Genomic DNA, 144,179 nt, shown 5'->3' with positions numbered 1-144,179 from the left:
CATTGTGCATAATCTCTGATGAAATGATATCGAATATCTATGTGATTCAACCTGTCATGAAACATTGGATTCTCAGAGAGCTTTATGAAACTCTAATTATCACAGTAGACATTGGTCACCTCTATCCTTTGCATGAACAATCTTGCGAGCAACTTTCGAAGCAATATAGCTTCGCATGTAGTTGTGTTGGCTGCCATATACTTTGTTTCTATAGAGCTCAGTGCTGCTGACTTCTACCTTTTGCTACACTAAGAAACCATCCCTGATCCAACACAGAAGTAGTACCCAAAGGCACTTTTCTTGTTCATTGAACTATATTCCCAATCTACATCTGTGAACCCACAAAGTCTAACGTCATCCCCTTGAGTATATCGCAACCCATACTCGAATGTGTCACGAACATGCCTCAGAATATGCCTCCTTGCTGCCCAATGTACCCTCTTTGACTCTACCATGAACTGACTTAGGGTATTGACTACAAAGAAGATATCTAGCCTAGTGTTGACCAAATACATGAGAGACCCAATAAGTTTTCTATACAAGGTGGGTTCAACATCCTTGTCATCTGATGCATCTATATTCTTCCAGTTTGTGATCATAGTGTAGACATGGGTTAGCAATCCAGCATTTTGAACCTCTTTAGAATATTTGTATTGTATCTTCCTTGCCCAAGGAAGATCTCGCCATCCTTCTGTCACACCTCCAATATGAGGAAATAGTGCATAAACCCCAAATCCTTCATACCAAAGTCTATTTCTAGGCTCCTCTTGCAATCCTCTATGAGCCCTAATGATCATGTCAGAAAGAGATCATCCACATACAAAACTAGGATGTGTGGCTCACCCTCTACCATCATATAGTAAAGGTTGGGATCTGCGTCACTCTTTACTAATCCCACCTAATGCAAGTAGTTGTAAATCCTACCATACCATGCCTTGGGAGCCTGTTTGAGTCTGTATAGAGATTTCTTTATTATGCACACATGAGTGCACCTCTCATGAGTCTCAAATCCCTCTGGTTATTCTATGTACACTTCTTCCTCTATCACCCCATTCAAGAGGTTGCCTTGACGTCCATCTGGTGAATCTATCATCCCATGTGAGCTGCTAGGGATATAACTGACCAAATAGAAGTGTCTCTAGAATCTGGGATGAAGGTCTCCTCATAATCTATCCCTTCTTTCTGTGCATGCCCCTTTGCCAAGGACCTAGCCTTGTAATTTTCCACATTGTCATTTGCAGCATATTTGATCTTATAGATCCATATAGAACCTAAAATTGATTTGTCTTTTGGCCTTGGAACTACCTCCCAAATATCATTCATTGTGATAGAGCTATACTCTTCTAAAAGCTGGAAGGTTCTGCAACCTGAGCCACCAATGCTTGGTACCTGTTAGGTTGTCTACATTGTCTTTTGTTCATCTTAGGAGTTCCAATAAACTCCTTTGCATATCTCAATGTCTCATGAAACTCTTTGTTGGCTCGACCACTAGTCGTGGGAGATTTAGCCAGCTCCTCCTCATCCTTCCTTTGCTTCTTCGTTTGCTAAGAACTCCCAATATTTCCTGCACCTGAGGAAATATTGGTACTGGTCACAATACTCAATCCTTTTGACTGTCCTCCTGCCTGTCCCACTGGTTTCCCCTGCTGTTGGACCAAAGGAGCTTCTACTGACTCATTCTAATCACCTGTAGGCATCTCACTATATCTCCTGAAAGCTCGGTCCTCCATGAACTTCACGTATCACCTCACTACAATCTTCCTACTTCTAGGAATGTAGATCCTGTATGCCTTTGAGGTTTCATTGTACCCGACGAAGAACCCCTTCTCTACAATCTGATCTAGTTTGGTACATTTCTCATCTGGCACCTGGAAATAAGCAATGCTACCAAAAATTCTGAAGTGACTAAGTTATGCCTTCTTCCCTGTGAAGACTCCTTTTGGTATTTTATTCCCCAATGCTCTATGAGGAGTCCTGTTTTGAATATATACTACCATGTTACATGCCTCTGCCCATAGAAATTTAGGTAGATCCTGGTCACATAACATAGCCTTTGCAACTCCAACAATGGTTTTGTTTTTTCTCTCAGCTACCCCATTATGATGTGGATTATATGGAGTTGTCCATTCTCTCTTGATGCCTTCCATCGCACAGAAATCTATGAAGTCTTTATCAATATATTCTCCACCATTATCTAAGTGAAGAAACCTTGATCTTCTTCCTTATCAAATTCTGCATGAGAGCTTTAAGATCTTTGAAATTATCGAAGACATCATCTCTGGTCTTCAAGAAGCAGATCCAGGTTTTCCTAGAATGGTCATCAATAAAAGTGACAAAATATTTGGCATTGTTGAGAGCTTTAGTGGACATCGGGCCACAATATCTGAATTTATGAGTCCTAACACGCCATCGGATTTGTTATCACTTCTTGGAAATATTGCCTTAGCATACTTCCCAAGTATGCATCCTCTGCACACATCATCGTGTTTCGTGCCAAGTTCTGGAACCCCTGTTAATATTTCTCTGAGCATCCTAAGTGCTCCATGGTGTATATGTCCCATTCTCCTATGCCATAAATCATTTTGCTCCTTCCCACTACTACTGGCACTGCCTATTAGTTCCATTGGAGAGTCAAGTTGTAACCAGTACAATCTATTACTTCTAACTCCAATTCGTCTTACCTTCTTCCAACTTGGGTGTTCGACATACAATTTCTTCCCTATGAAGTGAATATCATACCCCTTATCTTGTAACTGGGATACTAAAATCAAGTTCATACCCAATCCTGGCACAAGCAATACATTTGTATCATTGGTGCTTGCTCTCTACTCCCTCTGAAAATCTATGGTACCTCTCCCCAATGGATTACATTTCGTTTTGTTTCCCATAGTAATTTGGAAGTTCATCTGCTCCTCCTTGTAGCTAGAGAAATGTTCTCTAACCCTTGTCATGTGAGCTTATGCTCCACAATATATATACCATACACCTCGTGAAGTTGATCCTGATAAGAAAGAAAATTTTTCCTCCAACGTGGAAGACAAATTTGAAATTTCCTGAATGTCACTTATGTCCATGGTTATGCTGAAGAATTTATAGTGTGTTATTCCTCTTTCACCTGACACTGGTTCTGAACTAGAAATTAACTGCAAAACCCTTTGTGTCTAGCTAGATATATGCCCAATTAAATAACTGAGTTTATCCCTCTGCTTCTCGAATCACTTGAACTAGAAGAATCGAATTTTTCTGCCCCTCTCTCAGAAAAATTGAACTTCTTCAAGCAACTCAGCCTCATGGAAAAAGGACTGTGCTACCCTTGGGAATTTTGACTTGTTGCCCTTATTGAGTAGCGAAATTCCTTTCCTTCATTTCTGGTCTCTCCAACTGATCATCTGTGCTTTGATACCATGTGATTTTTTTTATCTATTGCAGTAACTGGAAATTATGCTTCTAACTAAAAATTTAATTATGCAGTTAAACTACGAATAAAATAACAACTACAATTTTCACCATAAAAATAGTGTGGACAGTAAAATACTAAAAAATGAGAAATTCTGGCGCACATAAAATAATTTTGACACAGTTATTTTTGGACGATTGTACCTGGAAAAACCCAATGCAGGAAAATTGGTGCAACAGCTGAGGGTTTTATTATTCTTTAGCAACAATTTTGAGTACAATAATTAAGATGCTCAACTAGAAATCTAATTAGAGTAAAATACTAGAAAAATCATTGTGAGAATTTTCTCTCACCCCACAGTTGATTTTTTCCTCCGAAATTATCTCCCTAGCCTCTGCACTGAGCCTCCTGGGTCACCCTCTGCGTAATGCCTACATAGAACCTATGGGGATTTCGGCCTACCCTCCTTTGCCTCTTCCCAAAACTAAAAAATCCCCCCCCCCAAAAAAAAACAAATGATTCTACCCTTCTCTTCCACCTTCTACTCACCCTATGGCTCTATCTTCTTTGCTCAATTACTACCACTAATAAAATCGAATTGACTGGGCAACTGAGTATCTGCACTGGTGTATTCTCCATCTACCCATCAACTTCTTCTTATAATATTTTGTTGGTGCACCAATGGCCAAGATTAAAACATAATCGGTGACCCATATCAATTCCTTGTTGATTCGAGTGAGTTTATAGATGATTCTCACCTTATCTCAAATAATATTGCTTAATTAATTCCCTAAGTTTAGACTTAGGAAATATTTAAAAATTGGTTAATAATTTAATTGAGACATTTCTAGGTGGAATTTCCAGAAACAATTTCTGGGTTTTGGAGATGTAATGTATTCTAGCCTCTCCACAAAGTTTCATGGCTAGAACACATCTGATGCTACAAAAACTAACAAACACATGCAAAACTCATGATTAAATAGGTTGAATAGCAACTAACAAGAAAAAGACTTCAAGAGAACAAGACAAGAGCTAAACTTAGCTAAAGTTTTGAATTGAAAAATTAGAAGTTTGACTCAATTTTCCATATCAAGTTAGTAGATCATAGATAGAAGATGATAAAACCACATCAAGAAGACTTAACAAAAATTGAAAAACAAAGGGTTAATGAGATCAAAACCTCTTTTAAGTGTAAATTATAAGTTGAACATAACTAAACATAGAAACTAAAATTATCAATTCAAATTATTTATAATCATAAATAAATAATCAAGATGGTTATTGTTGGACTAATAGGATGTATACTATAGTATGCAACAAAGGGTAAATGAGAGATGCATTAGAGTGTGAATGCATCAGATTTGGTGTTAAAAAGGGGTGTAAGAATGAAAAGAATGCATTGGTGATATTGGTGATGATGGTCTTTTTGGTGTGTGTTTAGCAAAGATAAAAAAATTAGTGATTAGTATTTGTTCAAGGTGGTTTTATGGTGGAAAAGGTGTTGAGATAGGTGATTGAGGTTTGTTAGATAGACAGGGGAAATTATGTTTGAATCAAGATAACCTGGATCAACAGGGCCAGCGAGTTGAAGCTGGAATTTCAGGGGTTGTAGCTCCTTCCAGTAGTGGTTGGTAAAGAATCAGGGGCAGGAGCTACTTTTAGTAATAGTTGATAAATTAGGGGTAGTAGCTCCTTTCATTGGTAGCTTCCTTCAGGTGGCAGCATGAGAAACCTACAAGTAGAAGCTTGAAGGTCATGATGTAATAGCAAGTTGTAGCTTAATTTTTGCAAAAGGAATAAAGAGGAATATTGGTGTCTTTATATGTTACATATGCAGATGATTTACATGTTGATTTATGATGTTTATTACATGAATTATTACTAAGTAGATTGAAAATTTTAATTTGGAAATAGTTGTATAATTTGGTCACACCACTGATTCACCTCCCCTCTTAGTAGTGTCTTGGTTTCTAACAACTGACATCAAAGCAATGTTCCTTTAGTATCAATTTAACAACTGGAACGAAGATCAGGGAACATGGAGAACCAGGATTGGATTACCTCAGATGGAGCTCCATATTTAAATGGGTCAAATTATAAAACTTGTAAGGTAAGAATGGAAATCTACTTACAAGCTCTTGACTTAAATATATGATTATCTATAGAGAATGGAATTCTAGACAATGAGTTTAATGCACAAGATAAAGACGAAATCTTGAAAGGAATGACTAAGTCAGATCTTGAAAAAGTGATATATTATGAGAATGCCAAGGAGATATGGGATAATTTTTAGTCCATATATGTTGAATACATTCAACATGCATGTGATTTCAAGAGGCTCTCTTTGAAGAATGTAGCACACAATTGTTCAAAGAAGTTCAAGGATATTGAAGATCATGAATCAGAACAAGAAGAGGATTCCCTAGTATCAAATGGCCATGCTACTAATAATCACTCAACGTATTCAAAGAAGATGCAATCTACAATTAAGTTGATGTTCTATTGTTATTGTAGAAAAATATGCCTTCTATCTTCTAGTTGTTCAATAGCATTTTTTTATGAAAGAGATAGTTTCACATACGATGGTAGTGAAGAAGGAACTACTTTAATAGAAACAACAAATTTAGAAACAACTCTAGAAGATAATAGGTGTACTACTAGTTGTTACACCCGACAACCCCTCTTCCAGACAAGAGCGATCTCCCTAGATCCTAAATGGAAACTAAAAACAATCATGACAAATGAACTAACTCTTTCCCTAAGTTGACCTTTTTCAAATTATAAGCTGTATAGCTAATGGATTGATCCAAGTTGACTCAAATCTTGAATTTAACCAAGATCTCTTGCTTTTGTGATGTGATTAGAATTGCATTTAAAAGAGCATAAAGGAACATATATGCATGTTGTAAAGAAGAAGGAGCATGATAAGAATCAGCAACATAAAACACAAGACGTTTATAATGGAGTTCGTCTAGGAGGGACTACATCTCTGGGCCCTAGTGTCAAGATGGTGTAGGCCACTGCATTAAGTGCTGGAAAGAGTGATGATGTACATGCATGTGTTTTCTCTATCATACAAGGAATATGACCTCATGCAGTAGTGGCTCTGAGAGATGTTCCGCTGCAGGAAATCTCATTCAAAAAGGACTCCTATTAGCATGACATAATTTCACGTATGTTAATAATGAGCATCCCACCAACATGGCATCAAAGGGATCTCAATTCACATGCATGGCGACACATAAGTATCCCGTCAACATGGTGACAAAGGGATTTCAATCAAAACATGACAATAAGTACATCTCACATCAAGAACAAAACAAGATCCCACATCAAACATCAAATAGGGATCTATACATCACAATGCATCTCAAGCGAAGAGACAAAGAAGTACATGATCACACTATATATACCTCACATCAAGGAGTTATTTGAAGAAGAGGATGATAAACTGTTGGATCTGGCTGCACCATTAATCTCGTGGCATCGAATCTCATGGAAATGACTGCTTGCACATTGAATGTTGACACCTGCACTCCACTTTGAAAAGTGGCCAAAAAATGGAATGATCAAATGGAAAATTTGATTACATCATCAGCTTCGTGGCGTCGAATAGTGTAAAATCGACTGTCAAATTTATAAATTCTGACAAAGTGGAAATTTGGGGCTACATGAATCTTTTAGATTCCCCCTAGATTCCTCAAAGATTCCCTCCTTTGGGTCATCTGAAGATATGTTGTTCAGATCCAAATTATGTATGTGCCATCAAGTTCATGTCATTGAGAGGTGTAGGATCGACATAAAGTTTGTCCAATTTGGACACTGGCAAAATTTCACCCTCCTAAAAGTTGGGCTCAATCATTGTTCTCCGTGCTTCTGCTCCACACTCATGGTTCCACTTGCAATTAATTAAAAATTCAAATCAAACTCCATGCTCTGCCTTGGCCTCTGCACACTAAGGAAATGAGGGTTTATAATAAAATTTGAGGGCATATTTTTCAAAGAAGCCCCATTGGCGCGTTGGTGGCAAAGGAGTTTAGGATAGCGGAGGTTACGGTTTCGAATCTCCGCCTCTCCAAAATAGCGTGTTAATTTTTGCTACAGCGGTTACATAATCTTTGGCACGTTTGTTATGCATTAATTTTGGAATAGCACAGTTTCACATTAATGTAACCGTTACATTTTTTTTGGGCGAGTTTAAGATTTGAATGTTAGTCGTTATGGTTTGTTGCATAATGGAGTTGGTAGGTGTGATGTTATTATGGGGCCGCCCGCTTGGGGGCTGGCCACATGGGCCGGGCCGGTTTGACCCTCGCCGGCACCCTTATCCCTACGCTCCGGTGCATTCCGTCATGTCGTGGGCGGCGGTTACATAATCTTTGGCACGTTTGTTATGCATTAATTTTGGAATAGCACAGTTTCACATTAATGTAACCGTTACATTTTTTTTGGGCGAGTTTAAGATTTGAATGGTAGTCGTTATGGTTTGTTGCGTAATGGAGTTGGTAGGTGTGATGTTATTATGGGGCCGCCCGCTTGGGGGCTGGCCACATGGGCCGGGCCGGTTCGACCCCCGCCGGCACCCTTATCCCTGCGCTCCGGTGCATTCTGTCATGTCGTGGGCCATGGGGCGGGGTCTCCCCCCTTAACACATATATATATGGTGTAAAAAAGGTTACGGTGGTTGGGTGGTTGGAGGGTTCGGTGGGGTCATGGCCACCAAAAATTTAAAATTTTGAATATATATATATATATATATATATATTCCAACAGCCCGGTGGGTGGCGGGGGTGGTGGCCTGCCACCCATATTTTTATATATATTTTTTCTTTTATTATAAAAGTCATTTTCAAATCTTTCAAAAATAAGGGATATTGGGTAATTTAAAGAGGCCACAATTTCACCCGATTTCGGGAGCTAGGTTCCCATGCCGATTGACAATGAATTTGTAGGACACTTAAACTTGACCCACTGCACAACTTTGACCAAAACTTTGACTGGCTCTTTCTCCCTCATACGAGCTTGGATCGACAAACCATTCACATCGTTGTGATCAGGATGACGAGATCTACACTCTGGTCCTAGTTCGACAACATTCTGATCAGTTTGATTTTTGACCCTTTCTAAGTCCTCTGGGACTTCTGCATGTGTCTACAACCACTTGGATCAATCCTCCCCACTGAGGAGCTTTTGGTCCTCCAAAAGCATGAAAAATAATCTATAACTTCTTTGTACCTTGCCTGCACTTACAAGTATCTGATATGTCACCCTTCCTTCTCCTTCACCTTTACCTTTGTCCTTCAGAGCCATAAGCGATGAGACAACACTTGCAACCTATGCAAACCTATAGTACATTGTTTTTCCAATTACATGCTTAATTCACATGACCAACTAATGACCCAAGCATCCAATACTTTCCATGAGTTTATAACACATACTCGATGGTCAAGTTTACATCAAAATGGAAACAATACCCCATCTATCAAAACAAGGCCAAAATATCATTGTTGCTTCAATATGTGATGGAAAACATATCATCACTGCAACACATGATTTATAAAAATAAGGCCAAACACTATTGTTTCTTTAACAAGTGATGGAAACACAACATCACTTTCACAGTTTAAAATGTAGCACAAAATAAGATTAGACATCATTGTTGTAACAAGTGATGGAAAACACATCATCACTTTTACATTTTAAAATGCAACACATGACTGGGGAAAAAAATAAATAAGACCATGACATTCTATCATGCCTAGAAGAACCATTTCTCACTTATCAAGGTGAATGGGTCACCTCCTTGTGGTGCATTCGCTAGTCGAACAAACGTTTCATCTGGTTCACGCACCGACACTTTGTCTTTAAGGCACTGCTCTGGATGGAGCCTCCAACAAGTGGCTCTTTGATGGCCACTTCTATTGCAATGACTGCAATACGTCTTCTTCCTCTAGATATTCTTAACATGTTTCTTTACCTGTTGTTGAGAGGATCTTTCACGCCGCCTCCTTTTGTGTGTTGCTATTCTTTTCCAGCAGTCAACAAATCTATGGTTATGTAATCCACAAAAGGTACATGTTTTTCGAAGCCTTGATTTATGTCCATCATTAACATGATTATAACTGAAATGAACATTTGAATATCGAGATTCGTTATACCTTTCCTTTATGCCTCTGGTGTCATTATGGCGGTGAGAGCTTGCCTCAGCTCTTTCCCTACAATGGGTACTGCCATGGGATGATGGTGATGTGTTCCCATCATTCTCTTTCCTCGACAATTTCGACGATGTCTCAAAAGAATCTGACACCTTCGAGCATTCTCCTTCGGTGTATCCCAAGCCTGCAAATTGAGGTCTCTGCACAACCTCCAATGGTTGAGTTATGCCTTGGTTATTAACACCAAGTTCTTCTTCCTCCTTGTACCTCATCCTGGTAAGGAGCCTCATGTTTGTCCCTGTAATTGGTATCTCCACATCTCCAACAGAAATCATACTATGTGAAGACAAAATTGAAGGGAAATCAACATATTTTACCTTCACTATTGAATTGGAAAGAACTGATGAGGGCTTCTCATCATCTGTTGTTGGTGCTTCATTGGCTGTCTTGGTACATTCCCTAACTTCCTTCCTGACATACCCAAGTCCTGCCTAATGGGGTAATTCCACTCCTTTGATGGGATTGACAATTCCTTGGCCATTAATGCCCAAGACGTTTCCTTCATACCCCATTCTCTTCAACAGTTTGGAGCCAATTCCTATGGTATGATTTTCAAAAACAGGGAAATCATCACAAGGGCACATACATGAAGTCGGAGAACTACTTTTTACCTCACATGGGTCACACTGCAGATTTTCCAAGGCCTCGTCCTTAGCTTGTAGCTATCGTAGCAAACTCCGTTTCTCCTCTTTCTCTCCCTGTAGAAGCATATTAAATTCAACATTATCTTCTTGAAGACTCTAGTTGTTGTGCTTTAGTTCTTCCAGGGCCTCTTCCGTGGCTCACAACTAAAGATACACTTGTTGCTTTTCCTCTGTCTCTTTTTGTAGAGCTTCATACATTATTTCCACCATTTTGGAAATTCTTAGCATGGTCTCATACATCACTTTGTCATCCTCCATCATTGCATGTTCCATTGTTCATGCTCGTAATTCACATCCACTACTCTGATACCAAACTTGATTCGAGTTGACTCAACTTCCGGATTTAACCAAGGTCCTTTGCTTTCATGATGTGATTAGAATTGCATTTAAAAGAGCATAAAGGAACATATAGGCATGTTGTAAAGAATAAGGAACATGGAAAGAATCAACAACATAAAACACAAGACGTTGATAATGGAGTTCGTCCAGGAGGGACTACGCCTCCGGGGCCCAGTGTCAAGATGGTGTAGGTCGCTGCATTAAGTGATGGAAAGAGTGATGATGTACATGCATGTGTTTTCTCTATCATACAAGGAATATGCCCTCACGTCGGAGTGGCTCCGAGATGTTCCTTTGCAAGAACTCTCATTCAAAAAGGACTCCTATCAGCATGACATAATTTCATGTATTTTAATAATGAGCATCCCGCTAACATGCCATCAAAGGGATCTCAATTCAAACATACATGGCAACACATGAGTATCCTGTCAACGTGGTGACAAAGAGATCTCAATCAAAACATGACAATAAGTACATCTCACATCAAGAACAAAACAAGATCCCACATCAAACATCAAACATGGATCTATAAAACACAATGCATCTCAAGCGAAGAGATAAAGAAGTACATGATCACACTGCATATACCTCACATCAAGGAGTAATCCGAAGAAGAGAATGATAAACTACTGGATCTGGCTGCACCATCAATATCGTAGTGTCGAATCTCGTGGAAATGACTGCTCTCACATTGAATGTTGACACCTGAACTCCACTTTGAAAAGTGGCCGAAAAATGGAATGATCAAATGGAAAATCTTGTTGGAAATACTGGAGGGGGTGAATCAATATTTCCTTTTCCGACTATTGTTTTAACAGTTAAACAATTTATATTCAGAACACAAGATGAACAACAATAATAAATTCTTTTATTAATATAATCTTTTTAGTAAAATAGATACAATATATAAGTGATTGAAATCAGTTGTCAAGCTCCAACTCAGACTTTGGTGAGGCTCCAACCTCCAGAGCACCAACTCTATTTTGCCAAGACACTAATCTTGGACTTAGGAGCACCAACTCCCAAGGACTTCAATCCTTCCATTTCCTGAGACACCAGTCCTGTAGACTATCTTACTTCTAAGGCATCAACCCCAAGGACTCCTATCCTTCTCACTTCTGAGGCACCAGCCACAAGGACTCCAATCCTTCTCACTTTTGAGGCACCAGCCCCAAGGATTCCAACCCAATCTTGTCAAGGCATGTTTGATAGTAATATTCTACTCTCAGAACTCTTCTCTGCTAAGTTCTGTCTGTTTACAGCTTCACTGTGGTCTCCAAGCTACAGTATCAATGACAACCAGTCTTCTTATGAATGAGTCTACAACTATGCACACTGCCCACACATAGTCTCCAATAACCTTCATGCTCTTTGATAATGTCTTCACACAGATCTAGTCAGTCTAATGTTAGCTGCACTAAGCTCTACATAAAGAACAACTTCCTATTCAAGCTTATGTTCTCTGCTGGCTACTTCTCCCCTTCGACTATCTGCTGTCCTGTTGGCCCTTCAGACCTCTTTTTGTTTTGTTGGATCCTCTTTCTGTTCTGTTGGACCCTCACATGGCCTCTATCTCCTCCAGCTTATTTCCATAGCATTCAACAACAACAACAACCTCCATTCTCTGTTTTTCCTGTCTTATATGTTCCCCATTCTTCTATCTCTCGGTTTCCCCTCTTTGCTGGCCCTTTGGCTTCCTCAACGCTCGCTTGCTTCTTCAGCTTCCCAGCTTTCGGTTTCCTTTGTCTATTCATGCTCACAGGACACGTTAAGTCATGAGAGAGTGCCAAATAATCCACAGAGAACACATCTTCCTAGTTAAAACTTTAACAGTGCTCCTTTCGACAATGATAGTAGGCATACTTACGGTGTAACGGACATGCCACGTCCTATTGCAATCGCAACTGGTGTAGTTCAGCCTCCTGAACTATCGGGACCGTTCCTTAATGTATTTTTTCCTCACAAGCCCAATGCAATACATTTTTGTGTTACATAGGAACTATATGAAAAACAGGTGAAAAACGCTAAAGGCGGACTTCAAATTTATTTTACGCACATCTATTCCTGTATTGGGTCCGCTGCTTAAACTGCAATTGGCGATTCGTGACTTCCAGAGGTCCTTTCTATGTCAGGCCCATGACACCGCCAATGGCTGATGGCCGATCCACTTGCGGATGCGATATTGCATTGAACCATGTTGCAATCGGACCATCAGGTCTGTGACTTACATCACAATCGGCACTTGGGAGAGTGAAATTCCTTTGTGTATTGTTGCGATGGGCGGATGCGATATAGCATTCAACCATAACACAATGCCGCAGCGGGTCCGCACGTATCATAGTTATATGATATCCATATAAATATCACAGTCGAGAGTTTGGGGTTGACAGCCCTTTATACATTGCGATTACTGCAGATGCAATATAACAATAGGGTGCAATATAATAGGACCATCGGGTCCGCATACATTATCGCAATCGGAGGTTTCAGGGGTGACACTTAGATAAAACCTGCTGATATAATATATTGCTCCGCCTCTGATAGTGTATTTGGAATATATATATATATATATATATATATATATATATATATATATATATATATATATATATATCTATATATATATATATCTATATATATATATAGATATATGCTTTGGCCTCCGTTTGCGCCTCCAATAGTGTTAAACACATATAAGCATGGTTTTTGCTGCCGATGGTGTATTTGCATATATAACCAAGTCATCTGCCTTCATTTGCGTTAAATGCATATTTATATGGGTTTTTTGCCATCGATAGCTCCCGATAGCTATTAAATGCATCCATTGCTCCTCCGATGGCTCCTGATAGTGCAGTCTGTTTCCTCTGTAGCTCTGATAGCTCTGTTTTTTGCCTCTTGGATCCTCCGATGGCTCTATTTGCTCCTCTTGGCTCCTCCGATGGCTCTATGTGCTCCTCTTCTTTGGCTCATATATATATGACATATACATATATGGCTCCTCTTGCAGATCCTCTTAGTCCAATGTGGCTCCTCTAGCTTGACAGTGTCTTTCAAAGACCTCCTTGCATATATGAATGCCTCTCTTGCTCTGATATCCTGCAATATTCTTTGATATGCCTCCTTTGGTAACTCCTCTTGCTTATGGCTTGGCTATCCTGATGGCCTTGCTCCTGTCTCTTCATGGATCGCTCGGCTTCCCCTTAGCTTCATGTCATCCTCTAGTATCTAGAATATTACCATATTGACATCAATGACAACCTAGGTTAACAATCTTCCCCTTTGTTATTGATGGAAACATTCTTCTTCTCTCCCCCTTTAACATCAATGGCAAAGGAGTGCTTTGGGACTCCCCCCATCAAACTGCTTCTGTTCTTCATGAATGGTAGATATTCATGGGTCTGTGACTCCCCTTGTCATAGTGCTCTTCTTCTTTTTACTCAAGATAGAAGGATTGATGCTTTATCAGAAATTTGCACATTATTCCTTCTTCATGTCTCAAATCTACTTTATCATGGCTTTAACAATACTTAAAGGTGCTCTACTTCAATGCTTACAATCAAATTTCAAATAGCTATGCACCAAGTGTCCAATTCCATGCTTTTATGCTTCAATCCATATTGTTATCTCCACAGGCAGAATTGAGAGACCTTCATAGTCCGAATCTAGAGAGACTTTCGCTGAGATTGTCTTTCTTGTTGTCTTTATTCATATCTGAGTTTCTTTGTGTCACTGTGCTCCTCCTTGAGTGACTGCCATCTAGTATTCAATCATCATTGCATTTGGACGAAATTGTGAGGAGTTGTGCCTTACTGTTGCTATATTTCTTAAGTGATTTGTATCAGCTTAAGTTATGCTTGACTGCACAACATTCTCCTTCCTATGAGCCATCTTTTCCTTGTGTTCTTGTACATATCTCAGCTAGTTATTTCCTCCTAGCAGATTTAGATATCTAATCTATGATTGTCTTTTAAGTACAGTTGCTCATCTGCATCTTCATGTAATGCTTCAATTTTGATATAGGCTGCCAGCTGCTTTTACTTCAAAATCTATTCCAGAATTTATCTGTTCTCACATTAAATCCCTGTGTCAGGACATAAACTTCTGTGATAACAACACCATAGTTGTTTGCCCTATTTCTTTAGTGTCAGATGACTTTCTCTATTGTTCCAAATACTGCTTAGAGATTAAGTGGAAAGAATATTTTAATAGCAGTCCACAAACTGGTTATAGGATCTTATTCTTCAATGGAGTACTCCTGAGAAATGATATTCATCAAAGAATGATTGTTAATATATCTCAAAAAGGATTTCATAAGGACCCTTTCACTAATAGCTTCAGCAATAATGATCAACAATCACAGGCTACCCTAACTGTATGCATCATCTCCTTTTGGCAGAATCTTCTCATAAAATGCTTAGATTGTCAAAATTCAGGCCAATGACATATGCTGTTGGTTGGAGAGCTCAAGGGAATTTCAGATTGTATTTCCTTCCTTCTCCATAATTATTTAAATTTCTTCTTTTGCATGGTTATAGCTTATGTAAGATCCCAAGTTAAGTTATAGTCTCGTGCCATATGACCAATGTTACGACACTTGAAGCATTCTACATTGTTCATGAATAAGAATTCATGTTTTCTTCCTACAAAATTGTTTCTTGGAGATTGTTGGGGACTATAATATATATTTCTATGAAATGATTGGGGACCATAACTTCTATCTTTATGATATGCTTTACAGTCTTTTGCCATGTGACCAAAGTTTGTACAAGAATAACAATAACCAAAAAAATGAACTTTGGTACCTCGGAGATGGAGGTTTCTTTGATGTACTTCTGAAGCCTTTCTGCCTTGAGATCCTTTGATGATAACCATTACCTCTCGCATCTTTGACATCATCTACATTTCTTCTTGGAGCTGGATTTCTTCTTGGAGTGGGATTTCTTCTTGGAGCAGGATTTCTTCTATTGTAGCCTTGATTTTTCTCCTTGCCTTTGCTGGAATTGGGAGCATCACCATTTCTTTCTGGCTTCTTCACATCTCTTTTGTTTAAAGCATTTCCATTCTTGTTTGAGGATTCACCTACATACCCGAGACCTGATTTATCAGATGGACATCTGTGATAGCTGAGCATGTCATCCAAGGCTTGATAGCTCTTCCAGATTTTGTTCATCCCTTCAACTTTTGTTCTGAGGAAGATAATCTCTTCTTCCAATATTTCACACTCATTATTCTTCTTAGCAAGTTGTTTCTCAGTTTCTTCCTTGCTATGGGTAGCTTCATCTGCTACTATTTTAAGGGAGATGATATCTAACTGCATTTTGAAGATTTTTTCATTCTTTGCTTGACTACTCTCCATTTCTTCCTTGATCCTTGTAGCTTTACATGTTTCAGCCTTGAGAAGCTTGATGTTGGATTTTAATTTGAAGATTTCTTCATCCTTTGCTTTTAATTGAGAAATCATGGTGTTTCTTTCCTTTCCTACTTCATCAACCTGTCCTTCTATGACTCCCAGTGCTTCCATGGTCTTTTCAGCTCCTTGTGCTTGTTTCCTTGCTTCTTGTAATTGAGATTTGAGAGAGGAGACATCTACCTTGTACTAACCAATCTCTTCTTCAAGTTTGTTCAAGATCTTGTGCCTTTGTTCAAGTTGACTTGACAAGGTATCTTCCTGCTTCTTTTCTTTATTCAATTGATTGGCCATGGATATGACTTCTTCATGATGCTTTCTTTTGCTTTGATGGAATTCCTTCTTAATCTTGGCAAGCTCTTCATCCCTTTCTTGCACTTGAAGCTTGATGAGGTAAACTTTGTTCCTTGTTTGATCTTAGTCACCATATAGAGCTATCTTCTTAAGTTTCTCATTTTCCTTTTTCAAATTGTTAATCTCTTCCATGTAAGTCATGAGTTGAGTGAGGAGTTCTTCCAAAAAATATTTTTCGTTCTCTTCATCTTCGAGGTCTATTTTAGCCTTGATGTCATCATTCTCATGTTCAGCTTCTATGATGGGTTCTGGATTTCCTTCTAGATTTCCATCATCTTCTTGACTGATGGTCATGGTCAATGCTCCTTTTGAGTGAAGATCATGAATTTTGTCCCATATGCCCTTTGCTGATGAATCTTTTCCTAGATTGTTCTTTACAGAATCAGGTAGCCCATTCAAGATTGCCTTTACTACTTTTGAATTGTATTCCTTGGATTCTCTATCCATCCTGCTATCAGCAATCACTAATTTCTAGATTTCAATGCCTTAAGTCTGTAGGAAATTCCTCATTCTTGTTTCCCATATATTAAAGTTCCCATTGAGCCTTGGAGCCTCCTCAAATTGATTGTCTTCTATTTTAGTAGTAGAGGGAGACACTTCCTTAGGAGGATTGGAGACTTTCTTTCTTGAATTCGCCATTTGTGCTATAAAGGTCGACCTTCAAGCTGTTTAGCTTTGAATGAAGCTACCTACTCTGATACAATTGTTGGAAATACTGAGAGGGGGGGTTGAATCAGTATTTCATTTTCCGACTATTGTTTTACCAGTTAAACAATTTATATTCAGAACACAAGATGAACAACAATAATAAATTCTTTTATTAATATAATCTTTGTAGTAAAATGGATACAATATGTAAGTGGTTGCAATCAGTTTTCAAGCTCCAACTCGGACTTTGGTGAGGCTCTAACCTCCAGAGCACCAACTCTATTTCGCCAAGACACCAATCTTGGACTTAGGAGCACTAACTCCCAAGGACTTCAATCCTTCCATTTCCTAAGACACCAGTCCCACAAACTCCAATCCCTCTTACTTCTGAGGCATCAACCCCAAGGACTCCTATCCTTCTCACTTCTGAGGCACCAGCCCCAAGGACTCCAATCCTTCTCACTTCTGAGGCACCAACCCTAAGCATTCCAACCCAATCTTGTCAAGGCATGTTTGATAGTAATCTTCTGCTCTCAGAACTCTTCTCTACTGAGTTCTGTTTGTTTATAGCTTCAGTGTAGTCTCCAAGCTACAGTATCAATGACAACCAAACTTCTTATGAATGAGTCTTTACAACTCTGCACATTTCCCACACATAGTCTCCAATAGACTTCATGCTCTCTGATAAAGTCTTCACACAGCTCTAGTCAGTCTACTATTAGCTGCACTAAGCTCTACATAAAGAACAAATTCCTGTTCAAGCTTATGTTCTTTGCTGTCTACTTCTCCCCTTCGACTGTCTACTGTCCTATTGGCCCTTTAGCCCTCTTTCTGTTCTGATGGTTCCTCTTTTTGTTCTGTTGGACCCTCACAAGGCCTTTGTCTCCTCCAGCTTATTTCCACAGCGTTCAACAGCAACAAAAACCATTGTTCTCTATTTTTCCTGTCTTATATATTCCCCATTCTTCTGTCTCTCGGTTCCCCTCTTCACTGGCCCTTTGACTTCCTCAATGCTCGCTTTCTTCTTCAGCTTCCTAGATTTCAGTTTCCTCTGTCTATTCATGCTCACAGGACACGTTAAGTCATGAGAGAGTGCCAAATAATCCACAGAGAACACATCTTCCCGGTTAAAACTGTAACAATGCTCTTTTCGACAATGGTAGCAGGCATACATAGAGCTTTACAGTGTAACGGACATGCCACGTCCTATTGCAATCGCAACCAGCATAGTTCAGCCTCCTAAACTATCGGGACCATTCCTTAATGTATTTTTTCCTCACAAGCCCAGCACAATACATTTTTGAGTTACACAGGAACTATATGAAAAATAGGCGAAAAATGCTAAAGTCGGACTTCAAATTTATTTTGCTCGCATCTATTTTTGTATTGGGTTCGCTGCTTAAATGCAATCAGCTATTCGTGACTTTCAGAGGTCCTTTATATGTCAGGCCCATGACACCGTCGATGCCCGATGACCAATCCACTTGCGGATGCGATATTGCATTGAACCATGTTGCAATTGGACCATCGGTTCCATGACTTACATCGCAATCGACGCTCGGGAGAGTGAAATTCCTTTGTGTATTGTTGTGATGGGCGGATGCGATATAGCATTCAACCATAACACAATGCTGCAGAAGGTCTGCACATATCATAGTTATATGATATCCATATAAATATCGCAGTCGGGAGTTTGGGGTTGATAGCCCTTTATACATCGCGATTACCGCAGATGCGATATAACAATAGGGTGTGATATAATAGGACCATCGAGTCTGCATACATTATCGCAATCGGAGGTTTCATGGGTGACACTTAGATAGAACCTACCGATATAATATACTGCTCCACCTCCAATAGTGTATTTGGAATATATATATATATATATATATATATATATGCTTTGGCTTTGCGCCTTCGATAGAGTTAAACGCATATAAGCATGGTTTTTTATGCCGATGGTGTATTTGCATATATAACCAAGTCTTCCACCTCCATTTGTGTTAAATGCATATTTATATGGTTTTTGGCTACCGATAATTGTTAAAGGACACATATATGGGTTTTTGGCCGGCGATAGCTCCCAATAGTGCATTTTTTTTATATTCTTGCTCCGACAGCTCCCGATAGATGTTAAATGCATCCATTGCTCCTCTGATGGCTCTGTTTGCTCCTCTTGGCTCCTCCGATGGCTCTGTGTGCTCCTCTTATTTGGTGCATATATATATGACATATAGATATATGGCTCCTGTTGCTCTGATATGCCTCCTTGCTCTGATATGTCTGTTTCCGCATATATATATGATATATATATATATCTATATATATATATATAGATATATATATATATATATATATATATATATATATATGGCTCCTCCTGCAGCTCCTCTTAGTCCAATGTGACTCCTCTGGCTTGGTAGTGTCTTTCAAAGACCTCCTTGCATATATGAATGCGTCTCTTGCTCTGATATCTTGTAATATGCTTTGATATGCCTCCTTTGGTAACTCCTCTTGCTTATGGCTTGTCTATCCTAATGACCTTGCTCCTGTCTCTTCATGGATCGCTTGGCTTCCCCTTGGCTTCATGTCATCCTCTAGTATCTGTTATCACTCAGGTTGTCCTTAAGCTCCGGAAAAGGATACGGCCGAGGTAACCACAGACCAACTTTGGACTGCAGGTTTAGCCAACCTACAATCAGAGAGGGCTCTCTCTTCTAGATTTAGCTTTGTTGAAAAGGATTTTAGGCTAGGTCTTGAGTCCAGAGGGTTTTTGTTTTGTTTTTGGTGGGAAAATTGGTGTTTTCAGACAGAGAGGCAAGGCATAGTCTGGAAGTTTCAAACCATTGGGCGTGGAGTCGACGAGGGGGACTGCTGCTGCATTTTTTCTTGGTCACAACAGAGGGAAAATGGAGCAAGATAGTTGCGCATGAAACAATGTTTCAGTTTTAGGTGATGGAATGAAATGCTAAGTATTGAGAGGTAGTTAAGAATCTCTCAATCAGCTTAACGGATGGAGGTAACAGAGCTCTACCTAGGGGCAGTGAAGAATCCCTAGATAATTGGCAAATACAAGTGAATCGGGGTAAACATGAGCCAGGAGGAATTCATATTCATAACCAATTCATTCAAAGGAAAACATAAAGAAATAGTAGAAATTGAGCATAGAGAGTATTTAAACTAATTCTAGACTATTCTTTCTTTCTGCTATTTAGATAGTGGTAACCAATAAACAGAGGTAAGATGCACTTATTGCTTCAGGCTACAGCACAAGAATTCCACCTTCATGTCTCCAAAATATTCATTTACAACAGTCAGTTTGATCTCCAAGCTTTCAGCAGTCTTTGATTATAGAAAAACTCAGGTATACAATGCGAGTCTCTAGTCAAAATTCTCAATTAACCAACCCTTGAAACAATGTAGAGGGCGGTATATATAGGGAAAAACTCTCTACAACTGCTTTTATTACAACTTGACCTAAACAGGTCTGAAAGAAAGATGATTACTTAACCTAATCCTATCCAGAAATAAATGCAAAAAAATATCTCGGGCCGCGCTCAGGGCTGCCATATCAAAACTGAGTAAATGATGTAGTCCTTGGTGGCTTGGTGCAGTGTTTTCTGCAATAAATGTGTATGGGTTTCTGCTTTTTTGCTGTCTGTCTGCATTTAAAGATTTAACTGTGATTTGAGGGCAAGGATGGGTTACGCCTCTTGATTTGACTTTCTAGGGGGCTCATCAATGATCAGGTGCTTCGAGCCCCTAAAAAATCTTCGGCTGATACTCTTTGGCTCTTCTTCTTCCTCTGATACTCTTTGGCAATAAACCGATGCTGTTCTGACGTGCTGTGGGTCTAATCACAAATTAATGGCCGCTGTTCGGTCTCTGTTTCCTTCAAAACTGTTTTCTGCTCCTTTCTGAGTGCTTCGCAAAGAAAAATGGTTCATTCGGCGCCTTTCGGGCTTCCTGGGGGCTGCAAAATGAAAATATTCCCTAAAGATTCCCCATTTTGGCCTAAAGGCGCAAATCGCTCATCAAAAATTGCCTCAGAAACTGATTCCGGGGCTCCGAAGTGCGATTTTTGCTCCTTCGCGCCAAAAAAATGTTGATGACGTCAGCATGATAGGACGTTGTACGGTGGGTGATGTCAGCATGATGATGTGGCGGGATGACGTCAGCGGGTGACGTCGTCATGTACGGACGGTGACGTGGCATGTATGGTGGCAGGGTATGGTGGCAAGAGGCCACGCAAGCGGATGACGCGTCATGGTGACTGGGCAGGGGGAGTGACACGGTAGGTGACGTGGGGCTTACGTCACAGGGGAGGGCGGTAAGCGATTTTGGGCGCACCGCCTTAGCGCCTGGGCAGTTTTGGGAGGGGCGGGGGCTCCGCCACACCCCAGAGTTTGACGCGTGGCGGGAGTACGGCGGCAAAACCGCCGAACTCCCGGACACTAAAGCTCGGGCAGTTGGTGCGCGAAAAGGCTCGCCCACCGTAGATCTGGGACGGGCCAGATCTAACGGCTGGCGGGGCGGACAAAGAAACGGAGGGTTAGGGTGGGGGAATATACAGGGAATATCCCATTTTTAATAATGCGCGCGGGGGTTTAGACTTAGGGAAAGGGGTTTTATGGGTTTAAAATGAGTGCGATTAATGTACTTACAGTTGGGGCTTAGGGATAAGGGGTAAAGCATGGTTTTTTGCGCGCGGGTTTTAAAGATATATGCACAAAACTTTGGTTTAGGGGCGGAAAGAGGGTTTTGAGCGTTTTTAGGGCTAGGGGAGAGGTTGTTAGCATGACCAGGTGTCATCTAACCCCTGTTATGACTTGGATGGGCTAAAAACAGCCCCAGATGGACCATTTTTTCCCAGACTTGTAAAGAATATGGCTATATTGCCAGGGAGGGGATATTTACATAAGGGAATTTTATATACAAAGTTGTAGTAGGGGAAGGGGGAAAACTGATAGGGAGTTATATACTAGAGTTAGTAGTTAATATGGAGATGATGAGCAGGCGCCAAGGTCAGGGACCTTAGGCTAATTTTGGGGAAAAGAGTTTGAAAAGAAATAAAATCCTTGAGTGAAGCAGATCTTCACCAAGGCAACTGATATGGAGGATGATGAAACTAAGAGGAATCAAGCAGATCTTGACCTCTTTGGGAAATTAGTAAGTGACTTGGGGAATTAGAAGAGGGGGAGTTAGTAATGTCCACCTTTGAGCTCCTTTGCATGAAAACTGCCTGCACTGTGATCTGTAAAGATATAACACTTCAAAACACAAAATTTATCATAAATCACCATTCTGCAACCACACAGCTACCTACCCAGCCTACTCTCCTAACATTTTTTCTTCTTTTTGGTTTGGGTGCACTTAGACTTGCAGACCCAGATTTACAATTTTTATTTTGAATGTTTCCTATCTAAATCTACACTTATTTCTGCCAGGGCCCAGATTAAGCAGTTGGGTCCCTTTGATTCTCTACCTATCTATAGATCTGCCAAGATTAAACTGTTTGGTCAGATGCATTCTCTATATTCTAAAACAGGAAATTGAAACCTAGGGAGACCAAGATTAGACTGTTTGGACCTCCCTTAAATGAAAGCTCTTCAAAACTGGAACAACTCATCAAAAATGGAATACAACAGTGCATTTGGACTAAGCATACTTCATGGCACCTCGTGGAAATATGGAACACTGCAGCCTGCAGAGTATGACATATTTGGCATGTAAAAATGTCAATCATGAAAGATGATACCCTGTTGCAACAGGAGGCTAACAGTGGCTCCACTTGGGGATGGCTTTTCCTTGTGAAAAGTCAAGAACAGCAGGTCAGACTGCCTTGATTTTCTATTTTTTGCTGTAGACTGGAAACACTTCTTTGTTCTGGCTGCTGAAAATATGAAACTTTGGAATCTGAACAACCTCCTCCTCAACTGAATTACTGTGCACTGTACAGCATCGCCTGCTTTCTTCTGTGCACTGGATAATTATGTACAATGCTGCTGGAACATGCCTTTGATTGCGGACCGTTCTTTTCTACCTTGAATTGCTTGTAATGTGACAATTTTCCTTTTGCTGTTTTGTGCATTGGTGCAAAGACAAAGTTTTTAGAACTGGGGCACTTGCATCAGCTACGTCTTCACAGAATTTATTGTTGTTCTTTAAACAATCGGCTTGCTTATAAAAATGAAAACAAAGTGCTGATATATACAAATAAGACTGTACAAAGATATATACAAAACTGCATTGTGTCCCTTTAAAAGGGGTCATGGTAATGCTTCAGCATACGGCCATTGACAGGGCCTTCTTCAACAGAACAATCCTCTACAGATCTGAGAAAATAAGTGTTATTTCCCTGAACAGCAGAAATAACCAATGGACCTCTCCATAGAAAATCAAACTTGGCATGTTTGCCCTCGTCTTCCCTTCTTGAGTCCCATCTTAGAACTTTGTCACCAACATTGAAATCCTCAGCCTTAGCTCTCTTATCAAACATCTTTTTGAGCTTTTCTTGCACAATTTGAGCTCTGTCATAAACTTGTTCTCTGGTTTGCTGCAGATGGATGGTCTGATTGATTCTTCTTTGAATGTCATTCGGTTTAGCCTGAATCTCTTGTAACAGCTTGATAGTAGGAATGCCCAGTGATGAAGGAAATCTAGTCTCCATGCCATATACTAGCTCATAAGGGCTCATCCCAATTGATCTTTTGCTTGAAAGTCTATCTGCCCATAGGGCATTTACCAGTTTTTTGTGCCAGTTCTTCTTGTTTTCTTCCAGCACTTTCTTTATGATGTTGATGAGGCTTTTGTTAGATGATTCGGCCAAGCCATTACCTTGAGGGTAATAGGCTGTGGAGTGGCCCAAGGTAATATGAAATCTGTGGCAAAAATTAATCATCTTTTTGGACTTAAAGGCAGCGGCATTGTCAGTGATGATTTTCTCAGGGCAGCCAAATCTAGAAAGGATATTGCACTCAAGGAATTGGATAATGATGGTGTCATTGGCTTGTCTACAGGGAATGGCTTCAACCCACTTAGTGAAATAGTCGATCGCTGTTAGGATCCATTTGTGCTGGCCTGAGGAAGAGGGATGGATTTCTCCAATGAAGTCAAGACCCCATTGTTGAAAAGGTTTCTCGGTTGAGATGGGTTTAAGGGGCAGGGGTAACAGCTTTCTCTTGCCCTAAAAAATTTGGCATTTATGACATGACATGGCAAACTTCTTTACATCTGCAAAAAGAGAGGGCCAATAGAAACCAGCCCTTAAAATTTTATCAGCAGTAGACTTCCAATATAGATGTCCTCCACAATCACCTGCATGGAATTCTTTCATGACATTGTTAGTTTCATTCATGGTTAAACAATTAAGCAATATACCTTCATGATTTCTCCAAAATAATGCACCATCTATAACACAAAACTTTAAAGCCTTCATTTTCAAAAATCTTTTCTTGGTTCTAGACAATCCTGGGGGAGCACACAGGTTTAACAATACAAAGCATATATCAGCGTACCATGGGGATTGTAAAAAGATTTCACTGATCTGTGGAGTCGCCAGCTCCGGTTCATTGTCCAGCTGGTTAATCTCTAAGGCTTGAAAATTTGTTTCGGACATCAGTTTAGCTAAACCTTGTCCCTTTATCAGCTTGGTTGGTTTTATTTCTATGTCATATTCAAGGATGTTTGCAATCCACTTGCCTCTTTTGCCTTCTAATCCCTCTTGGGTCAATATGTCTTTTACAGCAGCATGTGGGACATAGGCAATCACGTGTGAATATAAAATGTACACTCTGAAATCCTTGATGGCCTTAACAAGTGCGTAGGCCTGTTTTTCTATTATTGGGTACTTCAAAGGGGCGTCTCTTAAGGCTCGGCTGAAAAAAGTGATTGGTTTTTCAGCTCCCTGTTCATCCTTTTGTAGCAGGATAGCTGCTATAGTGTGATCAGATGCAAATGAAAATATGATAAAATCTTTGTCAAACTGTGGGCTAGTTAGGACAGGGGTTTGTGTTAAGGCTGATTTGATACTCTCAAATGCTTGCTTGGTTTCAAGAGACCATTTTACCTTAGCATCCTTCTTTAACATGTTTCTTAACAATCTTATCAGCTCAGCTAGATTTGGAATAAATCTTCTCAAGAAGTTGATTTTCCCAAGGAATGCTTGTAGCTCTTTAATGTTTCTTGGAAATGGGATTTGGAGGATGGCTTGTATTCTTTCGGGATCGATTCTGATCCCATCCTTTGATATGATGTGGCCAAGTAATTTGCCTTCTTCAAGGCCAAACAGAGACTTCTTGGGGTTCAAGGAAATGCCATATTTCCTACATGTCATGAAAATTTGCCTGAGATGCTTGAGGTGTTCTTCATTAGATTTGGAAAATGGGGTTAAGTCATCAAGGTAAACAACTAGGAAGTCATGTATTTCTTTGGCGAAAGCAATATCCATTGCACGTTAAAAGGTAGCACCAGCATTTTTAAGACCGAATGGCATCTTTACATATTTGAACGTTCCCCAAGGTGTAGTAAAAGCTGTTTTGTCTTGGTCGTCCGAGTGAACAAGTATTTGGTTGAAACCTGAAAAACCATCTAGCAAAGAGATTCTAGATGATCCCACTACTCTTTGCAAGATGTGGTCCATTTTAGGCAAAGGGTAATGGTCTTTTAGGGAGACTTGATTTAAATTTCTGAGATCTACACAAAGTCTGATTTCTCCTGTCTTTTTCCTCGTAGGAACAAGATTGGACACCCATTCAGAGAATCTGATAGGTGCTATGATGCCTGCTTCAAACATCCTCTTTACTTCCTTCTCAATCGGGGGAAGAAGCATAGGGTTAATTCTTCTAAGTTTCTGTTTGAAGGGTTTCTGGTTTGGTTTTAAAGGAATGGTGTGTTGGATCACCGAGGTGTCATAGGATTTCAAATCCTCATAGCTCCAAGCAAATACATCTTGGAACTCTTTGAATAAGTCAATATACTTGGGCTTTTGATCAGGTGGTAAATTTTTGGACAGTTTGATCATTTTTGGCTTTTCTGCTGTCCCAATGTTGTGTTCCTCTATATCAGTGTTTATAGGCTGCAATTTTGGCTTTCTTGGCACGTCATTAGCATCAAACATGTCTTCTAGTGGGGTTAGGCCAGCAGGTAGAAAATTATCCTTTAAGTCAATGATCTCTGCCTCTGTTTTGGCTATATCTTCCAAGTGTATTTGTTTCAGCTGTTCTATGTTTTCTTTGTCAAAAATAGTTGGTTTCAGAATTTGCTTGACTATTGCAGTTGTTATATCTCGCTGATTTTCATTTGTTTGGTGTTGGGAGCCATTCATAGCATCCATGTCGATGTTAATATTCGAAAACTCATGCTCAAGGGTGAGGAAATTATTAATCTGGGCATCATTTTCGAATACTTGCCAATCTTTAACGTTATTTGGGACAGCGGGCCTATGTTTTATTTCAGCTGTGAAGTGATGGTTTGGGTCAAAAGGAAGCTTGCATGTACTAGCAAAGGTGGCTAGGCTGTGTGCATGAATGTTGTGATTTCTAGAAATCTTGTCAAGCTTGAATTCAGTGAATGCCTGGAGTATATTAGTAGCTGCAGTTCTATAGGCTCTCATTCTGTTGTCATTGGTTACAAAATTGCCTTTCATCTGTTGTATGATTAAATCAGAGTCTCCTAAAATAGACACTTTTGTAGCTCCTAGAGCTTTGAGGAGTTTAAGGCCTAAAAGCAGAGCTTCATACTCTGCCGTGTTATTTGTGCATTTGAAGTTCAGTCTGTAGGCATGGCCTTCTACATGGTTGTTATATGTGTTGTGAATCCATACACCTGCCCCTGCTCCTAACTTGTTGACGGAGCCATCAAACTCTAAATACCATGTGATTTCTTGCTTATGGTCAGTATCAAGAGATTGAGCTATTTTAGGATTGGGCAGATTTAAAATTTCTGTTTGGGGAACTTCTTCTGGTAGGCTGGTTGCATCAACTACTATGACAGTTTCGTGGGTACGTGCAACCGACTCTTCGTTGATGTGTGCTTGTTGCTCTAGAGTAAAGGGCTCATTATCCATTGAAACATTTGTATCATCATTAAACAAAATAAAGGAATCCATATCAGAGTGGATCGAGTAAATGGGAAAATTTTCAGGCTTGCTCTCACTACTTACCACATATTTCATGAGTGTTTCTCTATACAGTCTCTTTGGTTGCCCAAAGACTGAAATGGTGGCATAGGAAAGGTCTAATTGAAGGGATCCTTGAAGCTTTGCTCCCCATGATCTTGACAGGAGCATACCGTACTTTGGTGGAATGTCAGCAACCACTACATCCATGAGGATGGTCTTGTTGGGATATTGGACTAAGGAGACACACAAGTCTTTGATGAGGCCTAAACATTTCACTTGACTTGAGTCAAATGAGTATAAATCTTTGTAAGGTCTAGTAACATCAAGATTCAGGTTTTCCATAACTGCTTTGGGCATAAGATTGTGCGATGCCCCTGAGTCAAACATAGCGTTGTGCAAAACTTTGTCATGTATATGCAAACTGACATAAAAGGGTGGGACCGGTCCATGTGTTGATTTTCCATTAACTTTTGGGCCAAATAGCAGCTCTGGGGTGTCATCTAAAACATTTACATCGTCCTTAACCTCTGGCATTTGAAGTGATCTTTGAATTTGTTGCCTATATACATCATGTTTGGCAAGTTCTGAGAGGGGAATAGATATTTTTAACTTAGCTATTTCTGTCTCTAAGTTATATGGCTTTTCCAGTGGAGTCTTGGTGTTGATAATGGCAGTTTTTTCTGTTTCATTTGAATTGTCTGCGTTTTGCTCTTGTTTATCAGCGTTATGGGAAGTTTTTGCTTGCGGTTTTTCAACTTCAGGAAAGTTTTTGGGAACTCTGTTCGAGCTTTCTTTCGAGGAAGAAGGTGACAAAGGCTGATCTTTGGAAGGCTGTATTTCTGTTATGTCTTCTACAGTCACTTGATGCGGGTTTGGAATAGGTATATCAGCTGGTTCTGTTATGACAGCCTTGCCTTTGATCTTGTTGGGCTGTTTGCTATCCTTTGTGTTGCTAGGTTCGGAAATGTCAATGGTCCTAGTTCTCAGCTTATATTCTTTGTGTACTTCATACACAGCGGTATCATAACCTTGTTTAAAATCAAAAGACTCGCCAGACCTAGTATGAAACTGATTGTAATCGGGTTCATTTTGGTCTTCTTGGGACAGGACAGTTTGGTGCTCGCCCTTTAGATCCATTAAGTTCATGTGAGTGTCCTCTATGGGTTTACTAGAAGTAGATCCTTCAACATAATTATCTTGGAAAGGGGGTCTTATATCATGGTCTTGATTAGGCCTACCAGCATTTGTGTTCTGCGTTTTCCTAAAATTTGGGTTCCTTATGGTATTAGACTGTTGTCCTTCCCACGATGCTTTTCTCTCAACATTTTCTACTCTTTCTCCCAGCCTTTGCAGGCCACTGATGATAGCATCAATATTTTGATCAAAAGCTGAGGGTTCTTCCTTAAAGGTGGTTCTTCTTTCCATTCTAGCTCTGTTTCTTTTGGAAATTAAATTGGCTTCTACGCTGACAACAACATTTTGCATGTCCGCAAGGGTCTGAGGAGCTCTTTCTTTTAACTGGTATGCCATATCCGGGTCGAATCCATCGGGAAATTTGTACAAGGCAAGGTCAGGGGGAGGCCTTAAGTTCTGTGGTATTGTGTTATATACATTATTGAATCTTGCACAGTACTCCAAAACAGTCTCTTGAGGACCTCGTTTGATCGTATCATATTCAGCTAGTATGTGCAAGGGGTCTTTCTTTTTCTCCCATCTGTTGGTAAAAGATTGGTAAAGCTCATCTGGGGTGGTTATGGAATTTGCAGCAAGTGATCTGAACCAAGTTCTTACATCACCTGTTAAATTCTGAACAAAAATTCTCATTCTTACACTATCATCATCTATTTCGTAGTTTTCAAAATAATCTTGCATCTTTTTGGTATGCTGAATGGCTGTGAAAGGACCGGTGCTGTCAAAATAGGTAATTTTAGATTGGTACTCTTGAGGTAAAGCCCCAACATTAGCAGGTAATTGCAGGGGTGCATATCTATTAGCCATATTGGCAGGTATAAGTGGAACAACGGGGATAAATGGAACAACTGGAGTAACGGGGATCACAGGAGTAACTGGAACGCTGGAAACAACAGTAGTGTTAGTATGTACAGTGAATGAAGGTGTGGAAGGAGTACTACGAGATGTAGATGATGAACTAAGGGAAATAGGGGTTGAATGGAACAAAACCTTGACAGGAGTCGGAATACAGCTAGGGTAAGCTGTTTCAGGGCTCAAATCAGCAAAATTTTCCTGTCTTTCTTGCTTCCTAAGGATTTTCGAGATTATGTTAGGGTTTTCAAACACAGATGGAGGGTTGGGATCTGGATTTGATCTGGTATATCATGGATTTTTCTTGGGAGCCAGCTTCCGAATTGTTTTTTGGGTATTTTTCCTGGGAATGTTTTTGTAATCGACAAGGGACTATTTAAAATTTGGGACAACTTATTTGTAACTTAAAACTAGCATGAAGATTGACTGAAGCAGCATTTATTTACTGCTGTTAATGTAAAGCAGAAAACAGTTTCAAAGGCTTCCTGGCTGACATTCAGGCTTCATCTGTAGTTTTTAAGAGATAAACAACAATTGGAAAGTTTGATTTATGGTCTCAGTGGAGCTTTCTTACCTTCTTTGTGAAACTATCTGAGGAAGTTCCCCAGCGGAGTCGCCATTATGTTATCACTCAGGTTGTCCTTAATCTCCGGAAAAGGATACGGCCGAGGTAACCACAGACCAACTTTGGACTGCAGGTTCTAGCCAACCTGCAATCAGAGAGGGCTCTCTCTTTTAGATTTAGCTTTGTTGAAAAGGATTTTAGGCTAGGTCTTGAGTCCAGAGGGTTTTTGTTTTGTTTTTGGTGGGAAAATTGGTGTTTTCAGACATAGAGGCAAGGCATAGTCTGGAAGTTTCAAAGCATTGGGCGTGGGGTCGAGGAGGGGGACTGCTGTTGTGTTTTTTCTTGGTCACAACAGAGGGAAAATGGAGCAAGATAGTTGCGCATGAAACAATGTTTCAGTTTTAGGTGATGGAATGAAATGCTAAGTATTGAGAGGCAGTTAAGAATCTCTCAATCAACTTAACGGATGGAGGTAACAGAGCTTTACCTAGGGGCAGTGAAGAATCCCTAGATAATTGGCCAATACAAGTGAATCAGGGTAAACATGAGCCAGGAGGAATTCATATTCATAACCAATTCATTCAGAGGAAAACATAAAGAAATAGCAGAAATTGAGCATAGAGAGTATTTAAACTAATTCTAGGCTATTCTTTCTTTCTGCTATTTAGATAGTGGTAACCAATAAACAGAGGTAAGATGCACTTATTGCTTCAGGCTGCAGCACAAGAATTCCATCTTCATGTCTCCAAAACATTCATTTACAACAGTCAGTTTGCTCTCCAAGCTTTCAGCAGTCTTTGATTATAGAAAAACTCAGGTATACAATGCGAGTCTCTAGTCAAAATTCTCAATTAACCAACCCTTCAAACAATGTAGAGGGCGGTATATATAGGGAAAAACTCTCTACAACTGCTTTTATTACAACTTGACCTAAACAGGTCTGAAAGAAAGATGATTACTTAACCTAATCCTATCCAGAAATAAATGCAAAAAAATATCTCGGGCTGCGCTCAGGGCTGCCGTATCAAAACTGAGTAAATGATGTAGTCCTTGGTGGCTTGGTGTAGTGTTTTCTGCAATAAATGTGTATGGTTTTCTGCTTTTTTGCTGTCTGTCTGCATTTAAAGCTTTAACTGTGATTTGAGGGCAAGGATGGGCTTACGCCTCTTGATTTGACTTTCTGGGGGGCTCATCAATGATCAGGTGCTTCGAGCCCCTAAAAAATCTTCGGCTGATACTCTTTGGCTCTTCTTCTTCCTCTGATACTCTTTGGCAATAAACCGATGTTGTTCTGATGTGTTGTGGGTCTAATCACAAATTAATGGCCGCTGTTCGGCCTCTGTTTCCTTCAAAACTATTTTCTGCTCCTTTCTAAGTGCTTCGCGAAGAAAAATGGTTCATTTGGCGCCTTTCAGGCTTCCTGGGGGCTACAAAATGAAAAGATTCCCTAAAGATTCCCCATTCTGGCCTAAAGGCGCAAATCGCTCATCAAAAACTGCCTCAGAAACTGATTCTGGGGCTCCGAGGTGCGATTTTTGCTCCTTCGCGCCAAAAAAGTGCTGATGACATCAGCATGACGGGACATTGTACGGCAGGTGACGTCAACATGATGACATCAGCGGGTGATGTAATCATGTACGGACGGTGACGTGGCATGTACAGTGGCAGGGTATGGTGGCAGGAGGCCACGCAGGCGGATGACGCGTCATGGTGACTGGGCAGGGGGAGTGACGCGGCAGGTGACGTGGGGCTTACGTCACAGGGGAGGGCGATAAGCGGTTTTTGGTGCACCGCCTTAGCGCTTGGGTGGTTTTTTTGGGGGGGCTTCGCCACACCCCAGAGTTTGACGCGTGGCGGGAGTACGGCGGCAAAACCGCCGAACTCCCGGACGCTAAAGCTCGGGCAGTTGGCGCGCGAAAAGGCCCGCCCACCATAGATCTGGGACGAGCCAGATCTAACGGCTGGTGAGGCAGACAAAGAAACAGAGGGTTAGGGCGGGGGGATATATAGGGAATATCCCGTTTTTAATAATGCGCACAGCGGTTTAGACTTAGGGAAAGGGGTTTTATGGGTTTAAAATGAGTGCGGTTAATGTACTTACAGTTGGGGCTTAGGGATAAGGGGTAAAGCATGGTTTTTTGCGCGCGGGTTTTAAAGATTTATGCACAAAACTTTGGTTTAGGGGCGGAAAGAGGGTTTTTGAGGGTTTTTAGGGCTAGGGGAGAGGTTGTTAGCATGACCAGGTGTCATCTAACCCCTGTTATGACTCGGATGGGCTAAAAACAGCCCCAGATGGACCATTTTTTCCCGGACTTGTAAAGAATATGGCTATATTGCCAGGGAGGGGATATTTACATAGGGGAATTTTATATACAAAGTTGTAGTAGGGGAAGGGGGAAAACTGATAGGGAGTTATATACTAGAGTTAGTAGTTAATATGGAGATGATGAGCAGGCGCCAAGGTCAGGGACCTTAGGCTAATTTTGGGGAAAAGAGTTTGAAAAGAAATAAAATCCTTGAGTGAAGCAGATCTTCACCAAGGCAACTGATATGGAGGATGATGAAACTAAGAGGAATCAAGCAGATCTTGACCTCTTTGGGAAATTAGTAAGTGACTTGGGGAATTAGAAGAGGGGGAGTTAGTAATGTCCACCTTTGAGCTCCTTTGCATGAAAACTGCCTGCACTGTGATCTGTAAAGATATAACACTTCAAAACACAAAATTTATCATAAATCACCATTCTGCAACCACACAGCTACCTACCCAGCCTACTCTCCTAACATTTTTTCTTCTTTTTGGTTTGGGTGCACTTAGACTTGCAGAACCAGATTTACAATTTTTCTTTTGAATGTTTCCTATCTAAATCTACACTTATTTCTGCCAGTGCCCGGATTAAGCAGTTGGGTCCCTTTGATTCTCTACCTATCTACAGATCTGCCAAGATTAAACTATTTGGTCAGATGCATTCTCTATATTCTAAAACAGGAAATTGAAACCTAGGGAGACCAAGATTAGATTGTTTGGACCTCCCTTAAATGAAAGCTCTTCAAAATTGGAACAACTCATCAAATATGGAATACAGCAGTGCATTTGGACTAAACATACATCATGGCACCTCGTGGAAATATGGAACACTGCAGCCTGCAGAGTATGACATATTTGGCATGTAAAAATGTCAATCATGAAAGATGATACCCTGTTGCAACAGGAGGCTAACATTATCTAGAATATTTCCATATTGACATCAATGACAACCTAGGTCAACAAATCTGATTACACCATCAAATTCGTGGCATCGAATAGTGTAAATCGGCTGTCAAATTTCTGAATTCTGACAAAGTCTAAATCTAGGGCTACATGAATCTTTTAGATTCCCCCTAGATTCCTCAAAGATTCCCTCCTTCGGGTCATCTGAAGATCTGCTGCTTAGATCCAAATTTTGTCTACGCTATCAGGTTCATGTTGCCGAGAGGTGTAGGATCGACATAAAGTTTGTCCAATTTGGACACTGGCAAAATTTCGCCCTCCTGAAAGTTGGGCTCAATCATGGTTCCGCCTGCCTCTGCTCCATGTTCATGGTTCCACATGCAATTAATTAAAAATTCACCTCGAACTCCATGCTCTACCTCGGTCTTCACGCACTTAGGAAATGAGGGTTTATACTAAAATTTGAGGGCAGATTTTTCAAAGAAGCACCACTGGCATGTTGGTGGCGGAGGAGTTGAGGATGGTGGAGGAGTTTAGGATGGCGGAGGTTATGGTTTCGAATCTCCACCTCTCCAAAATAGCACGTTAATTTTTTGGTGTCGTGGTTACATAATATTTGGCACATTTTTTATGTATTAATTTTGGAATAGCGTGGTTTCACATTAATGTAACCGTTACATTTTTTTTGGGCGAGTTTAAGATTTGGATGGTAGCTGTTATGTTTTGTTGCGTAATGGAGTTGGTAGGTGTGATGTTATTATGGGGCCACCTGCTTGGGGGCTGGCCATGTGGGCTGGGTGGGTTCGACCCCTGCCGACACCCTTATCCCTGCGCTCTAGTGTATTTTGTCATGCCGTGGGCCATGGAGCGGGGTTCCCGGTCAACTGGACCCCAGACACCCCCCCTTTAGACATATATATATGGTATAAAAAAGGTTACGGTGGTTGGGTGGTTGGAGGGTCTGGCGGGTTCATGGTCGTCGACCCCTATTTTTAATTTAAAATTTGATATGTATATATTCTAACAGCCCGGTGGGTGGCAGGGGTGGTGACCTACCACCCATATTTTTATATATTTTTTTATTTCTTTTATTATAAAAGTCATTTTCAAATCTTTCGAAAATAAGGGATATTGGGCAATTTAAAGAGGCCACAATTTTTCCCGATTTCGGGAGGTAGGTTCCCATGCTGGTTGACAGTGAATTTGTAGGACACTTAAACCTGGCCCACTTCCCAACTTTGACCAAAACTTTGACTGGCTCTTTCTCCCTCATACGAGCTCGGATTGACGAGCCATTCACACCGTTATGATGAGGACGATGAGATCTATGCTCTGGTCTTGGTTTGACAACATTCTCATCACTTTGATTTTTGACCCTTTCTGAGTCCTCTGGGACTTCTGCATGTGTCTGGAGCCACCTGGATTAATCCTCCCCACTAAGTAGATTTTGGTCCTCCAAAAGCATGAAAAATAATCTGCAACTTCTTTGTACCTTGTTTGCACTTACAAGTATATGATATGTCACCCTTCCTTCTCCTTCACCTTTGTTCTTCGGAGCCATAAGCAATGACCCAACACCTGCATCCTATGCAAACCTATAGTACATTGTTTTGAAAATTACATGCTTAATTCACATGACCAACTAATGACCCAAGCATCCAATACTTGCCATGATTTTATAACACATACTCGATGGTCAGGTTTACATCAAAACGGAAACAATACCCCAGCGATCAAAACAAGGCCAAAATATCATTGTTGCTTCAAAAAGTAATGGAAAACACATCATCATTGCAACACATGATTTACAAAAATAAGGCCAAACACTACTGTTGCTTTAACAAGTGATGTAAACACCACATCACTTTCACAGTTTGAAATGCAACACAAAATACGACCAGACATCATTGTTGCTTAACAAGTGATGGAAAACACATCATCACTTTTACATTTTAAAATGCAACACATGATTGGGAAAAAAAAAATAAGACCATGACATTCTATCACACCTAGAAGAACCATTTCTCACTTATCAAGGTGAATGGGTCACCTCCTTGTGGTGCATTCGCTGGTTGAACAACCGTTTCATCTGGTTCATGCACCAACACTTTGTCTTTAAGGCGCTGCTCTGGATGGAGCCTCCAACAAGTGGCTCCTTGATGGCAACTCCTGTTGCAATGACTGCAATACGTCTTCTTCCTCCAAATCTACTTAACACGTTTCTTTACCTACTGTTGAGAGGTTCTTTCACGCCGCCTCCTTTTGTGTGCTTCTATTCTTTTCCAGCACTCAACAAATGTATGGTTATGCAATCCACAAAAGGTACATGTTTTTCGATGCCTTGATTTATGCCCATCATTAATATAATTATAATTGAAATGAACATTTGAATATCGAGACTGGTTATACCTTTCCTTGTTTCCTCTAGTGTCATTATGGCGATTAGTGCTTGCCTCAACTCTTTCCCTGCAATGGGTACTGCCATAGGATGATGGTGATGTGTTCCCATCATTCTCTTTCCCCGACAATTTCGACATTGTCTCAGAAGAATCTGACACCTTCGAACATTCTCCTTTGGTGTATCACAAGCCTACAAATCAAGGTCTCTACACAACCTCCAATGGTTGAGTTATGCCTTGGTTATTAACACCAAGTTCTTCTTCCTCCTTGTACCTCATCCTGGTAAGGAGCCTCATGTTTGTCCCTGTAATTGGTATCTCCACATCTCCAACAGAAATCATACTATGTGAAGACAAAATTGAAGGGAAATCAACATATTTTACCTTCACTATCGAGTTGGAAAGAACTAATGAGGGCTTCTCATCATCTATTGTTGGTGGTTCATTGGCTGCCTTGGCACATTCACTAACTTCCTTCCTGACATACCCAAGTCTTGCTTGAAGGGGTAATTCCTCTCCTTTGATGGGGTTGACAATTCCTTGGCGATTATTGCCCAAGCCTTTTCCTTCATACCCCATTCTCTTCAATAGTTTGGAGCCAATTCCTGTGATATGATTTTCAAAAACAACGAAATCATCATTAGGACACATACATGAAGTCCGAGAACTACTTTTTACCTCACATGGGTCACACTGCAGCTTTTCCAAGGCCTCATCCTTAGCTTGCAGTTGTCGTAGCAAACTCTGTTTCTCCTCTTTCTCTCCCAGTAGAAGCATCTTCAATTCAGTGTTATCTACTTGAAGACTCTGGTTTTTGTGCTTTAGTTCTTCCAGGGCCTCTTCCATGCCTCGCAACTGAAGCTACACTCGCTGCCTTTCCTCTGTCTCTTTTTGTAGAGCTTCATACATTATTTCCACCTTTCTGTAAATTCTAAGCATGGTCTCACACATCGCTTTGTCATCCTCCATCATTGCACGTTACATTGTTCACACTCGTAATTCACATACACGCAAAGACTGCTCTGATACGAAAATTGATCTGAGTTGACCCAACTCCCAAATTTAACCAAGGTCTTTTGCTTTTGTGATGTGATTAGAATTGCATTTAAAAGAGCATAAATGAACATATATGCATACAGTAAAGAAGAAGGAACATGACAAGAATCAGTAACATAAAACACAAGACGTTGATAATGGAGTTCGTCTAGGAGGGACTATGTCTCCGAGCCGCAGTGTCAAGATGGTGTAGGCTACTGCATTAAGTGCTGGAAAGAGTGATGATGTACATGCATGTGTTTTCTCTATCATACAAGGAATATGCTCTCACGCAGGAGTGGATCCGAGAGATGTTCTGCTGCAAGAACTCTCATTCAAAAAGAACTCCTATCAGCATGACACAATTTCATGTATGTTAATAATGAGCATCCCGCCAACATGCCATCAAAGGGATCTCAATTCAAACATACATGGTGACACATGAGTATCCTTCCAACATGGTGACAAAGGGATCTCAATCAAAACATGACAATAAGTACATCTCACATCAAGAACAAAACAAGATCCCACATTAAACATCAAACAGGGATCTATACAGCACAATGCATCTCAAGCGAAGAGACAAAGAAGTACATGATCACACTACATATACCTCACATCAAGGAGTTATCTGAAGAAGAGGATGATAAACTACTGGATCTGGCTGCACCATCAATCTCGTGGCGTAAAATCGCATGGAAATGACTACTCACACATTAAATGTTGACACCTACACTCCACTTTGAAAAGTGGCCGAAAAATAGAATGATCAAATGGAAAACCTGATTACACCATCAAATTCATGGCGTCGAATAGTGTAAAATTGACTGTCAAATTTTTGAATTTTGACAAAGTGGAAATTTGGGGCTACAAGAATCTTTTAGATTCCCCCTAAATTCCTCAAAGATTCCCTCCTCTGGGTCATCTAAAGATCTGTTGCTCAGATCCAAATTTTTTCTGCGCCATCAAGTTCATGTCCCTAAGAGGTGTAGGATCGACATAAAGTTTTTCCAATTTGGACACTAGCAAAATTTCGCCCTCCTGAAAGTTGGGCTCAATCATGGTTTCGTCTGCCTTTGCTCCACGCTCATGGTTCCACTTGCAATTAATTAAAAATTCACTTCGAACTCTGCGCTCTGCCTTGGTCTTCACATACTGAGGAAATGAGGGTTTATAATAAAATTTGAGGGTGGATTTTTCAAAGAAGTGCCACTGGTGCATTGGTGGTGGAGGAGTTTAGGATGGCGAAGGTTACGGTTTCGAATCTTTGCCTCTCCAAAATAGCACGTTAATTTTTTGGTGTCATGGTTACATAATATTTGGCATGTTTTTTATGTATTAATTTTTGGATAGCGCGGTTTCGCATTAATGTAATGGTTATATTTTTTTGGGCAAGTTTAAGATTTAGATGGTAGCCATTATGGTTTGTTGCATAATGGAGTTGGTAGGTGTGATGTTTTTATGGGGGCACCCACTTGGGGACTGGCCACGTGGGCCGGACGAGTTCAACCCCTGCTTGCACCCTTATCCCTGCGCTCCAATGCATTCTGTCATGCCGTGGGCCATGGGGCGAGGTTCCCGGTCAACCGGACCCTGACCCCCCCTTAACACACATGCACATATATATATATATATATATATATATTCTAACAGCTCGGTGGGTGGTGGGGGTGGTAGCCCTTCACCCATATTTTTATATTTTTATATTTATTTTATTATAAAATTCATTTTCAAATCTTTCGAAAATAAGGGATATTGGGCAATCTAAAGAGGCCACAATTTCGCTCGACTTCGGGAGCTGGGTTCTCATGCCGGTTGACGGTGAATTTGTAGGACACTTGACGAACCGTTCACATTGTTACGATTAGGAAGATGATATCTACGCTCTAGTCTTGGTTTGACAACATTCTGATCACTTTGATTTTTGACCCTTTCTGAGTCCTCTGGGACTTCTACATGTGTCTAGAGCCACCTAGATCATGGATATACCTCTTACTGGTTTCAAGAAATGTCTAACGAATATCCTTGGTTGTGCCTTGATGTAGCTCTTCAATGCTTGATAGGACCTGCAAACATAAACCATAAAAGGATCAAAAGCACATGTGATATAATAATCCAAACAACTTAGCCTAATGATCAAGGAAATCAGGGATTGAAATTGTCTTATTAAACAATTTCAAACCATTCATCATTCACAAAAGAAAAAATCAATGGGAGAAATTGTTCATTTGTATTAATTAGAAGATAAGAGGAGCCTTACAACCTTCACCTTGATGTCGTGAGGTCCCTCCCAAATGCCTTCAATCTCCTCCTCAGATGACAAGCTCTCCAATCTCAAACCAACAACATAAGTTTGTATTCTCTGAATTTTGACCTCCTTCATCCCTCAACCCTCTAGTTGTTTTATAGATCAAAGAGGAGGAAGTTTTAGATTCCTAAGAAGAGGATGAACCTCCTTTAATGAGGGATTAGGTTACCATGAGAAAAGGGATGGAGATGCATCTTATGAGGGTTATAGTTCAAATAGTCATCACCTAGAAGATTTTAGTTGGGAAATATTCAACCAACTATGTTTCTAGAATGTACTTTTTATTTTTACTTTCTAGAATTCACTTGCACAGGTTTATAGTTTCAGACAGAGCGCAACTATGCGCTGTTCTCAGAGTCAATTTTAGCACATGCGTGGGAAACTCTAGAGAAATTGGCGCAGGTGGAACTTAACAAGGTGTGAGATCTATTTGACCCAAATTTCTCATGTACTTAAACATATATTTAGTTCTTTGACTTCTAAGGAAGTTGGTTTCAACATGTTCACAGATGGTAAAAATATCCATAAATTGATCAAGTGTCATGGAAACAAATTGATATGTAACAGATTGCACCCTAAAGTGTGAAGTCTGAAAAATAAGTTTAAAAGATTGAAGCACTTTATCGTTCCAAGGATTAGATCAGAGGTAATGGTCAAAAACCTACAAGGAACATCCAAGGGAACATAATGCAAAATATATATCAAAAACCATCTTTGAGGTAGGCATTCCCATACTTAGAGTAAATTCAAATCAATGAACGAGCATGTAAAAACTAAGAGCACATAGATAGTAGACATAACATGGACACAACCATTTATCTACATAATCATGAATATAAAATCTCCTCGCAACCTAGATTCATGAAACTAGATCCAGGGTCTTGATCTGCATCTCTCGATCCACAGTACAATTCTAACCATGTGAGTGAATTTCTCAAAGTCAAACATGGCAGAAACAACTTGATTACCGGTCAATGATGTGAATCGTTAACAAGAACGAGAGAAACCACCAATAATGACAATGGTTCTCAAGGTACTCCCAATACAATATATGAAGTGTGAATATGTGATCTAAAGTCGAACATTCATAGAATCGTTCGATCGAAGGCCAATGATGAGAACCTATCATCAAAAGCGAAAAACCTGCCATTAAGGCATGCAGGCTTCAAGGTATTGAAGGTTTCTAAATCAAGTTCCTAAATAATGATCTGAAGTTGATAGGAAGTGATTCGTCATAGGAAAGCCTATGACACAAAACATGATATCAAATTTTATAAATAGTTTGCAAAGACTGACTCAAGGATGGTCGACGCGAATGAAGGTAAAGATTTTGCAAAGGGATTTGAACCAAGGTTGAACTTCTCTTGAACACATAACAACACTATAATGATTTCGAAACATTTGGCTTAACAATAATACTCAAAACCATGAACACTTTCAATGAGGTTTGATTAACTATAAGACAAATGGATTTCCCGACTTGGACATGAATGTGACGGAGTGCCGTGTTCAAGACTAACATGCTACCTTTTGAATGATGATGTAAAAATGGACACCTTCCCCAATTTCCCCCCACCATTACTAGAAAGTACTTCTTTATTTTTTACAAGCTTGAGGAGGATAACATATGCTTGGGCTGTAATCTCATCCTTGGAATGAGTCCATCGAATTATTTTTAACGAACCCTGAGAAGGAATGGTTCGGTTCTCGTCATGCTTTAACGAGTCCTATATTGTTTAATTTTTTACAATTCCAATAAAGGGGTAACTTGACGTCATTTTTTTTAATAGTTTGAAAAAGACACAAAAAGAAAACTCATTCAGCTCTTTAACCGTAAAATTTTAACGAGCCCGAAGAAAGTAAAACTCAACGTTTTTCATTTTTAGAGAGTTAGAAAAAAAACATAAGTAGACTACATCAGGTTCTTTTTTGTCAGTTTAGTCTCTCAGGTCTGAAAAAGGATAAAATAATACAAGAGAGAACTCTATTGACCATGTTTGATCAACATATACCTTTTTCGTAAATAGTCCTAACTCAGTCTATAAAAGGGGTAAACTTATACGGAGTGGACGGTTGTTCATTTACTTTTACGATTTTGAACAAGCAAGTACTCGACGATCTTTTCATGTTTTAAGAGTCTGAAAAGGGCTTAAAAGAAGACTCCATGATTTTTGCTTTTCATAATTTTTAAAGAGAATAAAAAGCAATAAAATTTTGCTAAAATGTCAAAAATGATTTATCTTGACTCCGTAAACGATCTTGCACATTTAAACTCAGTAACCCGTCATAACTGCTCCAAAGGGTGTTTTCCCTCTAAAAAATATTCAAAAAAAAAAAAAAAACAAAACAAAAAAAACAAAAAAAAAACAAAAACAAAAACAAAAAAAAAAAAACAAAAAAAACAAAAATAATAAAAATAAATAAAAGAAAAAATAATAAATAAATAAAAAATAATTTTTAAGCTTGAAAAACTTATAAAAGTGGGAAAAGGTAATTTATTTTTACCATTTTCATTTTCACTAGTTCAGATCAAAGAGGGGTTTTTATCATGAAACTTCCAGGACTAATTTCGAGCCAACCAGTGGATGAAATCGTGCACCATTTTGTAGGTTTTAACCCCGTACAGAAATTACCGGCATACGAATTCTAAAACACAGAAAAATAAACAATGCAATAGCATAACACATATACATAGAGATTTTCCCACTGGATCCCAAAACTGGGACTACAAGCTTGATTTTTCATTATGTTCCTTTCAATGTTACAATACATATTTATACATGACGAAGCATCCAATACCATGGACCGAAAACCATCGCGTCCAATACCATGGACCGAAAAACCATCATGTCCAAAAACATGTGAAAAAATCATGCACAAAACCATAGGTGGGTCCGCCCAACCTAAAATAGGCTCCAAAACCAAAATTTTCCAGGGCGCTACCCCAAACCTCATAAAGTGGGGTTACAGGTGCCCTTCAAACCCCCTATTAACTACATGGAAAGAATATAACACAACCCAACATTCTCCCACTTGTTTTTTTCCTTCCACAGGGGGCCACAAGAGAGCTTAGTCATTTTCCCAGCCCTAAAATGCCCATTGTCTCTCTACACCAAGAGAACTTCTCAGAGCTCACAAATTTTGTCAATGCATCTGTAGTATTCTTCAAAGTGTCCACCTTTACCAGCAACACCCTTTTGTCTTCTATCATATCCCTCACAAAGTGATACTGAACATCAATTTGCTTTGTCTTTGAATGATATGCAGGGTTCTTTTCCAAGAAAATTGCACTTTGGCTGTCACAGTCTATCCTTATAGCTTCCCGTACTAACCCCATACTTGAACACAATCTTTGCAACCAAACTGCTTCCTTGCTTGCATGAGTGGCTACCATGTATTCTACCTCCGTACTTGATAGTGCCACTACAGATTGTTTCTTACTCATCCAACTGACTGCACCTCCAAATAGGTTAAACACATACCCACTTGTAGATCTTCTCTAATCCAGATCTCCAGCCCAGTCTGCATCAACAAAGCCATGAATATCCAACACTCTGTCCAATCCTAGTCTTCTTTGGTAGCACAAACCATAATCACTAGTGCCACGCAAATACCTGAAAACCCGCTTCACTTGCTGTCTAGTGCTCCTTCCTTGGTTTTGACATAAACCTGCTCAATACTCCCACTGCATGTGCAATGTCTAGTCTAGTACAGACCATTGCATACATCAGGCTACTGATTGCACTTGCATATGGAACACGTGACATGTCCTCTTCCTCTTCTTGTGTCTTGGGACACTGTTCAGCAGATAACCTCACACCTACAGGAATAGGAACTTTCACCGGTTTACTATCCTGCATATTAAACCTCTACAGTATTGTCTCGACATACTTCCTTTGGTTTAACCAGAGCTTCCTCTTTGTACGATCTATTTTAATTTCCATGCCCAAAATATAGTTTGCAGCACCAAGATCTTTCATGTGGAATTTGGAGGACAATTGGGTCTTCAAATCCTGGATAATTTCTTTGTCATTTCCAACCATCAACATATCATCCACATACAAGACCAAATAAATAACACAGTCACCAATTAATTTAAAATACACACAGTGATCTGCTTTGCTTTTGGTGAAGCCAAGTCCCCATATAAATATATCAAATTTATGATATCACATCCTTGGTGACTGTTTTAACCCATACAGAGACTTCTTTAACTTGCATACCAGTTCTTTCTTATCCTTCACCGCAAAGCCTTTAGGTTGCTTCATGTAGATCTCCTCTTCCAGATCCCGGTGAAGAAATGTTGTCTTCACCTCCATCTGTTCTACCTCAGAATCAAAAGCAGCAGCAACAGATAAAAGTAATATAATAGAAGTTACCTTGGCAATAGGAGAAAAAAAAATTACCAAAATCAATTCCTGACACCTGGGAATAACCTTTTGCTACCAACCGAGCTTTGTATTTCTCCACTTTTCCTTCTGCATTTCTCTTATTTTTGAACACCCATTTGCTGCCAATGGGTTTCCTTCCAGTCGGCAACTCCACCAGATCCCAAGCCTCATTTTTGTGCAAAGATGCCATTTCATCAACCATGGCCTCTTTCCATAGTTTTCCATCCTCTGAATCCACTGCTTCCTTCACAGTTTTGGGATCATCATCAGTAACAGACAAAGAAAAATTTGAACAGAAAGCAGATGGACTATACCTTTTTGGCTACCTTCTTTCTCGAACTGATCTTCTCACAGCCGAAGTTTGTGGCTCTTCATCTTCTGATTCCTCCATTGTTGTAGAGTCTGATTCTTCCTCATTTAGCTCAAACTCTATCTTCTCAGGTTCCTTTGGTTGGACTTCATGTTTAATAACATCTTTCACCTCTCTGAACACCACATCTCGGCTGTACACAACCTTCCTTGTTATTGCGTTCCAAAGCTTATAACCCTTTAAACCATCTTTATACCCAATATGGATGCACTTTTTAGATTTACTATCCAACTTGGTTCATTTCTCATTTGGAACATGTACATATGCATCACATCCAAATACCCTCAGATGTGAAAGAGAGGGTTTCTTACCAGTCCATACCTCTTAAGGAGTCTTATCCTCCAACGCTGATGAAGGTGACCTGTTGACCAGGTAACATGCAGTATCCACCGCCTTTGCCCAGAATTCATGTCCTAACCCGATACCACTGAGCATGCTTCTTGCCCTTTCCATCAGCGTCTTATTCATTATTTCTACAACTCCATTTTGTTGAGGTGTATATGGCGTAGTCTTCTGTTGTGCTATACCACACTTCTTACATAATTCTTCAAATTCCTTACTACAAAACTCTCCACCATTATCTATCCTCAACACCTTTATCTTCTTCACTATCTGGTTTTCCACCAGAGCCTTAAATTCTTTAAACCTGTCAAAGACTTCAGATTTCTTCTTAAGGAAATATATCCATGTATTCCTTGAGAACTCATATATAAATGATACATAGTACACAGACTTACCCAGTGATGGAACCTTCACAGGTCCAAACACATCACTGTGCACAAGTTCTAATATCTATTTCGCCCTCTTACTACCAGAGGGGAAACACACCCAATTCTGCTTCCCATATACAAAATTTTCACAGAAATCAAAATCTAGAGAGCTATTACTCATACCTTCTACCATACCTTTACCATGAAGTATTCGAAGGCCCTTCTCTCCAATATGTCCAAGCCTTTGATGCCACAACATGGTCTTCTCTCCAGAGATCACTAGATTTTCTGCTCCACTTTCAAGAGCCATAGAACTATTACACCCATCAATAATAGTGCTACCTTGTAGCTTGTACAGAGTTCCAAAATGAACTCCCCGCATCAATACCAGTGCTCCTCGAACCATTTTGCAGGCATCCTTCTCAAACACTGTTTTTACACCTGCATCATCTAGCGTGCTTAGAGACACTAGATTTCTGGCTAATGTAGGAATATGTAGAACACCTGGAAGCATTCTAACCCTTCCACCTTGCAACTTCAACTTTACTTTTCCACGACCAATGATTCTAGCCTTCCTGTCATCCCCTAAGAAGACATCGCCACCATCATATTTCTCATACTCGTAGAACCACTCCCTATGGGGAATGAAGTGAAAGGATGCACCCGAGTCAATCAACCATGCCTCATGATCTACATGTGTACTTGAAGAAGCCAAGTACACATCCCCACCTTCATCTGAGGTGGTTTTCGCCTCTGCAGAAGGAGCCTCATTAGATCTATTTCTTTTTCAGGAGCTTTAGATTTACAGTCCCTTTTATAGTTGCCTTCCTTTCCACATTTCCAGCACACCACCTTTATAGGTTTTCCTGGAGATTTGGATCTCCCACTCGATGACTTATTTTTGTTTTTTTTCTGGGACTGTCCTCGTATAGACAAGGCATCACCATTCTGGCTCTCCATATTTTTTCGTCTCATCTCCTCCGTCAGCGAGGCTGAGACTATTTCATTAAACTGCAGGGCAGTTGCATTGCTACCTATTGCAATAACCAGACTATCCCATGAATCTGGTAGAGAACACAACAAACTGATGCACTTATATTCATCTGAAATTTTAATATCAACAGATGCTAACTGACTTACCACATTATTAAATGCATTCAGATGCTCTGTCACCGAGTCTCCATCTTTCATCCTTAGGTTATACAGTTTTTTCCGCAGGAACAATTTATTCACCAGAGACTTAGATTGGTACAAAGTCCCTAACTTGTCCCACAAATCCTTCGTCGTAGCTTCCCCTGATACATTCAACAATACTGAATCTAAGACACACAATCGTATTGTGCTCTTTGCCTTCCGATCCAACTTCTTCCATTCTTCATTGGAAACTCCCATTGGTTTAATACCCGGATCTACCACAATCCACTAATCTTTATCCACCAACAAATCCTCCATCTTGAGTTTCCACAACTCAAAACTCTAACCATTAAATTTCTCGATCTCTATCTTTCCACTGCTTGCCATCTTCTTTCACCACCAGAATTGGTCTTGCAGATCTCCCACTAAACAGGGTCTACCACAGGCTCGAGCAAAACCCCTCAGCAACAAAGGCGTCCCCTTGAAGCTAAATCTGCTCTGATACCAAATGTAGGTTTTAACCCCATACATAAATTACTGCATACGAATTCTAAAACACAGAAAAATAAACAATGCGAGAGCATAACACATAAAACACATATACACAGAGATTTTCCCATTGGATCCCAAAACCAGGACTACCAGCTTGATTTTTCATTATGTTCCTTTCAATGTTACAATACATATTTATACATGTCAAAGCATCCAATACCATGGACCGAAAACCATCACGTCCAAAAACATATGCGAAAATCATGCACAAAACCATAGGTGGCTTTGCCCAACCTAACATAGGGTCCAAAACCAAAATTTTCGGGGCGCTGCCCCAGACCCCATAAAGTGGGGTTACGAGTGCCCTTCAAACCCCCTATTAACTACATGGAAAGAATATAACACAACCCAACACATTTCCTCCAGGTAGAAGATCCCTCCATAACTTAGCTTTCTATCCCATTTTTTTCATTTTAAGCTTTCATTTAGTTTTTTGGGACAAATATTTGTCCAAAAATGTGCCCTCGGCCCTACGTGGGTTTTTTTTAATCGGGCCCACCCAGGTTGATAAGATTTTCCATGCGGAAAATCTCGGCCTGCGCGGAATTATGCTAGAAATTTTCACACAGCTGCGCCCTGTCCGTAAAAGGGCGGTCGCGTAAGCGCCATGGGCTATTTTTAAAACAAATTTTGAACCCCAAAAAACATGAAATGAGTTTCAAAAATGCTTCTAACTGCTTTTAAATGGTCATTTCAGGTCATTTGATTGCTCGAAAATGGAGTGGAGGGAAAGAGAGCATGAAGCCAATGATTTGGCTGCTTTGGTAGATCCGACCACTTTGCAGGCTCTCAAGGCTTGTGGCCTCTAGAAATACTTGCCAATCCCTGGGATGAAAGCCTAAGTAGATTTGATGACATGGTTGGTGAGGGCCTGGAATGTCTAGGAATAGTGCTTTGTGATCGATGATTATCGCCTCACCGTTGATGTCGATGACATCTATTTTCTGACAAGGTTGTCTCATCAAGGAGCCGATATTTTTCTATTTGGATCGAGAGTAGGGGGAGATACTATTGATGGATATCTACAACACTTTTGTAAGGGTGCACCGACCAAATATGGATGGATTGGCATTCATACCATTGGACTTTTACCCTTGAGAACCATTTCTTTCATTGTTTGCAAATGATGTGGCAGTGCTTCCCTTCATCTAGCTACATGGGTATAGATGTAGATGGTCGTGGAATGTTGGGAGTCCATGGTATACAACTAGTGCAAGGAATTAGTGGTAAACATGAAGAGTTAGTTGACCAGGTGCAAGAATGGTAAATTGACAAATTTTGGTTATGGTGCCATTCTCGTTGATTTTTCCCTAAAGAGGGTTCCTATTCTTTGGCCACAACAGATTCTGGTGGACATGGGGGGTTCGAGGGATCCACATCTGATGAGGTGGGTTACATTGATGGCATGCCATGGAGGTGATGGGCCTATAGTGAGATATACAACAGAGTTTTTTGACTAGCTAAGCCAGTTGATTGTTCTAATCGAGTACTTTTCATATGCTGGGATGGATTACAGAGGTGATCCTGGTATCCCACTTCCAACCAGAGCTCAGTGCGGTGATTTAGGTAAGAATTTTTCATTTTGACATTGTTAGCGCAAGGAGTTACTCCTACAGTACAAAAGGAGTAAGCCTTACACATCATGATTTCATTTCAAAATTTAAAAGGGTTTTTTGAGTGGTGGGATGGATTTTGAAGCGGTTTTGAAATGATTGAGTTCCTCTTTAACTTTCATGCATTTTGCAAGCTATGGCAAGCATAAATTGTATGGTTAAGTGAGTAATATAGGGGAGCAGAGGAAGGAGAACAGGTAGCTGATACTTATCCTAAGAAAACTGAGTATCTTAAGACAATCACCTCAACTACATAAAGCCTTATAGAAAACTTTGTTTTTTTTATAAGAAGAATAACATATAGAAAGTAGGAAAAAGTATAAAGTATTTCACAAATCCTTTGTGAAACCTTCACTAACAATTTCTACTTAAACTGATATTATGATTTACAACAAACTGGATAGTAGATAAGTCATCATTAGATCCTCTTAATGATTCTCACTCATACTATACTAGTTGTTGTACTTTAACAATTAGGAAGTAAAAATAGGTATAAAGTATCTCACAAATCCTTTGTGAAACCTTCACTAGCAAGTTCTACTTGAACACATATTATAATTTACAGAAAACTGGACAGTAGATAAGTCATCATCAGATCCTCTTAATGATTCTCACTCATACTATACTAGCTACTGCAAATTTATAATTCAGAAAGTTGAAAACAGGAGATAGACAAACCACACATTAGATATGACTTGAATCACAAAATTCTCCAACATGAAGTGTAGAAAAAGCTATTGTATTAAGCTAAGTCTTTAGGTGAACCAAAATCCAACCCTGAAATGATATTTACACTATATATATATATATATATATATATATATATATATATATATATATATATATATATATATATATATATATATATATATATATATATATATAGAGAGAGGCACCAACTCCAACTCTCCTAAATTGGTGGTTCCACTATTTCCTTGTTACATAGGTGTCTTTTAGATATTAAGATCATCTTCCATTGAATTGCAATAGAAAGTATAGGTGTAGATGAGAAGAAGAGGAAAAATGACATTTTTCTGCTGGAAAAACTAACTGGCTGCCCCTTTTGCTGCTAATTTTTCTCTTTATGGTCTTGACTATTGAATGACCATATGGCTTCATTAAATACAACCTTCAATAACCTCATGATGAAGTTGAGTTGCTTTGGAGAGTCCAGCTGATCTGCTATAGGTGGTTGTACGAGAATTTTTGCAAATCTGACAATTTTCCTGCATTAATTCGGACTGGCTGGAAATTCCGGTAGTGCATTATGCGGAACGGAAAGAACTGTCGTCAAAATTTAAATAATTAGATGAGACTAACACTGCAGACACACTTAAGATTTTGGGAAACCCGAGTTATTTAAGATGGGTGGGGTAGAAAACGGTTGGCTATGGCTGTGGTTGACACCTAGAAAACATGATCAACCAAAATGATTAATGACTACCACTTGACTTGACTTGGAGTTTGTGACCTATCCAATCACGAAATCTCATGATTTGGATTAGATATTCCGTTGTTATGACATGTGGACAATAAAAAACAGTTGCGTTTTTGGCTTTATTTTAAAAAATGGGAAACACTACTGGAAATTCTGATAGCATCGATTTTTTTTTAAAGAAAATAGGAAATAAAACAATAACGGAAAGACTTTCTGAAAAATAGGGGAGACTGTCTGAACGAGAAAATCAGGTGCTATTGGAAATTCCGGTAGCATTTTAAATTTTGAAATTTACAAAATTAATCCTAAAAATTAGAAAATTCAAAACCTACTCATGACTTAGCCTAGAACTGTGCTAACAGACATATTTTAAAAATTTTAAAATTTTAAGTGTTTTTTTCTTCAGAGGCTAATTGTCTAAAATCCATGTGCAGATGTGGGTCCAACTTGACCAGCCGAGATGAGACGGTACGATAGATGAGGCAAGCAGCCTATGCTAGCCATGGCAATGAACCCAGAAGTAGATGACATCCTGTCAGACTTGGAGCAAAACCTTGAGAGGTTGACTGCCAACATCCTAGAGACTGGAGTTGTTGACATCCCACATGCCTATTAGAGGCGTGTAGTTGGGGTTCCAAGGCCTCTCAAACGTTTGCTGCATGGAGTTGCTCGTGCTATTGTGTGTTATCATGAGCATCATCAGGTTTAGTTTTTCTACTTTCTAGGACCATTTTTTACTTTTTGGTGTCAACATATTCATAAAATAAAAGGCCATGGGACCTGTTAGTGTCAATCTTTCTAACCTTCCTCCAGTGATCAAACGTGCTCTTACAAAGTGATTTTGAAGTGTCAAGGTCAAATTTTGTCATTTCAGTGAGTCTTCAAGCAAAATTTGGTCACTAGGCATTAGGTCTAGGGTTTACTTTCACTCCTTCTAAATTTGTCCAAATGTCGGTCTATGTCATCATTTTGCTGAGTCTATCATCATTCATAGGGTTTTCATTATCATCTCAGTGTCTAATGAGTCATTTTACACCTTGTCCATGCTTCAGTTGCGCCTAGTTAAGGTCATTTCCCTCTCCTAGGGTTTTGAAGGAAATTTCTTTTGGATGGTCAAATCATCGGAAAAACTTGTATCCTGATGTTCATACACCTTCCCCTATCCTTAAAGTACCTTATCAAATGCTTCCCATCACTGAGATTCCCCAAATTCCTCATTTTTCCACAAACCGTAGTTTCTAGCTACAACCTGGCAATTTTCTAGGTTGGGCCTGTGTTTTGCCCTTTTGGACCCCTTCCCCTCACTCGATCTCCGTGATTCCACTTTCCCCTGCTTCCTAACATCCCTCCCTACTTCCAAAAATTTCCCCAAGAATTTAGAAGCCTCTTATCCCCTTCATTTCGCTTCATTTCGACAAAATCCCTTGTTCCACATATCGGGATAAGTTTCACTCAAAAGATGTTTCAGAGAAATCAAAGATGAATTTTGGAAAACTGAGAGAGGTTTTTGTCCACAACATGCCAAAGAAGAAAAACCTCCTTCACTTTTTGCACAGGTGTCATGGTTTTAGAGAAATGTCAAAATTACAATCGCTAGATCCAAGGAGGTTGGCCAAGGCACTAAAACGACGAAAAAGGCCCGATCCACTCCAAATTTTGGCCAAAGCCTCTTTGACTGAGCATGGTACTTGATTGGGGACTCCCAGCCCAAATTTCAAGAGACTTGGAGAAAATTTTGTCAATTGTGAATTTTTTGTGCCAAACACAGGTTTTCTCCACCAACAGGTCGCGCTTCGATGGGCAACTCCATTTCGGGAAAACTCAGCATTTTTGGATTTTTCATGCAAAGATACACCTGCTCAGCAATTACCAAGAGATTTCATCAAGTTTTGAGCCTCCAGAAGGTCAAAAAACAAGCAAAAAATGACTTTCTGCCACCTTTTTGACACACAGGAAGTAGTCTTGGGAGATTGCAATTTTGGAAGGGAAACTGGCCACCAAATTCAGAAATTCCACTTGGGTTGGAAGGTAGACATCTAGACCTTTCCAACAAGCTCACTTTTTCCTCATTTGGACACCTGGAAGTGCCTCAAAAGCAGCTCCAAAGGCACGCGACCTGTTCAGGATCAGGGCGCGACCTGTTGGGCAGTTTTCACAATTTTTCATCTACAGCTCAGGAATTCGCCCAGCTTTGACCAGTTTTGACTTGTGATGGGATTTTTCACCCTCTTTGATGTAATTAATGTATTTTCATGTTGACATGACACCTATTTACCTATTCTAGAAGATTCATTCATGAAATAGCAAACATTTAATGAATGAATTGGTTTCCTAGCTTATAGAGGCAAGTTGTTTTGACTGCCTAGATTGTAGTGCTCAGTTTAGAATTGGTTGAAACAGCTCCTAGAAGGATGAGCTCGACCCCTAGAGGCAAGGGAAGAGGTTGGATTGCCTATATTATGTATTTTCTCAGTCATTTTCAGGGTTGGAGGTTGGATTCTTGAGGGAGAGAGCTCTATTGTATTACTCATTGTATCTCTGCAATTTTGGCAAAGGAAGAAAGACCAAGGTTTTGCAGTCCTTTTTGGGATTCCTGTGGTTACATGTATTGATGGTGTGTTTCTCTTTGTACTTGTAAGTTTGTTATGTGAAAGATCTTCTTACTTTTCCTTCTGCAAATTAGGCAAATGAAGTGTTAAAGTAGAATTCATGATTGTCATGCTCTGCTTTTAAGTTTGCTTAATATTTATGTTTTCATCTGTCTAAAGAGAACTCTTGAAGGTTTCTTGCTCTCTTTAGCTCCTCACCGGTCATTCCTATCCATTCACTTAATTCAAAGGCATCAGTATAGTCTCCTACCTTGCCCCAAAGAACCCCCTGCAAAAACTGTGTCCAATCCCCGTACCCAAAATTGCCTTTCCCCAACTTTCCACCAAAACCCTAAAAATCACAATTCAAACTTTTTTATCAGTTTACTAGCCTAAAATCAGTGTTTCCTTATTGGTTATCTCGCCCATTGAAGATCTTTACCGAGATAGACCGGAGAGAGCCCTCTCTTGCCCCGTAGGGCTAGCTACGAGGCTAAGTGGTTTGATGTTGCCTTGGAGTTTACCTTTTTCAGCCTGAGGTGAAATTTCAAGCGCTAACATATTGGCGACCATACTGGGGAGAAAAAATTGTTTGTTGATTGATGTGTTGGTTTCATAAGTCTTAGACGGAGCCTGAAGTTATGCCAGGTAGCCTTTGAAACGCTTTTGCTTTGCATTAGCGGAAGTAGATAAACGCTGCTTTAGTCAATCTCCATGAGCTTGTGAATACAGCCACCTCGATTGTATTTCACCCCAGTATATTTGTAAACTCTAAACTTTTGATGATAAGTTGAGAGTTTTCACAGGCTGAAATTATTCACTTGGCGACTCCTTTCACTGCAAGAATCCAACAATCTGTGCTTCATGGTGACTTCACTGCAGAGAGATCAGTAGCTGTGAGATGGACCGAATCACAAGAAGATATGCTCCCTTGAGCTGAGATCACATCCCTGGTTTTCCAAATAAAATTCCAAAGGTAGATTGGTCAAGGAATCTGCCTATATTTAATGATGATGGTAAGAAAGATGCTGCTTTACATCTAGTTAGATTTCATATGCATATTCGCAAGTTGAAGGTGGATTTTCCTGAAGATTGCTTGATGAAGATATTCCTGGCCACTCTGGAAGGTGAAGCCCAATCATGGTATGAAAGTTTGCCGCCTGCTTGTATTTATTGTTTAAAGGATTTTCATGCTATGTTCATTGAAAGATATAAGGACTCTTATCCATCATTAAATTTAGTTCAAGACTGTTGCAAGCATGCTTATAGTTTTATTGAAAACCTTGAGAAATATTATGAAGATGATAATTTTATGGACGTTGAGATTATGGAGGCTCTGTATGAGAATCCATTTCAGCAGCACACCGAAATCTTAGAGGATACTTGTCAAGATCAGTAGGCTGAAGATTTCTATATGGTTGAAAATGAGGAAAGAGCAAATGTTGTTTCAGATCTGTCCATAGAAGAAGACAGCATGCAGGTAACGCAGGAAAGTAATGTTCCAATCTCAGAAAGTGATGATGATAAATCAGATCGGGAGATAAATTGTGATGAGGCAAAACATGTTGTTCCGGATCTCATAAAAGAGAGTTCTATTGTCGTGGTTGCCTCAAATGAAGAAAATGGAGTAGCAAACCTAAATGCTCTCATCTCACCAGCACTAGATCTTCATGAGGAGGTAGTTCATTGCCTCTGTAAAAAACAAGACAAGATCTTCGTTCAAGTAAGTGAAAAGGTTTCTCTGGATGAATCTATGATAGCTAATAGAAATGTTAGTGTTGGGTTTCACGAAACATCTGAAATTTCTTTTCTCATGATTGATGAATGTAATGAGAATTTGGCTACCATATCATATGAGGATGACTTACCATATATTCAAACTACAAAAGATCAGACCATTCAGGATTCCATTTCAGATTCTTCCTCATATGTCTCATGTTTTGAAATGTTATTTCAAGAGGAGATCTGCTCATCTACTTGTTCAGAATTTTTTGAAGCCCATGGGCAACTTTTACCGAAGCACATGATGAAGGCAGATCAGAAGTTGAAGAAAAAGACACCTTGTTCTTTCAGCAGGAGGTGGCAGTGGCAAAACTTCATGTTTTTCAAGATCCAATGGCAGCCCTGTTGCAATCAACAGTGAAGGTGATTATTGCAGTATTCAGTGATGAAGGAGAATATGGTCAACTATATTTTTGGATGCCCAGTTACCAGTATTCATTGTTGACCAGAAGATCTGATCAGGAGAACCAATCAAGAAGGCATCTGCTTGATTGGTTGCATTGGCATTTTGATATAGTTTGATGTATATTGTCTTGTAAGAAACACAGGTGGTTGTCATCATGATTTCAAATCTTGATGGACTGCTGCCCTTCAATAAGCTTTGTAAGTTCTTGTTTTAGTTAAGTCAGTCATGAATCATTTGTGAGTCAGTTTTCAGTCATGTAGGTTTCATAATTGAGTCGGTTTGAATCAAGTTTCAGTCAATAAATGAGTCAAAGTCTTGTGTCGTTTGCCGAAATAATGACTCCATCGCCCAATGGTTGAAAGCACTGGTCTGCTCTCCCAGAGGTCTGAGGTTCTTGGCACCTCCAAGGAGCTACCATCCCCATTGGAGCCAATGTTAGTGTCAGTCTTTCCAGCCTTCCTCCAGTGATCAAACGTGCTCTTACAAAGTGATTTTGAAGTGTCAAGGTCAAATTTTGTCATTTCAGTGAGTCTTCAAGCAAAATTTGGTCACTAGGCATTAGGTCTAGGGTTTACTTTCACTCCTTCTAAATTTGTCCAAATGTCGGTCTATGTCATCATTTTGCTGAGTCTATCATCATTCATAGGGTTTTCATTATCATCTCAGTGTCTAATGAGTCATTTTACACCTTGTCCATGCTTCAGTTGCGCCTAGGTAAGGTCATTTCCCTCTCCTAGGGTTTTGAAGGCAATTTCTTTTGGACGGTCAAATCATCGGCAAAACTTGTATCCTGATGTTCATACACCTTCCCCTATCCTTAAAGTACCTTATCAAATGCTTCCCATCACTGAGATTCCCCAAATTCCTCATTTTTCCACAAACCCTAGTTTCTAGCTACAACCTGGCAATTTTCTAGGTTGGGCCTGTGTTTTGCCCTTTTGGACCCCTTCCCCTCACTCGATCTCCACGATTCCACTTTCCCCTACTTCCTAACATCCCTCCCTACTTCCAAAAATTTCCCCAAGAATTTAGAAGCCTCTTATCCCCTTCATTTCGCTTCATTTCGACAAAATCCCTTGTTCCACATATCGGAATAAGTTTCACTCAAAAGATGTTTCAGAGAAATAAAAGATGAATTTTGGAAAACTGAGAGAGGTTTTTGTCCACAACATGCCAAAGAAGAAAAACCTCCTTCACTTTTTGCACAGGTGTCATGGTTTTAGAGAAATGTCAAAATTACAATCGCCAGATCCAAGGAGGTTGGCCAAGGCACTAAAACGACGGAAAAGGCCCGATCCACTCCAAATTTTGGCCAAAGCCTCTTTGACTAAGCATGGTACTTGATTGGGGACTCCCAGCCCAAATTTCAAGAGACTTGGAGAAAATTTTGTCAATTGTGAATTTTTTGTGCCAAACACAGGTTTTCTCCACCAACAGGTCGCGCTTCGATGGGCAACTCCATTTCGGGAAAACTCAGCATTTTTGGATTTTTCATGCAAAGATACACCTTCTCAGCAATTACCAAGAGATTTCATCAAGTTTTGAGCCTCCAGAAGGTCAAAAAACAAGCAAAAAATGACTTTCTGCCACCTTTTTGACACACAGGAAGCAGTCTTGGGAGATTGCAATTTTGGAAGGGCAAATGGCCACCCAATTCAGAAATTCCACTTGGGTTGGAAAGTAGACATCCAGACCTTTCCAACAAGCTCACTTTTTCCTCATTTGGACACCTGGAAGTGCCTCAAAAGCAGCTCCAAAGGCGAGTGACCTGTTCAGGATCAGGGCGCGACCTGTTGGGCAGTTTTCACAATTTTTCATCTACAGCTCAGGAATTCACCCAGCTTTGACCAGTTTTGACTTGTGATGGGATTTTTCACCCTCTTTGATGTAATTAATGTATTTTCATGTTGACATGACACCTATTTACCTATTCTAGAAGATTCATTCATGAAATAGCAAACATTTAATGAATGAATTGGTTTCCTAGCTTATAGAGGCAAGTTGTTTTGACTGCCTAGATTGTAGTGTTCAGTTTAGAATTGGTTGAAACAGCTCCTAGAAGGATGAGCTCGACCCCTAGAGGCAAGGGAAGAGGTTGGCTTGCCTATATTATGTATTTTCTCAGTCATTTTCAGGGTTGGAGGTTGGATTCTTGAGGGAGAGAGCTCTATTGTATTACTCATTGTATCTCTGCAGTTTTGGCAAAGGAAGAAAGACCAGGGTTTTGCAGTCCTTTTTGGGATTCCTGTGGTTACATGTATTGATGGTGTGTTTCTCTTTGTACTTGTAAGTTTGTTATGTGAAATATCTTCTTACTTTTCCTTCTGCAAATTAGGCAAATGAAGTGTTAAAGTAGAATTCATGATTGTCATACTCTGCTTTTAAGTTTGCTTAATATTTATGTTTTCATCTGTCTAAAGAGAACTCTTGAAGATTTCTTGCTCTCTTTAGCTCCTCACCAGTCATTCCTATCCATTCACTTAATTCAAAGGCATCAGTACAGTCTCCTACCTTGCCCCAAAGAACCCCCCTGCAAAAACTGTGTCCAATCCCCGCACCCAAAATTGCCTTTCCCCAACTTTCCACCAAAACCCTAAAAATCGCAATTCAAACTTTTTTATCAGTTTACTAGCCTAAAATCAGTGTTTCCTTATTGGTTATCTCGCCCATTGAAGATCTTTACCGAGATAGACTGGAGAGAGCCCTCTCCTGCCCCGTAGGGCTAGCTATGAGGCTAAGTGGTTTGATGTTGCCTTGGAGTTTACTTTTTTCAGCCTGAGGTGAAATTTCAAGCGCTAACAGGACCTTATGTCCTTGGATGACATATTTTGTAGACACACCCAAACTCTATTTTAATGAAAAATCTACTACTTTTTACCTATGTTTATCTCGATCAATGTATGAATGAATATTGTTTTAAATTTACAAATGTTGCAAATTTCTATTTAACACATGATTTGCCAATGCATCTGTCAATGTGTTTAAATATCTCGGGATGTGTTGATATTCGATATAATCAAATTTAATTTCCAAGAGATAGACTCGTAAAATACCCTTAACATGGTTGGACTCCTTACTAAATAGACATTGTTTAAATGTAATACTACGAGCTCTGAATCTAACCTAACAATCAAATGTTGGATACCAATTGTAATGGCATCAACTAATAGCTTAATGATTGTGCTATATTCTGCTATATTGTTCGTTATTTGACTAAGACATATTTTGTGAATAGAGACTAGCTCGTCACTAGGTGAATAGATAACCCAGGATGTGGAAGATAAATTCTGAGTACTACGACTAGTGCCATCAGCAAAGCCAATTTAATTTGGAGAAAACGTCGACATCTGCAAATCAAGTGTAAAAATGAGATAAGAAGCAGAAGTAGTAAAAAACACTAATTTATCACATATACCTAAAAACAGTAAATAATTTACAAATCTTGACCAAAATTTTATGCAAAATATTTCTTTAGGTAAATACCATTTATGCGCTTTCCCAAAGGAACACCATCGTAATCAACCATCTCATAGGCACCTTTAGCTAATAAATGTTTTATGATGTAAGGGTCATGCCACATGGGATCGAATTTCCCTACACCTAGCTTGTCATGAGCTTGATCATATACCAATACTAGGTCACCTTCTTAATATGTACGAGGATTGATTTTTTGATCATATTGGGCTTTGACATGTTTCTAGTGAGCTTTGCTAGCCAATACAATATTGCGGCTATTTTCATCTAGATGGGCTATATGTACAAAGTGTTCTTCGTCTGCAGAGGTAGCAGGTAATAATTCGATAGCTAATTTAAGAGATGGAATTTCACATTCAATAGGTAATACAACTTCCAAACCATAAACAAGTTGGAAAGGGGTAAAACCGGTCGATGTTTTTACAGTAGTGCGGTAAGCCCACAGTGTTGAAAAGAGCATAGAGTGTCAATTTCCTTTATGCATACCAACTATCTGTTTAATCATATTGGTTAAAACTTTATTGATAGCTTCGACCTAACCATTAGCTTGTGGATAATATGTAGTAGAGCTATCATGGTGGAGGCCGAGTTGCACAGATAGTTCAACCATCATAAAGTTACAAAAATGACTACTGTGGTTTGTAACAATAGCCTGTGGAATGCCAAACCGAGCAATCACATGATTGAAAATGAAAATAGTTGCAGTTTTGTTGTCGTCCCTATATGTAGGCATTGCCTCGGCCCATTTTATAAACTAAATGACTAAAAGGATAATATATCCATGCCCCCCGGTCGAGTGAGGGTTACAAGTGATGAAGTCGATGCCCCATTTGGCAAAAGTAATGACAGCTATGATAGGGTGAAGAGTAGCGGGAGGTGCTCATATTTTGCAATCATAAATTTGGCAATTATGGCATTTTCGGACTATAGTGATGTAACCTTTAAAAATATATGGTCAAAACTAGCCAGCACGTAATATCTTTTGGGCAGTAGTATACCCAGACATGTGACCACCACATGCTCCAGAGTGACAGTCATTTAAAGTCTTTTTGGCTTCTTGAAAATTTAAACAACGTTGGAATACAAAATAGGCACCACGACGATAAAGAGTGTCATCAATAATGTTGTATTGTTGGGATTGGTATCAGATTCGCTGACAATCAATTTTGGATAACTCGGGCATAAAAGTTTGTGTTTGGAGATATATAATGATGTCTCCATACCATGGATCTAACGTACTAATAAGAAAGAGAGATTCGTCAGCAAAAGAATCTTCTGCTACAGTTTCTATATCAGTATGGGGAAAGTCACACAATAGTTCGACGAAAACCAAGGATTTCTTTGATTTTGACTTTTCAAATTCTAAATCAAACTCTTGTAGAATGACTATCCACTTCGAGTATTTTCCCCCTAGCAATTATTTTGTAAGAATGTACATCATGGGGTTGCAATCTGAAATAACAATGGTTTTTCGGAGAAGTATATAGTGACACAATTGTTGAATAACTTGTACAGCTTCCAAGGCTAGATTTTCCACATGTGTGTATTTAATCTCAGTTTTACTAAGACTCCTCAAATAGTAAATCACATGTTCGTTGCTAAAATCATCCTGTTGAACTAACACCATGCCAATTGTGGCATCATATGCAACTAAGTACATAAAGTAGGGGGGTCTGTAGTTTATAGTTTTGAAGACACAAAACCAGATCCATGAATGGAACCCCAAACCTTGTCACATCCACATGTCCACAGCAGAGTCCACCTATCAACCATGTCATCACCTATTAGTTATAGATCATCCACATGTCTCCACATCAACATCCACTTGTCTCCCCATCAACGGACATATCATTGTGTCCTCAAGTACTGGGAAACTTAGTATTCTTACATCATCATTCCATGTGACGTCCTCTGAGAAATGCCACATATCACTAAGATTCGTCCCACTTGGCCACCCAAAAGGTCCAAAAACACCCGCCACATGTCACGCTACTGAGGCACCATGTCATCACACTAGCCATGTCATCGCCACCTGTATGTCACGTCATTGGCCACATGTACACCATTTCTACAACCACACCATCAAATACATCATCTACCACATCATTTATCTGTAAGGAGGGTAATCTGACATCTAGGCCTATTGTGTTGCTTCTTGTTTGTAAAATTATCTTAAGGTCAAGTTCTTTAGTAAGTGGTACTAGTATTGCATGCCTAAATCCCTTAATAGCCTAGATGTCCTTCGTTGCCCAGATGAGTTCAAATTGATATAGTATTTAGCTTGTTTAGAAACACACTAAATTGTTTGCACCTCCGATTACTCAGAAGTGTATGAATATACCATATGCGCAGATATGCCAGATACATGTTCCTATCCTGGATTTCTTAGATAAGTCAAACACTTTGCATGTGCTTTTGGACGATTTTCCTATAGAACAAATTCCTTCAAAAGATAGGCTATATCTCATCAATAATAATCATAAAAAAACACTTAGTTTACTCCCCCAGAACTTTTATTCACTTGTTCACTTCACATCAATATTGACAACACTTTTATCAATAATATCCCCATTTGGCATTGATTTAAACACCACCGAAGATTGCTACCAAACACAAATGGTAACTCCATCACTTGGAAACATCGATCTTATTATTTGTTTCACAATCTCCAATTTCGTTGTTATGCTCACTCTCCCCCTTTGTTTTGTAGAAATTTTGAATAATTTAACACATATTCAACAGAGATTATCCTGATCATGTACTATTGCGGAATACATACACAATACATAAGCTCCTCTACATTGATCATCAATATAGTGGCATCAATAACAATAAAACATCAAGAGCATTCACACATTAACACAGTATGTAACCCGGGGAAAGAATCTCGCTAAAAACCCCACACTATATGTATATTAATAATTGAGACCATGTAACATTACAAAGTACAATGCTTATCACAAGCAATCCAGTACCAGCTCCACCTGTTACACACAATACAGCTAAGATCTGATCTCCAAATCTATTCCACTGCTTGCCTACCTCTCCAGCTCAATACATGCTCAAGAACTGATGAGAATGGTTTACCAAACTCATATTTCACCTGCAAAGAATCACTCACACTGTGTTGGACGTGAGCACAGGCTACAATTCTTGATATTGGCCAATTCATTGGCATACTCAATCCCTCTGATTGTGCAAATCATCATGCACAACTATAGTCACAATTGATAGCAATCTGATCCTCTAACACCTGTCCCTGTTGAACTAAACATGCACTGACATGCAACTGAGTTAACTGATGTATTCTATAGTTGCATTATGAGTTAATAATTAGTTTAACAACTCATCATTAGTCTATTTTCCAGTTAGACTAAATACAACCAGTTTAACAAAGCTAAACTGAACACAACTCCATCAACTGCACCTCCAGTCCACTAAACTCAACTCACTTGACTTCTAACTGAAGTCCTGCATGCAAATATTCATCCCATAGGTAACCACGTATTTCCCTCTAGGATCTGCATGTACTACATCTGTAGCTCATCCTGAAGTGCTCCAAGAGAATAAGATCAAGTTTATAGTCCAAATATTATTATGAGACAATAATATTTGACTTTTCTATTTTTGACAGCTAGTCTAAAAATAGACTTTGATCACTCACACTGTGATCACTCACACTGTGGTCACCCACACTGTGATCACTCATACTGTGGTCACCCACACTATGATCATCCCTGTTGGGATCAAAAATAGAACTTGCGCCATAATTTTCTTGCGGTCCCACTTAGTGAAGGCGACTCTTTTCACTAAGCTCCATCATCTTGTTGCAATCTCAACATGTTTCTGAGAAGCCAATAGCCATATGGCATCATGCTTCCTCTCCCCTTGAATATATTTGTATTAATAACCACAAGGAATCACATCATGCCAATCATTCATGCGGGAGGCTCCATAATGAATTTCAACCATTAATTTAACTAGGATTTAAGTTCAGAAAGATAGTGAACTATTAATCAACATGGGAAGGTAACAAATTTGGCATTGCGTATTTATAAATTTGGCATTTTTTAGCATGAGTTATAAGTTTTTATGTTTCACAAATTTAGCATTCTGTGGAGTTAATTTTGGCATTCTAAATTCTGTAGAGTTAATTTTTGCATTCCAGGGCCAAAATTAAAAAGAATGATGTACATTAGAAATGGAACAACAATTCCAAAATAGTCCACTTGCGGTAGACTAATCTGAAGAGAAAATTTGACAAGATGTTTAAATAGAGATGAACATCTAGTGAAGAGAATCAGAGAATTTAATAAAGTGAACAACAATTAATTCTAAAAATAGAGTTGAAGTCAAACTAATAGTTAAACGCAACAGAAAACCATTTGAGAAGATCTAAAGGTTTATAAGAAATAACAACATTGAGAAAAGGATATGTAGCAGAGAGTTTGTCTTGGGTGAGTAGCATTATAGAGAATGTGTATGAAAGAGCATAACAAATAATTATTTTAGAAAAAAATTGTAAAAGAGAAGCCTCAAGTCTAAGTTTGAAAATTTATGAAATAAATATCTGAAAGGTTGTGCAAGTAGGTTCTTTGACAACAAGGAGTTGGTGATTCCTCTCAATTGGTGCTGATATATAGGGTGTAGAAATTTTGAATAATTTAACACATATTCAATAAAGATTATCCTGATCATGTACTATTGCGGAATACATACACAATACATAAGCTCCTCTACGTTGATCATCAATATAGTAGCATCAATAACAATAAAACATCAAGAGCATTCACACATTAACACAGTATGTAACCCGGGGAAAGTATCTCGCTAAAAACCCCACACTATATGTATATTAATGATTGAGACCATGTAACATTACAAAGTACAATGCTTATCACAAGCAATCCAGTACCAGCTCCACCTGTTACACACAATACAGCTAAGATCTGATCTCCAAATCTATTCCACTGCTTGCCTGCCTCCACTGCTCAATACCTGCTCAAGAATGAATGAGAATGGTCTACCAAACTCGTATTTCACCTCCAAAGAATCACTCACAATGTGTAAGACGTGAGCAGAAGCTACAAACTCGGAAAATACATGAGCAAACTCATTGGCATACTCAATCCCTTGATTGTGCAAGATCTGATGCACAACTATAGTCACAACTGATAGCAATCTGATTCTCTAACACCTGTCCCCGCTGAACTGAACATGCACTGACATGAAACTGAGTTAACTGATGTATTCTGTAGTTGTATTATGAGTTAATAATTAGTTTAACAACTCATCATTAGTCTATTTGCAGTTAGACTAACTACAACTAGTTTAACCAAGTCAAACTAAACACAACTCCATCAACTCCACAATCAACTCCACCAAACTCAACTGATTGAGTTCTAACTGAAGTCATGCATGCAACAACTCAACTGACTCATAAGAAAAGCGTACTTCCTTCTGACAGTTGCATGGGCCACATCTGTAGCTCAAACTGAAGTGCTCCAAGAGAATAAGATCAAGTTTATAGTCCAAATATTATTATGAGACAATAATATTTGACTTTTCTATTTTTGACAGCCAGTCTAAAAATAGACTTTGATCACCCACACTGTGGTCACCCACACTTTGGTCACCCACATTGTGATCACTCACACTGTGATCACTCACACTGTGGTCATCCACACTGTGATCAAAAATAGAACTTGCGCCATAATTTTCTTGTGGTCCCACTTACTGAAGGCGACTCTTTTCACTAAGCTCCATCATCTTGTTGCAATCTCAGCACTCCCTCTCGACAAGATATTGATTATCAGCAACCCCTATCCTGCCTCAGTGGTACTCAAATTTGCTCCTGGTGAGAACCTTCATCAGAATATCAGCATCCTGATCCTCCGTTCGAATGTATGAAAGCAACATGATCCTCCACTGCACACAATCTCTGATATGATGGTACCTGATGTCAATATGCTTAGATCTATCATGAAATACAGGATTAGCCGAGAGTTTAATGCAACTTTGGTTATCATAGTAAATCACATTAGGATCCAAATGAGAACCAAACAAACCAACCAGGATCTTCCTCATCCATATAGCCTCGCATGCAGCCAAAATTGCTACCATATACTCAGCCTCCGCTGAACTGAGTGCCACGGATCTCTGCTTCCTGTTGTACCAAGAAACTACTGTCGATCCAATACTGAAGACCCCTCCTGATGTGCTCTTTCTGTCCGTTGGGCTCCATGCCCAATTTGCATCCATGAAGCCACATAGCTTCACCTCATCCTCCTGTCTGTACCACAAACCATATCCCGATGTGCCTCTCAAGTAGCGCAATACATGCTTGCCCGCCTTCCAGAAGAGCTTGGTAGGCTTAACCATAGCTTGTGAAAGCTGGTTAATTGCATAGCATATATCAGGTCGTGTATTGACCAAATACATCAGCGACCCCACCAACTGTCGATAAACAGTGGCATCCACTTCTTCTCTCGAAGTGGCATCCTCCTTCCTCCAACCTGTTAGTGCTTGAAATTTCACCTCAGGCTGAGAAAGGCAAACTTCAAGGCAACATCAAACCACTTAGCCTCATAGCTAGCCCTATGGGGCAGGAGAGGGCTCTCTCCGGTCTATCTCGGTAAAGATCTTCAACGGGCGAGATAACCAATAAGGAAACACTGATTTTAGGCTAGTAAACTGATAAAAAGTTTGAATTGCAATTTTTAGGGTTTTGGTGGAAAGTTGGGGAAAGGCAATTTTGGGTGCGGGGATTGGACACAGTTTTTGCAGGGGGTTCTTTGGGGCAAGGTAGGAGACTGTATTGATGCCTTTGAATTAATTGAATGGATAGAAATGACCGGTGAGGAGCTAAAGAGAGCAAGAAACCTTCAAGAGTTCTCTTTAGACAGATGAAAACATAAATATTAAGCAAACTTAAAAGCAGAGCATGGCAATCATGAATTCTACTTTAACACTTCATTTGCCTAATTTGCAGAAGGAAAAGTAAGAAGATGATTCACATAAAAAAATTACAAGTACAAAGAGAAACACACCATCAATACATGTAACCACAGGAATCCCAAAAAGGACTGCAAAACCCTGGTCTTTCTTCCTTTGCCAAAATTGCAGAGATGCAATGAGTAATACAATAGAAGCTTTCTCCCTCAAGAGTCCAACCTCTCCAACCTCTGAAAATGACTAAGAAAATACATAATATAGGCAAGCCAACCTCTTCCCTTGCCTCTAGGGGTCGAACTCATCATCCTAGGAGCTGTTTCAACCAATTCTAAACTGAGCACTAAAATCTAGGTAGTCAAAACAACTTGCCTCTATAAGCTAGGAAACCAATTCATTCATTAAATGTTTGCTATTTCATGAATGAATCTTCTAGAATAGGTAAATAAGTGTCATATCAACATGAAAATACATTAATTACATCAAAGAGGGTGAAAAATCCCATCCCAAGTCAAAACTGGCCAAAGCTGGGCGAATTCCTGAGCTGTAAGTGAAAAATTATGAAAATTGCATGATAGGTCGCGCCCTAATCCTGATAGGTCGCGCTTCTTTGGAGCTCCGTTTGAGGCACTTCCAGGTGTCCAAATGAGGCAAACGTGGGCTTGTTGGAAAGGTATGGATGTCTGCTTTTCAACCCAACTGGAATTTCTGAATTTGGTGGCCATTTGCCCCTCAAAAATTGCAATCTCCCAAGACTGCTCCTTGTTTGTCAAAAAGGTGGCAGAAAGTCAATTTTTGCATGTTTTTTTACCTTCTGGAGGCTCAAAACTTGATGAAATCTCTTGGTAATTGCTGAGCAGGTGTATCTTTACATGAAAAATCCAGAAATGCTGAGTTTTCCCAATGAAGTTGCCCATCGAATAGGTCGCGCATGGCGCGCGACCTATCAAGGAGAAAAACCTGTTTTTTGCCCAAAAATTCATAAGTGACCAAAAATGCTCAATTTTTTTTGAAATTTGTGCTGTAGTGAGGTCATTTAATATCATGCTCCTTCAAGGAAGCCTCAGCCAAGATGTGGAGGGGATCGGGCCTTTTCCGTCGTTTTAGTGCCTTGGCCAACCTCCTTGGATCTGGCAATTGTAATTTTGACATTTCTCTAAAACCATGACACCTGTGCAAAAGTGAAGGAGGTTTTTCTTATTTGGCATGTTGTGGACAAAAACCTCTCTCAGTTTTCCAAAATTCATCTTTGATTTCTCTGAAACGGCTTTTGAGTGAAACTTATCCCGATGTGTGGAACAAGGGATTTTGTCGAAATGAAGCGAAATGAAGGGGATAAGAGGCTTCTAAATTCTTGGGGAAATTTTTGGAAGTAGGGAGGGATGTTAGGAAGTAGGGGAAAGTGGAATCGCGGAGATCGAGTGAGGGGAAGGGGTCCAAAAGGGCAAAACACAGGCCCAACCTAGAAAATTGCCAGGTTGTAGCTAGAAACTAGGGTTTGTGCGAAAATGAGGAATTTGGCAGATCTAAGGGATGGGAAGCATTTAATAAGGTAATTTAAGGATAGGGGAAGGTGTATGAACATCTGGATACAAGTTTTGCCGATGATTTGACCGTCCAAGAGAATTTGGCTTCAAAACCCTAGGAGAGGGAAATGACCTTGCCTAGGCGCAACTGAAGCATGAACAAGGTGTAAAATGACTCATTAGACACTGAGATGATAATGAAAACCCTATGAATGATGATAGACTCAGCTGAATAGTGACATAGATTGGCATTTGGGCAACTTTGAAAAGAGTGAGAGCAAACCCTAAACCTAATTCCTAGTGACCAAATTTTGCTTGAAGACTCATTGAAATGACAAAATTTAACCTTGACACTTCAAAATCACTTTGTAAGAGCATATTTGATCACTGGAGGAAGGCTGGAAAGACTGACACTAACATTGGCTCCAATGGGGATGGTAGCTCCTTGGAGGTGCCATGAACCGCAGATCTCTGTAAGAGCTAGACCAGCGCCTTCGTCCATTGGGCTATGGAGTCCATTATTTCGGCAAACGACACAAGACTTTGACTCATTTATTGAATGAAAACTTGACTGAAAACTGACTGAAACTTAACTGAAACTTGACTCAAACCGACTCGATTATGAAACCAACATGACTGAAAACTAACTCATGACTGACTTAACGAAAACAAGAACTTACAAAGCTTATTGAAGGGCAGCAGTCCATCAAGATTTGAAATCATGATGACAACCACCTGTGTTTCTTACAAAACAATATACCATCAAACTATATCAAAATGCCAATGCAACCAATCAAGCAGATGCCTTCTTGATTGATTCTCCTGATCAGATCTTCTGGTCAACAATGAATACTGGTAACTGGGCATCCAAAAATATAGTCGACCATATTCTCCTTCATCACTAAATACTACAATAATCACCTTCACTGTTGACTGCAACAGGGCTGCCATTGGATCTTGAAAAACATGAAGTTTTTCCATTGCCACCTCCTGCTGAAAGAACAAGGTGTCTTTTGCTTCAAATTCTGCTCTGCCTTCATCATGTGCTTCGGTAAAAGTATGCTCATGGGCTTCAAAAAACTCTGAATAGGTAGATGAGCAGATCTCCTCTTGTAAAAACATTTCAACACATGAGACATATGAAGAATCTGAAAGGTAATCCTGTATGCTATGATCTTCTGTAGTCTGACAATATGGTAGGTCATCTTCATATGATATCACAACCAAATTATCAAGTTCCTTATTACATTCTTCAATATTATCAAGCACAATATTATCATTTATATCGTCTGCCACAAATTCACTCAAAGAAACTTTTTCACTTGCTTGAGCAAAGATCTCACCTTGCTGTTCATGAGCTGACTGAATGACCTCCTCATGAAGACTCAGTTCTAATGACAGACTGGCAGCACGACTGAGAACATTTGAATCCATACCGCTGTCTATGATCTCAACAACAAAATTCTCCTTTTCAGGATTCAGCACAAGGTATTCTTGGTCATCATGATCTGAATGTTGATCTGAAATAGTTGACTTGACCGCATCACATTCTGAAATTGAATCTTGACTACCCTGCACGCTATCTTCTTCTGTGGGCAGATCCGAAATAGAACCCTCTCTTTCATCATTTTCAGCCATATGGCCATCTTCAACCTGCTGATCTTGATTCTGCTGCAAAATTTCCTGATCATCTTGATGGGTATCCACTAGGTTCTCTTCATGTTGCTGAAATGGATTCTCATACAGAGCCTCCATAATCTCAATGTCCATAAAATTATCATCTTCATAATATTTCTCAAGGCTTTCAATAAAACTATAAGCATGCTTGCAACAGTCATGAACCAAATTTAATGATGGATAAGATTTTTGATATCTTTCAATGAACATAGCATGAAAATCCTTTAAACAGTAAATACAAGCAGGCGGCAAACTTTCATACCAAGATTGGGCTTCACCTTCCAGAGTGGCCAGGAATATCTTCATCAAGCAATCTTCAGGAAAATCCACCTTCAACTTGCGAATATGCATATGAAATCTAACTAGATGAAGAGCAGCATCCTTCTTACCATCATCATTAAATGTAGGAAAATTCCTTGACCAATCTACCTTCGGAATTTTATTTGGAAAACCGAGGATGTGATCTCGGCTCAGGGGAGCGTATCTTCTTGTAATCCGATCCATCTTGAAAAGCTCAAAGCTACTGATCTCTCTGCAGTGAAGTCACCATGAAGCACTGATCTCTGGAGTTTTCAGTGAAGGAATCGCTAGTGAATGATTTCAGCCTTGTCAGTGTCTGATCGTTGTCCACTATCAACAATCAAATCTGAACTTGATACATGTACTGGGGTAAAATGCAATCGAAGTGCTGTATTCACAAGCTCACGGAGATTGACTGAAGCAGCGTTTATCTACTTGCGCTGATGCAAAGCAAAAGCGTTTCGAAGGCTACCTGGCATAACTTCAGGCTCCGTCTAAGACTTATGAAACAAGCACATCAATCAGCAAACAATTTGTTCTCCCCAGTATGGTCACAATATGTTAGCGCTTGAAATTTCACCTCAGGCTGAGAAAGGCAAACTTCAAGGCAACATCAAACCACTTAGCCTCGTAGCTAGCCCTACGGGGCAAGAGAGGGCTCTCTCCGGTCTATCTCGGTAAAGATCTTCAACGGGCGAGATAACCAATAAGGAAACACTGATTTTAGGCTAGTAAACTGATAAAAAGTTTGAATTGCAATTTTTAGGGTTTTGGTGGAAAGTTGGGGAAAGGCAATTTTGGGTGCGGGGATTGGACACAGTTTTTGCAGGGGGTTCTTTGGGGCAAGGTAGGAAACTGTATTGATGCCTTTGAATTAAGTGAATGGATAGAAATGACCAGTGAGGAGCTAAAGAGAGCAAGAAACCTTCAAGAGTTCTCTTTAGACAGATGAAAACATAAATATTAAGCAAACTTAAAAGCAGAGCATGGCAATCATGAATTCTACTTTAACACTTCATTTGCCTAATTTGCAGAAGGAAAAGTAAGAAGATGATTCACATAAAAAACTTACAAGTACAAAGAGAAACACACCATCAATACATGTAACCACAGGAATCCCAAAAAGGATTGCAAAACCCTGGTCTTTCTTCCTTTGCCAAAATTGCAGAGATGCAATGAGTAATACAATAGAAGCTTTCTCCCTCAAGAGTCCAACCTCTCCAACCTCTGAAAATGACTAAGAAAATACATAATATAGGCAAGCCAACCTCTTCCCTTGCCTCTAGGGGTCGAGCTCATCATCCTAGGAGCTATTTCAACCAATTCTAAACTGAGCACTAAAATCTAGGTAGTCAAAACAACTTGCCTCTATAAGCTAGGAAACCAATTCATTCATTAAATGTTTGCTATTTCATGAATGAATCTTCTAGAATAGGTAAATAAGTGTCATATCAACATGAAAATACATTAATTACATCAAAGAGGGTGAAAAATCCCATCCCAAGTCAAAACTGGCCAAAGCTGGGCGAATTCCTGAGCTGTAGGTGAAAAATTATGAAAATTGCCTGATAGGTCGTGCCCTAATCCTGATAGGTCGCGCTTCTTTGGAGCTCCGGTTGAGGCACTTACAGGTGTCAAAATGAGGCAAAAGTGGGCTTGCTGGAAAGGTCTGGATGTCTACTTTCCAACCCAACTAGAATTTCTAAATTTGGTGGCCATTTTCTCCTCCAAAATTGCAATCTCCCAAGACTGCTCCCTGTTTGTCACAAAGGTGGCAGAAAGTCAATTTTTGCATGTTTTTTGACCTTTTGGAGGCTCAAAACTTGATGAAATCTCTTGGTAATTGCTGAGCAGGTGTATCTTTGCATGAAAAATCTAGAAATGCTGAGTTTTCCCAAAATGAAGTTGCCCATCGAATAGGTCGCGCGCAGCGCACGACCTATCAAGGAGAAAAACCTGTTTTTTGCCCAAAAATTCATAAGTGACCAAAAATGCTCAAATTTTTTTGAAATTTGTGCTGTAGTGAGGTCATTTAATATCATGCTCCTTCAAGGAAGCCTCATCCAATATGTGGAGGGGATCGGGCCTTTTCCGTCGTTTTAGTGCCTTGGCCAACCTCCTTGGATCTGGCAATTGTAATTTTGACATTTCTCTAAAACCATGACACCTGTGCAAAAAGTGAAGGAGATTTTTCTTCTCTGACATGTTGTGGACAAAAACCTCTCTCATTTTTCCAAAATTCATCTTTGATTTCTCTGAAACGGCTTTTGAGTGAAACTTATCACGATGTGTGGAACAAGGGATTTTGTCGAAATGAAGCGAAATGAAGGGGATAAGAGGCTTCTAAATTCTTGGGGAAATTTTTGGAAGTAGGGAGGGATGTTAGGAAGTAGGGGAAAGTGGAATCGTGGAGATCAAGTGAGGGGAAGGGGTCCAAAAGGGCAAAACACAGGCCCAACCTAGAAAATTGCCAGGTTGTAGCTAGAAACTAGGGTTTGTGCAAAAATGAGGAATTTGGCGGATCTAAGGGATGGGAAGCATTTAATAAGGTACTTTAAGGATAGGGGAAGGTGTATGAACATCTGGATACAAGTTTTGCCGATGATTTGACCGTCCAAGAGAATTTGGCTTCAAAACCCTAGGAGAGGGAAATGACCTTGCCTAGGCACAACTGAAGCATGAACAAGGTGTAAAATGACTCATTAGACACTGAGATGATAATGAAAACCCTATGAATGATGATAGACTCAGCTGAATAGTGACATAGATTGGCATTTGGGCAACTTTTAAAAGAGTGAGAGCAAACCCTAGACCTAATTCCTAGTGACCAAACTTTGCTTGAAGACTCACTGAAATGACAAAATTTAACCTTGACACTTCAAAATCACTTTGTAAGAGCATATTTGATCACTGGAGGAAGGCTGGAAAGACTGACACTAACACAACCTCCAGGAAGAGGAGTATCAACAGGCTTGCAGCCATGCATGTTGAACTTCTCCAGTATCTCCTGAGCATACTTGCCCTGAGAAACAAACAGTCCACCACTGCGCTGCCATATTTCCAATCCTAGAAAATAGTGAAGGAGGCCCAAGTCCTTCATCTCAAACTCTGTAGCAAGATCCTTCTTGCATGATAGTATCAACAGCTCATCACCCGTTAGAATCAAATCATCAACATACAGTACAATGATAAGCAACTTACCCTCCACCACAATCTGGTATAGGTTAGGATCCGCCTCGCTCTTGGAGAATCCAGGTCCTGTGAAATAGCTGTCTATCCGTGTGTACCAAGCACGTGGTGCTTGCTTCAACCCATACAGCGCTCTCTTGAGCCTGCAAACATGTGACTCGCTGCTGAAGACCTCAAAGCCTTCGGGCTGCTCAATGTACACCTCCTCCTCAATGACTCCATTGAGGAACGCAGTCTTCACATCCATCTGATGAATGTGCCATCCCATCTGTGCTGAGAGAGCAAGAATCGTCCGTATGGAAGAATACCTTGCGACAGGTGCAAAGGTCTCCTCATAATCGATCCCCTCTATCTGTGAAAAGCCTCGGGCAACAAATCTTGCCTTGTACTTCTCCACACTCCCGTCAGCTGCCTGCTTGACCTTGTAGATCCATCTCGAACCCACCACTGATTTCCCTTCCGGTCTAGGAACAATGTCCCATGCACTATTTCTGACAATAGAATCATACTCTTCCACCATGGCGTCTACCCATGCGGGATCCTCCACAGCTTCCTCGAAAGAGGATGGCTCAGTCACAACACACTTGCTCATCAGAGCCATGTATCCAGTGTACCGATCAGGTGACTGTCTCTGCCTGCGTTGGGCTGTAGGTGGTCCTACAACTTTCTCTGCATCTTGAGCCAGTCGCTCAGCTTCTGTCAATCGATTTTGCCCTCTGATGGTTGGTGCTGCATGAGTGGTCTCTTCCACTCCATGAACCTCGTCCTGTGGCTGATCCACGTCCTGAAGCTCATCCTTAGGAACTAATAGCTCCTCATCTGCATGCAAGTGTAGCTCCCTCTCAAGCGAACACTTCATGGCTTTCTCCTCCTAAAATTTTATATCCCGTCGCACAACAGTTTTACCACTTTCTGGAAAATACACACGATAGTTGTGGGGCATATCAGTGTACCCCACAAATATCCCAACCTCTGCGGTCGGCTCCAACTTCTTCCTGGCATCCTTCGTCACATGCATGTAAACGTTAGCACCAAAAATCCTCAAATGAGAAAGGTCAGGCTTCTTACCAGAATAAGTCTCCTCAAGTGTACTCATGCCAAGTATCCTATGAGGACAATGGTTCTGCACATAAACTGTTGTATTGCATGCTTCCGCCCACAAGTAAAGGGGTAGGCCCTGATCATGCAAAATTGCCCGTGCAGCACCCACAATCGTTTTGTTCTTCCGCTCAGCTACCCCGTTCTGTTGTGGGTTATGGGGAGCTATGAGCTCTCTACGAATCCCTTCTGCCTTGCAGAAATCCTTGAACTCGTCTGAGATGTATTCACCACCATTATCGCTCCTAAGAGCCTTCACCTTCTTCCCCGACTCCTTCCAGACCAGTGCTTTGAATTCACAGAACTTTGAATATGTCTCGCTCTTCTTCTGCATGAAGAAGATCCAGAACTTAAGAGAGAAATCATCAACAAAAATCACATAATACCTATGTTTTGTTGTCGAAGCAACTGAGAAAGGTCCACACATGTCTATGCAAATTCTCTCAAGGATCGTCGTGGCGCGACTATCCTTCTCGTGAAAGGTGGCTTTCACAAACTTCCCCAAAGTACACCCCTTGCACTGATCTGACTCCGCAAATGTGCCTTTAGGAAGCCCTGTAGTGATCTGCTACAGTATCTTCAAGGCTCCATGGTGAAGGTGACCCAATCTCCTATGCCACAACTCGCCATCACCCCGGCTCACCAATCCTTCTGCCTTGCCCGCCATTGTTGCGCATCCATCTACATGCAACTGATAAAGGTTCCTCACTCGAACCCCTATCTTTCGGGTCTCACCAGTTGTCTTGCTGTGCAGGAAAGCCTTTCCCTCGCTGAAAACAACATCATACCCCTTGTCTTCTAACATCGCCACTGAGATGAGATTCTTCGTCAATCCTAGAACATGCATGACTTCCTTCAATACGAAGGGTTTACCAGACTCCCTCTCAAAGGAAATGGTACCGATATCGGTCGCACTGTATCTACCATCATCGCCCATCTCGATGTGCACTCCAAAATCTTTGTCCTCCAGATCAGAGAACAAATCTCTATCTCCCGTCATGTGAAAAGACGCACCACTGTCCAAGAACCACACTGATCCCATCACACTTGAAACCAAGCATGCGATCAATGAAAAATCAAGCTCAAACTGTGAGGCTAGAGCCTCTCCTGCTGAAGATCCAGAAGCCTTCTTGTTCTTCTTCTTTTGCGGACAATTAGTGGCATAGTGTCCGTGCTGGTGACAGTGAAAACACTTCACCTTGGACATGTCCTGCTTCTTTCCTTTCGCACTGGAATGAGAAGCTTTCTTGTTCTTCCCCTTCTTTGCTTTGGCAGCCAAAGCACAATTCTCTTCATCAGCTACCTTTGATGAAGATCCATTCTCACCTTTATTGTTTCTGAGTTTATCCTTGAGCGTCGGGTCGCTCTTGCTTTGGAATAACATTTGCAATCCATTGAAAGACATTTTCAACAACACTGCTGCAAATTCGAATTTCCACCAGCTCCAACTCAACCGCCTCAGATCTAAGATTCGTGAGAACACAATATTTCTCATACAGAGATTGACTGTATGGGCATTCACCGGATATCTCACCTTCCAAAGGAAGGATGAATCCAGAGGCTACCTGGCCCGATTACAGACTTTGCCTGAAGAAATAGAATGTAAACACTTCCTGAATAGTAGATATGATGATCAATCCTTGCTTGATATCCTGTAAAAATCTCTTCTACAAATCAAGCAGCTCTGATACCATGTAGAAATTTTGAATAATTTAACACATATTCAATAGAGATTATCCTGATCATGTACTATTGCGGAATAAATACACAATACATAAGCTCCTCTACGTTGATCATCAATATAGCAGCATCAATAACAATAAAACATTAAGATCATTCACCATTAACACAGTATGTAACCCGGGGAAAGCATCTCGCTAAAAACCCCACACTATCTGTATATTAATGATTGAGACCATGTAACATTACAAAGTACAATGCTTATCACAAGCAATCCAGTACCAGCTCCACCTGTTACACACAATACAGCTAAGATCTGATCTCCAAATCTATTCCACTGCTTGCCTGCCTCCTCTGCTCAATACCTGCTCAAGAATGAATGAGAATGGTCTACCAAACTCGTATTTCACCTCCAAAGAATCACTCACAATGTGTAAGACGTGAGCAGAAGCTACAAACTGGGAAAATACATGAGCAAACTCATTGGCATACTCAATCCCTTGATTGTGCAAGATCTGATGCACAACTATAGTCACAACTGATAGCAATCTGATTCTCTAACACCTGTCCCTGCTGAACTTAACATGCACTGACATGCAACTGAGTTAACTGATGTATTCTATAGTTGTATTATGAGTTAATAATTAGTTTAACAACTCATCATTAGTCTATTTGCAGTTAGACTAACTACAACTAGTTTAACCAAGTCAAACTGAACACAACTCCATCAACTCCACAATCAACTCCACCAAACTCAACTGATTGAGTTCTAACTAAAGTCATGCATGCAACAACTCAACTGATTCATAAGAAAAGCGTACTTCCCTCTGACAGCTGCATGGGCCACATATGTAGCTCAAACTGAAGTGCTCCAAGAGAATAAGATCAAGTTTATAGTCCAAATATTATTATGAGACAATAATATTTGACTTTTCTATTTTTTACAGCCAGTCTAAAAATAGACTTTGATCACCCACGCTGTGGTCACCCACACTTTGGTCACCCACATTGTGATCACTCACACTGTGATCACTCACACTGTGATCATCCACACTGTGATAAAAAATAGAACTTGCACCATAATTTGCCTGCGGGCCCACTTAGTGAAGGCGACTCTTTTCACTAAGCTCCATCATCTTGTTGCAATCTCAACATAGGGAATTGGTACTTTCTTCAAGTTGGTGCTTGAAAAAATTAGCAAGTTGTTGATTTCAAAATGAAAAGGAGGTTGAAGCCTTTTGTAAGTTGTAGCTTACACAAATTGATGTAATTTTAAGTTGGAGATTTTTTTTGCATCATAATCAAAAATAAATTGTGGTTTTCCTAGTTGGGTTTCCACATTAATAATGTGTGTCCAAATTTTATGGTATTTATTACTTTGTTGCTAAGTATTTTTTCTTTGAGTAAGTAATTCTCAAAATTGTTAAAATATTGATCCAGCCCCCATCTCAGTATTTTTCTGGTTTCTAAGAGATGCAACCTATTTGTTGATGACAATGCAATCAAACATAATTATTTGAACCATATCATCTTAAAGGGGAGTCCACATGAATATGAGGAGGAGGATCAATACCAACATCTAATGGAGTGAATGTGAGGTTAACTAACATATTTTCTAAGATTGAGACCCTATCATCTAGTTTTTGCGCTTGTTGTTGAAAACCTTCAACGCACAGTAGTAGTTATTATTGAGTCTATGAATGCTCCACTAGAACCCATCCTAATAGTGTTTTAATTTTCCAAAAGAGGTTGATTGTTCACATGCATCAAGTCTGGAAATATCTGGTATTGCCTATTTCATAAATTCAACTATTATTTTCAATTTCCACATGTGTTATGCAACCATCTCACGAAATAGAAGAAAAGATAGATCAATGACTTAAGAAATAGCCTCTTTGAGGGGAAGCCTACTTTACATCACATAAATGAACAATTCTTCGATGATGCAAATGATAAGACCTCCTTGGTATATATAGGAGTCTAAGGTGTCACAATATAATCAGAGTCTACATAACAATAATAATGTAAGGGCACAATAATAACAATAGTGGGCTTCTATGGGACACAAAAATAACAATATGGTGGATACATGCACAAAACAATAACAAAAGGGGGCTACACTAACAATAAAAATAAGGGGGTACACTAGTATTATACGGACCTAACATGCCCCTCTCCTTCAAAAAGGTGTTGTCCTCAACGCTTGCGTAGTTTCGGGTGCTTCTATATAAAATTATCATCCTCCCATTTGGAATATTCAGCGAGTAAGTTATTTCACTTAACGAGATACTCTAAAATTAATTGATTTTGTAGTTGTCAGATTCTTGTTTTTGTGACTGCTTCAGGCTCAAATATGATTTTTCCTTCTTCTTTCTAGAAATACTATTTGAACTAGGAGCTTGTCATCAATAACCTTCTTTAATCATGAAACATGGAAAACTAGATATACTCAGGAAGATGCAGCCATCTCCAATTTGAATTCCATAGTACCAATCTTTTTCAACACCTTGTAAGGACCATAGTACTTGGGTGATGATTTATTATCCTTCTTAGCTTTCTTGAGGGACATTTATTTATTTGGATGTAGCTGTAAAAATACCCAGTCGCCTGCATCAAAGCTTATTTCATTGCGATATTGATTTGATTATTGTTTAATTTGACTCTACACTAGAGAGAGGTTATCCTTTAAGAATTTGAGAATTTGTTGTTGATGCTCGATGTGATATTCCACTACTTGAACCTTGGAATTTTATCTTAAAGATGATGTGATGGATGGTGGATGATATCCATAAGGTGCCATAAATGGGGTGACTTTTGCTGCATAACGGAAGGAAGTGTTATACCATCATTCAGCTAAAGGTAACCACTTGAACCATTGTGTTTGTTTATCATATACAAAGCGATGAAGATATCCTTCCAAACATTTCTTCACTATCTCGGTTTTCCCATCAAATTGAGGATGATAATATGAGCTATGAGTTAATTGAGTACCAAGACAAGAAAATAATTTTGTCCAAATATTTCCAGTGAGAATGGGATCTCTGTCACTTACAATAATATTTGGGTTTCCATGTAGCTTTTGAATTGTTTCCATAAATTCAATAGCAATTGTATTGGCTTTAAAAGGATGAGATAATGCAAAAAAGTGTGCATACTTGGTAATTCTATCAACTACCACCATGATGACACTTTTTCCTTCAAACTTGGGTAAACCTGTGATAAAATCCATTGAGACCTCCTCCCAACACTGACTTGGAATGACTAAAGGTTATAATAGACTTGGGGTCTTAATTGTCTCAACTTTTATTTTGTTCGCAAACCAAACATTTTGCCACAAAATTCTAAATATCATATTTAAGGACATCCAAAAAAATCCTTCTTGACCCTACGGTAAGTTTTTAAAAATATTGAGTGTCCTCCTAAGGGGGAGGTGTGCAATTCCAAAATAATATTTTGTTTGAGTTGAGAATTATTACAAAAATATAAGTGATCTTTGTACCATAATGAATCATTTTTCCATCTAATGTATCAAATGTACTTGGATCTTCCTGCAACTTTTGAATGAGTTTCCACACCTCTTCTTCATTCTTCCATTCATCCCTTTCTTCGATTATCTAATCTAGTTCGATAATATAAATGGCACAAATAAATGTTTCCACATCCTCCTCATTTCTTGAGCGTGCATCTGCAACAACATTTTTCTTCCCTTTTTTGTAGATGATTTCAAAGTCATAACCCAACATCTTTGTGACCCATTTTTGTTGTTCTTCTGAAGATAATATTTGTTCCAAAAACTATTTAAGACTATCGTGATCTTTTTTTACCTTGAAGTGTCTTCCCATTAGGTAAGGTCATCATTGCTTTAGTGCATATAGTATTGCCAACATTTATTTCTCATAAATAGGTTTGTGTAAATACTTTCCTTTGATTGGATATCTTTCAAAAGCTATGGGTATTCCTTCTTGCATTACAATAACACCAATTCCATTTCCTAAGGCATCACATTCCACAATAAAGGTTTTTGTGAAGTCTAGTGTAGCTAAGACCGATTTTTAGCACACTGTCTCTTTAAGATGTTCAAAGGCTTTAGTTGCTTCTAGAGTCCAAGAAAATGCATCTTTCTTTAGTAATGTTGTTAGAGGTGCTACTATTCTCCCATAATTCTTAACAAACTTGTGATAATACCCTTTCAACCAGAAAAATCCTCAAAGATGCTTTATGTTTGTGTGGATTTTCCATTCCTTAATGGTTTTAATTTTGTTAGGGTATACCTTAACACTCTCATGAGATACAATATGACCCAAATATTCCACCTCCTTTACACAAAAGAAACATTTGCAGCTTTTTGCATATAATTATTTCTCCTCCAATAGTTTGAGCAACCTATCAACATGTTGAACATGATCATTTCAAGACTTGTTGTAGATTAGTATATCATCAAAAAATACTAACACAAATTTCCTAAGGAAGGGTTTGAAAATGGAATTCATCAAACCTTGAAATGTGGAAGGTGAATTGGTAAGGCCAAAAGCCATGACCAAAAATTCATAATGACCCTCATGAGTTTTGAATGTTGTTTTCAGAATGTTTTCAGTTTTTATTCTAATTTGATGATATCCTGAATGAAGATCCAACTTGGTGAAGTAAACTGATTCATGAAATTCATTCCACAATTCATCAATGATAGGAATGGGAAATTTATATTTAATAGCGATCTTGTTGAGCTCCCTATAATCTGGACATATGCGTCATGATCCATCCTTCTTGTGCACCAATACTACTGGAGCAGAGAAAGAACTTTGACTAGGTTGAATTATACCGGACTCTAACATTTCTACAACCATACGTTCAAGTTCACTCTTTTAGGCATAGGGACATATGTAAGGCCTAATGTTTGGAGGAACACTTCCTGGAACAAATGAATAACATGATCATGATCATGAATAGATGGGAAGCCTTTGGTAGTATCAGATACCTTGGAATTATTATCCAAGACTTTTTGGAGATCTAGAGAAATAGATGATTTCGATGTTTCAACCTCTAGTAAGCATAATTATGCAATCACACCTCGTTGTTATTTCTTCATAATATTTGTCATGCCATTAGAGTTGATTACCTTTCCTAGTTTCCTTGCAATACTCTTTAATTGAACTTTCTTTCCTTCCCAAAACAAATTCAAGAAAAATTCTTGAAAATAAAAAGTTATCATCCCCAAATATTGTAACCATTGAACTCCTAGTACAACATCATCACCACCTATTGAAATGGAAAGCATTGTACTATTTTTTAGGGTCCTATAATTATAGGATCTCAAGGTGATGGAGTATTTTCTATTTGTGTTTTCATATTGTACATAATTTTCAATATTCAAATGATTTCCAAAAATATATAAAAGAAAAATGAAAAGAGGGTATGTTGAAAAAAAAAAACAACAACAAAAGAGGAAATAAGAACCCCACACAAGAAAAAAATAGAAAACAATACGGAAAGTGTTGCAAGTCTAAATGCCACTATTGATAAGTTAGTTCTTTTATTACTCATTATCAAATAAGGTGTGCAAATTGTTTTTTAATGTCACGATGACCAAAGTCTTGTTCAAATCATACAGTTTAATCATGATTGAACACATTTCAATTTTTGTTGAATAGGTTAGTGAATAAATATTTACCAAACAGTTTAAACTTGGTAAATCAGTAGCTAGGTAGAAATATAATTGATTCAATAGTTTAATCTGAATCAATGGTGAGATAAGTGATAGGATAAGGTAGATTTTCATTAAAAAAATTGATCTGGGTCAGCTATTTTAAATGAACCCTGCAAAGAAAGGAGAGAAAATGTTAGATTAGAAAAAAAATTGAAATGAGAGGGTAGGTAGAAGCACAATGGTGATTTTAGGAAAAGCATGAAAATTTTATCCTAATTCAAATGTTAAAGTTATTTTCATGCGCAGGAGAAAAGCAAAAGGACAAAGGTTTAATTCTAACGTTTGTCATATCAAAAGACATTTGGTGCATTATTCCATCATTCCTAAGTTCACCACCCCAAAATCACTCCTCTGCCTATATATGTCATTCATTCCCCTACCTTTCACCTCATCTAAACCCACCTTTTGACATCCGATGGCCAATATTATCTTTCGGTCCCCCTCGCCATCCGAACTTTACCATCCCGGGGGGGCTGGGGTGTCCGAAATGGGCGGTATTATAGCCCGGACCCACAACAACGTGTTGCCATCTCGTGCTTTCACACCCCCTTGCCGAAACCATTAACTACCTCAGGCCCCCTCCGAAAATGGTTTTCTCCGCCACATGAAACCACTGCCCTATTCGTTACACTCCCGCCAATCCCATCTCACCACCTCATCTATCTATTTCTCTCACTAATCACATCTGCTCCCTCCAAATCAACCCGTTAAGTAATTTAATTACTTAACCATTACTATAACGGACCTGCGCCATCATAAAAAAGAAGCCTGAAAACTATAAAGTTCCTCCTTCGTCTATTCACAGGTTACCAACACCGTGCTCTGCTAATACCTTTTCCCATGATAGGTTGGCCAATTCAAATTGCAACATTTTAACACGGCTGAGGATCACACCAGTGAACTGTCGTTCAAACCACTACTTTTGTTTTCCTATCTTCTCGAATCCATTTCAATCTATGCACCCTATAAAATTGCATAATCAAGATTCCATCAGTATTCTTAGCCTAATCCAATCATGCCTCCTAAAGATAAGGGACAGGAATAACCCGTAAGTCCTCTGATCCACCCTTCCATTGATTTTCATCATATACCTCTGGCTGACAGGGATTACAAAATCCATGAAACCCTATGTGAATTCGATTTATTTGAGATGTATTGTTGGCTTGAAGACAAATTCATTGATAAGTTTGGCGATATTGAACTGTGGGAATCCAATTTTCCACATTATATTTTTCCCCATACCCACACTGCCCCGGAATTTGTCAGGAAATGTCATGTTTGTTATGTACCCAGTCAAGGAGTTGTTATTGCCCCTACAGGAGAAATTTTATTCACTATAACTGCCCAATCAATAGACCAAATGATGAAAGCTCATGTTACAGAGAATCTCACTCCTTTCTCTCATGAAGCACTCGTTGAATTGTATCAGAAACTAGACTTTGCAAAAAGAGCCAAAACCCTTGAGCTTTTCTTGACTGAAAATGCCCCATTACCCAAGAAAAATCCTCCCTATTATAGGTGTTCTTTCTATTTTCTCTATAGATTCCAAGCCTTCCATCTTGTTCAACTTCAGCCAATTCCTTGCAGATTATATCCATGAACAATTTGTCAAATTCCAAACTGAAGAAGTATTTAAATATGCTTCTATGTTAGTATATATGTTTTTGTATTTTTAGAGAGACAAGCTCAATATTGATTTACAAAAGTTGGATGACAATGGAAATCAGCAATCAGTCATCTTCTAGACTACACTAGTAATGAAGGACCAAAAAGAATACTCATACAAACAATTCATATAAATGTTTGTACATCCAACACTCAGTCTCCTAAGCAGCAATCTAGAGCCAAGAATTAGTGAACAAATTTGAAAAGTTTTGTAGTTATCAGACCAAGTCAGAACAGGGGATTGGTATCTTTACCAAAATTACACAAAGCTAAGGATATATGGGTGTGAACTCGCTCCTTACAAACTGCCAAAATTCCTCCCAATGACGATTTTTTCCCTTGAATACGTCAGGAAAATTCTCAATGTTAATGAGATTCATTTTGTGTATGCCAAGAAGAAATCTCAATTCAAGATCAAAACCCAAATAAGACCTTTCATTTGTAATAGCAGGGCAGCAGGGGAAGAAGCAGACAGATTGCTAAAAGAAATGCAATTTAGCCTCAATTTTACATGGTCATATGATCCATTAAGGGCCATCTCCAAGTTAAGGATAGAGAACAAATCTACAACTTATTTTCATACATCTAGACCAGAGATTGAGAGATACAAGAACCAGCTATAATGGACTGAAAACACTCTACAAGAGGCAGAGGAGCAATTGGTGTCAATTTCAACATTGCAGACTCCTGTCACACAGGAGAAAACATGAAAAAGGAACAGAGAAGAAGAGTCACCTTCAGTTACTGATATTCCTAGCGAAGACTTCAAAATCATGTACAGGAAGAGGACCAAGTTGAATTCCAAACTAAACCTAAGCAAGGATTTAGATCAAGACGATATTATCACCATCAAAGAGACACATGTTTCCTCACTAATAGGTGATCATACTGTTAGCGCTTGAAATTTCACCTCAGGCTGAGAAAGGTAAACCTCAAGGCAACATCAAACCATTTAGCCTCGTAGCTAGCCCTACGGAGCAGGAGAAGGCTCTCTCCGGTCTATCTCAGTAAAATCTTCAATAAAAGAGATGACCAATAAGGTAACACTGATATTAGGCTAGTAAACTGATCAAGAGTTTGGTTTTGGTTTTTTGGGGTTTTTTGGTGGCAAATTGAGGGGATGGCAATTTTGGGTGCGGGGATTGGACACAGTTTCTGCAGGGGGTTCCTTGGGGCGAGGTAGGAGACAGCGTTGATGCCTTTAACTGAAGTGAATGGTCAGGAATGAAAGATGTGGAGCTAAAGAGAGCAAAAAATTACTTTGAATTCTCTTTAGACAGAAGAAAACATTGAAATTAAACAAACATAAAAGCAGAGCATGGAAAGCATGAATTCTTAGTTTAACACTTCATTTGTTTAATATGCAGAAGTAAAAGAAAGGAAATGAATCACATAAAAAGCTTACAAGAACATTGAGAAACACACCATCAACACATGAGTCCACAAGAATCCCAAAGAGGACTGCAAAACCCTGGTCTTCCTTAGCCAAATATTGCAGAGATACAGTGAAATATTACAATGATAGCTTCTCCCTCAAGAGTCCAACCATGAAAATGAGCAAGAAAGTACATAATATAGATGATCTAACCTCTTTCCCTGCCTCCATGGGTCGAGCTCACTATCCTAGGAGCTGTTTCAACCACTTCTAAACTAAGCACTACAATCTAGGCAGTCAAAACAACTTGCCTCTATAAGCTAGGAAACCAATCCATTAATTAAATATTTACCCTTTACATGAATGAATCTTCTAGAAGTGTTAAACAAGAGTAAAAGTGTCTTAGAGTTACAATAATTACATCAAATATAATCATTTTCCACCCCAAAAAGTCAAACTGGGTCAAAACTGTGTTTTCTGGGCTGTACAATGCAATCTGGCAAAAACTGCCTGACGGGTCGCACGCCTTTGGAGTGATGTTTGAGGCACTTACAGGTGTCAAAATTGAGCAAAAGTGGGCTTGTTGGAAAGGTCTGTGAGTCTACTTTCCAACCCAAATGGAATTTTTGAATTTGGAGGTCATTTTCCCTGTCAAAACTTAATTCTCCCAAGACTGGTTTCTGCAACTCAAAAAAGGGCCAGAAAGTCAGTTTTTGGTAGTTTTTTGACCTTTTGGGAGACCAAAACTGCACAAAATCTCAAGTCCATCCATGGGCATATGTAACTTTGCATGAAAAATCTAGAAATGCTGAGTTTTCGCCAAAAGGAGTTGCTATGATGAAGGGTCGCGCGCGGGGTGAGACCCGTTAATGGGAAAAACCTGCAAATTGCTTGAAAATGTCAAAATTCACCCAAAATTCTCAAAATTTTTTGGGTTTTGTGCTGTGGCTGGGCTAATTAGTGCCTTGATCTTTGAGGGAAGCCTCAGCCAAGATACGGAGTGGATTGGTCCTCTTTTTCCGTTTAAGGGCCTCGGACAACCGCCTTTGAAACATTTTCATCTTGGCCTTGCACACATGCATTCTTGCCCAGTAATGGTTTTTCATGTTCCTCAATAATTTCTTCTCTTGGTTGGCCTTAGCCAACAGCCTCTCCAAGTGTGCGTTCTCCTGGATGAGCATGGACTCTCGGTCAGCGGGCAATGGATCACCGGGTCTTCTTCGGTTCAAGACTCGGTCACTACGAATCCTCCATAACTCATCAAGTGCATGCTCATCTTCCAACTGTTTGTTGCGCTGCTCAAGGTAGGTGATGGTCCATTGTGCCCCCTCTAATCTCCTCTGCAAGGCATCATTTTCAGCTCTGAGATGCTGAATGATCTCCTTTGCCTCTTGGCTAGGAGAACTGGCCTCAAGGTCAACAAACTCAATATCGGGAACTCCTGATGGACCCTCATCAATCATGGGCTGTTTTCCCCTCTCTGGTACCTGTGCTGGTGACGAAAGCGAGGCCCCTTCCACCTGATGTGGAGATAACACTCGCTGAGCCGATGATGAAGGCGAGACCCCTTCCACCTGCTGTGGAGATAGTACTCGCCGAGCTGCTGCAAACAAGGCCCTCTGGCCTCTCTGATAAGTGAGCTGAGGTGAGGAACTAACATGTCGAGTGACCGGAATATCAGGCTGCTGAGATGGTCCTCCCTCCTCCTGAATGACCTCAGGATGTGGCTGGGGTGGTGCTGTGAAAAACTCACGGGAAATGAACTCCTCCCATGAGATGCCCTGCTGAGCCAACTGATGCAAGACTACAAGCTGAATCAAACCATAATGACATAGGCTCCTGTACTGCTGGGCCGGGCTCTTCCTCTGCATGACGGAGACCATCCTCTCAATGTTCTGATAAAATAAGACCGGGATGTTCATCATCCGCACTCGAGTGAAGTGCATCAAGAGGCGAATGTGATATGAGTATACCTGGGAAAATCTGCCCTCACAGGTGAAATAAAGCATAATGAGTCTCAACATGGGGGCATACTGACTCCGGAGGAACCTAAAAGGAAACACACCGGCCAAATGTCTCATGAATGGTGGCTGGACAAAAGGCTCAAAGTGAACTGTATCCAATACCTTACGCTTATTCCAAATTTCCCCAACATTTGGAATCCCTGTAGCCTGTGCAATGATCTCGGGTGTCAAAATGAAATCCACCCCAACAAGGTTAACATGTCCCTCATGCAAGTGCAAGACAAAGAGGCGGGCCAACTCTCGGTGATGTTGAATCCGAGAGATCCTCTCACAAAACTCATAACAGGACATGTACTGAAAGCAAGAAACTGCCAAAGGACAAGCTTGTAGACCTGCCAAAGAAGTAGGCTCCTCTCTCCTGTGATGGCCACCTTTTCCACCTCTATGTGGCCTCCTCTGTACCTCAACCTCTGACACTGATGCTTGGTCATCACTCTGCTCATATGTTTCGGTTTCTGACATGTTTGAGGAGTAGAGTGGACAAAATGTACTGCTGTTTCTGCTTGTAAAAGTGCTGAACTCTATGCTGTTTCAAGGGGACAATGACATGAGGGAAATGTTAGGGGAGGGACCTCTTGCACAAGGAATTGGGAATATGTGAATAACAGGGAATTTAGGGAATACATTGCAAACAAATATTTGCATATATACAGGCATACATGTACATAACAAGGATATAGGGAATCATTTACAAAATCACTGCATATAGGAATACATGTATAAACAGTGAACGTATGGGAATATGAATACATGCATTAACAGGGGAAGATAGGGAAACATATTTACAAAACTCTTTACATATTCACCAACAAATTCTTGTGTTTACACATGCATATGGTGCAGCAAGATTAGGGTTTGAGTTTTTTTATGCCTTGGGAGAGGGGTAGGGTTTGCATTTTTAGTGATTAGGGAGGAGGGTTTGCATTTTATTTATAAAATAGTATGGGAAAATAGATATGAATGCAAATATGAGTAAAAAGGGAAGGAGGGAAACAATTTACCAAGGGAAATACCTTGAAACAACACAAACCCTAGCACATTTAAACATTAACAATGTAGCCATATAGTGTCTTTTCGCTTGCATGATTTGAGGTTAAAACACAAGCATGAGGGCTTACATTCATAACCAACCACCAAAATGATGTGTAGAGAGCCTACCTTGAACAAATTCGATGACTTGGAGGAAGATTGAGCAAATTTGAAAGGAGATTGCAGAGAACAGGTTGACGGGTCGCGCGCCCCTCCCAACGGGTCGCGCGCGCTTGACGGGTCGCGCCCGTTCAAAAACTGAACTGCTGGATGGCCTCTGACGGGTCGCGCGCCTGGCCTGAGCTCGAACCTTGACCAATTTTCGCCCAATGCTCTTGATGTTTGCTCACTCTCTCTCAACCATGCTTTGGATGCACAATGAGACTAATAGGAGGGAAATTGAACTTTTATAAACTCCATTTGAAAAAATTTAATTCTCAAACCAACTTTCTAAAGTTTATCTTTGACACTTTATAAAACTGACTTTTTGGGTTTCTTTTGCCCTGAAATCGACTCTTTTAGTGCTTTTTCTTGATTCTTTTTGCAGGTAGATCATCTGAGGGATCTCGGTAAGGGGACCAGGGTTTTCATGATGTCCGCTGCAGTCTTTTGAATTTTCATCACTTTTTACAAAAAAATTTAAAAAAATGACCTTGGCTTTAAAAACAGAGTTTTTAAATCCAAGGTGAAAATTCACTGTACAAGATAAAAATATCGAAGAAACATGTTTACAATTCCTCCCTCTGGCTTGTTGAGCACTCATGGACTTTCAGAGACATGACCTTGCAGAGATAAATGACCAAAACCCTAGACCTAGGACTTTGACCTCAAGACAAAACAAGACAAGCTTGAAAGAGCTTAATGACTGATATGACCTGATCCAGCAAAGCCAAGAGGGGTATAAATAGACCAGCTCCTCCATCAGGGTTATGGCATGCCTAACGGGATGCAAAACTTAACACTGATGAGACACCTACCTATGCAAATGCAAAGAGCTTTGATCGCTGATGGAGGGCTTCAAGACCGACACTAACACATACTACACTTTCTCCTACCACCTTGACAGCTTCACAGGATCAACAACAAGTCATGCAAACCAATACATCTACCACAGAGGAGAAAGAAAATGGCATATTTGACATATTCAAGGAGATTAAAGTGAGAAATGAAGCTTTGAAGATCAATACATGTAATCAGTTCTGGAAGCAAACTTATAGTTCTCAAAGCAGATTGTTGTCAGCCTTTGACTCTGAGAAAGGCAAAATGCAGATGACCTTACTCCAAGCACAGATCCCACAGCCCAAGGCAGCATCAGATTACAAAAAGAATTCATTTGAATTTGATATAAAATACATACATCCCATTGATCAAATGGAGATGCACAAACAAACTAGTCAATTGATTTCATCCACACTCGCTAACACTACTATGAGTTTGTCCAAATTGCAGGTTACTTTAGCTAATGTTCAGTCACAATTGAAGATGGAGAAAGTCCCTTCACTTGCTAAAGACACAAGAATCAAAGCTTTGGAGGACTTTGTAACAAAAGTAGGATATGATCCTTCAAGCATCAATGTTGCAGAAGAGATCATACGAAAGAAGAATACTAACATAGAAGCATTGAGAAAACAGTTGAAATTACCAACCAAAAAAGATCCTCTGGCCAAAGAAATTAAAGAAACAGAGTCACAGAAGGGAGACATGATGAAGCTCATCATGGAGCAGAATGTACAATTGAAACAAATGGAAACAGAGAAGGAGAAAATAATCAAAGAAAAGGAGCAAGCTGCCAAAATGGATATTGTCCCTTTGCAAGTTGTACCTCTTACAACGATTCCTACATCTAAATCTTATACAACAAACACAGGTAATATTGTAGATCAGCTGGAAAGTGTAGCGGAGCATATGTCTCTCCAAACAGAAGAAACTAAAAGATTGCAACCTCAAGTTAATGTTCTGTAAGACCAGAAGCCAAGGATTGAAACTTTTCATGCAGTAGAGATATAGAGAGCTCAAAAGTAGATAGAAGCATGACAGAATTCCACAAATGAATCCTCCGTTGGCCACACACTAGGTCAAGTTAAGGAAATTATATGGACCAATATTATTGAAGCCATGGATGAAATATGGCCATGTATTCAGATTATATTTGAGTAGAAAGAGTTGATTGAGAAATCTAATAAGGCCATTCCCACTATTAACAATGAGTTGGGATATATGCTTGCTACAACCAACTGTGGGCATTTTGGCACTGGTGTGGCGCTATGGCACAGGTGTTGTCCTTGATGGCAACTCACGTTGGTGACAGATCTCAGTTCAGGCGCTCAGAATGAAGGAAATCTTGTATACGCAGTTCACCTTGCCGAATGTTGAAAAGTGTGCAACAAGAAATGCTTGTTGAGAGTGCAACAAGATGATGGAGCTTAGTGAAAAGAGTCGCCTTCACTAAGTGGGCCCGCAGGCTATTTTTGGCGCAAGTCTATTTTTAGACTATGTCTATTTTTAGACATATGGATCATGTCTATGGATGATTGATCAAGTTGGGAAAAATAGATGGACTTCTATTTTTGATGAAAGTGTGAGTGATCACAGTGTGAGTGATTACAGTGTGAGTGATCACAGTGTGAGTGATCAAAGTCAAAAATAGAAAAGTCAAATATTATTATCTCACAATAATATTTGGACTATAAACTTAATCTTATTCTCTTGGAGCACTTCAGTTTGAGCTACGGAAGTGGCACATGCAGCTGTCAGAAGGAAATTCGTTTTTCTTATGAGTCAGTTGAGTTGTTGCATGCATGACTTCAGTTAGAACTCAAGTGAGTTGAGTTTAGTGGACTGGAGGTACAGTTGATGGAGTTGTGTTCAGTTTAGCTTTGTTAAACTGGTTGTATTTAGTCTAACTGATCAATAGACTAAAGATGAGTTGGGTGAATTAGTTATTAATTAATTCACAAGTTATTAACTCATAATGCAACTATAGAATACATCAGATAACTCAGTTGCATGTCAGTGCATGTTCAGTTCAGCAGGGACAGGTGTTAGAGGATCAGATTGCTATCAGTTGTGACTATAGCTGTGCATGATGATTTGCACAATCAAAGGATTGAGTATGCCAATGAGTTTGCTCACGTATCTTCATGATATTATAGCTGTTGCTCACGTCCAACATAGTGTGGGTGACTATTTTGCAGTGTAAAATCGAGTTTGGGAAGCTATTCTCATCAGTTCTCGAGCAGGTTTGAGCAGTGGAGGCAGGCAAGCAGCGGGAGAGATTTGGAGATCAAATCTGAGCTGTATTGTGTGTAACAGGTGGAGATACTTGTGAGAAGTATTATGCTTTGTATTGTTACATGATTCAATCAATATAATATACAGATAGTGTGGGGTTTTTAGCGAGATGCTTTCCCCGGGATACATACTGTGTTTATGAGTTTGATTGATGCTTCTATGTGTGCCTGTGGATGTTTCTGCTTCTGTAATTTGATGATCAACGTAGAGGAGATTATGTATTATACATGTTCCGCTTAAATTGTATGATCAGGATAATCTCTGTTGAATATGTGTCATATTATTCAAAATTTCTACACCGAAGACGTGTATACACACGGGTTATACGTTCAGAAGTCGCGTATGCGTATACACGCACTTTTATGCACAGAAAAGCGCGTACATGGTGGGAAACTTATTTTTGGTCCGTGGTTGTTAGTCCTTGGAATTTGAACCTATGGTTTTGGACCATGGTATCTCGTCAGAAGTGTTGACCCTAGGTTTTTGGCCCTTGGTATTGGTTTATTATGGTTTTGGACCGTGGTATTGTGGAAGGGCTAAAACTATAAAAGAGGAAGGAGATCATGTGGCAAAGGATCATCTGATTTATTGAATATCTGATATCGTGCTAGATCTGGAATACTGGTGATTGGGTTATGGTGCAGATCTAGATCTGAATGAAGGAGGAACCTGAGCGCAAGAAGGATAAGGACTATTGATGGATCAAAATCTCAAGGCTTGAACATTGGTATCTCTATATGATTTTGATATTTTATATGTGGCGCACTCTTGATCTATAAATATGGGTTAACTAATGTCTGAATGTTTAAAAGAATAAATTATCCTTTATAGATCTGTATGCAGGTTCAGTGAAGTTCAGGTGCGTATACACGCTTTTTCTGTGAATGAAAGAAGCGTATACGCAGGTTGGTTGTGGTACAGAAGCGTATACACACAGATTGATGAATAGTGAAGTAGTGTACATATCTTGATTTATGTTCTAGCTGCTTATGTTTTATTGCTACAGTATTCTGGGTTAAGAATTGGTGTTTGATTACAGTTACTGTGTTCTGGGTACAGCTGACAGAGAAGTGTTTATCTTATTCGGTTTTTGATTGGTGAAAAGGGTTTGGTTGATGCAGAAATACTTGATGTTTGATTGATATTACTTGTGGATCCAGTCTGAAAATTAATGAAACGAGGTCCCTGAAAGCAGAGAGAAGGTTGCAACCTTCTACAGGTAGGAGCCTACGTACTAGTATCTCAAGCTAATACAAGAACTAAGGGGGTTGGAGCTCCCTTCCAAGAAAGCTGGAGAACGAGAGAGAGTTGTAGCTCTTTGCAGGTTGCAGCTTGCGTACTTGTAAAGACTGCACCAGTGCAAAACATTGTAAAGAGACGTTTCTAATTAAAAAGAAGATAGAGACGAATTGTAGCAGGGGGTTTTCACCCACATTGGGTTTCCTCCTTATATCTTGTGTTCATGTGTGTGACTGTCTTCTGCTCTGTTTCACTGGTTCTAGTACTGTTTATTTTCTTCTGATTCACAGGTTAATAACTGACATCTAAAAGATAAATCAAATTATAAGTCTGCTTTATATACGCGGTTTTCGTTATCTGAAGTTGCGTATATACGCGGTTTTTATTAACTTAAGTAGCGTATATTATCTGAAGTTGAAAAAGGAAATATTTGTCTTGATAATACTGATTCACCCCCCCCCTCTCAGTATTATTTCCAACAATTGGTATCGGAGCAGGTCCTTCTGAAGAAGCTTGATCACTTGAAGGAAGGTTTTTCATCATGAGCAACTACGAGAGGGAAGCATCAATCAGGCCACCGGTTTTTGATGGGACAAACTTCGTATATTGGAAGGTAAGAGTTACTGCCTATCTTCAATCTCTGGGTACAGAAGTCTGGGACATCATAGAAACAGGGTATACTTTTCCATCAGCTACCCCTACAGATCCAGCTGAGAAGAAGAAATATGAAACAAATGCAAAGGCGGTCAATACTCTTCTAGGATGTCTATCTCAATCAGAATTCGTGAAAGTTATGCAGTTAAAATCAGTAAAAGAAATATGGGACAAGATTGTCCTAAGCTATGAAGGAGATGATCAGGTAAAACGAGAAAAACTTCAAACCCTTAGGATTCAGTATGAAAATCTCAAGATGTATAATGATGAAAGTGTGGCTAACTATTTTCTTCGTGTAGATGAGATTGTTAATTGTATGAAAAACTTGGGAGAAGAAATGAAAGAGGCTGTTGTGGTTGAAAAAATTCTAAGATCTTTGTCACCTAGGTTTGAATCTAAAGTTTCTGCAATAGAAGAAAAGGAGAATCTACAAAGTCTTAAAATGTCACAACTGCACGGAATTCTTACTGCTTATGAAATGAGGAAAGGAGGTCCATCAGACAGGAGAGAAGCTGCCTTCAAGGCTTCAGGCAAAGGAGAATACTATGAATCAGGACACGTGTCAGAAGAAGAAGAAGAATCAAATTTTGTCAAAAATCTTCAAAGGGGTGCTGGACGATTCCGAGGTAAGTTACCTTTCAAGTGCTTTGCTTGTGGAAGAGTAGGTCACTATGCTGCCAAATGTCCTCATAAGGATAAGATTGACAAGGGAAAGGAACCTGTTAGATGGAACAAGAAACAGAATGAAAATAAGAAAAGCTATTACACTCATGAAGATAGTGATGGTCTGTCAAATAGTGACGAATATGAATGAGGTAATGAATATAAACTTTTAATGGCTTTTGAAGATGATGACTACATGGATGCTATAGATGTAGAAGGTTTTTGTGAAGAGATGACTAATCTCAAAATCTGCTTAGAAGAGAAAAATGCAATTATTGATTCTCTACAATGTCAACTGGCTGAAAGGGAAAAACATCTTGAAAAATCGGAATGTGAAATTGTTTGTCTTAGAAAGGAGATTGAGAAAACAAAAGCTATTAATCTTAAATTTGTTAAAGGATCTGAAACTCTGGATGAGATTATCAATGTGCAGTGTTCTCCACTAATCAAGATAGGTCTGGGATATAATGGAGAGACATCTCAAGCTTCTACCTCCAAAAGTTATCTTGATGCAGCAAGGAGGAGCGAGCAAAGGCCTAATAGAAATCATCAGGTAAATCAGGGACAATTTACCTCAAGAACGAATAAATACTATCAAGAAAATCAGGGACAAGCTACCTTAAGGACAAACAGAAGCTACAATCAGCCACAGGTAAAATCTTCCCAATTTGCCTCAAGAATGGATGTCAGTAGAAACTACATTCGGTTGGATGATAGATTTGAGAATCGCAGGAGTTTCTTCAATGGCCAATGTTTCTCTTGCCATAATTTTGGTCACAAAGCAGCTCAATGTGTTGCCTATAACACAATCATGACTAGAGAAGCTCAAAAACAAAGGAATATGACTGGAATCATGAAAAGGACTTATAACAACTTTTCGGCCCTTGAAAATGAAGTTGAATGTTCTATTTGTAATAAATTTGGTCATGAAGATTATGAATGCAAGAGCAGGTTTTGGAAGACAACTCAGAAGGAACATACCTCAAGTGCGAGAACATGGAGAATGAAGGAACCACAACCTGAAAGATGTGGGATAACTTTCTATGTAGAAGGACAGGAAAATCTATGGTATATCGAAAGCGGATGTTCGAAGCATATGACAGGGGATAAAGAAAAACTTGAATCATATACTGCATTAGAAGAGGGAAAGAAGGTGTCTTTTGGAAATGATACCCTGCAGCCATAAAAGGAAAAGGCACTGCTCAGTTGAAAGAAAAGGTCAAAGCTGGAATTGTTTTGTATGTTGATGGCTTGAAGCATAATCTACTAAGTGTTAGTCGGATGTGCGATCAAGGAACCGAAGTAATATTTTGATCAAATGGATGTAGTGTTCGTGATCTTGATATAGGAAAAACAGTGATCAAAGGCAGAAGAACTCCAAATAATCTATACATATTTGAAGAAGGACAACAACAATGCTATTTGAGCAAGGATGATGAACACTGGTTATGGCACCAGAGGTTAGGGCATCTAAGCTTTTCTCAAATAAGGAAAGCATGCAAATACCAGGCAGTTCGTGGTCTTCCAAATATCAAAATACCAGACAACACCATATGTAAATCATGTCAGTTTCGTAAGCAAACCAGAACTAACTTTCCTGAGAAGGAAGGATCAGCTAGCAGGCCTCTTGAGCTAGTCCATACAGATGTATGTGGTCCATTTAGGACAAGGTCACCTCGAGGAGAAGAATACTTGATATTATTCATTGGCGACTTCTCCAGGTTTGTTTGGTTAGGACTTATGAAGCACAAAGACGAAGCATTCGAAAAATTCAAATCCTTCAAAGACTTAGCTGAAAATGAATCAGATTACAAAATTAAGTGCCTTAGGTCCGACAGAGGTGGGGAGTTTACCTCAAATGAATTTTTCGATTTCTGTGAAGAACATGGAATAAGAAGGGAATTCTCTACAGCTAGGACTCCTCAGCAAAATGGAGTGGTGGAAAGGATGAACAGAACAGTCCAACAAATGGCTCGTGCTATGCTTGATGAGTCTAGAACTCCTGCAACCTTCTGGGGTGAAGCTACATATGCTGCAGTTGTTATTCTAAACAAAACAAATGTCCGAGTAAACAGCACTCAAACTCCTCATGAGCTCTGGTATGGTGAGACTCCTTCAGTAAAGCATTTCAAAATTTTTGGGAGAAAATGCAATATTAAGAATACTGATGAGCAGCTTGGAAAACTTGAACCTAGAGCAGATGAAGGCATTATCCTTGGTTATTCTCTTCACAATAAAGCATAGAAGTGTTACAATAAAAGACTTGGAAGAATTGTTGACAGCATTGATGTAGTGGTTGATGAAAAAGGATACATCCCTAGGCAAGTAAATCATGAAGATATCGATGAGGATGAAGAATACTCTCCAAATCAGACAAATGATGAAGAAGAACCTCAAGAGGCACTAGAGGGACAGACAAGGATAGAAGAGAAGACTCCATCCAGGTACGTTGAGAAGAATCATCCAGAATCTCAGATTTTGGGGCAGAAAGAAGCAGGTGTACAAACTAGAAGAACAATTGCAGAAGCCTCAAGCTATTTGGCATTACTCTCCTCCACTGAACCACAAAATGTAAAAGATGCATGCAAAGATGAATGTTGGGTCAAGGCAATGGATGAAGAACTTGAGCAAATTGAAAAGAACAACACTTGGGAGTTGGTTCCTAGACCAAAAGATAAGAATGTCATAGGAACAAAATGGATCTTCAAGAACAAGTTGAATGAAAATGGGGGAGTTATTAGAAACAAGGCCAAGCTTGTTTGTAAAGGGTATGCTCAACAAGAAGGAATAGACTTTGAAGAAACTTTTGCTCCTGTTGCTAGACTTGAAGCCATTCGAATGTTCCTTGCTCTCTCAAACTTTCAGAAGTTCAAAGTATTTCAAATGGACGTGAAGTCAGCCTTTCTAAATGGAGACTTAGAAGAAGAAGTATACATCGAGCAACTAGATGGTTTCGTCCTTGGGAATGATCCAAATCTTGTATGCAGACTTAAAAAGGCTCTCTATGGGCTTAAACAAGCTCCAAGGGCTTGGTACTATCGTTTGGATAAATACCTTCATCAACAAGGTTTTTCAAAAGGATCAGCAGATAGCAATCTTTATATAAAAATTGAAAATAACAAATTGCTAATACTTGTTGTGTATGTAGATGATATTATCTTTGGAAGAAATGAAGAAGCTATGAGTCAAAGCTTTGCCTTGGTGATGCAGAAAGAATTCGAAATGTCCTTGCTTGGAGAACTGACATACTTTCTTGGATTGCAAATCCAATAAAATGAAGGCGGTATCTTCTTGTCTCAAACCAAGTACCTCAAGCAGATTCTAAAGAAGTATGGCATGGAAGATTCAAAACCAGTATGTACCCCCATGGTTACAGGATGCAGCCTCAGTGCAAATGATGAATTGGCAGTAGTGCATCAACCAACCTATAGATCTATGATTGGAAGTCTACTTTATTTGACAGGTACCCAACTAGACATCATGCATGCAGTGGGAATAGTTGGAAGATTTCAGGCAAATCCAAAGGAAACTCATCTTCAGGCAGTCAAGAGAATCTTCGAGTACCTTCAAGGAACTCAAAACTATGGCTTATGGTACCCTAGAGATACAGATCTCACACTTCATGCTTACACAGATGCAGATTGGGCCGGAAGCGTGGATGACAGGAAGAGCACAAGTGGTGGTGCATTCTTTATGGGTTCCAGATTAGTATCTTAGTTCAGCAAGAAATAGAGTTCGATTGCTTTATCTATAGCTGAAGCAGAATATGTGGCTGCTGCATCTTGTTGCACTCAACTTCTTTGGATGATGCAAACCTTGCAGGATTTTCAAATCACTTGTACTCCACCTGTCTCTATCTTATGTGATAATACAAGTGCAATAAGCATTTCAAAGAATCCTGTCATGCATTCAAAGACCAAGCACATACCTATCAAATAGCACTTTCTTCGGGAACAAGTGCTTGAGCAAAAATTCAAGTTGGAGTATGTTCCTTCTAAGGAACAAATTGCTGATATCCTCACCAAACCACTACCCAGGGAAACTTTTGAATATCTCAGACAGAAGCTGGGAGTAGTTGATGCTTCATCCTGCTGTTGAAGCTTGTCTGTTTCAAAGAAAAGTTGGTGTACGTGAGTTGGATGAAGGGAATCCGCGTACATACGCCGATTATGTAGGTGCAGTCACGTATATGGAGTTCTGAAGAAAATCAGCAAGGACAGACTCTGGTTGAAGAGAGTCTGATATGGGTTTGTCAGAGACCATCAGGCACAGGTTTAGGGGGAGCAGATAATCTTCTAATAATGCATTGTTGGCATTACCTTAGAAGCTCTTGGTTCTAGTACTCAAGCTGTTTTTGGTTCAGGTGGATCAGATGCAGAAAGAAGAACTGAAGGGGAACATGGTTGCTGATATATACAGTGATTGTCAGATGCTGCTGATAGTAGTTATTGGTGATTTGCATAGCCTTGATATTTCCTCTCTATGTCATGTATGTCTTTTTTTATCAAGGTCATGTAACAGCCTATTTTGGTTTCCCCACTATGCCTGGGATGATTGATGCAATTGGTTGTCATATGTAAATTTCTGATGTATCCCCACTTGGTTGGGTGATGGTTGTATGTATTGAGTCTTTTGGTGATAGGAAGGTCTTTTATGATGTATAATTCATGGTTCTTCTTGAAGAACACCTTTTTGCAGATCTTGCCTACAGTCAGGGGGAGCATGTTCAGCACAGCAGAGCAGAGATATCAGCATGTACTCAGGGGGAGCACAGCCCCCTTGATGACAAAGGGGGAGAATTACTTTGAGGATCTTGGGATTGCCATCAAGTCCAAAGGGGGAGATTGTTGGCATTTTGGCACCGGTGTGGCGCTATGGCACAGGTGTTGTCCTTGATGGCAACTCACTTTGGTGACAGATCTTAGTTCAGGTGCTCAGAATGAAGGAAATCTTGTATACGCAGGTTCACCTTGCTGAAGACGCGTATACACGCGAGTTATATGTTCAGAAGTCGCGTATGTGTATACACGCACTTTTATGCACAGAAAAGCACGTACATGGTGGGAAACTTATTTTTGGTCCATGGTTGTTAGTCCTTGGAATTTGAACCTATGGTTTTGGACTATGGTATCTCGTCAGAAGTGTTGACCCCAGGTTTTTTGCCCTTGATATTGGTTTATTATGGTTTTGGACCGTGGTATTGTGAAAGGGCTAAAACTATAAAAGAGGAAGGAGATCATGTGGCAAAGGATCATCTGATTTATTGAATATCTGATATCGTGCTAGATATGGAATATTGGTGATTAGGTTATGGTGCAGATCTAGATCTGAATGAAGGAGGAACCTGAGCGCAAGAAGGATAAGGACTATTGATGGATCAAAATCTCAAGGCTTGAACATTGGTATCTCTGTATGATTTTGATCTGTTATATGTGGTGCACTCTTGATCTATAAATCTGGTTTAACTAATGTCTAAATGTTTAAAAGAATAAATTATCCTTTATAGATCTGTACGCAGGTTCAGTGAAGTACAGGTGCGTATACACGCTTTTTCTGTGAATGAAAGAAGCGTATACGCAGGTTGGTTGTGGTACAGAAGCGTATACACGCAGATTGATGAATAGTGAAGTAGCGTACATATCTTGATTTATGTTCTAGCTGCTTCTGTTTTATTGCTACAGTATTTTGGGTTCAGAATTGGTGTTTGATTACAGTTACTTTGTTCTGGGTACAACTGACAGAGAAGTGTTTATCTGATTCAGTTTTTGATTGGTGAAAAGGATTTGGTTGATGCAGAAATACTTGATGTTTGATTGATATTACTTGTGGATCCAGTCTGAAAATTAATGAAACGAGGTCCTTGAAAGCAGAGAGAAGGTTGCAGCCTTCTGCAGGTAGGAGCCTGCGTACTAGTATCTAAAGCTAGTACAAGAACTAAGGGGGTTGGAGCTCCCTTCCAAGAAAGCTGGAGAACGAGAGAGAGTTGTAGCTCTCTGCAGGTTGTAGCCTGTGTACTGGTAAAGACTGCACCAGTGCAAAACATTGTAAAGAGAATTTTCTAATTAAAAAGAAGATAGAGACGAATTGCAGCAGGGGGTTTTCACCCACATTGGGTTTCCTCCTTATATCTTGTGTTCATGTGTGTGACTGTCTTCTGCTCTGTTTCACTGGTTCTAGTACTGTTTATTTGCTTCTGATTCACAGATTAATAACTGACATCTGAAAGATAAATCAAATTATAAGTCTCCTTTATATACGCGGTTTTCCTTATCTGAAGTTGTGTATATACGCGGTTTTTATTAACTTAAGTAGCGTATATTATCTGAAGTTGAAAAAGGAAATATTTGTCTTGATAATATTGATTCACCCCCCCCCCCCCCCCCCCCCCTCTCAGTATTATTTCCAACACCAACAACATCATCAAGTTTCTAAATTCCGAAAACATATATGAGTTAGATGATTTGGGAGTAGATGACAGGACAAAGACAATTTTGGAAGTGAAGAAAGTTCTTACAAAGAAAAAATTTATTGTGCAGCTTAAAGAAAAATGTCACAGTTTAGAAATAACAATCAACAGATTTTTTAGCAGAATTGAGTCATTAACAAATAGGGGCCTGCCTTCTTTATTTGTAATTAATGAAAAATTGATGACCAGGGAAGATTATATGAAGAAGCTTAAATACATTGCAAAGGACACTGCTAAATTTTCCCACATTAAAGGTTCTATGACAGGGAGAGCTTTCTTTGAAGTTATCAACAACGATATTTTCATTTAGCATGAGATAAAGCATATTTTCATGGTAAAACCCACATTTTCTCGATTTACCGAGGTAGATGAGATCTACTATAAGGCAACAAAAATCACCATCCCAGATGAAGAGTAGTGGGATAAATTGTGCGGATTTCAAGTGTAAATAAAGATATCAGCTACATCAACGCAACACCCAAAACATGGCAACTCAGCAACTGTTCTCTGCGAAAACAGTGCCAGACGTCCAAATCACTTCACCAAATTCACCTCTTTTGGTCACACTAGTCAATTCTGTTATTTTGTAATTAATAATAGATTTCCATGTCAATGCGGCATTCATTGTAATCCTTTTGGAAATTTATTTTAAATACTTCATTCATTCGAAGTATTGAGGGTCAGTTCCTGATCATTGTAGTTTTTCTTATTGAACATTGTACTTTTTCCACGCTGTTTGGGGCGTCATTAACACAAAGACTTTCACAAGATTCTTTTGTTGCAATTTACTGGTGATGTTTTTCCTATTGTAATTGTTGTTTTCACTGTTGTTCTCTCCATTATAATCATTTGAAAATCTAATTGTAAAACAAGAAATGTGAAAAATAAGATTTGTTAATTGAACACCTTATTTGGACTATTTTTACAATATGTATGTTTTTCTCCTAAAGTTTGATCGTAAAATTCTTAAATGATTTTTCGATCATTACTGAAAATACCTCTTCTTCATTTCATTATTCACTTTAAAGATCCAGTAAATGTAACTAGCTTTCCTTGTGATTACTCTTTTAAACATTTGATGCAATATCCGGCTTTATTTGACTCCATAGCCCAATGGAAAGAAAGTAATTTGATCAGATCAACCAACCAAACCAATCAACCAAATTCAAACAAATAATCAATCATAATTATAACTAGCCTAAGATCAAGTTAAAAAACAAAGTTAAATCATAAAGAGAGATCCCTCTTTGAAGCTGGCAAGGCTAGATCCTAGCTTCAAAAGTGGTTTGATGTTGTCCAATGTGTTTCCTCCCTTAACCTCAAAAATACGGAACCATAACATAGTGGCGACCATATTGGGGAAGAATACATTTTAATCCAAAACATTATTATTCCTCGGTTTAAAATTAGTATTTCAATAAACAACTGTTGTATCTTTATGAAATACATGATTTGAGGTTGTTATTTGTTATATATTTATTGTATCATTGATTCTGATTTTTATTTTTTGTGTGATGATTTTTCATAGCCCTAGCTCCCAAAATAATTTACACTAGATCTCACCCTGATCCCAACCCTACTGAAATTGTATATGACCCTAAGAAACTGGTGAGAAAGAAAAGCTTTACCGAGAGTCAAGGTAGTAATAGTCCTTTGTCTAGATTCAATTCTCTCCCTGAGAATATTCCTTTGTCAAGGTCTAATTCTCTCCCAGAGAAATTTGAAACTTTACAAGATATAGAATTTGATTTACCTTTCCAGCAAAGTTTTTTTAGATCAAAGTATGAGGCTTTTGTAGATCAAACTGTCATAGATAAAGCCATACTACAACCATATGTACCCCAAACGCAAGTCCTTGAAACAGATCTTGATCTTGAATCTTTATATCAATTTAACAAATTACAAGGCCTAGTTTTAGTGTTGGACCGATCTATTGAAGAAGCTTTTATTCAGTAGTCTGTGAATTTTCTGCTTTAACTATTGCAATAGCCTCTTTTTCGAGTCAGTCTTCTTAGTCTGTACATCTACAGCCTCCCAGTCCTACTCATTCCATAGTTTCAACTTCCCTAACTGTGATCTCTCATACAACTATACCTACTATCCTTGTAGTTATCAAAATTGCACCTCCTTTAGGTCCATCCTCTAGTCAATCTACCAGGACAATTATGGCAGGAAGGTATGCACCCTTGGTGTTACCAGGCCAGTTAAATTCTATGTCTGCAGATTACTCGTCCAAAATTGTGACCTTTGATAATAATTGTGCTTATACTACTCAGCAGCATGTAGATAAGATGAACGATGTGTTTGACCTCCAAGAAGTAGATGAAGATGATGTTAAAATGAGATTGTTTGCCCACAGCTTAGGAGGTGATGTCAAGAAATGGTTTAGGGGTTTACCTGTAGGAAGTATATCCAACCTTTATGCTTTCCATCAAACATTTTTAGCTAGATGGTAGATCAAGAAGAATCCACTTCAACTCCTAAATAAATATAAAAGACTGAAAACAAAACCAAATGAAAGTGTGGAAGAATATTGTGAATGGTTTAATACTGTTTACAACGCAATTCCACAAGACATTAAGCCCTCCCCTGGTCTAGCTCTAATTGATTTTCCAGATGGTTTCGATGTAGATATGGAATATCAACTTAGAGAGAGAGACTCGACAACTTTGGAATAAATGCAAGAAAATGCAATTAAAGTTGAAGCTAACATCCAGGCCAAAAAATCCAAACTGAAGTCTGAATGCAGAGTAACCATAAAAGAGGAACCTTCTACTTCTGTTGTTGATCATAAGATTGATAACTTAGTCAGAGTATTCAATCAAATGATGCAAAGAGTGAACATTAATGACCAAACTCAAGCAAGAGAAAACCAAAATTTCCCACAAACTAGAAACCAAAACTTTAGAAGGAATGTTCCCCAAATTAAACAAAGAGAACAAAATGGTCTAGACCAATAGGTTCGGCCTCCTTTTTAGGAAAATCACACAGATGATGAGGGGAATATTGTGGAAGATTTGGATGATAATCAAATAAATTTGTTGGGGATAAATGATGATGAAACAATTTTCATCACTCAAGAGGAGCAAGAACGTTTTCTCATAGCCAAGGATGACTTAGATTCAGAAGAGTCAGATGAATAGAAACAAGGGTTTGAAAATGCCATAATGGAAGTACATAGGGAGTATAATCTTAAAATTAAGAAAAATCAAGATACTATAAAAAAAAATGCTGAAAATCCTTTCAAAAAGGTCTCTGATTCTGATTCCAAGAAAATAACAGAAAATCCTCCTAAGAAAACCATTGAAAATCTTGGAAAGAACCCATCAGAAGCTTCTACTAAAAAGACGATTGATACTCCTTCCAGAACTACTCAAACTGATTTCCCTTCTACCAGTCAGCAAACAGAAGTTGCCACAAAAATAGTTGTTGATAAGTCCAATTTTTCAAATCTTATTAAGAATCAAACACCATTCAGTATTGAAAATGAACTATCCAAGCTAAAAATTTCTATCCCCTTAATTGAATTAATGAACAAAAATGTATACAGAACTCAGGTCATGAAAGCATTAAACATTGGGGAAAACACTGACTTGGTAAATTTGAATGATGATCAGCCTGAACTCATATTTGGGCCAGAAGTTGAAGGCAAACCACAAGAAGGAGGGGTCCCTCCATTTTATGTCAGTTTGAATATTCATGATAAAATTCTCCATAATGTTATGCTAGATTCAAGTGCATCCCATAATTTAATGCCTAAGATTGTGATGGAGAGACTAGGACTTGACATTACTAGACCCTACAAAGACTTGTACTCCTTTGATTCTAGTAAAGTTAGATGCCTAGGTATTATCAAAGACCTATGTGTTACTTTAGCCCAAATCCCTTCTAAAAGTCTAGTGATGGATATAGTGGTTGCAAACATTCCCCCTAAGTATGGCATGTTGTTGTCACGCTCATAGGGGGGGAAATTACAAGGAACCCTACAAATTGATATGACTTACGCTACTATACTAGTGTTTAGTCAACAAAGAAGATTGTATAGGGAAACTTTAATGAAGTATATGGTGAGTAGTCAAGACAAACCACATAACTATCCTCTTTACTCTATTCATTCCGACCTTGACTCTTTCATTCTTTATAATGATGGAGACATTGATGCACATGTTATTAAGGCAAAAAATGATATTGATGAGAAACATGAACATAAAATACAAATTGTGCAACAAAACAATGAAACTGAACCTTTTTGGAACATGAGCTTTGATGGCTTTTGTAGAAAAGAAAGTTCAAGGGTGGGTGTTTGGGTGTCCAATTCAGGGAAAAATCATGTAGAAGGTCATTCCTATAAACTCAACTTTCATTGCACCAATAATATAGCAAAATATGAGGCACTTCTCTTAGGGTTGCAATTATTGAAGGGATTAGGTGCTAAAAGAATTTCTGTTCATGGGGATTCTGAATTAATTATAAGACAGATCAAGGGAGAGTATGATGCAAAACATCCTAGGTTGAGAACCTACAAGAACACTGTGCTTGAATTTCTAAGAACTTTTGTAGAATATGATCTTGCCGTCATTCCCAGAAATCATAATGTCTTGGCTAATGGTTTCGTTTTTTCAGCTAGCACATGCAAAATGCCTCATTCCAATAGACAATATAAAGTGGAAGTTAAACACCATCCAACTATACCTGATAATATGAGACATTGGCAGGTATTTGGAAGTGATAAGCAGATTGAAAAATTTTTGCAATCCAAGGATGAGTATGAAGACAGTAGCATAGATTTAGAGTGTGAAGTAGAAAATCATATTGTTGAATATGTTAGTGTAGATAAACAGTTTGATGATTCTGATGTAAATATTCCAGTTAATAAAGTTGTACATAAAATAGAATTGCGTGAAATATATCCAGAAAAAGAAGAATTTGAAGTAATAGAGCTTAAGGATAATGTTCTGCCTAGGGGTCTAGTTCCATTAGAAGAACTTTTTTATTTTAATGATGTAGAAAAAAGCCAAAAATAGAACCCACCAGGGCCAGCATAGAAGAATGAATTATAGTTAGTGAGGAGAATCCTAAAATTCCTAAAATGATAAAACTCTCAAAATCACTTCCTATTGTCACAAAACAACGATACATAGACATTTTCAAAGAGCTCGTAGATGTCTTTTCCTAGAGCTATGAGGACCTAAAAGCATATGACACTAGTATCATACAACATAAAATCCCAATCAAGGAAGATCAAAAACCATTAAAACAAAAACTTTGTAGGATAAATCCTGTCTTAATTCCTTTTGTTGAGAAAGAAGTAAAAGGGATGTATGATTCTAAAATCATACTTCCTCTCAGATACTCTAAATGGGTGTCTAACATTGTGCCTACTAGAAACAAAACAGGAGAAACCAGATTGTGTATTGATTTCAGAAATCCTAATAAGGTATCCCTTAAAGACAACTACCCCTTACCTAAAATGGACCATATATTGCAAACGGTAGTAGGGTCTAGTAGAATTTCCTTATTAGATGGTTTCTCAGGCTATAACCAAGTCTTAGTGCATCTTGATGATCAGGATAAAACTACCTTCACTACTCCATGGGGAACTTTCATGTATGTGAAAATTCCCTTTGGGTCAATGAATGTTGGAGCCACCTTCCAAAGAGAAATGGATATTGCCTTTGCTGATGAAATTGGTAATTTTATTGTGATTTATCTAGATGACATTACTGTCTATTCTAAACTGATGAGGAACATTTATCTCATCTAAGAAGAGTTTTTGAAAAATGTAGATGGTTTGGCATCTCACTAAATCCTAAGAAGACATTGTTTGGCCTTGAGGAAGGAAAACTTCTTGGTCACATTATTTCCAAGGATGGGATTAGGATTGATCCCAGTAGAATTGAAGCAATATTAAAAATCATTCATCCAAGAAACATCAAATAGCTTCAATCTTTTACTAGAAAAATAAATTTCCTAAGGAAATTCATTCCTAACCTTGCATAACTTCTCAGAAACATAACAAACATGCTTAAAAAAGAATTCAGAAATCAAGTGGAATATTGAGGCTAGACAATCCTTTGACTTATTTAAGAAGACACTGACCAAAGCACTAGTGTTGATTAGCCTAGATTTTACAAAAGATTTCATAATCTTCTCTTTTGCTTCTGAACACACTATTGCAGCAGTCTTACTACAGAAAAGAAATGAAGGTTTTGAGAAACCTATTTCATTCTTTAGTAAAGATTTAAGAGATGAATCTTTGAAATACAACATTATGGAAAAATAGACCTTTGCATTGGTTAGAGAAATAAAATATTTTAGAGTATATATTTTAAATTCCCATATTATTGCTTATGTACCTAATTCATTAGTCAAAGACATTTTGACGCAGAATGGACCTGATGGAAAAAGAGGCAAATGGGTTGATGTCATTCTTGAGTATGACTAACAAATCAAGCCCATCAAGTTAATCAAAGGTCAGGGACTAGCCAAATTAATGGCTGAGTCAAATTTCCATGCATTAGACATTAACTTGGTTGATTCATTAGATAATCAAGAGGAACAAGCGACTCCACAAATTGATGAGGCATTTCTGAACTCACCCTGGTATGCAGACTTTCTTTATGTCTTATTTAATTTAAATGCTCCTCCTGGTTTCACAAAAACAAAGGCAAGATTTCTCAAGTTAAAAGCAGTTAAATTTTTCATTATAGAAAATGTTTTGTATTGGAAAGATGTTGGGGGTATTTTACTTAAATGCTTGTTAAAGGATGATGCAGAAAAAGTTATGCAGGAATTCCATGAAGGAGATTGCGGTGGACATCTTTATTGGAAAACCACTGCCAATAAAATCCTTAGAGTTGGTTTCTGTTGGCTTACTTTTTTCTCTGGCATTCACCAAAAAGTCACCTCATGCCATAAATGCCAAATTTCTGAGGGAAAGTGAAAATTGTTTCCCTTGCCATTAAAGCCTATCTCTGATGAAAGCCCCTTCTAGCAATGGGGATTGGACTTCATTGGTGAAATTCATCCCCCTTCCTCTACCCAACATAAGTTGATTCTTATAGCCACTGACTACTTTACCAAATGGATAGAGGTCACCCCTTCCAGAGCTACCATTGAAGTTGTCATTATTAAATTCCTTGAGACTAATATCCTCTCCAGATTTGGCTGGCTTAGAAAACTCATCACTGATAATGTTGTAGCCTTTAAATCTAAGAAAATGGTTGAAATTTTCCATAAATACCACATTACTTTGGGACATTCAACAGCTTATTCCCCTCAGGGTAATGGGTTGGCTGAATCCTCAAATAAAATTTTGGTAAACATCATCAAAAAACTGTTAGAAGACAACAAAAAATCTTGGCATAATAAGTTGGTCAATGCACTTTGGGCTGACAAAGTTACTACTAAAAAATCAATTGGCATGTTACCATACCAATTGGTATATGGAATGGAAGCAGTTGTTCCATCCCTCCTTCCAGTCATGAAGATCATTCAAGAAGTGCAAGCTGAACCCAATGATGTACAGAGAAGGATCAATCAAACTATTCAGCTACAGTAATCCAGGGAGGAAGTATACAACAAGACATGATTTATTCAAGAAAATATTAAAAAGATCTTTGACAGAAGAACCAAGGTTGATGACTTTAACATTATGGAAAATGATTTAAGGTGGGATCCTAGGAGAGAGGACAAAGGTAAACATGGCAAGTTTGATAATATTTCGAAAGGGCCATATATTGTTTATGCTTTCAAGGTAAATAATGCACTCTTCCTTAAAGAGATAGATGGAGCAGATATACCTAGAGGTCTTGTCAATGACAGGATGTTGAAGCACTACTTTTATTAGCTTGCATATTTTTCTTACTTCATTGCAAATATCATAGTATTTATGGTTTTGACTGGGTAACTTATTAAAAAAGGTTGAAGCCCGTAGTGAAGGCCCTAATCCTAGATTGATGAGCTACCAAAAGTATCTTAAAACAGGGAAAGAAATCAAATGAAGACATTATAGACATGGAGTACTCAAGGCTACTGATCATATGTTATTGACAATTCACTTAGAGAAGTGCCAACCCTAGTTGGAGCCACTTTTAGGGTCCTATAAATTATAGGATCTCAAGGTGATGGAGTATTTTCTATTTGTAATTTCATATTGTACATAATTTTCAATATTCAAATGATTTCCAAATATATATATATAAGAGGGTATGTTAAAAAAGTAAAAGAAGAAAAAAAAAGGAGGAAATAAGAACCCCACACAAGAAAAAAAATAGAAAATAATACGGAAAGTTCTGCAAGTCTAAATGCCATTACTGATAAGTTAGTTCTTTTAGCTCATTATCAAATAAGGTTGTGTGCAAATTGTTTTTGAATGCCACAATGACTAAAGTCTTGTTCAAATCATATAGTTTAATCATGATTGAACACATTTCAATTTTTTTTGAATAAGTTAGTCAATACAGATTTACCAAACATTTTAAACTTGGTAAATCAGTAACTAAGTAGAAATAAAATTGATTCGACAGTTTAATCTGAATCAATGATGAGATAAGTGATAGGATAAGTTATATTTTCATAAAAAAAAAAGTGATATGGGTCTGCTAGTTTAAATGCACCTTGCAAAGCAAGAAGAGAAAATGTTAGCTTAGAAAAATGAGAGGGTAGGTAGAAGCATAACGGTGATTTCAGGAAAAGCATGAAAATTTTATCCTAAGTCAAATGTTAAAGATATTTTCATGCGCAGGAGAAAAGTAAAAGGAAAAAGGTTTTATTCCAAGGTTCGTCATATCAAAAGAAATTTGGTGTGTTATTCCATTATTCCTAAGTTCGCCACCCCAAAATCACTCCTCCTCCTATATATGTCATTCATTCCCCTACCCCACCACATGCCCATTGAATCATGATAAAGCACCGCTACCTTTCACCTCATTTGAACCCACCTTTTCACATCCAACGACCAATATTATGTTCCCCCCCCCCCCCCCCCCACCATCTGAACTTTATTTTCGGTGGGGGGGTTCTGAAATGGGCGGTGTTACAGCCCAGACCCACAGCAACATGTCGTCGTCTCGGTCTTTTGCAACCGAAACCATTAACCACCTCAAGCCCCCTCCGAAAATGGTTTTCTCCACCACATGAAACCATCACCCTATCTGTTACACTCCCACCAATCTCATCTCTCCACCTCATCTATTCGTTTCTCCTTCCAATCACATCCACTCCCTCCAAATCAACCCGTTAAGTAATTTAATTACTTAGCCGTTAATATAATGAACCCGTGCCATCATCAATGGGAAGAATGAAAACTATAAAGTTCCTCCTTTCACCTATTCACGGGTTACCAACACCGCGCTCTACTAATACCTTTTCCTGTGATAGGTTGGCCAATTCACACCAGTGAATTTCCATTCAAACCACTAATTTTGTTTTCCTATCTTCTCAAATCCAATTCAATACCCACACCCTATAAACCTGCATAATTAAGATTCCATCAATATTCTTAGCCTAATCCGATCATGCCTCCTAAAGATAAGGGACATGAAGAACCTATAAGTCCTCTAATCCACCCTTCCATTGATTTTCATCATATACCTCTAGCCAATAGGGATTAAAAAATCCATGAAACCCTATGTGAGTTCAATTTATTTGAGATGTATTGCTGGCTTGAAAACAAATTCATTGATATGTCTGACGATATTGGATTGTGGGAAACCAATTTGCCCCATTAAATTTTTCCCCATACCCACAGTGCCTCAAAATTCATCAAGAAATGTCATGTTTGTTATGTACCCAGTCAAAGAGCTATTATTGCCCCTATAGGAGAAATTTTATTCACTATAACTACCCAATCAATAGACCAAATGATGCATGCTCCTATCACAGAGAATGCCACTCCTTTCTCTCATGAAGCACTCATTGAATTGTATCAGAAACTAGACTTTGCAAAAAGAGCCAAAACCCTTGAGCTTTTCTTGATTGAAGATGCCCCACTACCCAAGAAAAATCCTCCCTATCCATCCTCCATTTTCCCTGAGAGAGCCAAGCAGATCATTACAGTCCTCTCTTATCTCCTTGGTTATTTCTCATATTAGTGGGTAGATGAGGCTATTATAGGTGTTCTTTCTATTTTCTCTACAGATTCCAAGCCTTCCATCTTGTTCAACTTCAACCAATTCCTTGCATATTCTATCCATGAACAATTTGTCAAATTCCAAACTGAAGAAGTATTTAAATATGCTTCTGTGTTAGTATATATGTTTTTGTATCTTCAGGGAGACAAACTCAAGCTTTCTTTACAAAATTTGGATGACGAGGGAAATCAACAATCAGTCATCTTCTGGACTACACTAGTAATGAAGGACCAAAAGGAATACTCATACAAACAATTCGTAGAAATGTTTGTACATCTAGCACTCAGTCTCCTTAGTAGTGATCCAGAGCCAAGAATCAGTGAACAAATCCGAATTTTTTGCGGTTACCAAAACCAAGTCAGAACAGGGGATTGGGATCTTTACCAAAATTACACGGAGCTAAGGATATATGGGTGTGAACTCGCTCCTTAAAAACTGCCAAAATTCCTCCCAATGAGGATTTTTTCCCTTGAATACATCAAGAAAATGCTCAATGTTGATGAGATTCATTTTGTGTCTACCAAGAAGAAATCTGAATTCAAGATCAAAACCCAAATATGACCTTTCATTTGTAACAACAGGGCAGCAGGGGAAGAAGCAGATAGATTGTCGAAGGAAATGCAATTCAGCCTCAGTTTTACATGGTCATATGATCCATTAGGGGTCATCTCCAAGTTAAGGGTAGAGAACAAATCTACAACTTATTTTCATACATCTAGACTAGAGATTGAGAGATACAAGAACCAACTAGAATGGAATGAAAACACTCTACAAGAGGCAAAGGAGCAATTGGTGTCAACTTCAACATTACAGACTCCTGTCACACAGGAGAAAATAGGAAAAAGGAACAGAGAAGAAGAGTCACCTTCAGTGACTAATATTCCCAGCAAAGACTTCAAAATCATGTACAGGAAGAGGACCAAGCTCAATTCCAAACTAAACCTAAGCAAGGATTCAGATCAAGAGGATATTATCACCACCAAAGAGACACCTGTTTCCTCACTAGTAGGTGATCAGACTACACTTTCTCCTACCACCTCGACAGCTTCACAGGATTAACAACAAGTCATGAAAACCAGTACATCTACCACATAGGAGAAAGAAAATAACATGTTTGACATATTCAAGGAGATTAAAGTGAGAAATGAAGCTTTGAAGATCAATACATATAATCAATTCTGGAAGCAGACTTCCAGTTCTCAAAGCAGACTGTTGTCAGCCTTTGACTCTAAGAAAGGAAAAATGCAGATGACCTTCCTCCAAGCATAGATCCCACAGCCCAAGGCAGCATTAGATTACAAAAAAACTTCATTTGAATTTGATATAAAAGACATACATCCCATTGATCAAATGGAGATGCACAAACAAACTAGTCAAATGATTTCATCCACACTCACTAACACTACTATGAGTTTGTCCAAATTGGAGGTTACTTTAGCTAATGTTCAGTCACAATTGAAGATGGAGAAAGTCCCTTCACTTGCTAAAGACACAAGAATCAAAGATTTGGAGGACTTGGTAATAAAAGTAAGATATGATCATTCAAACATCAATGTTGTAGAAGAGATCATAAGAAAGAAGAATACTAACATAGAAGCATTGAGAAAACAGTTGAAATTACCAGCCACAAAATATCCTCTAGCTAAAGGCATTGAAGAAATAGAGTCACAAAAGTCAGACATGATGAAGCTCATCATGGAGCAAAATGTACAGTTGAAACAAATGGAAATAGAGATGGAGAAAATAATCAAAGAAAAGGAGCAAGCTGCCAAAATGGATAGTCCCTTTGCAATTTGTACTTCTTACAGCAATTCCTACATCTACATCTTATATAACAAACACAGGGAATATTGCAGATCAGCTGGAAAGTGCAGTGGAGAATATGTCTTTCCAAATAGAAGAAATTAAAAGATTGCAAGCTCAAGTTAAAGTTCTACAAGAACAGAAGGCAAGGACTGAAACTTTCCATGTAGCAAAGCTACAGAGAGCTCAAAAGAAGATAGAAGCATGGCAGAAGTCTGCAACTGAATCCTCCATTGGCCACACACTAGGTCAAGTTAAGGAAATTATATGAACCAATATTATTGAAGCCATGGATGAAATCTGGCCATGTATTCAAATTATATTTGAGTAGAAAGAGTTGATTGAGAAAGCTAATAAGGTAATTTCCACTATTAACAATGAGTTGGGAGATATGCTTTCTATAGCCAACAACATCATCAAGTTTCTAATTTCCAAAAACAGATATGAGTTAGATGATTTGGGAGTAGATGACAAGACAAAGACAATTTTGGAAGTGAAGAAAGTTCTTACAAAGAAAAATTTGATTGTGCGGCTTAAATAAAAATGTCACAGTTTGGAAATAGTAGTCAACAATTTTTTTAGCAGAATTGAGTCATTAACAAATAGGGGTCTGCCTTCTTTATTTGTAATTAATGACAAACTAATGACCAGGAAATATTATATGAAAAATATTAAAGACATTGCAAGAGACACTGCTAAATTTTCCCACATTAAAGGTTCTATGACAGGGAGAGATTTCTTTGAAGTTATCAGCAATGATATTTTTGTTCAACATGAGATCAAGCATATTTTCATGGTAAAACCCACATTTTCTCGATATGCTGAGGTAGATGAGATCTACCGTAAGGAAACAAAAATCACCATCCCAGATGAAGAGCAGTGGGATAAATTGTGTGGATTTAAAGACTAAAGAAAGAGATCAACTACATTAGTGCAGCACCCAAAACATGGAAACTCAACAACAGTTCTCCGCGAAAACAGTGCCAGACGTCCAGATCACTTCACCAAATTCACCTCTTTTGGCCACACTAGTCAATTCTATTATTTTGTAATTAATAGTAGATTGCCATGTCAATGTGGCATTCATTGTAATCCCTTTTCAAATTTAGTTTAAATACTTGATTCATTCGAAGTATTGAGGTTCGGTTCATGATCATTGTAGTTTTTCTTATTGAACATTGTACATTTTCCATGCTGCTGAAGCGTCATTAATACAAAGACTTCCACAGGAATGTTGTGCAGCAATTTACTGGTGATGTTTTTCCTATTGTAATTGTTGTTTTCACTGTTGTTCTCTGCATTATAATCATCTGAAAATCTAATTGTAAAATAGGAAATGTGAAAAATAATATTTGTTAATTGAACACCTTATTTGGATTGTTTTTACAATCTGTATGTTTTCTTCTGAAGTCTAATCGTAAAATTATTAAATGATTTTCGATCATTACTGAAAACACCTCTTCTTCATTTCATTATTCACTTTAAAGATCCAGTAAATGTAACTAGCTTTCCCTGTGATTACTCTTTTAAACATCTGATGAAATATCTGGCTTTATTTAACTCCACAGCCCAATGGAAAGAAAGTAATTTGATCAGATCAACCAACCAAACCAATCAAACAAAGTCAAACAAACAATCAAGAATAATTATAAGCCTAAGATCAAGTTAAAAAACAAAGTTAAATCATAAAGAGAGATCCATCTCTGAAGCTGGCAGGGATAGATCTGAGCTTCAAAAGTGGTTTGATGTTGTCCAATGTGTTTACTCCCTCAACCTCAAAAATACATAATGATAACACTATTCAATACATATTCCCCCGTGATTAGCTTCGTATTACGGCACTTTCTAGAGAAATTTATATTTCCTCCATTTGCAACCATCAGTTGACACTCTAGTGATGGATATAGGAAGCAATTTAATTCCCTTGCTATCTTACAATGAATAAAATTATGGGTATTACTCGAATCAATCAACACTATTACCTTTTTCTTCCTGATATGTCCTTATATCCTGAGAGTTTGAGGAGTGGTAATTATTTCCAATGCATTACAAGATATGGTTGGATTCATTTCTTCTTTCTTTTGGGTCGGTTCCTTGTGTATATCCTCCTCTTTTGATGTTTCTTGTTCCTTTTCTTCCTTCTCTTCACAATCTATGTAAAATAATTTATTCTCAACACACTTATGACCTTTAGTGAATTTTCTATCACAACTGTAACAAATCTCTTTTCCTCCTTTTTCCTCCAATTTTTGTGGTGCCAACCTTGTAGGTTATGGAAGGCTAGGAGCAGCAACACTTCCATCTTTATAGTTGTGAATGGTAGGCTTCTTTATTTCCATATTTTTTCTTTCAACTTTTGTTGTCACCCTGAATTCCTTCTCCAATGAATCAGGTTCCCAAAGGTGAACCTCATGTTGGATGTTATATTTTAAATTCCCTATGAATACATCAATCCTATTCTCCTTTAGAAAATTAGTTACCCTGATATTCAATTTTTGGAAGTCCTCAATGTCCTCCGCCATTGAACCCTTTTTTTTTACTTTTATCAATTGGCTAAAGAAGGTATTTCTCTTTGTATCCTCATAATTTGCTATCATTTCCTCCGTATAAATTGACCAAGTGGCAAGTGGTTTACAAGAACAAATTAATTTATGACATACAAATTGATTGGGCTCTAAATATAAAGATATAATGCCTACCTTTTGTGTGTGTTTCGCATCATGGAGATCAAAATATTGTTCCATCTATAGTATCCATGTTACCAGATCCTTTCCATCAAACTTCCTCATATCGATCTTTAGAATGTGGTTGTTATTCTATCCAAAGTTAGAGTCTCTAAAACCATGATTAAAATTCCTTTTGTTCTCATTATGAATTTTTGGGAATACCTTTTCTCCATTAGGAATCATTTCTTGTTGCAATTTTGTCAAACCTTCCGTGTCTGCATTTAAATAATTCTTCAAACCATCCATATTAGCTTCCATGTCTACTTTTAATCCATCCTTCAAACCTTCCATGTTTTTTTTAGTTCATATTTGGTTTTCTTTGCGAGAGCAAAATTTGTTGCACTTGGTCCCGTAATTTTGATATATCATGTTGCAATTCTTCTTCTTCATCTGTCATAGTAGAGCTTTCTGAGGGCTTAATGGGTGTAGAATTATTTTTTTGGGGAGGAATTTTAGAAACAAATAATGATATATATGCTTCAATATTCCCTTGGACTTACTTAAAACTATTTTTTCTAAACAAAAGTTATGCATTTTTTAAAAAAATACACACCTTTTTCTCACTTTTAGGAGCTCAATATTGAAATGGTTGTATCTCTGTAATTTTGTCTCTTGAAGGTCTGAAATTTAATCTTGTGATATCCCTTTAATTATTATTTCCAATTCCTTAAGTCAAACCAAGATTCTATTCTTCAAGATAAAGTTATTCCCAATCTCCCACAATGGCCTGATTATGGACTTATTCAATAAAGTGAACTTGTATAGAATGTCGCGTGTCATTGTTTCTATCTTTGACCTTGAAAATGATACACGAACAACTTCAGCCCATTTTATTTCAAAAAAGTTTTACGAAATTCAAATATGATGCTCATAGATAAAGCTATGATGATTTTCCCTGGATCACTTGTTTGAGAATGAATTCTAGAGCCTGCAAAAACCCTAACTTCTTCAGACCATATCTCGGAAAATATAGCGAACCAAGATCTGAAAGTTTTACATGAAGTTCACCAAGATTTAGGCTCCATGTGATCGAAATTTAAGATTCTGAAGCCTCGTAGAAAAAAAAATTATAGCAAAAATTCCAAGATGGCCTGTTTAAAGTAGTGAAATCCTAGAACCCAAAGCTCTGATACCAAAGGTTACAACGAGCTCACAATATAGAAGAAAAGATAGATCAACGACTTGAGAAATAGCCTCTTCAAGGGAGGGAACTACTTTATATCACATAATGAACAACTCGTTGATGATACAAATGATAAGACCTCCTTGATATATATAGGAGTCTAAGGGGTCACAATATAATCAAAGCCTACATAACAATAATAATGTAAGGGCACAACAATAACAATAGTGGGCTTCTATGGGGCACAAAAATAACAATAGGGGGCTACAATAATAATAACAATAAGGGGGATACACTAGTATTATAGGGACCTAACAACATGTTAATTAAACAAAGTCTTTCAGTAGAAATCACATGAGAGTATTTTTTGGCCGACGCGTTTCGAACCAACAAGTGTGGTTCATCATTAGGACCAGATGAAGAGGCAGACCATGGCAAAGGCTTAAATAAAGAGCAATGTAGAGACATAATTTCAAGTAACGGCTATATTTGAACAATAATGCTTAAATTATAATATTAGTTTATTAATATATTAAAAACAAATATTATTAAGTAACGGCTATATTAAACGGTTAGTTTTTGAAAAAAATATTTAAATAATGATATTATTTCATTAATTTATTAAAACCAAATATTACTAGATCTTGAAAAATAATATTTAAATAATGATATTAGTTTATTAATTTATTAAAATATTAATATGTAACGGCTATATTAAACGACTAATTTTTGAAAAATTATTTAAATAATGATATTATTTCATTAATTAATTAAAAATATTAATAGCTAACGGCTATATTAAATGGCTAGTTTTTGAAAAATAATATTTAAATTAATTTATTAAAATCAAATATTACTAGTTCTTGAAAAATAATATTTAAATAATGATTTCTACTAAAAGACTTCATTTAATTCATTATGGATCACAGAAGCTTGAATACAGAAACATGTTAGTTACAAATAAATCTTATACTAAAATTTTCTTCTTCTTTTGTATCAGAAATAATTCTGCAAATTTTCATTGTAGTAGACTCATTACATTTATCCATAAAACATCAAGTCTCCACCTAGGATCATGGTTGAAAAAATGGTTGACCCCTCCTAGTACCCTATCTCTCACAGAGAGATCTATGTTGCACATTCTAACTTAGAGCGAAAATAGAAGAACTCCCCCCTGCAAGAAGAGTAGAAACCAAACCCTGAAGGCAAGCCCACATAAGAGGTAAGGTAAGGACACAAGCGATTGGAGACCAACTTAATCAATAGAGCCCAAGACTTCTCCAACCTTTCCAAAAAATCTAATGAGGCCTTTGAGGAGGAGGTAGAAATGAGATGGGACCTCAAATGAGACAAATACAAGAGATAACCCCCGAGACTCCCTTGAAACTTCTTGAGTAGAGAGTGACACTCAAGTCAAATGAAGGAGGGACTGAATTCAACGAGATGACCAATCCAACAACAAAAAAACACCTATAAAATGGAAAAGGAAACACCCAACTAAAGAACTTGGTCCCATAACTTGAAAGAAGAGCAACCTCGCTCAAGGATCAAAGCCTAAAGATTGGGGAGAGAAGCGCTTGAACACCAATCTAGAAAAACAAGGAGACAACTAAATTCCTATGGGCACACTGAAGCCAAGTTAACTCTTCCCTCAACCCAAAGAAAAAATCTAAGAAAAATACATTTATGACACAAACGACAAAGGGAGAACCATACTAATTTTTGGACTTGTAGATTAAACCTTCAAAAGTAGAAGTATTCTAAAACACAACAATGAAACTAACATAGGAATACTTCTATCAGTTAAAATAGTAGCATGAAAACACCATATATCAGTCCATACAAACGAAATCATCCAGCAAGGTGCGTCTTTAAATTAGATATGAAAATGGATGTTGATAACCAACACTCTAATGCATGATGACCATCGCTCTTCAAACCACCTTATGTAATGACTAAGAAGATTACTATGGAGTTGGATAAAAGGTTGGGCTATCCTGCAAGGATAACCTACTTCCAAATTGACATTATATTGTATATCTCTCATGAAAAACTAATAATACCACCTTGAAATAATGTTAGATGCCACCTATAGGGAGAGTCAAGTCCCCTCATAGAACTAATTTCCCATATCATTAGACAATGGCTTGGATCCCTTGAATTGAAACCCATCGCGGGGAAGTGAATAAACATATAAAAATTTAATATTTAGTATAAACTTGTGTGTGTGTGTGTGTGCACTATGCATACACATTAAACAAATATATATATAAAACGTGTCAAAAAAATCCATTTACATATGTATGTGGTTATATATATATATATATATCTATATATATATATATATATATATATATATATATATATATATATATATATATATATAGATATATATATATATATTACGAGGGTTTTAATAAAATTACAAAATATCAATATTTTTACATAGAAAGAGATATGAAAATTATATATAATATAAATAATTTTATAAAGATCAACAAAAATCCACATTAGTTTTGAATCTATCAAGTATTAAAAGGTTCAAAGGGAGAAGATAAATCCAATTAATTTTAAATCTATCGAGCATTAATTATTTGAGAGGGAAGGATCAAATATTTTGAAGTGAAAATATTTCCACAAGTTTTACACTCTAAAAAGTTTAGATGGATCTAATTATATTAAGCCCTTAGAATACATATAATTAATAAACGCATATATATGCATGGCATTTTCCTTTCACATAACTTATACTTTTTTATTTTTATATGATATGTATAGCAAACAATATATGTGTGTGTGTGTGGAAGTATTAAGCCTTTATATGGTTATTTACTAAATTTTAAGTACTAATATGAACCATCATTATCCATGAGGTGTAAATCAATTGGTTTGTCTAGGGTTTAGTCCCCACCAAGTCTTGAGTTCAAACCTTATGGGTGGTTGAGAATGGGAGAACCTTTATGGGAATTAAACTATCCCAAGGGGTGTCCAAGCTCCATCGAACCCCACAATATACTGGTGATAGAATACCATCATGGGTTGATCATTCCTCTTCCATCCAATAAATGGGTTGGCCCTGACACCTTAGTGTGTAATTTTATTCCCTTAATAGAATTACTCAATTTTTATTCTAGTGAAAGAAGAAAATAAACTTGTCGCTGCAATCAACACCCTCCAAAATGTTGCTCACACTTGAATTTTGGATCCTATTGAAGATCTTATGGTCCATCATCTTATGGTTACTCCATGGTCATTTAATGCTTTGTAGAGTGTCTAAGTCTTTTTCCTAGTTTTAAAATTGTCAAGTCACTTGCATACACATGCTCAGTCTTTGATGAGTTCATGAGAACACTTCCTTTATGAAATATTGGACAGGCATAACAATGTCCATCAATTCATTTCATGTGTGATGCTCAACTCATCTCAACAGTCGGTCCACACTTTTATTAACAATCCCCCTCACTTTGTTACGTTTGTACTTTTATTTTGGTGAGTTTTCTCTGTTAAATTATGCAACTAGGGTAAAATTCCACCTTGTTCATCTCACATGATGAATATGATGATTTCATTGAATTCCACTTTTCAAGAGGACCAAAATCAACCTAAAAATCACCTCATTTGAACAAGCAGAAGTTGGCTTTTGAATTTATGTACCCACACATGCACATTTGGTCAGGTCGGCCTCAACATCAAATGGACACCCATGGAAGCCTATAAATACAAGTGACCTAAAGATCATTTGGACAATATCATCAAGCATCTTCTTCTTCTCTTCTTTCATTGGTTGGTTCACATAAGTCTGACAGAGGAAGCTCACAGAAGGTCTGAAATTACAAGTCTGAGGCTCCCACGAGTTTAGGGTTTGTGTTTTCCAGTCAAACGCTTGATACATGATTGATCTGACCATAGTCACTTGCTTGCAGGGCTTAAGGGAGTGACTAGAAATCCACAGTCACTCGCATGACTACTTTATGAGTACAACTGGGGCTCTGAGCTAGGGTTTGACTCTTGATCGTAGATGAACGAAGGATGGAAGGTTTCTCTCTTGTTGGGGGAATTATATGAATGATATATCGTCACAAATTAAATTATCAACCATTGAATCATAATCAATAGAGCTGATACACTATATGCTTCGATAATGGATAAGTTCCTATGTTTGGTGAGTATAGCCTAGATAAGAAGCATTCAAAACCAATACACCATTTTACAAGTTTCAATCTAACTTCCTCACACAATTTAAAGATCAAAAAGAAAAACTCATGAATAAGATCTTATAAAGCATGTAATCTAAAGGTTCTTGCTCAGGTAACAAGTATTTCCACTTATAGGCTCATGAAATAAAAAAGATGGGTTCAACTTTGTTTTCCTGTAGCAACTGATTAAAATCAACTCACTGCAATCAAGCAAAAGCAATCATTCCTAATTTAACTAGTTCTGGAGGAAGCTATACATTCTTATACAAGAAATGTTAGGTATGAAAATAGTATTCACTTAACAACACATGTAGGTGAATGGTGAGATCTCTTATCTTAACTCTTCTTGTTCTTAAAAATAGAAACCGGCAATTAAACATACAACCTGAGAAATAAATTTTGCATTCATAAAACCAAATAATTATCACTCAGAAAGTAACATCTCCATATTTATATCACACATTCTTAAACATATTACTTGCATAGAATCAAAATTGGAATCATATCAAATACTTTGAAATTGAATTATAACACTAAGTCACTCTTCACACATAAATCAAACTAAATTCACAATAACTGTAATAAAAACTTGCCTTGATGGCTTCGATGGGCCCTTGCCGAGCTACCAAGGAAAGCTAAAAGAACTTACAGAACTAAAGAATCTATTAACACATTGAACTTATCAATCATTGCTCATATCATTGATTTCAAAAGAAAGGATTACAAACAGTATTGCTTAAATCTCTATACCTCTGTCTCATTTACTAACTTTTGTCTCTAATTAACTCTTTGTGTAACTAACACCTACCATCTACGAGCCTTCTCTTATAGAGGAATGGTCATTACATACAAAGTTAAAATATATGATCAAATCATCATAAAAATACTACACATTGTTTTCCTTTACATATTGGGCTTCATCCTCATGAAACGCAGTGCATGAGTGATGAAGCGTATCTCGAATTGCCATAAAAAGGTAATGCTTTGACCATCAGTTCCCTTGGTTTCATCGAAGTAGCTCACTTGAACCGTCAAAGCTGAAGAGTCAGGTTTGGTACGGGATGAACATAGTCAATGCAAGACGAACACAAGTACTGGACGAACAGGGTTGGTACTGTATAGATGATATCAGTGCCAGATTAACAAAAGTATCGAACAAACTTAGGTACACGGGTACCAGATGAGCACAAGTACACGGGTACCGAATGAACGCAGGTGCACAGGTACAGGATGAATGCAAGCGCACTGGTATCAGATGAGCAAGAACATGAGTCTTAAGATCTATTTGAGTCAATCCAAATAATTAGAGAGTATAAAGAATCAATTATTTCATTCCTACTAACAAGAAATCATAAAGACCATGCCTTAAATATAAATTACCTCATAAATACACAAGGATGTTAAAATTTATGTTCTTGAATAAGGTAGGAGAGTGGTGAGTAGGTTTTGAGGTAAAGTTGGTCAAAAAAAGAGGACAATATGGGGTATTAAAGGCATAAAAAAGGAGACCCAACATTCCCCCATGCCTAAGTCATTGCATGTCCTCATGCAAAAAGTGTTGAACCATTCCTCAAAATTTCAAAAATGGAGTCTTCTTACAGCTTTCTTGAACATCAGTTGTTTGGATCTAAGATATTCACACCTAAAGCCTCTTCTTTGAGTTCCCTTTTAATAACCCTAGTATAGTGTATGAGGTGAAGAACCTTATTAAGCTTCGTGGAGACCTCATCGTACTCATCTTGCAACCTATAGCTATTCTCCTTTAATTGCTCATTCTCTTTCTTGATGTACCTATCCAACAACTTATACTCTTTCACTTTTTCCTTTAGTTTTTCATTTTCCATCTGAAGTCTCTCAATTGTCATCTGATCACTAGTTAGAAAACTAGTAGGTTAAACTATTGCATACTTAATGGTTACTTTACTAGCCTCAACTTATTTTTCACTAGCCTCTACTTATTTTCTTAATTCTTTCAAGGTTTCTATAACTAATTACTTTTTTTCACTAAGTGTTTCAACCTATGCATGTTCCTTTTCAGGTGAAGCAGAGATATCTATTGAATTTTCTAGAACAAAAGGGGTATGAGTGGCCATTACCAAATGTACCATGCTCCTAGTAGTTCGGCATGTAGGTGTTGATGACTCACCATATTTGTTTTCAGGAGTGAGGATATTGTCTTGAAACAATCTCCTCTTCTTCCTTTTGGTCTGTGACATGGACTTTGAGATCTCTCCCTTCTGTGCATGTTTCTCCTTTCTTTCAGAAGTTTGTGCTATGTCACCCTTTTCAGAAGTTTGTTCTTTGTCACCCTTTTCACTGTTCTAGGATTTTTCATATTTTTGACCCTCGGCTCAGGAGTGTCCTCCTGAGGTAACTCAAAATCTACCTCTAAAATAGTACCTGTGAGTTCTCCTCCATCACTATCAGCTTGCTTTCTCTTCTTCTTCTCATTCTTTGAGTTTTTAATTTGATTGGTTGAATAAAGAGAAGGGATTTTACCTTTTAATGATCACCTTGTTGGTGAAAGAGATTCCTCCTCCTCTATCGTTTTACCCTTGTCTAATTGATTCACGGATTCTAGTGAAGTAGGGCCAACAATGCCTTCTTTAGATTTTGACTTCCTTTCTTTCTTCTTATTACTCTCATGTCTGTTGTCTAGATCCTTATTACTATCCCTGGCTTGTTTTCTTCTATGGATTTAGAACTTCCTTCTAGAGAAAAATGTTGTGTAAGCAATGCTTTCCAACTGCTACCCTGCTTCCTTATCTCATGAGTAACTAAAAGTATTATCAATCCATGATTATAAATTCTATTCTAAACCTTTTTGGAAACTGATTTAACTCCTCTTACCATCTTGTTTAAACTCATCCAAAGGAAGTACGAGAAGTTTATCTCGGGCCCCCCTTCAAAATGTAACAAAAGTCTTAAATGATAAATAAAAGTGACAGCATACCTTCCTTCACATGTTAATAATCTCTGAACACTATTAATCATCAACCTATATTCCTCTTTGATCCAATTCCTGGGAATACCCTTAGACCAGTCAGGATTCAAATGTTCGAGTTCTAAGAACTTTTGACAGATCTCTTTGTTAATATTTACACCTTTGAAGTATTTCTCCCCTGCAACTAGTAATCTTGTAGCCATAATTTTTGTGATCTCTACTTGCAGACCTCTTAGTTGAACATATTTTCCATCATAAATTTGGGCGAAGGGATGAGAAACACCCTCATAGTATCCTTTAAACTTTTTATGAAATGGAATCCAACCAGCTTTCTCAAAATTTTCTTTTCACGTCTGATACTCCTTCGTTTATTGATAAAAATGGAATGTTGGTTCATGTCGATCTACCCCCATGTTGGCTTTTAAGAACAGGTCTTAGAATATTTCTAGGGATAAATCTCGGAAATGGTTGAGTAACGGAAACTATAGGGTAACGGAAATGACGGAGTACCAGAAGTTGGATTATAGCAGCAATGCGACAAAGATAGTGTTGGATGAATCGGTGAGGATGAGTGGAATGAAGGTCAAATGGTATGTAAGAGAGAAATGATGCTCATCTATATGGCAAAGCCATCCAGAAGAGTGTTGGTCGGTAGATTTTCATATCTTTACCTGTTTTTATCCACTTCACCTTACCCATTTCATAGATTTTTGTGAGGTTAATTCATGTCTCAACAATGAAGGTATGATAAATTAGCATGTCTTTTTTAATACTGATTAATGAAATGTAGTCCTAAGGATAATGTTGCCTATGTGACTTTTTAACTAAAGTTTTCTTGCAGAATTGAGATAATGATGACCAACAGGCTAGAAATCAGCATACGAGTGTTGATGAGCTGGCCATGTTATTCTGGGACAAGGAATATAATGGTGTTTAACCAACGATAAGATGATGGATTAATATTATTGCTATCTTTTGCATTTTGATTTTACCTTAATGATTGTTGTATATTTGCGGGGAGACAAAGCTGCCGAATATTTTTGTTTGTTAGTACTATCTTTGTAAAAATTCAATGTATAAGTAATGGTTAAGGAGGCATAAATGCGGAGGGGGTCTGAGAAGTGTAACAATAGACTTTATTGTAATCCCTTTTGAATAATGCAATTCTAATTTCCTGAGCATCGAATAATCTTTGATCTTTTGCCATAGCCCTGATCAGAGAGTCGAGCCCACTCTCCTGATCAAGTGTTGTTGGATTAGTTGTGTGTGTAGATTTATGTTGGTTGTGTTCACTTTCTTTATTGTTGTAATGATTTATTGATCACATTATTGTGAATTCAGATTAATGTTACTCTAATTTGTTATTATTGTTGTTTACTTGTTTTTAATGTTATTTTCTTGTTGTTATTAAATTATTATGCTTGATTGACTGCTCAATACTGGGTAGGGAACATGTGGCCTGCATAGACTTTGCACAATAGCCTTGAAATAATTAACGAACCTCGGGATGACAATTAATGTGGGGAAGGGTTAATTCCATAATTCATACCTGAACACTAACATTGGTGTCGTTGACATGGAGGCTATCTAAGGTGCAAAAGTACGACCAATATTGGCCATAGGAACACTCTCTCACTTTGATTAGGTAGTTCTTACCTTTTTCAGGGCCCGAGCTTAGATTTTGTGATTTTATTTTTCTTTTTCTAGGAACACTCTCTTGCCCTAATTAGGCAGTCTTTACCTCTTTCAAGGCCCAAGCTTTAAATTTTGTGATTAGGTTATTTTCCTTTCTTTGTTTTCTTGATTTTAGAAAAACTCTCTGACCCTGGTTGGGCAAAGTCTGCACTAAACCTCTTCCAAGGCCATCCTTAAATTGTTGGATTGTTCATTTTTCTTGTTAATTATAAGGGCCATCCTCTTGTCCTAAACAAGCAAGTTTTTTTTACCCTGTTCCAGGACCTGAGCTCTAGATTTATTTGGATGTTTTTCCTTCACTTTCAGATTGCATGAATAGAGACACGAATAAAAGGGGCAGAGGAAGACCCCCAAAAAGAGGAAGGAAAGATCTAGGTAGAGTTACCTATATCCAAGAAATCATTTCAAGATCTGAGTTAGGAGCATCATCATGAGCTGCTATTAAGGTTAGATCTCATACGAGATCTAATAGGAGATCTGAAGGATAGTGAGTTTCACAACCAGAACCTTCCCCAATAATAGAAGTTGAATTCAGGGAAGAAGAAATAGAGAGCAGAGGATCCGAGGAATTGAGCATTGCAAGTTCAGAAGAAGAAGAGGAAGACTTGAGGGAATTAACTCCACCATTTGATCGAGGAAGTGTTGTTAGACAAACTCAACCCCACGTTATAGAACAACTAGAACCAGTTGATATTCCAAGTGAATATTAGAAGATATTCATGGCCCATACAACTTCCACGATCGAGTTCCCAATTGGAGATATTAGAGGTGATTCACCTATGAAACCTATTCCTTTAACAGGTCTACCTAATTTCCATGGTCTCTCTTCTGAAGATCCGAACACATTCCTCTTAGAATTCGACGTTGTCTGTCGGGGATATGCTTATATTTATGATGCTCATAAATTGAAGATATTCCCCGCTACTCTAAAAGGAACAAATCTGAGATGGTTTATGGGTTTAGGGGGGGAATATATTACAACATGGGATGACATGAAGATAATTTTCCTTGAAAAATATTAGGACTACTGAAAATCTTGAGATATTAATGAGGAAATCTTTAAGATTGTGCAAAAAGAGGATGAGAATATGGAGGACTTTGTGGAACGATTTAAATACAATCTGCAGAGATCGGGCCATAGTGATTTGGATAAGGATATCTTAAAGATGATCTTTCTCCGAGCACTAAGGGATGAATCTTTCGAACTCCTTAACGTGGTAGGAAAGGGGGATATCTCAAAGGAAGAATTCAACACCATCTATGAGTTGTGTATCAAATTTTCATGTGGGGCTGCAAGGCATAAGCAAGGAGTATGAACTCTCAAGACATCCAACAGTGGGGTTACAAAAGTGGAAATTGGAAACTTTCTGGATAATTTGAGGACTGATATTCTATGCACACTATCCTCACAATTGGATGTTATACAAGAAAAATAGAAACATATCGAAGCTGAGAATGAAATGGCCATATTTTCCCTCAATGCAGGCAGAAGCACCCACTGAAGGAATGCCCACTGAATACCATTGAAACTTGTGCAATATGTGATCACAGTCATTCTAATAGCACATGTCCATCTCTTCCTGGGCTGAAGGCAATTTTTCAGGGAGTAAATGAAGAAGTAGATTAGCTTTACTTCATGGGATCAAAGAAACCATGGAAACCACGGTCATAGAACATGAATCAAGGTATGTCTCAAGACCCTTCTTGGTATTTTAATAATTTGAATTTTTGGCCTCAATCTATATCATTTTCACCTTCATGGCCGCAATACTATCAGTATCCAATTCCTTGGAAATCATGGTCCCTCCAACTTGGTCCATTGCCTTCATGGTCCCAGAGCTAGCGTGGAACTCCTCTTCCTACAGGTTAATTCTCCAAGCCTATCCCACAACAACAGTTACAACTTCCCTCGAATGCCTCCACTAGCAATCCTCCTCTCTGCCCACAACTTCTTGTTCAAACCAACCTGAATCTGAACAATTTGGGAGCCCAATAGGTTGAGACACTCAACCTTCCTACATACAATATTTCCACCGCAGAATGCAATGAATTAAATCTTCAACCCGATCTGGTGGTAAATGCCAAGACTTCACTGATAATTGTTGAAAATACTGATGAGGAAGCCTCAAAACTAGAACCTAGGAATTCCTTTAGAAGGACTGGGGGTGATTAAACACATATTATCATGGGATAAAAACCCCCTACTCAAACAATTGTCACTCGAGGATGCCAAACTGGCTCACCATATACTGAGAGGCTATCCTTGAGCAAACAAAGTCCCCAAACTAAATTTGATCTTTTGGGGGGATTACAAAACTTATTTGTCTAAATCCCATTACTACAAGCTATGAAGGATGTGTCGATCTATGCAAAAATGATTAAGGAATTTTTCTCCAAAAATCCTGGAGGAAAATCGAAAGACCCACCCACTATTCATGTCATGGGAAAATTGTCAAACATAATGTTGGGAAAAACTATACCCGTCAAATAGGTGGTCCAGGAAACTTGATTCTCACACTACAAATTAATGGAGTTGACATCCCAAATATGTTGGTAGACCTAGGAGCTGCAATTAACATTATAACTTCCACAACCGTACTTAACTTGGGTGTACTTGATCTTAATCCAACTCCTAAAATCCTAGAACTTCAATACTGATCGACTGTAAGACCAATAGGGAAGTTGGAAGATGTGACTATTTCTGTAGACTCATGGAAATATCTTGTCGATATTCTGGTGTTGCATACTCAATCTCCAACCAGAGGGCATCCTTTGATTCTGGGTAGACCTTGGCTTGCTACCGCAGATGCTTACATTGGGTGTCGATCGGGAAATATGGTAATATCCAATGGGGAAATCACAAAGAACCTTGTTCTTTACCCACCAGTAGAACCAAGCCCGTCAATAAAACCAGGGTTTACCTTAGCACAAAAGTTTCCACCCTCGGATGAGCCTAAACTTGGAAATGAAGACATTAGACCAATTCTTACCATTAGTGAAGCTCTCTGTTTTAAGGGTGAAATGAAAGATGATGCTATTAGCACATTTATTAGTAGCCCCAGCTTCATTTCTGGTTCGAACTAGTAGCTATTAGAATTTTTCATGAGTTGCACTATGCAGGAAACTATTGAACCAAAAACAAAAATCAAACATGTTCCTGTCATTGTACCCCATAACAGTATTCCTGCAAAAATTGATCTAGGAAAAACATTGAATGTTAATCCTAACCTTTCACCTTCCCAAGCTGAACAATTGTTGAAAGTCCTTCGAGATCATAAGGAAGCCTTCGCTTGGTAATATATAGATATGATAGGGATCCTTTTTTATCTATGTACCCATCATATATACATAAGACAATAATTCCAACATATTCGACAACCACAAATAAGGATGTATCCTGCTTTGAAGAACATTGTCAAGGAAGAAATGTAGAAGCTATTGGATGTTGGGTTTATTTATCTAATCTTAGATAGTTTGTGGGTATCCCCATTAGTCATTGTTCTAAATAAAAATGGAAAGTGGCAGATCTGTGTTGATTATAGGGAATTGAATAAAGCAACTCAAAAAGATCACTTTCCCTTACCTTTTATTGACCAGGTCCTCGACACATTAGCCGGGAAGAGGTTCTTCTCCTTTCTAGATGGATTTAGTGGATATAACCAGATCTAGATAGCTCCTAAGGATCAGGATAAAAATACTTTTACTTGCCCTTGGGGAAATTTTTCATGCCAAGTCCTTCCATTTGGCCTCTGTAATGCACCTACTACCTTTCAATGGGCAATACTAGGATTTTTTTTTGATCTAGTTAATGACAGTGTTGAAATTTACATGGATGACTTTACCCCATATGGGAATTCTTTCAAAGAAGGTATAGAGAATTTAGAAAAAGTACTTAAATGATGCAAACAGACTCATGTTTCTCTTAGTACAGTGAAATTTCATATGATGATGGAAGAAGGGGTAGTTCTAGGGCACTTACTTTCAGCTACAGGAATACGGGTTGATCCTGCCAAGGTTGAGGTAATCTTAAATTTTCCTACACCAAAGACACCAATGGTGGTATGTAGCTTTATTGGTTATGCTGGCTATTATTGACGCTTTATAGAGAATTTTTCTAAAATAACATTTCCACTTTTCCAATTATTACCTAAAGATGCAGAATTTGTGTGGACTGATGCATGTGAAGCAACTTTTTTAGAAATCAAGAAACTAGTCTGTAAAGCTCTGATATTATGAGGCCCTGACTGGAAACTCTCATTTCATATCTCCACAGATGCTTCTCATACAGTAGTAGGGGCAGTCTTGGGACAACATGAGGACAAGAAATCGTACACGATTTACTATGTCAGCAAGAATTTAACTCATGTTGAACTCAATTATATGGTAACAGAAAAATAATTTTTGGCTGTCATATATGCTATTAACAAATTTCAGCATTATATTACAAGGTACCCCACCTTTGTGCACACATACCATTCAGCCATCAGGTATCTGATGAACAAACCGATAACTCCTGGTCGAATTACAAGATGGTTGTTATTGATACAAGAATTTGATATTACTATTGTAGATAAACCAGGAAAAGATAATGTGGTAGCAGATTTCCTGTCTAGGTTGAATACTAATGATGAAGATACACCTATAGAGGATATTTTTCCAGATCAACATCTCTTTGAAACTCCACTCACATTCCTTAGTATGCATATGTTGTTAACTATCTTATTACAAGAAAGGTACCTCATCATTTGTCGTACAGGGAACAACAAAGAATTATCTAGCAAAGTGCCTGTTATACATGGATAGAGGGATATCTCTTCTACACTGGACCAGATCAGCAGATCTAATGCTATGTAGGGGAGGACGAGATTTATGATATTCTAAAAGTTGCCCATGATGGTCCTTGCGGAGGGAATTTTGCAGATAAGCGAACTAGTCATAAGGTGTTGCAGATGGGATACTATTGGCCTTCTATTTTTTGTGATTCCAAGAAATATGTTTGGGGATGTGACAGTTGTTAGCAGATGGGTCAACCTGGTCAGTCAGATGAAATGCCACTACAGCCTCAATTAGTTTTGGAGCCTTTTGAAAAGTGGGCTATCGATTTTGTTGGGCCATTTAACCCTCCTTCTCATCAGAAAGTCCACATTCTTGTCTGCACAGATTATGTGACAAAGTGGGTGGAAGCCAAAGTTGTCACAAAATCCACAGAACAGGTTGTCTCAGACTTTTTATTCGAAGAAATTTTCACTCGGTACGGAGCTCCTAGAGAGATAGTCTCAAATGGAGGGGCATAGTTCACATCACATTTAATAGCAACACTTATGGAAAAATATGGGATCAAACATAGGGTGACATCTCCATATCATCCTCAAGCGAATGGTCAAGTCGAGAGCACAAATAAGGTACTGGAAAATATCCTCACAAATATTGTAGCTAACCATCGTCGAAACTGGGCTGAAAAACTTCCTGAAGCACTTTGGGCGTATAGAATGACATGGCAGAATACAATGGGATTTTCACCATATGAGCTTGTGTATGGAAAATCCCCTTTGTTTCCAATGGAATTTGAAATTAAGACACTCATGACAACTTTTGAAGTAGGTTTGGATCTTACTGCAACCCAAAAACACTGATTGGAACAACTAAATGAGTTAGATGAAATTCGCTTGATAGTTGTACAGAATACTGCTGCAATTCAGTAGCAGCGAACCAAGTGGCACGACAAATTCATCAAGAAAAAGGTGTTTCAAAAAGGTGATTGGGTGTTACTCTATGACTCTCGATTCAAGGACTTCAAGGGAAATCTCTACTCTAGGTGGATGGGACCATATGAAGTTGATGCAGTATTTGACAATGGGATTGTTAGACTTACAACAATAGATGAGGCACACACTCCTTTATTTGTAAATGGACATCGCCTTAGATTATATCATCGCCCGACCTCTAGGGACTCCTTTGTTAAGCATATTTCTGATAAATCTGGTTTTGAAATCATTAGTGCAGAGAACACTTCCCTTGCATTGCACATTGAATATAAATAAATAAATTATATATATATATATATATATATAGATAATGAAATTAAAACGTTGTTTCTACTCCATTAGTAGCGTTATTTTTCTTGCAGGTGTTGTTACTCCACTAGTGTTGTTACTCCACCGATGTTGATACTCCATTGGTGTTGTTACTTCACCGATGTTGATACTCCACTAGTGTTGTTACTCCACCGATGTTGATACTCCACTGGTGTTGTTACTCCACTGATGTTGATATTCCACTAGTGTTGTTACTTCGCTGATGCTGATACTCCATTGTTATTGTCACTCCGTTGATGTTGATACTCCACTGGTGTTTTTAGTCCACCGATGTTGATACTCCACTCGTGTTGTTATTCCACCGATGTTGATACTCCACTGGTGTTGTTACTCCGCTGATGATGATACTCCACTGGTGTTGTTACTCCGCCGAGGATGATACTCCACTAAGGTAAGTTGCCAGGTACATACCCGAACAACTATGTGGATTTGATTGGTATTTCATTTATGACATGACCTATCATGACTGAGGACAGTCATACCTTAGTTGGGGGGGATCTTGTATTTAATAATAATGATGTCATTTCATCATTATTATTAAACCTCACTTTAATCGCTCATCATTACCACGATCTCTCACTTTAATCACTCATCATTACCATGATCCCTCGCTTTAAATTCTCATCATTATCATGATTCATTTATATTCCCATCATATCCTTCACGTATACCCATGCGCATTGGAAATGGCGTTTTGTACGAATATGTAGGCCTGCATTAATTTGCAGTGTTTTCCAATGCATTGGAGTAATTACCATAACTATAACACATTTACCATCAATCCTGTCGTAACCTTCACCCGGATTTACAATCATCATTGTTACTACAAACTTTAATGGCTAACAACCCCCTCAATGACTTGTTGCTACTTCGAGTGTTGCTACAGAACAACAGATAGAATGGGTGGTCAAGCCATTAGACATGAGCCAGAAAACACAATGTAGGTTCGGTGTCAAGCAAATGTATGATAGATTTTTTAGGATGCGTGATGGCATATTAATTTTGAAAGTTTACAAGTGTTTAACGAAGGGGTAACAATCGATTTTGTGTTGAATTTGGAAGGGAATCGTTCCAGAGTCCGCGGACTAGAAATTCAGGTGACAGAAGAAGTTATTTCAACTATTAGTGGATTGCTGCAAGGAGGACATAAGTGGTTCACTCGGAGAACACCCATGCCAAAATTTCCAAAGTTATTTTTTCAAGTAGGAGAAAATGTGGTACAGAAGGGGAGAGGATATGATCGAAAATCACAGCCATGGGCCGAGGTTGCGTACTTCATGATGTGGTACATTACCTGTGAAGGTTGCATATCTACCATTTTTAAGTATCATTTTAAGCTTTTGGCATGTCTCTGGTTTTTTCAAGTTCATCCTTTAGATATTTTGTTCTTTCTTTGGAACAATATTCAATTAATGGCACAGTCTGCGTGTTGGTCACACCAAGCATTGGCAGTCCTCACAAATCATGGATTCATAAGATTGTTAGTGATGCATGCCCTATCACAAAATCGTGTGACTTGGCAATAGTTGGTTGAGATAGTAGAAGAAGAGGTTGCAACTATGATGCCAGTAAGGGTTGAAGAAGAATTGTTGGAGGAAGAGGGAGTCACGGTTGGCACTACACCATAAGAACTAGTGTCAACTATTGAACCTGTTGGAGTAGGTTATTAGTCGAAGGTATTTAGAAATAAAAATTTTTTGTCTTAAAAGAGGTCAACTTCATAATGTTTTCACTGTCATAATTTGATCTATCATTTCCTGAAGATTCCTCATGAGTTGGGTCATTACTCTAGTCATTATAGTCAGTCATAGGAAGGGGTGTCTGTGTATGGAAAGCTATTTTAATAAATTGTTGAGTCTAGGTATTAGGTATTGATAGGATGGTTACATGGTCAAGGTGTCTACAGATGAAGGAAAGATCTCAAAAAAAAAATCAGTCATAAATGTTTCATTCTATTCCCTTGTTAGACATCATATTTTCTCCTTTTTCTATCCCCTTATTTCCCTCATTATATTAATTTTCCCCTATTCCCAAACATTTTCACTATCCCTATTCCCTATTTCAGGCCTAGACCCTCACCCCCATTTTATCCTAACTACAAGTCCCTAGGCCTAAATACTCCTTGCCTAAGCACCATCGCATATCATGATTGACTTATGTCCATTTCCACTTCATACGAACTTTGATCATAATCCCATCATTTCCAAAGTTTTCGCCATCATCCCAAACTCAAATCAGTGATCGCATTCCATGTGATTTTCAAGTGCAACGTGGGTTATATAAATTCAAATACATCAGCAAATTATTTTGAATCATTGCAGAAAGCTTCCAATTTTCTTCATGATTGATCGCAAATGAATGGTCTCATTCTTCATGCAAGGAATGGGTAAATTTATTTGTATTTTGAATCCAAGTTCGCAGAGGAATTCACACGGGGTGTTTCATTTTTCTACGCAGAGAGGGTCAAGACATTAAATTGTTTCACAGGCCAGTTATCAATGCATGGTTTCGCCCTCAAGGATTGGAGATATAGGAAGTTGATAACCTATCCTAATTTATCATTTTTTCATATCCTGATTAGTGTTGTCAAACCTTGAGTTTTTCCTGCTAAGAAATACGCTGCGCACACTCTATTTTTCCCAGCAATAAGCATTCACTTCTAGATTTGTTGTCGCATACCATAGATATGAAATTGTGTCAATATTTGATTGTTGAAGGGTCTAAGTCAGTTGTTTTATGATTCTAAAATTTTCTTGCTTACATTCGACCCAAGAAAACCTCTCTGTCACCATCTCATTGTCACAATTATTGAACCAGAATTGTGTTGTCACCCTTTATTAGATTTGTTTCATTAAGTCTGTACATGTAGCCCTTTTTCAAAGTCAAATTTAATTTGTCATGTATTAAAATAAGATGGCCCCTGTTACCAGTAAAAAGGGTGGAGACCTTGTGCATACTAAACCCAGTACCTTAAGCTTGCTAAACTCATCACCTGCCATTAGAGTGGCCTTTGAAAATGTAGGTTGCATTCCTTTTTGTCAAAAACTCCATAAGATAGGTCACAACACAAGACTTGCCATTTTGTTTGCTCTCAATTTCCACGATGGCAAAGTAAAACTAGGGGACCTAGAGATTGTTATGAGTGAGAAATTTATTTCTGATGTAACCAACCTCCCTACAATAGGGGAGAAGTGGTTTAAAGGAGATGAATTAGAAATATTAGCCTATAAACATTTTGTGAAGCTGAAGTTTCTTGACAGGTTTGCCTCTACTTTCCCCAATGTTTATCTTCAAGAACAATATGTCGACCTCCTGAAAGTTATTCAAAGATACTACACCTATGAGGGCAGGTTTAGTAGGATATATCAATACCATCTAAGACTATTATGGCATTTCACAGAGAAGAATCCAATGAATCTTCCTTACCTTTTTCTCAAGAGTATGGAGAGAATGGCAACTAAAGTGAAAATTCAGAAGGATAGTCATGCTTCCAATCTTTTTCATTTTTCTTTATTCAAGATTTTAGTTAAGCATGTAGTTTAGAAGAAGAAAATATATTGGTATGATTTCCTTGCTAATGTTGATTTGTTGCCATAAACTGGTTCTCCATTAGTGAATATAGGTGAGGAAGAGACCAAGTAGGAAGCCCCAAAAAAGGAAAAGTTACACTCAGCTATGGAGATGAAACCAATAAAGAAGGAAGATGAGAAGCCAAACAAAGGTCTTATAGGAAGGCTGAGCAAGAAGGCAAAGGTGAAAAGTATGAAGAATAAGAAAGCAGTCGAAGAAACAAAGGAGAAAGTGCCATCAGCTCAACTTGTTAGGATTAAAGTCAAGATTGAAGACATAGTGCAGGATGAATTTGTGATGAGACCCAAGACAAGGTCTAGAGTCAAACAGACCCAGGAAGAGGTAGCCCCTCAGGCAGTAGTGGAGATTTCTGAAGACAGACAAGTAGATAACCAAGATCAAGACAAAGTATATGAAGTTAAGGGACCTAAAATAGTACAGCCAAACCAAGAAGAGGACATAACACAACCTGAAAGAGGTGTTATGCATTATGAAGAAGAGGACCCTAAAATGACCAAGATGAAAGCAACACTTTATAAATATCAAATGAGAATAGCATTCTTAAAGAAAAAGAACAAATATCTTAAGTAAGTAGTTAAACTAGAAGAGGACAAGTTAAATTCACCTACAGCAATAGTTGTTAATGGAAGGGGGAAGCATGTTGCTTTTGCAGAGCAGGCCAAGAATGTTGTAGTAGAGCCTAGTGGGTCATCATTCAGGGCTTTCTAGTCTAAATTTATATATGTGCAGTAGATGAAGTAGATAGCTCAGGCTCCTGGAAAACCCCCCTTCAATTAGTGGAAAGAATATCAAAGGTGTTTGGAGGAGCTAGAGGAAAGCAAGGACCAGGCGAACCAGTTCATATAGCAGAATCTAGATTATAAAAATTCAATACAACACACCCTTGAGAACTGTGATCGTGAAGTTAGGAAAGAATCTAAAGCCCTCAATAAGAGAAAATACTTTGTCAACTGGTCTCAGCCAGTAAGGAGGCAATGTAAAATTTTATATGTTAGAAATTTGGTATTGAATGCCCAGTTGAGGAGCATGAAGCAAAGCTTGGATGAGGCACGAAGATTGATAAAGAAATATGAAGGAGTAGTTGTGATACCTCCTCTTATAAGGGTGCCTAAATTGGATTCTAAGATCATGACTAAACCCAAACCCACCATGTCATCACCTGTTGAACATCATGGATTTACTCCTCAAACTTCCAGCACCAAGGCTTCTAACAGCAAGGTTTCAGGTAAGAGAAAAAGGAGGTGATCAAGCCTCATTTCATGGTTCCAAGTTTTGTGTTAAGTTTTTTGATGTTTTAATATTATGGATTTGATGTTTTGAGTGGCATACAGTAGCATGATGGCGTTTTAGGAGGACTAGAAGGCACTAGGTAGACAACTGTAGAAATTACGTTGTGCAGGCGTTGCACAACTGCTACGCAAGTCATGCCCAGATCATCACACACATGCTGGAGGGAACCCACCTATCATATTTTCAAGAGTCTAACATGGAGTATGTGTGACATCCATCTCATCTCCTTAGCATCCCACCACATGCCATTTCCAACAACTCAAAGTTTTGGATGTTGCGTAGCTGCTACGTAGCCTTTTGTACACTTAGAAAATCAGCTTTGGGATTTTTGCAATTTTTCTCCATGATGATCTTCTTCAAAGATATGTTGGTTTTTTATTTGAAAAAAATTTGTTTTTAAAGACAAAAAACACTTTTATGTTTTATGTTTTTAAGGAAAATTTCTTGGAAAAATAGCAGTTTTCCTCCTTTCAGTTTTGAGATCAATCCTCTGCTAGATCAAGTATGCATTGAATTTAGACATGATGTTATCCTATTTATAAACTATATATTTGATTAATGAAGATAGAACAGGTTGTTGATGGTTCAACGTTGTGTTGGTTTCAATTTTCTGCAATTTTTGCTTTTGTGATCAATTCATGGTGCAGTGCTTATGTATTGAGGGATATCGATTCCACTGTACAAGGATTCTTATGGTATGATGTCTTGGATTATTTTTTTTTATTTATCACTTATTCTATTGTCTCTTTATGTTTTATGAGTATTATGATCTCAATTGATTTAGAATTCAGTTAAGATACTCTCATTCAACTATTTTCACGTTTCAGTTGCAAATGAAATGTTATATACCCATGCATGTTATCTTTTATGTTTAGTCACTCTTTCTCCTATATAAACAACATTGTCTTATTACAAAGGAAGAATTTGTTTTGTTTTAGTTTATCTCCTCTATAGTAAAAACTAGCATTGTATCCCAAGTCATGCTTAAAAGCCCTTGTAATAGTTATCGGTTTACTTGCATAAGTAAATGAGTAAAAGGATAAATTGATCATGTGTTATTACCTAGCCAACCATTCATACTTCAACCAAATATCTTCAGAATTCCTTTGTCAGAACTGGTCTCTGCTATAAATTTGTGTTTTAAAGTCTTTATATTTTTTGAGTGAGGGAGCCCCCTTTGGTTGAAGAAGACCAGTCTATCAACCAAAAGAGGTCTGTGGTTACCTCTGAGTTTCTCCTTTCAGCCTAGAGAAAACTACGGAGTGATAACAAAACCTATAATGAAACAATCACTGGAGGGAGCAGAGAAAGAAAGGGAAGTAGAGAAGATAAACCAGTCAGATGATGCGGGGGATAGGGGCAAAGTTGAGGAAATTGACGTAGAAGGTGTTAGTGGGATGTGAATTGAAGATGTTACTCCTCATTCTCCACTTCCCACTTCACTATCGAGGTGGGCAAGGAAATTTAGTTCTCCTACCCGTGCAGTTAGAGAAAAGATTTTTCCTCCAGAATTAAGATTTATTGGAGTAATTACAGAGGAAGGGGCCATTGTTGACACAGTACCACAAGACCAATTTCAATGGTCGAACAAATAGAATAGGGAGCCACTGTTGTCATTATCCCACAAGAACCAGTGTCAATTGTTGGACAAACAAAGAAATAAGTCACCCTTAACACTACCCCACAAGAACTAGTGTCAATTGTCGAACCAATGGAGGAGGAAGCTACCCTTGAAACTTCCCCACAAGAACTAGTGTCAACTATCGAACCAATGGAGGAGGAAGCTACTCTTGACACTACCCCATGGGAAACAATGTCAATTGTCAAACCAATGGAGGGGGAAGCTACTCTTGACACTGTCCCACAAGAACCAACGTCCAATTATGAGCAAATAGAAAGGGATGTTGTAGGTGACACTACTCCACAAGAACCAGTGTCAACCAGAGAATGGATAGAAGAGAGGATTAATGTTGATACCATTCTATAAGAGCCAGTGTCAACTACTAAACAGATGGAAAGATACGCGGTTGTTGATTCTGACCTGCAAAGACTAGTACCAATTCTTGAGCAAGTAGGATAAGAAACTAGGGCCCCAGAACAACTCCAGGAAGGAGACGTTAATGGTACCACCTTTTAGGAACCAGTTGTGGCTCCCGAGTCATTGGAAAGAAATTGGTGATATCGAAACCTGTAGTAGGGGGTGCTAAAGTCGCTCCTCGGACACAAGTAGTTGAACGAGTGGAGGAAGTGATAGTAAAGTAGGAACCAACCGACGAATTTGTTGATGTTAATCCACCAAACCCAACATCGACTGCAAGACAAGAAGAGGAGGTCATTATAAAACAAGAATTTATCGAGCAGCAAATGAAAAACGAAAGGCCCCATCTAGAGCCGATGTCGATCATTGTTCAAAGAAAACATTCAATTAAAAGGGAAATTACTAAATTGAGAAAACAGGGGATATGGTTGCGGAGAAGGGAAAGAAAGTGAAAAGGGAATGTTGGTCAAGTTGTTGTAACTCAAAAAACCAATAGAACATCTTCAACAATAGTGCAGATACAAGACAAGCAGACAACCTCAATATCCATGTAGACTGAATCACTTCTCCATTTGGTAGAGGCTTAGGAATTCCTGTTGACAGTGGAAATTCAAAAATGGAAGGCTACTACTTCAGCCTTCAGTGTGGGTCTATTCCTATAGAAGCTCACTGGAGAGGAGTGAAGGAAATATGGGATCAATCAACAAGAGTGGTGGCTGATCATATTTCTCAAGTGGATAAGGCCAAGCAGATGTAGGAAAATCTACAGAAGAAGATTGAGGAGTTGCAGGGGCAGGTCCAATTATTAAAAGTAGACAAAGACGAGATGTTTTCCTTGACACAATAGATCATGGCATGTAGACCTCCTACTCATTGTTATGCATGTTCCTCCATGAAAAATACATGTTCTTCTTCCTAGAGAGTACCCATCATGAGGTAAGCCATGATATGGAAGACCCCATGTAGTTCCTAAGGATTTCAAGAACCCATAATCAATTAAATCGGCATTTGATGTGTGAGATTTATATGCATAATTACATCCTATAGAATGATCAGTCATTCAATCCAGTATCGTATGTGGGAGACATTCAGCTGTGAGCATTCACATCCTTCATGATTAATCAGGTCAAGTGGAAAAATTCCTTCGACACGTTTGAAGAAAATAAGAGAAATCGACCACCTGTGATCAGAGTGGAACATTTTCAATCAGTGGATATTTATAATAGACATCAAACATTTATGCAACTGGAAGGACAAAAGGACCAGATGTTGACAACAAAAAAGTGGGTGTTGACTTGTGTATGAGGAAAATATTTTTTTCCAGGAGGAAGCCCAAGACGTTTGTCAGAAACATTGGAAGTTGTCATCATCAGCGGTTCGTGTGAGAGAACCTTTTGGGGCCCCCAATTTTGCTAGGGCTTTGAAGAGAATTCCACATTAAATTGCATGCATATGACACTATGGGGTCCAAGGGATAGGGCTAAGATTTCAATTTCCCATCATTTGGTTACCTTCTGAGCAATACATACCAACTTATGTGGAAGAAGAGGATTGGTGCAAGGACGCCATTTGCTAGGATGGATTTAAACCTCACGGGATAGATTGGTTGCACGGTATGATCTTGCACAACTCCATTTCTGTCATAGTGGGTCTAATCCAGACCTTTGCAGGAAACGAGTTGCATGAGGACATGCAGATAAGCCAGTTGGGGGGAGATGTTGGTCGGTAGATTTACCTATTTTTATCCACTTCACCTTACCCATTTCATAGCTTTTTGCGAGGTTAATTCATGTCTCAACAATGAAGGTATGATAAATTGGCATGTCTTTTTGAATATTGATTAATGAAATGTAGTCCTAAGGGGAACATTTCCTATGTGACTTGCTAACTAAATCTTTCTTGTAGAATCGAGATAATGATGACTAGCAAGCTACAAATCAGCATACGAGTGTTGATGAGCTAGCAGTGTTATTCTAGGACAGGGACTGCAACGGTGTTTAACCAACAAGAAGATGATGGATTAATAGTATTACTATCTTCTGCATTTTATTTTTTCCTTAACGATTTTTGTATATTTGCGGGTAGACAGAGTTGTTGAATCTTTGAGTTTGTTAGTACTATCTTTGTAATAATGCAATGTATAATTAATGGTTAAGGAGGTAGAAATGCGGAGGGTATCCGAGAAGTGTAACAACAAACTTTATTGTAATCCCTTTTGATTAATGCAATTCTAATTTCCTAAGCACTGAATAATCTTCGATCTTTTGCCACAGCCCTGATCAGAGAGTCGGGCCCACTCTCCTGGTCAGGTGCTATTGGATTACTTGTGTGTAGATTTATGTTGGTTGTGTTCACTTGCTTTATTGTTGTAATGATTTATTGATCACATTACTACGAATTCAGATTGTTGTTATTGTTATATTCTTTATGTTATTCAATTATTATGCTTGATTGACTGCTCAATAATGGGTAGGTAACATGTAGCCTGCATAGACTTTGCATAGTAGCCTTGAAACAATTAACGAACCCTGGGTTGACAATTAATGTGGGGAAGGGTAAATTCCATAATTCATATTTGAATACCAACAAACAACATTTATAATTTTAAAGGAAATGGTAATGGTCAAATGGTTGCCATAATTACAAGGTGAGCTCATACAAGATGATGGTGATAAGTCGTATGGAGAGATTTTTTAGACGTTCATCTTAATTAATGATGTCAAACTTCATTTATATACAGGTTAGTCGCGATGGAGAAAATGTGGTTGATTGGACCAATATATTAGTACGAGACGTTCAATATCATGGTTATGGTAATCATTCATCATAATCATTCAATTTATGGTTATGGAGTACTGGTAAAATCATTGTTTAAATAACCCAAGGTAGAAGCTCTATCATGAGATATTCAACATATAATTCATTTTCTCAAATTATGATTGGCATCCATCCAATCATGCCCATCATTACCCCATTCGATCATATCATAAAAAGGATTTTTTTCTAAAAAAGCAGGGGAATAAAAATGAGTGCTTTAGAATTTAGGCTAGGGGCTTAACAACTGATGGTAATAAAGGTTTATGAGGGTAATTATATATTCATCACATGATTGATATGAAATTAATAGAAAAAATAAGTAAAACACTGACCTCATACCTCCATTACTGGATCAACACAAGAAACATTTTTTTTAGTACGGGATGAAAATTGTTTTCTAGTACTAGACGAACACAGGAGATTTCTTTCTAGTATGAACACAGGAAACTGATTTCCAGTACATAATGAATATAGGGAGTTTTTCTTCAGTGCTGGATGAAATTTTAATAAGGTACCTGGATGCATAGTCTTCAAATTGGAATCCTATAGGTTTCTCTTTGTAGCTTAGCTTGTTCTGAGGGTCAAATTGGAGTAGGTGCTAGTGATTACTAATGTTTCATGTGAATTTGTTCTACTGGAAAAACTATAAACACCACACTGGTACAATAACTTTGAAATTGCAGTGGAAGTGTCAGAAAATGAGGTCAAAGAATTCAATGATCGGGCTCCAATCTCTGTAACATGAATGCATTTTGTAGTTGGAAAACCTTCTCTTTTTGGAACCAAACTAACCATTGCTTTTGTGGCCACTTCCATTTGACTGGAAAATAAACCTAACTACCACTGTTTTATGGATTTTTCTCAAGCCCGGATCATTTAATGCTTGCCAGTATTTTCAATTTTTAGGAGTCTAAAAATCTTAAAGAAAACTCCATTTCACTTACCCTTGGATTTTTTTCGAGCTCGATCTAGTTCACGCTCGTCGGTGTTTTCAATTTTAAGGAGTTTGAAAAACTTAAACAAAACTCCATTTACTATCCTGTGGATTTTTCTCGAGCCTAGGCCAGTTCCTGCTCACCAGTGTTTTCAATTTTAAGGAGTCTGAAAAACTTAAAGAAAACTCCATAGGTTCCTTTTCCATAAATAATTTACCAGGGTTAGTTAAAGGAATAAACTTACACCTGGTAAATGTCCTTCTTTATTGTCTATCTATAGGGAAGGAAACACAGTTAGTAATACCAAAATCACTATCCAACAACACACCTATATACATATATGTACAAAGTTAAATTAAATTATACAGCAAAACTTAGAGTGGTGGATTAGTAAGAGGAGAACTCCCCTTTCTAACCAACTTCATTTCATAATTTTGAAGAACATGTTTGGTAAAATCCTCTTTAGACATTGGCTTATGATAAACTTTCAATCGATGTCCATTCATGACAAAGGAAGTTTGATCTAGATTGATAGTTTTTATCTTAACCGAACCATTTTCATAGGTTGTATCTACCTCATAAAGCCCCAGCCACCGTGTTGTCAATTTTCCTTTGAAATCCTTAAACCTGTTGCCATACAAAAAATCCCACTCACCTGGTTGAAAACATTTCTTCTTGATAAGCTTATCATGTCATTTGGCTCTTTGATCCTAAACAAGTGTCGTCTTTTGAAGAACATCATGTTTAATCTCACCTAATGCATTCAATTCCATTAGCCTTTGTTTTTGTGCCTCATCTAAATCCATTCCTAGTTGCATGACAATTCTGAAGGTTTTAACTTTGAATTCTATAGGAATCAATATATGTTTCTCGTAAACCAACTCATAAGTAGAATGTCCTTGTGTGTTTCTCCAGGTTGTCCTATAGGCCTACAAATATTTTGGTAACCTATCAGCCCAGTCTTTATGATGCAGTTGTATTGTCTTAGTGAGAATAGCCTCGATTACTTTATTAGTAGACTCTACCTGTCCATTCACTTGGGGGTGGTAAGGTGTAGATTTCCAATGTCTGATTTCATGAAAAGGGGCATCACTGATCGAGAACACTAAGCCAACTCTTCCCCTCCCTTGTATGAGCTCCTAGGTTGAGGAATTGAGATAGAGGGCTCCTAGGGTTGAGGGATCTCTGGAAAATACTGTCATAGATGTTTCTCCCCTATATTTTACCCATAGTGTTGGAGAAGTTTCTCCCCTATCTTGGCCTTTGTAGAGTATACCATAGTTAGCATCATACCCACAAGCTCAACTTGTTGGGATTACGGCTCCTTTGTCATTGAATTTATTCTCCTATATTCAATTAATAATTATGACTGGAAACATTGTTAATAATTGTAAGAATTGATAATCGAAGAATTTAATTGGGCTAAAGTAATTGAATCAGCATAGAACAGTCTGAAAATTAACATTCTCAACTGTTGTCTTTTGTGCATTTTTTCTTTCACAAGTGTCACTTTCACATTCACAACTATCATTTTGACTTTTTTTTTACTTTAATAAGTGTCATTTTCATGTTATATTTTCTCTTGCATGTGTCGCTTTCATAGTTTTTTGCATTTTTCAAGTGTCAACTTATGTTTTCCTCATGTCACAGGTGTCGCTTTTGCGGTTTTCACTCTTGCATGTGTCACACCTTTACACATCACCAAATTTGGTTATTGTACACTCTTATACATTATATGATATTACATATCATTTTAATATGTGCTAGAAACATTCTTGTAGCTTAGCACACGAATTGGCCACAGTTGTCACTTATATCGTAGCATGTGTTCTAAGCATTGTAATGTGTCGTTTCAACTGCCACACTTAGAAATAGGTGTTGCTTTGTTGTTGCTTTAAGGTGTGACTATTGTTCATGAGTCCTCTAAATTCCATTGGCTTTTATTGATGGAATTTATGTGTGTCACCTATGTTTAAGTCATGTTAGGATGCATTTATTTCTCCTACTCTTTTGGTCCCATGCTTAGCCATTGTAAGAGCTCTTCTTGGTCCTTCAGCCCATCACAAGTTCTAAAGGTGTTAACCCTCTTACTAGGCGATGAGTGAAACTTATCCATGAGCCTCATTTATGTATATTTCCTCCCATACTTGTGCACTAAGTGCTTTCTAAGGTCTCCTCCCTCTCAGAGTGCATTAGTACTTCATAAGGATAAGTCATCTGACCTTATGTTGCCTCCCAAGTCTGAGCACACTTTTAAACAATGAAGTGCACTCCAGAAAAATGAATTGCACTTCAAACACTAAGTGAAAAATTTCACTTCAGAATAACAAGGACTTTATTTCCTCTAAAAAAAATTGCACTCTTGACAAACAAGGACCTTTTTTCCTTCAAAAGTGCACTCTAAGAGCCTGAGCACACTTCAGAACAATAACAACACTTCAGGACTATGAGCGCACTCCTTCAACTCGAAGAATTATTCGCTCCTTGAGTGCATGGTGCACACATGAAGCATGAATTTTCATTCTTCTCTTAGAGCACATGGTACAATAACGAAGCGCAAAGCCTCTATTTGAGCGCACTCCTTCGGCACGAATAACTGTGCCCTCTTTTAGACCATGAGTGCACCCTAAAGGCTTGAGTGTTTCTCCTTCATCTCTTCACCATGTAATCTTGCACCCTCCTTGTCCTCATGTTAGCATGAGTGCATCTTGAAGGCCTAAAGGCTCGAAGCCTCACTCCTTTTTATCTTAGGAGTGCACCCTTGCACCTTCTTAGTCTCTTTGAGCACATGAGCAAACCTTGAAGGCCTAAAGGCTTGAAGCCTCACTCCTTCATCTCTCCGAAGTGTGCCCTTGAGATCTCTCTCTCTTACTTGAAGGCCTCTTGTGATCCTTGACAAGTTTGACTACGCCCTCCTAACCAAACCTTCTTCTTTTAACACTCTCACAGGCCTACCATGAGAAGATCATTACATGATAGAATATATATTTTTTAGATTGATTTGGCCTCATCATGAATGATTTTCATTGTAAGGATTACCTTCCTAGCATGACAACGCAATACTCAAGAGAAGATAGCAAGGAGAAAGCATAATGAAACGCTTGCAGAGAAAAGAAATCTAGCATGGAGACATGAAGCAGATAATGGATTGAGACAAAAAGAAGACATTACATGATGACTTAGGAGATTATGATATTGATTAAAGACCCTTTGGAGGGTGAAAATGAAGAAAACAACAGATCCTTCATGAATATCAAGCATAGATCAGATCTATCATCAATAATGCAAGATGAAGTAGCAAGGAAGATAACTTGGCATTGCCACCTAATCATGTAGTCCACGTCATCATTGTCAAGTTGAAATTTGTACAAGTGTCATCATAATGGTTGATATGTGTCCATGTGTCATGCCACATCATCATGTGGAATGTAAATATGTATTCTCAATAAAATGAAAATATGTAATGTGTGGAAGTCCAAGAGTCATATCTGGAATATGAAAAGTCACTTAGTCATATATGGACAAAATGTTTTTAGGAGAAGTCCAAAATTCATTAAAAGTACAAGAGTTATTTAAAAGTCCAAAGGACACATTACAAGCCCAAGAGTCATGAAGGTAATTCAAGAGTCATGGGCATATGAAAATTTATCCTCCTTGTTATAAAAGAAACCTCATAACTCAAGAAAAAGGCTTTTTGGAGGCTTAAGCTTTGGAGAGCTAGTATTGGCTTCTCTACTTGGCATATGAGAGAAAACTATTCTTTGGAGAATCAAGAAGTGACTTTATGTTCCACTATTGGAACTAGTTCTTCACTAGTGTAATTGTGTACTTGGATCTTTCACCTAATATTGAAGCTCTATGAGCCAACACATTTTCACATGTATCACAAATTTTTTAGGACTATTCTTAAGATGTTTATGGTATATGTTGTGTTCATATGTAATAAAGAAATTCAACTATTTCGGCAACTTTGGTACTCATCTTGTTGAATGTGTGTTGTATTCGCTTAATAATCATTATGTGAACTATTTTACTAACGAATCTTTTTATGCTATCGTGCGTCTCTCTTATGTTAGTACTAGTACTTCCTTCTAGAGGCTCACTTTTTGTCTCCCTCTCATGAAAGTCTCCTTTTACATATTACAATCAATGTTTCACAATGTCAACTTACTTGCTTATTCAAGGTTTATGTATAAAATCTCTTTTGTTATCCGTTGAAACTAGGACAAACCTTATAGTTACAGTGTTCGGGCTGATACTCTGGATGGGGCTCCTAATCTAAATTGTGTGAGGTATAAGTGGGATTTCACATCGTGGAGACCCCCTGTATGTTGGCGGTATCTAGCATCATCAACAAAACCATATGAAATTTCAATGTTACAATCTAAAAATATCACGATAATGAGAAGAAAAATACTGGATTTAAGAGATCTGTGGTTTGTATCTTTTGACTCAGTTACTAGAGAATCCACAGTATGAACATTTTTATGCCAACGTTTCAAATTCCAACTGGGATCCATCATCAGGGCTTATGAATCTCTCCAAGCATCCCCTCTGTATAGGGACAAGATTTTGGATTTATGAGATCTGTGGTTTGTATCTTTTGACTCAGTTACCGGAGAATCCACAGTATGAACATTTTTATGCCAACGTTTCAAATCCCAACTGGGATCCATCATCAGGGCTTATGAATCTCTCCAAGCATCCCCTCCGTATAGGGACAAGATTCTGGATTTAAGAGATCTGTGGTTTGTATCTTTTGACTCAGTTACCGAATAATCCACAGTATGAACATTTTTATGCCAACGTTTCAAATCCCAACTCAGATCCATCATCAGGGCTTATGAATCTCTCCAAGCATCCCCTCCGTATAGGGACAAGATTCTGGATTTAAGAGATTTGTGGTTTGTATCTTTTGACTTAGTTACCGAAGAATCCACAGTATGAACATTTTTATGCCAACGTTTCAAATCCCAACTGGGATCCATCATCAGGGCTTATGAATCTCTCCAACCATCCCCTCCGTATAGGGACAAGATTCTGGATTTAAGAGATCTATGGTTTGTATCTTTTGACTCAGTTACCGGAGAATCCACAGTATGAACATTTTTATGCCAACGTT

The sequence above is a fragment of the Pinus tabuliformis genome, chromosome X (genome assembly GCF_031772625.1).
Source record: "Pinus tabuliformis cultivar Carrire ecotype Pingquan chromosome X, CPIR1, whole genome shotgun sequence".
Lineage (NCBI taxonomy): Eukaryota > Viridiplantae > Streptophyta > Pinopsida > Pinales > Pinaceae > Pinus > Pinus tabuliformis.
The sequence above is the reverse complement of the archived record's forward strand: the minus strand, read 5'-3'. Positions refer to the sequence as shown.